This window comes from Chiloscyllium plagiosum, unplaced genomic scaffold (genome assembly GCF_037043375.1).
Source record: "Chiloscyllium plagiosum isolate Xiang-an unplaced genomic scaffold, Cpla_swu_hap1 HiC_scaffold_28, whole genome shotgun sequence".
NCBI lineage: Eukaryota > Metazoa > Chordata > Chondrichthyes > Orectolobiformes > Hemiscylliidae > Chiloscyllium > Chiloscyllium plagiosum.
This window is the reverse complement of record NW_028270166.1, coordinates 34,659,474-34,787,304: the sequence shown is the minus strand read 5'-3', so window position 1 is coordinate 34,787,304 and position 127,831 is coordinate 34,659,474. Positions and strand designations below refer to the sequence as shown.

Genomic DNA, 127,831 nt, shown 5'->3' with positions numbered 1-127,831 from the left:
ACTGCAGATGCTGGAGATCAGAGCTGAAAATGTGTTGCTGGAAAACACAGCAGGTCAGGCAGCATCCAAGGAGCAGGAGAATCAACGTTTCGGGCATGAGCCCTTCTTCTCTCTGGATTAATACTCCAGTGATAATACCACTCATTATAAAAATTTGTACCAAACATTACTGGTAACCGTTGACCTCATTATAAAAGTGTGATGAAAGTTGTATGATTTCTATATATTTATTCTTCTGTTTTAGAGTTTGGAATTTAGAACAGTACCATATAGTTTGGTTTTGTGAAGCAGTTTAAAAATTAATTGTATCAGTCTTTCTGGAACCATGATTTGGAAGCAGAGAGCAAGTCCTCCTGGAGTATTAATGGACAATTCCTTAAACAACAGTATATGTTCCCTCTATTTTTACCAGTCACTGCACAGACTTCCAAGGTTCACATATGGTAGAGGCTTCTGAAACCAGAAGACAATGCATCTACCCATGTGCATAGACCCTCTCAGCAACTGCTCAGGCTAAAAGGATTGGTTACTGCGGAGACTCAACGCTGGAGAGAGAAAACATTAAGCTTTAAATCTAGATTGCATATGTTGTGTTTTTAATTTAGTTCAAAAGCTTTTGAGTTCAGTTCAGAGGAGCCCTGACTAGGGCATGAAAGTATGTAGAGTCTCTCCTATTAATGGAGATTATTACATGAAAAAGTGTAGGGGTTTCAGTCTGTGAAAAAGTCCAGGCTAGGTTATAATATTGCAGATTATTAAAAGACTGAGAAAGTCTAAGCTCCTCAGTAGTGTGAGGATTCCAGGAAAAGGCTTCACAACTCATGGGAGAAGAACTGAAAAGACAAACTTACCGATTGGATAGGGAAGGAAAACTTCTCTGGATTGTGATTAATTGTGAACAGCTGATGTTAGGGAATGGATGAGATTTTGTTTTAATGTGTGTTTTGAAACCTTTTAAACTGTTATACTTAGTTTGATTTTGTTAATGTTATTCCTTTATTTCTTGTGTGCAGTAAACCTCTGTTTTATTGTTAAAGCCAAATCTGTAGTCTTGTATGTTCATGTATATGGTCATTTCCAAGCAGTTCTCCTTCCCAGGAGTGCTGCATATCAGAAGTACTGTGTTTCAGAGGAGGTACTGAATGAAGCAATATCACACTGCAAAGTTTGTGAAAAAAAGACAGATCATCTAGTGCCCTGGCCTAAAAAGAAAGAGTTGCATTTATATAGCTTCTTTCATGATCACTAGAAGTTTCAAAGCAATTTACAGATACTTATAAAGTATGGTCACTGTTGTAATGTGGGAAAATGGCAACCATTTTCACATATGAGCTTTCAAAACAACAATTTGATAATAACCAGATAATTTGCTTAAGTGATATTGTTTGAAAAATTAACATTGCCTTGCTGTTCTTTAAAGTAGTGCCACCTTTTAGACCCATCTGAAAGGACAAAGATGGGGGGAGTGGCAGGGTTGTTTGAACTACCAAGTGGGCCGTTGCTGCATCATTCATGTCATTGATGTCTCAAATTTGCACAAAATGGCCTCTATAAAGCTACTGTAGTTTAAATTAGTTTACTGTTTTTGAGGGAGTATTGAGGCTGTATAGAGCCTTGCTTTCAAATGACCTACCTAAATTTTAGACTTCAGTTGAAGCATCCCAGTATTGAACCTAATGCCTGGGTCCTCACAGCATCTGAATAGCTCTGAAGAGAATGACTTCGGTCCTCCATTTATCTTATATTGTATTCCCCCCCCCCCCCCCCCCCCACAAACACACACACACACACACACACACACACAGACCTTCCCCTATCCATGTCTTGCTCTTATCTTGTTGACTGCACTGTCAGTGGAGTAAAACCTTTTTATCCTTTACACCTTCATTTACAACCATTTTGCAACACTATCTCTCCTTTGCAATCATTAGCACTCCCTGTATCCTTTGCTCTGGGCATCCTTACAATCTATTCCCTTTGCTCTTCCTCCCACTCTATTAAGAGCATTAAAAAAGACATATCAGATTCGAAATGTTTCTGTCTTCACAGACGCTATCAAACCTGCTGTGTTCCACCAGCATTTCCTGTTTTTCTTCTAGATTGCCAGCATCTGCTGGAATTTGTATCTTGCTTTTATATAATTATAGGTTACCCAGTGCATGTTGATCACTGCGCTGAATGGTCCTCTGATCATAATGGAATATTAATGTTGCCACCATCCTTCTTGGTCTAGTGTGGTAGAGGAAAACCTCTTCCTGGTTTAACAAGATGGGCTTAGAATAGTTACATTTATTTCACATCAGCAGCTAGTTACAGAATACATAGACATAATAGACATTAGCTGAATTTTCCCAGAAATAGCATTCTCATACAGATTGTCACTCACTTCACAAAAGAAGGAAGGTCTGCATTTCTGACAGGAGATCCCACTTAGGGCTCACTCTGAAATACAAAGTACAACTTCCATTCTGAATGTTATTTCACAGTTCACTGTCAGAGGAAGGCAAACCATAACCCCCTTTTCTCAGCAACTGGCTGCAGTAGTCAGAAATGTAAAGGTATTGACAGTAACATTGATAGCTCTGTCAAATATAAGGTCAGTATGATGTTGGGGTGCTAGGAGAGTAAAGTGCTTGATGGGTGGAGGGCATGGGGTGCCAGGTAAGGAGAGTGCCAGCTAGGGACATGTAGGGTACCAGGAGTAGAATGCCAGATGGGAAGAGAGCAAGGTGCCAGTTAGGTAGGCTTCCATAGAAGTAGGATGCCAGCTGGGCTGGTGCAGGTCAGTAGGAGGAAGGGTGCCAGATGGGGAAGGGGAAGAGTGCATGTTGGGTCGGGTATTGGGCTGCAAGGTGGCCAGGTAAGTATTGCAGTGTTTAGGGTAGGTTGAAACAGGAGAGATGATGTGGTGGGGGAGGATGGTGAGGACAGAAGTTGTGGGTGTGGTGGTTTTAGGTCTGGCAGTCAGGTTGAGGGGATTTTTTCAGATTATGTCAGGACTGCGGTGGGTCAAGTTGGAGCTGCCGCACGGGAAGTGTGAATTTCAGCAGAGGATGGGGATTGTGGGGAGGGGGTGAGGAACTCTGGTCCAGCAACTGGAGGAGGGTAGGTGCAGGTGCATAATGAGCTGGATCAGATCAGGACAAGGGAGTGGTGTAGAGTTTGAGGAAGGGGTCATTGTTGGGTGTAGCAGAAATACCTCTTAGAAATAAGATGAGATTAGTTAATGATAAAAAGTAATTGCAGAGCGAAAAAAAGTCCTCGTCGCTCACTAGTCAGATTCTCAACTGTCTGTTGAAACCCTAAAGGGAAAATTATACCTTTTGTTCTTAACATTGAGAACCTTCCTTTTTTACTTTCACTATATTCACCCAGATTTCTTGCCACTGCCCATGCCACTAAAAAGCTGGGAACATTTCACCAAAAGGGTCTCATTACAGCAGCTAATCTTCTCAGTTTCACTCAAAAATTGTTACCGTTTTCCATCCGAGTTTTCCTTTTGACAAGCACTGGGATAAAAGTGTGAAATTCTAGTATTTCCTGTGTATGATCCAATTAAACTAGAAGCTGTTCCATTTGCCCTGATTCCTCTCACTGATACGGAGACTATCAGAGTGCATATATCTTATTCCGTAGCACAGTTTAATGACATTACATAATTACCCATATCAATACCTCGCAGTTTTCAGTTTTTATTTAATTAATTATATTCCCATCACCTTAAGTGCTATTTTCTTTATGCTCATTCAAGGATCTGGCTCTTTTTTTTCTTTACTGCAGTGTTGGCAGACTTTCAACTGCTCACTGAAATGACCATTCCTTTTAAGTGACTGTTGGCAGGCTTATATTAACCCCGGTTGTAGTCATGTACTGTTCTTTCCACACCCAATTCCTATACATGTGCACTTACCAGTAGAATTCAATGGAATGCAATCAGGAATTGACTGATTCTATATTCTCCCTCTGAATCCAGAATCACTAATGACAATCATAATCCCAACACTGTTGTCATGGCCCAGAACACTTAGTCTAGAAACATTAGGACTGACCACAGAATATTTCTGGTTTGTGTGTTTATCCATTCAGGCAATAAAGTAGCTTCTCTTCACAGTTTTATTATTTTACAATACCGATGCCTATTGGAGTGTCATGAACAAAAGTTGAATTGATTTACTTTTACTGTTGTCCTCCTTTGTGTGAAGCAGAATTGATTTCTAATTTTATTTTCATATTTTCTTTTCCCTTTTTTTTAAGTAAGCAGTGGTATGTTTTCCTAAGCCCTGCCTTATGATGCCTCACAGCAAATTCTTTAGATTCAGAAAAAAGCAGTGTTTATTATTGCATTCAAAACGAGGTTGATGTTTTGCCACACACACACACACACACCCCGAGACAAAAAGGAAGAGAACGAGGGAAGTTACAGATTACAAATTATTGATATTAAATGTATAAGAATCAGTGATACTTTCCGGTATTTAAAAATGATTAACATTTGGAGGGATTCTTTAGCTAAAACTGGATCTTCTTCCTCTTCTGGTGTTACAAGCAGACTGGGAAAATAAGTTAAAAACTATGTAAGTAAAGGCAATTCAAATAAATCAGTAGTTTTAATCATAGGACTGGGCTCCCAGTTTAGCTACTAAGCTAACAGGATTCCTGGCCAAAACCTGTTCTGATTTGGGGCAAATAACTGTAGGGTCATTAGCATAAGTCAAGAAGTAACAGGTATTCGATAGTGTACTTTCTTCAGAACTGACCTGAGGTAGATTTGCCATCCACTAGTCCTTTGTGTTAGCTTGGCTGGAACATTCATACAGTACAAGGAGTGCCACATACTAGCAGTTGATGAGCTTGCTTTTGTTTTGATAGTTGTAGGAAATTTCAGGAGCAATGAATTTTGTCAGGTTTTTAAAAAATATTAAATGTTAAATGTATGATATGTATTAAAGTTTTTTTTGTTTTATTCTGCTCATGATTGAAGTCTTGAGTACACAATCCAGGCTGCCACATCAGTGTAGTACTGAGAGATATAATAGTAAACATTCAAATGCTGAAAGCCTAAAATAATAAGAGAAAATACTGGAAATACTCCAGTGGCCAGGCAGCATCTGTGGATATAATATTGTCAGTTGTTGTTACCTTACAACATCCTTGGTCTCATTATGTTGCCAGAGAATACCTAGAAATGTATTGAGGTAGGGTGGACAGCATAATAACAGCAGCAACATCATACTAGTTTCATTTTTCCTCAAGGCTGTAGAGATTGAGATCATGGTTACATCATGTGACACTCATCGCTTCCTAAATAACATATACTGTGTTCCATTCGCATATTACACAGAAACTCCTACACTGCGGTGGAGAGACGAAATGAGTTAACAGTTCAGGTCAATAAGCTTCCATCAAAATCAGTTTCCTGTTTGATTTTAACACTGAACTGCAAAATCAAAGCTGTGTGTTGTGAAATGGAGGTGACATTCTTGAAAAAGAGCAGGGGCAGATCTCTCCATTGAGATAACCAACCTTTATCCCATCTCCACCATTTATTTCATTGCTGTTTGTGGGAGCTTGCTCTGTACAAATTAGCCGCTGCATTTCCTGCATTACAACAGGGACTATACATCAAAACTAATCCATTGGCTTCTAAGCACACTGGGACACCCTAAAGGTTTTCTTTGCCTTTTCTGTGGTTATTTGCCGAAAGTCACAATTATTGAATAACCTTATTTCTGCTGAAAATTGCGCCGACCCTGAAATCAGAGAGATTACAGCTGTGAGGCGGCTGGAAATGTGACCCAGTGTCTAAAGCTTTCGGATGCTCAGTGTCATTTTACATTGCAAGTTTCCCAGGTCAGAAAGTGCCACAAATCTTATAAAACTGTTTGAAATTCAATAAGCACTAAAAAGCAACAGAAAGACAATTAGAGTTATATCTCTTTTAAAATGTTTCAGGGGCCCATTTCATATCAATAAAACTCAAACTTCTGTATATTAAACTTACTCACATTATTAATTCCCTTGAGACACTGCACACAATGGTTAGCTGCAGTTTGCATCAATGGGTGCCTGACTTTGCATTGACGCAGAAAAAGCCAAGTGGATCAACGTGACACAATTCCTTTGCAACTAACAAAACACTGCTCATACCTTGCAAAAGTTAAAGTGTGAACATCAAATAGGTTCTAGGTCACCTCTGGAACCACTGTTACATCATGAATTTGATGACTGCCATCTCTTCTTTAATATAAAATTGAACTAAAACCTGAGCAAAGCTCTCAACGTGTGGGTTTGCTTGCTCACCTAAAACCTCATCCTTTCCTCGAGTAGCAGCTCCATGGTCCCCAGAATCCACACATGAACCTAAATTCTGATGATTGGCAGGTTGTCCCACTGTAGCATATGGGCCGATGAAGCCAACCTCAACACTCTCCTCACTCAATATTTATTCTTACCAGCAAGGATTACTATGTAGTGGTCAGGATCCCAAGAGTAGAGAGTGTTCCTCCTCTGCCTGGCTGAGATCAGCCAGATCAATATACCTCAGGGACCTTCTTGACATTTAGCTCCCAAGACAGTGCCAGGCAGAATTTGTACTCTCTGAGCCAATGGAGTGATTGTCATTTTGCATGTTTGGAAATCATAGGCAACAATGGAAATTTGTGGAGCACCAAATTTTAGAACAGATCCAGAGAATCTTAAATATTTTGCATATGATTGATATTAAATACATGACTCCTTTCCTTAATGACTTCAGATAGCAGGGGATTGGAGACACCTACATGAGGCTTAACAAGGTGGATTGCTGTTAACTCATCCTGCCCTCTAGAATGAATGTAAATCAATAGCAGTATGAACTGAGCTGCTTTATTGATCCTGTGGGCTTTATTTAGCCTGCTAATAGCAATCATTAATGCATTTTGAATAAAGTAAATACTCTGCAAAACACAGACGGCAATCAATAGCAAAATACAAAATCCTGAAATATAAAAATAAATGTGTTAATTTATCAGCTGGGAAAGCAATTAGTCTTCAAGCTAATAGCAATTTCAAGCCTCATTATGGATTATAAATTAACAGTGCATTTCAATTGCAGAAAGGGTTGGGAAAACATTCTCGAAATTTCTGATAGCTTGGCAACAATTTTTTTTAATATGCACCTAAAATAGCCTTTCAGTTTTGCAAAATAATAACTTAAACTCCTGAGAGTGAATGGGACAACGGCATTGCCTGATTTCTCACTAAACTGTATCTTGAAGAGAGCCGATGTTCAACAGGATTAGACCCTGGGAGAGATCTTCCAGGCCCATTGGGAACATTTAAAGGCAGGTGGGGGGTGGATTAATTTGGGTGGTAGGTAAAAATTCAGATTCCTGACAGTAGCTTAAATTTTTTTATAAGTTCTCAGAATGTTTCAGGCAAATCAGTTTTTGGTCAGGATCTTGTTTTGTATTCATTAACAGTAGCCGGATGGAATCATGTTCACAGGCAGAATATTTGGTAGGGCCATGGAGAGTGTTGTCAAACAGAGAGGCCGAGGGCTGCAGGTACATAGTTTCTTGAAAGTGGCATCACAACTGGACAAGGAGGTGAAGAAGGCATTTGGCAAGCTTGCCTGCATTGCTCAGGACGAGTCGAGTGTGCGGTGCTGGAAACGCACAGCAGGTCAGGCAACATCCCAGGAGCAGGAAAATCGACGTTTTGGGAAAAAGCCCTTCATCAGGAATGAGGCTGGGAGCCTCCAGAGTGGAGAGATAAATGGGACGGAGAGTTACTGGGGTAAGGTAGCTGAGAGTGCAATGGGTGGATGGATGTTGGGGTAATGGTGATAGGTCAGAGGGGAGGGTGGAGCAGATAGGTGGGAAGGAAGATTGACAGGTAGGATAGATCATGAGGATGGTGCTGAGCTGGAAGGTTGAAACTGGGATTAGGTGAGGGGAAGGGGAATGAGGAAACTGGTGAAATTAACATTGACTCCATGGGGTTGGAGGGTCCCGAGGTGGAAGATGACGCGTTCTTCCTTCAGGCATCATGTGGGAAGGGAGTGGCGATGGAGCATGTCCTCGGTGGAGTGGGATAGAGAGTTGAAGTGTTCAGCCACGGGGCAGTGGGATTTGTTGGTGCGGGTGTCCCGGAAATGGACTCGAATGCACAATTTGAGTAGGCGTCTTGTCTCTCCAAAATAGAGGAGACCGCATCAGGAGCAATGGATTAGGTAAATGACATGTGTGGAAGTTACTGTGTGCAGTTCTGGTCGCCTCACTTTAGGAAAGATGTGGAAGCTTTGGAGAGGGTGCAGAGAAGATTTACCAGGATGTTGCCTGGAATGGAGAATAGGTCGTACGAGGATAGGTTGAGAATGCTAGGCCTTTTCTCGTTGGAACGGCGAAGGATGAGGGGTGACTTGATAGAGGTTTATAAGATGATCAGAGGAATAGATAGAGTAGACAGTCAGAAACTTTTTCCCCGGGTACAACAGAGTGTTACAAGGGGACATAAATTTAAGGTGAAGGGTGGAAGGTATAGGGGAGATGTCAGGGGTGGGTTCTTTACCCAGAGAGTGGTGGGGGCATGGAATGCGCTGCCTGTGGGAGTGGTAGAGTCAGAATCTTTGGTGACCTTTAAGTGGCAATTGGATAGGTACATGGATGGGTGCTTAAGCTAGGACAAATGTTTGGCACAACATCGTGGGCCGAAGGGCCTGTTCTGTGCTGTATTGTTCTATGTTCTATGTTCTATGCAGGTGAAACTTTAATGGATGTGGAAGACTCCTTTGGGGCCTTGGATGGAGGTGAGGGAGGAGGTGTGGGCACAGGTTTTGCAATTCCTGCAGTGGCAGGGAAAGGTGCCTGGAGGGGAGGATGGGTTGTTGGGGGAGTGGATCTGATGAGGTAGTCGTGGAGAGAACTGTCTTTACAGAATATGGATAAGAGTGGGAAGGGAACTATATCTCTGGTGGTGGGGTCCGTTTGTAGATGGTGGAAATGGCAGAAGATGATGCAATGTATACAGATGTTGGTAGGGTGGAAGGTGAGGACTGGGGGGGTTCTTTTCTTGTTGTGGTTGGAGGCATGGGATTCAAGGGCGGAGGTGCGGGATGTGGATGAGATGCGTTGGAAGGCACCTTCAACCACGTGGGAGGGGAAATTGCAGTCTTTAAAGAAGGAGGCCATCTGGTGTGTTCTGTGGTGGAACTGGTCCTCCTGGGAGCAGATACGGTGGAGGCAGAGGAATTGGGAACACAGGATAACATTTTTACAGGAGGCAGGGTGGGAGGAGGTGTAATCCAGGTAGCTGTGGGAATCGGTGGGTTTGTAAAAAATGTCAGTGTTGAGTTGGTCAATGTTAATGGAGATGGAGATGTCCAGAAGGGGGAGGGAGGTGTATGAGATGGTCCAGGTGAATTTAAGGTCGGGGTGGAATGTGTTGGTGAATTGATGAACTGTTCAACCTCCTCGTGGGAGCATGAGGTGGGGCTGATGCAGTCATCAATGTAGCGGAGGAAAATGTGGGGAGTTGTGCTGGTGTAACTCTGGAAGATTGACTGTTGCACGTAGCCGACAAAGAGACAGGCATAGCTGGGGCCCATGCGGGTGCCCATGGCTACCCCTTTCATCTGGAGTAAGTGGGAGGATTCAAAGGAAAAATTGTGATGGGTGAGGACCAGTTCAGCCAAACGAATGAGATGTCAGTGCCAAGTACTAGTGGGGACGTCAGGAGAGGAAGAAACAGAGGGATTGGAGGCCCTGGTCATGGCGGATGGAGGTGTATAGGGACTGGATGTTCATGGTAAAGATGAGGCATTGGGGGCCAGGAAATTCAAAGTCTTGGAGGCAGGGAGGACATGGGTAGTGTCCCGAGCATATGTGGGGAGTTCCCTGACCAGGGGAGATAGGACAATATTGAGGTATGTGGAGAAGAATTCAGTGGAAAGGAGCAGGCTGAGACGATGGGTCAGCCGGGATGGTCAGTCTTGTGGATCTTGGGGAGAAGGTAGAACCGGGTGGCACGGGGATCCCAGACTAAGAGGTTGGAAGCTGCAGGTGGGAGATCCCCTGAGGTGATGAGGTTGTGTACAGTCTGGGAGATGATGGTTTGGTGATGGGGTGATCAAGGGGGCGGTAAGAGGAGGTGTCTTCAAGATGGCGCCTGACTTCAACGGTGTAGAGGTCAGTGTGCCAATTTACCACTGTGCCCCCCTCCTTCTCCGCTGGTTTGATGGTGAGGTTGGGGTTGGAGCAGAGAGAGTGGAGGGCTGTGCATTGCGTGGATAAGAGGTAGGAGTGGGTGAGGGGGGGCAGACAGGTTGAGGCAGTAAATGTGCCAGTGGCAGTTGGAAATAAAGAGGTCGAGGGCAGGTAATAGACTGGCAAGGGGTGTCCAGGCAGATGGGGTGTGTTGAAGGCGGGCAAAGGGGTTCTGAGAAGGTGGGCGGGAGTCTTGATGGAAAAAGTAAGCTCAGAGCAGAGGCGGAAGAAGAAGTGCTTGATGTCACAACATGTGTTGAATTCCTTGATCTGGGAGTGGAGGGGGTTGAAGATAAGGCCTTTGCTGAGGACTGATCGTTCGTGCTCAGTGAGGGGGTGGTCTGGGTGAAACTTCGGCAGGGCTGGTAGCTAGGACCTGGTGTAGGGCTGGAGCTTGGAGTGGGGGCGGAGACTGTAACAGGAGTGAGCATGGTAGTGGAGGGACCAGGGGTGACGTCATTTACAGAAGTGATGCTTACCCCAGGCATCGGGGGGGTGGGGGAGGTGGTGACTGTGGGATCTCCGGGGGGGGGGGGGGGTGTCATGGCGGCGGTGTGCAGGTGAATGATGTCAGTGGGGACGGAAGTGGTTGCGATGACAGCAGCTGTGGGGGCAGAAGTGGCAGAACGCATAGCATGGGTGATGACGTTGGGGGCGGAAGTGACTGTGGAGTGGCAAACCCACTGACTCCCACAGCTACTTGGATTACACCTCCTCCTACCCTGCCTCCTGTAAAAGTGCTATCCTGTATTCCCAATTCCTCTTCCTCCGCCATATCTGCTCCCAGGAGGACCAGTTCCACTACAGAACACACCAGATGGCCTCCTTCTTTAAAGACCACAATTTCCCCTCCCACGTGGTTAATTATGCTCTCGAGCCCAATTCATCCACTTCCCGCACCTCTGCCCTTGAACCCACCCCTCCAACCGCAACAAGGACAGAACCCTCTCTGGTCCTCACCTTCTACCCCACCAACCTCCCTATATATTGCGCCATCCTCCACCATTTCCGCCATCTACAAACAGACCCCACCATCAGAGATATATTTCTCTCCCCATCTCTACCGCTTTCTGTAAATACAGTTCTCTCTGTGACTACCTGGTCAGGCCCATGCCCCCCAACAACCCATCTCATCCACATCACACACCTCCACCCTCCAACGGCACCCCTCCTACCACAACAAGGACAGAACCCCCCAGTCCTCACATTCCACCCCACCAACCTCCGCATAAACCGCATCATCCGCCGACATTTCCGCCACCTCCAAACGGACCCCACCACCAGGGATATATTTCTCTCCCCACCCCTTTCCGCAAAGACTGTTCCCTCCATGACTACCTGGTCAGGTCCATGACCCCAACAATCCACCCTCCCCTCCCAGTACCTTCCCCTGCTACCATAGTAATTTTGCCTGAAATGTCAATTCTCCTGCTCCTCAGATGCTTCCTAGCCTGCCGCACTTTTCCAGCACCACACTTTCGACTCTAATCTCCAGCATTTGCAGTTCTCATTTTCTCCCTTCATTGCTCAGAGTGTTGAGTATAGGAATTGGAACGTCATGTTGCAGCTGTCCAGGACATCAGTGAGGCCACTTTTGAAGTACTATAAGAGTTCTGGTCGCATTGCTAAAGGAAAGATGTACTTAAATTGGAAGGATGCAGAAAATATCTACAAAGATGTTACCGAGACTACAGGGTTTGAGTTATAAGGAAAGGCTGAGACTTTTTCTTCCCTGCAACATAGCAGGTTGAGAGTAACCTTACAGAAGTGTATAAAGCCAGGACAGACTCAGATAAGGTGAATAGCCATGGTATTTGCCCTCAGGTGGGGAGTTCAAAACCAGACAGTATAATTTTAAGGTGAGAGGAGAAAGATTTAAAACGGATCTGAGGGGCAACCTTTCCACCCAAATGGAATGAACTGCCAGAGGAAGTAGTAGATGCAGGTACAGTTACATTATTTAAAATATACAGTGATCGTAATGAGGTCAGTTGGGTGGACCTCATAGAATATGAGTTCCCTGATTAGGGATGTTAATCTGGTCCAATTTAGGGTGCCTTGGCCAACAGATACAAACAGGAATGTCAGAGGTTCTGTTCACTCTGAGAGCTGGTCTAAGGAAGCTGAATCAATGTCATGGACTTCCCACATTTCAATAAAGGGTACAAGTTGATGGATTACTGGCCACTGTGCAATTATTTCAAATGATATTTGGACAGGTACATGAATAGAAAGATTTCGAGGGATATGGGCCAAACGCAGGCCGGGGGACAGCATGGATGAGTTGGATGGAAGGGTCTGATTCCATGGTGTATGACTTAATGACTCTATGATTCTATATTGCTGACAATAAGCAAGAAAAGCATGTTATCACGTACATATGTGACTATATGTATGTAGTGTGTGCCTGGCAGGATACACTGACTTCCCGGGGAGAACACATTGCTTCAGTGGCATGTATACTTCATAAACAAGCATTTCTTTACTTGAACTGTCAGACAGTTCAGTCAACCCCAGCTAATGAAAAGTCTAATTCATAATCAGGTGGAGGAGCTCAAAACTAATGAGTATATTTTTAGGGTGCATGGGAGTAGTTAGTGTGTGAAATGAATTGAAGAAAAATTGGTGGATGCTGATACAGTTACAACATTTAAAAAACATTTGGATAAGTGCATGAATAGGAAATGTTTGGAGGGATATGGGCCAAATGCAGGCAGGTGGGACTAGTTTAGCTTGGGAACAAGGTTGGCATGGACAAGTTGGATGGAAGGATCTGTTTCCATGCTGCATGACTCTGACTCAATCAGTCGTATGCTTCCTCAGATGAGGAGGAAGGGAATCTGATGGGCATGATGAGGAAGGTGAAGCTAATGCTGCTGAAGAATCTAAGATAGTAGTAAGACATGGCAGACATGTTCAAGAGAAGGTTTGAACTTTTGACTAATATGTGTGGAACTGGGAGCCAACTGTTGCTGAGAGGTGTTCCTGCCTTAAAGGGAATTTTTGAATTCTAAAATTAGACTGTTGCTTTTTTGTTTGGCATTCAGCTAAAGTTATTTTGTCCTGTGCTGCAGTGACCTATTGCTCCACTTCTAGGTCAGAGCGTCAGGATGGAGTTATGCAGGAATACATGAGGGCTGCATATACCTTCCACAACCATCAGTGAGCAAGGTGTATTCATTTATTGCAGAAATGCAGAGACTCTCACATTGCTGAGTGACTCTCCAAGCCCACACGTCTCCCTCAAGGTCACACTTCCCAGGGGTCATGGTCGTCCCAGAGGGCAGCTGAGATTGGCAGCTTCAGTGCTCTGAAATTTTCTCCTTCTGCAGCAGAGAATTACATGGAGAGATATTAGCAGGCCAAATGAGCACTTTCCCCGTATTTCACAGATACAGACTGAAACGTCAATTCCAGAACCAGGAGAGGTGAAATTGTATACCCAGCCTCTTGGTGGATTTTGGGATGGATTTAACTAGATTGGCAGGGGAACGATATGGTGTTAAAACTTTAAGCACAAGTAAGTGAGCTTGGAAGACGGAAAACACAGGATGTGGCTGCTGAAATTCCTGGTTAAACGATATTCAGATAGAGGGGGAATAGAAGAGATGGGGTGGTCACAATATTGATCAAGAAGTTAGTAATAGCAATGAGGAGTGGTGATATCTTGGAAGGATCATCAAATGAGGCCATATAGGTAGAAGTAAAAAAAACACAAAAAGAGCAAATACATTGTTGGGAATGTCGTAATATTGGCCCGAACACAGTCAGAGAGAGATAGTGGATGAAATATGTCATCAACTGTCACATACAAAAATAATAAGGCAGTAATCCTGAGGGATTGTTAACTTCCCAAATATTAATTGGAATAGTTTCAGTGTGCAAAATTCTTAAATTGCACCTCAGAGAACTCTGTCAGCCCATAAGTAGAACGCTCAACAAAGGAAAGGAAGAGGTGGTTTTGTACCCAATATTAGGAAATGAGCATGTGGAAAGCGTACCGGGGGTGGGGGGGGGGAGGGGGGGGTGGGGGCCTTTTGGAGATAGCGACCGTAACCCTGTTAGATTAAGGATAGTTATGCAAAAGGATATGGAAGGGCCATGAATAAATTTCAAAAATGTAGCAAGGCTAAGTTTTCCAAAGTAAGGTACGATTTGGCCCTAGTGAACCAGGAGCAGTTATATGCAGATAAAACTATGCCAGAGCAATGGGAGACATTCAAGGTATCAGTAGTGAGAGTACAAGGAAAATATGTTCCTGTAAAGACATAGATCAAGACCAGAGAATGCAGGATGTCAAGCAACATAAAGGTTAAGATGAAGTTTAAAAAAAAGCGTTTAGCTAGTACCAGGTTCTAATGCAGCAGAGTCCCTAGTGGAGTATAAAATGTGCAAAAAGGAATCTAAAATGGAAAATTTGAAAGCAAAGAGAGAGTATGAGAAAGCATTGGTAGGTAGAATAAAGGAAAACCTACATGTTTTTAAAGAGATTTGAAGAGCAAGAATAGGGCCCATTAAAGACCATAGAGGTAATGTCGATTCTGTTATAATGTGCATTTTTTCAACACGATGTGGCTATAACACATTGGAGAATTCAGACCATTATTTATAGAATATGAACTTTCTTTACCGGTATTGGTTATAACATAATTCTGACCCCATTAGTTTAAACAATGCTACTATTATACAATTTTCTTATAACACAGGGTCACAGGGGAACGGAACTATTACATTATATTGTGACGGTGCTGCTCCTTTAGCAAGGTTATTCTGTCCTAGGTATTTTTTCAGAGGGATCGTAAGGGCAGAGATTCCCATATGTCTGGAAATATCTACTTGAGAACACTTCTAAGTTTTATTTTTGAAAACACTTGTACAATGAAAGGGGAATGGCCTGTTCTCCCATTTCAGGGTATCTCTGGTTTGGTTTGGCCTGAGGTATCTTGGTTGACCTGAGTTTCCGCTTGAACAAGGGACAGAAAGAGGATCAACACAGATTCTGCCTTTGGTCACTATGCAGTGACACCTACAGTGGGTGGAGGGACTGCCTTAGACAAACAGCCCCCTCCCGTACCATCTCCTGCCAAACATGGGCTCAATAGTTTGCAATATTTGACTTCATATTCTGATAATGTCACTGGACAACAGAGTAAAAGCACTGCAGGCTTAAGCAAACCATGCCCTAGCACTTCTGCAACATCAGGCCAGGAGGGGAGAGGGAGACAGAAAGGTCAAAGAGATTCAAATGAATAATTGGAATAAGATAGAAGTGAACTTGCCATCGCCCCTCCCTGGAGGCATTGAGTTGTGACTCAGCCTGGTTGGACATTTAAAGCACTGAGTATAAATTGGTATGTGGAGCAATTTCAGAAGATTTTATAGGATTGAAGGATTTAGTGAAGGATGTGGGGGGATTGGATTGAAAACTATCGAAAAGAGATAGGCTTGTTAGGCCTAATGGGCTGTTACCATTCCTGTCGCAAAAAGTAATGAGAGTAGTGAAAGACCTCCTGGGTTTGCAGTCGAAAGGGAACATCAATTCAGATTGTGTGCTGCATGCTCTCCTCTCCTTACTGACCAGAGACCAATATAAGTCAGTGTTAGTAGGTAATCGGATTCAGCTTCCATACAGCAACTGGAAGAGATGCATTAAAGTAGAATGATTGCATTATGTGCTGTTCAGCCAGTTACATCAAGGCGACAGAATAGAAATGGACACTCAGACAAACTGATCTATGTCAGCGTTTATAGTCCACATAAGCTTTCTCCCAGTCCTCTTCATCAAACTCTAGAATGTATCCTTTTTGTACTTTGATTTTTTTCAAAGACCCACTTCAGCTTGGTGACTGCCTATCGCAGTATGAGTGAAATCAGGAGAAATATGGGGATGAATCACAGGCTCAGATCCATACGTACCTTACCAGCTCCTAATGTAAAGTGATGCAGCATTCCGGAGATTTTAGCATGGATTTCCATAATAACTGAGAGCCTTGCCATCATGGAGGAAATGGCAAAGTGCCCAATGACCAAAAGTCCTTCTTCTGAACATGGTATTTTCACAGGCAGGTGCAGGAATGCAGACATGTCCTGTTTCATACACGCGTGTTCATAGAAGCAGCTGCCTGTGCAATCAATATGTCATATTTTAGAAACTGAGGATTGTGAAATCTGAAGGCTTAATAAGAGCAGCTCTGAATATTGTACATTCTTTGGATATCCACGGTATTCTTTGGAAAAACAAGGTACCCCTTTAGACATAAGCCTGTGATATCTTTGAAAAATTGGCTGTCCTTTTGGTAGTGCCCTTTGGGAAAAAGATGTTACAATTTGAAATTATTTATAGTAGATATGAATGTGTGGAAAAGATGTGTGAAAACACATTTACCGTCAAGCTGTTTGGTACTGTCAACAAGCCTACCAAAATCAACTGTAAGAGCTGTCGAAAGCCACTGGCAAGAGGTGCTCAATGGGTTCAATTACACCCTCGGGCAACCGTCTGTGTGGAAATTGCACATTCTCTCCATGTCTGCATGGGTTTCCTTCAGGTGCTCCCATTTCCTCCCACAGTCCAAAGAGGTACAAGCTAGGTTATTTGGCTATGCTAAATTGGCCGTAGTGTCCAGAGATGTGCAGGTGGAATAGCCATTGGGAAATGCAAGATTAGAGGGATAGGCTGGATCTGGGTGAGATGCTCTTTGGAAGGTCGATGTGAACTCGATGGACCAAATGGCCTGCTCCCTCACTGTAGGGATTCTATGATCAGTCAAATAAGTCGGTATGAAATGTCAAGCAAATGTCAATACAACCTATTATCAGAACGTCAAAAGGAGCTGTCAGGACGCCTATGAAAAGTAGCTGCCAAGACTCCTGCATTCTAAATCAGTGAAAATAAAATGCCTGGAGTGTTGAAAGAAAATCATTGCTTTCTATTTCACTCTGTTGATATTGATCTATTATTGAATAACGTGACATGAATGAATTAATCACTTCAGAGTAAAGACATCTCTATGTAGCAGCTACCACAATGTTATTGAATTTTACAACCAGTTGAAAGTGAGATGTCTGGGTCTGAAACTAGTATTTTAAATTTAAATAAAGATAATTACAGAGGTGAAAAAGCAGAGCTAGCTGAATTGAAATGGCATCCTAAGCTAGAGGATAAATCGATATAAGAACCAACAGTAGACATTTATGGGAATATCTCAGAATACTCAGAATAAGCATATTCCAAATGTAGGGACCCAAAGAAATTAAGGAAAGCAACAAACTTAAGGAAAAGGAAACAATTATGCAAAGATGATTAATCAGGTCAGGTGATTAGATAGAATATAAAGAATAGCAAGAACTAACTGAAAGATTAATCAGGAGAAAGAAGTTAGAAGCTGGCTAGAAATGTTAAAAAAGAGCTTCTACAGAAATTTAAAAAGGATTCTTAGAAAAACTCAAAGTAATTGGGAGAGTCAGCATGGCTTTGTGAAAGAGAAACCACGCTAATCACAATTGGAGTTTTTTAAAGAAGTGCCAGGCACTGTGGATAAAGTGGAGTAAATAGATGCACTCTTCTTGGAATTCTAGAAGGTGTTTGATAAGGTGACATGTAAAAAGTTATCGCAAAAAGTTCATGGCACTCAGGGAAAATATTAGGATAGAAGATTGGCTGGCAGGCAGGAAACAGAGACTATAAATAAATGATTTGGAGATGCCGGTGTTGGACTGCGGTGTACAAAGTTAAAAATGACACAACATCAGGTTATAGTCCAATAGGTTTAATTGGAAGCACACTAGCTTTTGGAGCGACGCTCCGAAAGCTAGTGTGCTTCCATTTAAACCTGTTGGACTATAACCTGGTGCTGTGTGATTTTTAACTTTATAAATAAATGGATCTTTTTCTGATTGGCCGGATGGTGATGAGTGGAGTACCACAGGGGTCTGTGCTAGGGCCTTGGTTTTTGACAATTGAAATCAATAGTTCAGATGAGAGAAGTAAAAGTGAGGTAGCTAAATTTGCAGATGACACAAAGATAGAAAGGAAAGTTACGTGTGAACAGGATAAAAGAATGTTGAAAACTGATATAAATTGAGTTAGTTAGAAAAAATCTGGCAGATGGAGTATTAATGTGAACAAATATCGAATAATTTGTTTTAAATGGAAGTACAAAAAAGGGGAATATTAGTTTAATGGAGAAAGATGACAGATTCTGAGGTGCAGAAGGATCTAGGTGATCTAATGCATGAGTCACAAAAAGTTTGTATGCAGATATAGTAAACAATTAAGAAGGCTAATTGGATTTTACCATTTATTACAGGAAGATTTTATAAAAATAAGAATGTTTGTTTCCATTACACAGGATATTGTTGAGACAACATCTCAAATAATATGTGAAATGTTTCTTTTGTTGAGTGCAAGTTGTGTCACATTTATTGGAAGGATTCTCACAATGAGGCCAAGCAAGTTTCCTCACCACATCTTACCAAACTCACTGTATTAATCACCTTCTCTGCCCCGATAGTGTGTATCATGTCCAGGTTAAATACCAGCTCGCTACTTGTTGTACCCTCGCCACTCACCAGACATCCTAGAGTTGAACAACATGTCTGATGCAGGCAGTGTCTTTAAAAGATCAAACTATGTCAGTGCGAGCTGCCCTGCACAGAACCTGGCATTTGCCCCAGGCATTGTAGTTGGGAGGAAATTGGTGTCCTGCTTTGTGGGCAAGGTTCCTGTCAGATGGGGTGGAGCACCGGTGGGACTTGCACTTTTCTGAGGACCAGCAGTGGAGGCCAGGCCATGCCAGCCTGGTCAAGGTTGCCATTCAGGTTAAAGTTGTCTCAACCATCTGAACGAATGCCCAGTACTGTCATGAGAAAATCAATGTCCTTCACTGCTCTGACAGTGTAATGAGGGGATGCAAAGGAAGTTCACTAGGTTAATTCCAGAATTGAGGGGTTTGTGTTATGGGGAGAGACTGAGTAAACTGGGAATTTTTAGAAGAATTTGGGGGGGGGGCAGTTTTCCTATAAAAACATATAAAATTATGAAGGAAATAGGTAAGATAGGAGTAGAAAGGTTTTTCCAATGGCGATGAAGCTAGGACAAGAAGGTATTGCCTCAAAATTAGGAGGAGCAGATTTAGGACTGAATTGAGTCTTCACCCAGAGGGTATCTATGGAATTCCCTGCCCAATGAAGTGGTTGAGGTTTCCTCAGCAAATGTTTTTAAAGCTAAGTAAATAATTTTTTGAGCAGTAAAGAAATTAAGGGTTATGGTGAATTAAGGCCATGAAAACATCAGCCATGATCTTATTGAATGGTGGAGCAGCCTCAAAGGGCCAGATGGCCTACTCCTGCTCCTCGCTCTAATGTTCTTATTCTCTCAGGGGGCTATGTGACTTTGTAACTCTGAGCCTCAGAAATCGGTGCAGGCAGGAGTCAATGATTCTTTAAGGCAGAGGTAGATAGATCCATGTTAGGCAATGGAATCAATTGCTTCCATGGATAGATGGGAATGTGAAATTCAATATAAACAATAGATCAGCCATTAGATTACTGAATGTGGTGGAGCAAGCTCAAAGGACTGAAAGGCCTAACTCATATATTTGGACACTCATTTAAGCCTGAAACCTTCCAATACTTAATTTATGTTGCATGACTAATTTCACAACCATGCATTATCACAGGAGGGTGCCTGTAATTTTGTCAACAGTTTGATCAATAGCTACAATAGCTATAGAGGTTTTGATGTAGGACTATGAATACATATAAATGACTTGAATGAGAGAAGTGAATGTATGTGGATGACACAGAAACAGGTGGGAAGGTAAGTTGTAAGGTTGACAGAAAGAGTCTGCAGAGGAATATACAGTGACTGAGTAAAAAATCTGGTAGATGGAATGCAGTGTGGGAAAATGTAAAGTGATGCCCTTTGGCTGGAAGAGTAAAAGAGCTGAATATTATTTAAATAGGGAAAGACTGCAGAAAGCTGCACAAGAAGGGGATTTGGGAGTCCTCAGGCATAAATTACAAAAAGCTGACAAAATTAATTCAGTGGGTAATAGGGTAGGCAACTAAATGCTTAGCCTTCCTTTCAAAGCAATTGGAGTATTAAAATAGGGAGGTCTTGCTGAAACTGTACAGACCACACTAGTCAGAGCACACCTGGAATACGGTGAATAGTTTTGTCCCCTTATCTAAGTCATCTAAAGATCTTTCCTTAGGTAAGAAGACAAAATTGGCATTGGAAGGAATTCAGAGAAAGTTCCGTAGATTATACCAGATATGGAATGATTTTCTCTTGAGGTGAGGCAGAGTAGGTTGGTTTTGTACTCATTAGAGTTTAGAAGAATGGGAAGTGACTTTATTTTAACATGTAAGATTTTTAGGGGATTGGCAGGGTAGATTTGGAGAGGTTGCTGCCCTTTGTAGGACCATAGGATGTGATCTCAGGGTAAGGGGTTGCTCATTTAAGACAGAGATAATGAGGAATTTCTTCTCTCAAACAGCAGTAATTTTGTGGAAATTTTACAAGAGAGATTTTTTGATTAGATTAGATTCCCTATAGTGTAGAAACAGGCTCTTCAGCCCAATAAGTCCACACCGACCCTCCAAAGAGTAACCCACCCAGACCCATTTCCCTCTGACTAATATACCTAACACTATGGGCAATCTAGCATGGCCAATTCACTGACCTGCACATCTTTGGATTGTGGGAGGAAATCGGAGCACCCGGAGGAAACCCACGCAGACATGGAGAGAATGTGCAGACTCCACACAGACAATCACCCAAGGCTGGAATAGAACCTGGGACCCTGGTGCTGTGAGGCAGCAGTGATAACCACTGAGCCACCGCGATGTTGTGACTTCAGTTTTTTTCAAGTATTTTCAATCAGTAAGGGGATCAAGGTTCATGGGAAAAATCATGGGGGTCGTGTTGAGGATTATCAGATCAGCCATGATCTCATTGAATGGTGAAGTGCCATCAAATGGTGATGGACCCAATGGCTTACCTCTGCTCTATGAACAATGTTTGTTCTTAAAAGAGACTGTGCACTTGAATGAAATGTTTACTGTTATAATGCTTTATGCAGATGAAGGAACGTAAATGTAGCAAAAGGTTTGTCTTGTGACAGTTTTTCAAATGTTTGGAAGACTGCAACAGACAAATAGAACTTTATTTAATGAAACTTTGTTTCTTCAAATCTCTGAATGGTTCCTGAAGTTTGCCCACAGTGACTATTGGGTTGTTAAATGGTGGTATAAGCACAAAAAGTAGTGCACTGGCCAGAGTTGACAGCAAATTAGCATAGAGACTATAAAGGACCATCTCATAGTATCTCTACAGTGCAGATAAGGCTAGTCGGTCCATCATGTCTGCACCAACCCTCTGAAGAGCATCCCACCCTATCCCTGTACTGCCACATTTACTGATAACCCATCGAACCTCCACAGCCCTGCACACTGTGGGCAATTTAAGCATGGCCAATCCACCTAACCTGTACATCTTTTGAGACCCACGCAGACACAGGGAGAATGTACAAACTCCACATGGACATTCACCCGAGACTGGAATCAAACCCGGGTCCCTAGCACTGAGGCAGCAGTACTAACCACTGAGCCACTGTGATTAGATTGTTTTTTTTAGATTACATTACATTACAGTGTGGAAACAGGCCCTTCGGCCCGACAAGTCCACACCGACCCGCTGAAGCGCAACCCACCCATACCCCTACATTTACCCCTTACCTAATACTACGGGCAATTTAGCATGGCCAATTCACCTGACCTGCACATCTTTGGACTGTGGGAGGAAACCGGAGCACCCGGAGGAAACCCACGCAGACACGGGGTGAACGTGCAAACTCCACACAGTCAGTCGCCTGAGGCGGGAATTGAACCCAGGTCTCCGGCGCTGTGAGGCAGCAGTGCTAACCACTGTGCCACCGTGCCGCCCACCATGCACCATGTGGGTGGTGTACAAGCATTGTTCCTCATTGAGTGAATGAGAGGCTTACAGTATAATGGTAGGCCATGGATGGGGCTCATAATTGTGTAGTGGTGGTGAGGTGGTGTGCGGGGTGAGGGCCCTGGGGCAATAATTTTTCTTTTATTCTTTTTAAATTCAGACAGAGTGCCAGATCCCTGAAGCAGGCTTCCCATCCAGCCTGCCTCCATGAATGGTATCCTCCTCACTGAACCCAGGGTCATGCACCTCAACTTCTAATCCAGTCTGTCAATCCCAGTCCAAAAATCTGACGGCTGGGCAGCCATGTTGAGAAGTCGTGTTTGTGGAACTGCGAGGCAAAGCTTTGACAAATTCTGTACATAATATTGTGCACCCAACTCGTGGAGCAAGGGCCAAAGTTGTGAATATTCTCTTAACATTAAATATAACCTGACAAAGGCCTAAGAAAAATAATGCATTTTTGTGGCATGATGTGTATGACCAAGCAGGTCACATTGAAGTGAAGACACTATTTGTAATGAATGATTACCGGATTGTATTGCATCATTGTAGCCCCTTGGGTAGCGTCCTGCCTTTTATCATTATACCATTAGAAGCTTTTCTCTCCAATGTTCACCCCCCACTCATGAACGAGTCAACCCCTTGCTGGGATCTGCTTGTTAATTTTACACCCACAGTCAATTGGAGTCTTTCTTTCTCACTCTCTAAGATTGCTTTGCTTCAGTCATTAGGTACCCAGTGAGAGCTTGGAGTAATTCTTATAATAAACCTTTGCACACCACCCAAATATCATATTTTGCAATTAAAAACATCAGCTCCAAGCTGAACTTTACATCTTACATTGTTTGATAAATTGTAAGGCTTATCAGCAACAGAAGTGTAATTTGCATAAATTCACACACAGGCAGTACATATATACATTGAGTTACTCAAAAGGTGACACCACATTCATGAAAAGCCCATCTGATGGAGAAGAAAATGCAAACTACTAAATGTGAGAACAGCGTTCTCTTCAGGTCTGTGAAGTTATTTGTAAAGCCGCAGACAGTATGCATAAAATGCCTTTCCAAACACAGGATGTCACAAAGTGTTTTATGTAGCACTTTTGAAGCAAAGTCCTTGTCACAGTATGACAAAAACACAGCAAGGTCTCACAATTGGCAATGTACTTGGTGGCACAGGACTTGCTGAAAATATGCAGAGTTTGTCAAAGCTTTTCCTCTTGCTCACATCAGGACAATTCACAAGAAATAACAATGCAAAGGAAAAACAACAATTATACTGTATGGAAGGTAGAGAGCTAATTGGTTGACAAGTAGACTCTGATTAGTAGAGGCATTGCCTTGGAGAATGCATCAGTTAATGATGATTGACCATGAACAGTCAAATTTTGTTTTTGCAATAAATACAGGTAGTTCTTCTTTAACATGATGGTTGCATTCTTGTGCAACCCCACATTAGAGGAAAACCACACTTTAGAAACACCGCTTAAATCACATTACAGCCAACACAGGGTTTAAAAGTTCATGCTTAAGAAACAGTGTCCCCAATTTGTCAACTGTGTTACAGTGAATTTATGTTCTGGAAAAAGGACTTGTAATGAAACAATTGTTTCTTTTTTTTCTGTGATGTTAATTAAAAAGCAAGTGTTGGATAGGACACATGGAGAATCTCTGTGTTCATAGAATCCCAAGTGTGTCAACAGGGCATTATCGAGTGCAGACCACTCCTCCAAAGAGCATCCCACCCAGACCCATCCCCCTACCCTATCCCTGTAACCCTGCATTTCCCATGGCTAATCCATCTTGCCTGCACAGCCCTGGACACTATGGGCAATTTAGCATGGCCAATCCACCCAACCTGCATATCTTTGGACTTTGGGAGGAAACCAGAGCACCCTGAGGAAACTCCACATGGACATGGGGAGAATGTGCAAACTCTGTTCAGTCACCTGAAGCTGGAATTAAACTTAGGTCCCATGAGGCAGCAGTGCCAATCACTGAGCCACTATGCTACCACTGTGTTCTTACAACAATGCCATATGAATTCTTTACCTCCAACTGAGTTTCCAATTGGAAACTCATTTTAATGCCTTCTGTAAAAGATGGTACCTCCAGTAGTGCCACATTCATTCAGGAATGCTTAAGACTCAAAACTTGTGGCTTAAACTCACGATCTTCTGACTCTGAGGCAAGACAGCTCCATAAGACCAACTCAAATACCAGACAGAAATGGTGTCACAATCACATTGAGTTTACATATTTCACATTTCCAAAATATTGCAGAACAGTTTCAAAAGGTGGGTTTGAAAAATATAACAGATGTATACTGTACAATATTAGAAACTATATCAAATAAACAGAAATGTATTTAAAGAGAAAGTGTAGGGGAAAAGCAATTTCTCTTTTCTCAAATGCAGTTTCAAACAGCCAAAAGAAAAATTAGTATGATATCAATAAATCCTTCGTCACATAGAGTACGATCAACAACAGAATGGAGTCTTGGACAGAAGAATTTGCTTTCAAAACTGATAGAAGAGTTACTGAAAGTAAGAATGCAGGTGCAGCTGGGATTACTTGCTGCAATTGTACAGGGCCTTGGTGAGACCACATCTAGAGGATTGAGGGCAGTTTCAGCTTCTTATCTGAGGAAAGATGTTCTGGCTACAGAGGAACAGCAACAAAGGTTTACCAGACTGATTCCTGGGTTGGCAGGACTGACATATGGAGAGAGAGTGGATTAGTTAGGACATATTCCCTGAAGTTTAGAAGAATGATGGCAGATCTCATGAAAACCTATAAAATTCTAACCAGACTCGATGATGTTTGGAGAATCCAGAACTAAGGCACAGTTTCAAGGTTCAGGTCATTGAGGAATGAGATGAGGTAACATTTCTTCACCCAGGGAGTGGTGAGCCTATGAAATTCTCTGCCAGGGGAATTGGTTGAGACCTTGACACTGAACGTTTTCAATAAGGAGTTAAATACAGTTCTTAGGGCTAATGTAATCAAAGGGTATTGGAGAAAGCGGGAAAAGGACACTGAGTTAGATGATCAGCCATGATCATATTGAATGGCAGCTCTCAGCGGGCTGAATGGTCAGCTCCTGTCTCTATTTTCCGTGTTTCTATGTAATATTTCAGTGGGGTGTTTCAAAATGTCATTACATTGATGCATGAAGATGGACCATATGCTAGCCTCATACTTAATTATCATGTGAACCTGAGGTACATTAACTGGAACATATAAAGCAAATGACCAACGTCTATTGTTCCTGGTTATTTCCTCAGTCAGTCAGTATTACACTCCAGTCATCTGATCAGATATCACCCAAAAGGTTAAGATGTAAACAAAATGCTCATGGAGTTGGGAGCATTATATTAACATGGATGAAATTTTGCTCAATTGACAGGAAACAAGCAGTTAGGATAAATCGAGCATTTTAAAATTCTAAATTAGAGTCTAAAACTAGTGGTGTGCCACATGGATCATTGTTGCAGTCTCAGCTGTTTACAATCGAATTTACTGACTCAGAGGAAAAGACCGAAAATGACACATTGAAATTTGCTGACATAAGAAGGTAGATGAGAACATACATTGTGAAGAGAACTCACAGAGCCAAATTAAGTGAGCTCACAATAAATAGATACAGTACAATAGGCAAATAAGTAAGGTTAGTCACATTGATAGCAAGAGTAGAAAAGGCAAAAGACTCATGAGAAGATGTGAAACTTCTAGATGTCAGTGTTGACAGAGACTTGGGGGCACACATAGGAGAAACACAGAAGATTATTATTTAGGTTCAGCATGCAATTAGGCACACTCATCTTGTTTGCAAGGAGACTGGAAAGAAAGCCTTGATACAATTGTCTTTTTATTAATTCACTTATGGGATGTGGTCATTGCTGGCTTGGCCATAATTTATTGCTTGCCCCTAGTTGCCCATGGGAAGATGGTGGTGAGCTGCCTTCTTGAAGTGCTGCAGTCCACCTGCTGGAGGATGACCCACAATGGCCATTAGGGAGGGAATTCCAGGATTTTGACCTAGTGACGATGAAGGAACGGTGATACATTTCCAAGTCAGGATGGTGAGACTACATTTAGATTATGTGAGACTACATTTGAATCACTGTGTGCATACTTGCCCTTGATGTTTAAAGAAGGATATTTTCATAATGGAGATGGTTGCAACAGTCCAGAACCAGAGGGCATAGGTTTAGGGTGAGAGGGGAAAGATATAAAAGAGACCTAAGGGACAACTTTTTCACGCAGAGGGTGGTATGTATATGGAATGAGCTGCCAGAGGAAGTGGTGGAGGCTGGTACAATTGCAACATTTAAGAGGCATTTGGATGGGTATATGAATAGGAAGGGTTTGGAGGGATGTGGGCCGGGTGCTGGCAGGTGGGACTAGATTGGTTTGGGATATCTGGTCGGCATGGACAGGTTTGACCGAAGGGTCTGTTTCCATGCTGTACATCTCTATGTCTATGACTATGACTATCTGGACTGAGTTGTTACAATTTTACAACTTTAGTTGTTTCAATTGGCATTAAAATCTCCTGGCCTAAAGAATAAAGTCAGCAAAGGCAGTCTGCTGCTCTTAAACATTGGCTTATGGCTCCAACTAGAAATCTAGGTGGTGGCTGAATTGGTGACCTGTTATATATCAGCGTGTACTCATCAGATGGATTCATAATAAAGCATAACCACTTGGTAACATTACTATACCAACATCATGGAGTAATCGACTTCCTTCAGGAGAAGAGGAAAGAAAAGTCCTGGAAAAACAAGCCATATTAAAAATGCAGTTTCTCTACTCTTCATCTTGTGCTAGTTACCTTTACCTTCTTCCCCTATTTAAAAGTAAAAAAGACAAATAACTTGTAACTCCCTACCTAACAGAGCATATTCCCTGCACAAACTTCAGTAGTTTAATCAGAAAGCTTATCATTACCTTCTCTAGGACAATGAAGGTGGACAATAAATGCCACCTTTACCAACAATATCCACACCCCAAGATCAATAAGATGTATACAGTTACCAAAAGACCTGCAGAACCCAGGTTTGATTCCAGCCTCGGGTGATAGTGTGTACAGAATTTCACACTTTCTCTCTGTGTTTGCTTGGGTTTCTGTAGGGTTCCACACCCCCTCCCCACCCAGTCCAAAGATGTGTAAGTTAGATGGAATGACCATGCTATATTGCACCATAGTGTCTAGGTTGTATGGGCTAGTCCTGGTAAATGCAAGGTTATGGGGATAGGGTGGGAGGTTCAGTGAAAATAGTCTCTATTTGCACTGTAAGGTTCTACGAATCTATGAACTATGGCCAACCGCATTGGGCACTGTTGGTTACTTGTTAATTCGGGCAGTTCTGCTCAGCCCTATTGGCCAGTGATACAGATTTTAGATGGTTACCCTGTTCGGGCCTACTATTAGGGGAACTCTGCAACCAGAATTAATCACAGCAAGTAGATATCTCAATAATCGGACATGCTTATTCAATAATCATTTGGTTCACTTATTCACTAACTAATACTTAATTAAGATGTGGAAAATTTGAGCTGATTATTTCCAGTTGACCCATCGCTTTTCATACATTTGGATCTCTCAGATTTTGCTCTGCAATTACTACAAAAACAACAAGGACTGGAACCTCTCAACATTTTTTCTAATTTTAGTGAGTTCATATTAAAGCAATGGATTGAATCACTAATTCCAAACATCATAACAGCTTAGTAAAAAGGAACAGGAGTGAGTCATATGATTCTTCACACATTCTCTGCTATTCAATTAGATCGTGGCTGATCGTTAACATCACTGTTTCCCTACCCTCTCCACACATTTCTGGATAGCTTTGTACCCTAAAATTATCACTCTCTGTTTTGAATACTCTCAGTGGCCAAGGATCCAAATTCTAGAATTCTGAAAAGATTTTACATTCAAGAATTCTAAAAATCTCACCACCTTTTTCCTCATCTCAGCCTGGAATGGTCAAGACTGTGATGTCACATTCCAGATTCCTCAACCAGGGAAAACCCTGTCTCAACCCCACCAGGTTCCTCAAAAATTTTGTATGGTTTAGTAGGATTCATCCCCATTCTTCTAAATTCATGGCAAGATCGGCCTCATCTGATCAAACTCAAGACTACCTCATTAGGGATTGGCAATAAATGTTGGTCTATCTAGTTACACTGACATGGTTGAATGAAGAAAAACAATCTGCTGCCTCACAGCGCCAGAGACCGGGGTTCAATTCCTGCCTCAGGCGACTCTCTGTGTGGAATTTGCACATTCTCCCCGTGACTGCGTGGGTTTCCTCTGGGTGCTCCGGTTTCCTCCCACAATCCAAAAATGTGCAGGTTAGGTGGATCGGCCACGCTAAATTGCCCATAGTGTTAGGTGAAGGGGTAAATGTAGGGTAATGGGTCTGGGTGGATTGCCCTTCGGCAGGTCGGTGTGGACTTGTTGGGCCGAAGGGCCTGTTTCCACACTGTAAGTAATGTAATCTAAGTAATCTAATCTAGTCTAGTGAAATTTTGTTGCAATTCCTCAAAGGCAAGCAGATAAACTCTAAGGCAAGGAGACTAAAATGGCACACTGCACTCCATAGATAGTCTCACTATGTAACAGCTACCTAACATACCAGTTGTATTCCCCTGGAGTAATTTCAGGGCAATTCATTAAAAATTGATTTGGTTAAGTGATAATAAATTGGAATAAAAATTTGATCATCATGAAACTAGAAGGTTGTAGTTGAAACCTATTTGATCCATTCATACCCATCAAGGAAGCAAATCTACCCAGTCTGGACAAGCTGTGACTCCAAATCCACAGCGACGTGGTTGATTTTTAATTGTTCTCTGAAATATCCTGTCAGAGCCACTCAATTGCATCAGACTGCAACAGAAAAGCTGAACAAGGTTGAGAGTGGACCGTCCACCTAGCAATGACTTAGAAAGCAGAAATAACAAAGGCATCGACTGCCTGGACAACCCTGCAAACTCCTCTTCACTAACATAGAGTCATAGAGATGTACAGTATGAAAACAGACCCTTTGGTCCAACTTGTCCATGCCGACCAGATATCCCAACCCAATCTAGTTTCACCTGCCAGCACCCGGCCCATATCCCTCTAAACCCTTCCTACTCATATACCCATCCAGATACTTTTTAAATGTTGCAATTGTACCAGCCTCCACCACTTCCTCTGGCAGCTCATTCCATAAACGTATCACCCTCAGCGTGAAAAAGTTGCCCAGTAGGTCTCTTTTATATCTTTCCCCTCTCACCCTAAATCTATGCCCTCCAGTTCTGGACTCCACCACTCCAGGGAAACGACTTTGTCTATTTATCCTATTCATGCCCCTCATAGATTTTATAAACCCCTATAAGGTCACCCCTCAACCTCCAACGCTCCAGGAAAAACAGCCACAGCCTGTTCAGCCTCTCCCTATAGCTCAAATCCTCCAACCCTGGCAACATTCTTGTAAATCTTTTCTGAACCCTTTCCAGTTTCACAACATCTTTCTGATTGGGAGGAGACCAGAATTGCACGCAATATTCCAACAGTGGCCTAACCAATACCCTGTACAGCTGCAACATGACCTCCCAACTCCTATACTCAATACTCTGACCAATAAAGGAAAGCATACCAAACATCTTCTTCACTACCCTATCTACCTGCGACTCCATCTTCAGGTCTCGGTTTGTTTCAGAAGCACCATGCTGGGAGGAACAATTATAAACTGTGCCGTGAGACAAGCTGTACATAACTTTTATTTCAATATCTCTTCAATTAGCTACACTATCTTAACCATGGACCAATTGGTCTGGAATTGCAATGTGGGAATTGAAACAAAATTAAGTCACGAAAGGGTGCATTTTACAAAAATGCATGAAGCCTCAATCACTCAAAGCATCTTCTGAGTGACCATTCATGTACAGAGATCTTTTGTTTATTATCCTGAATTAGCCTGGCTTTAAAGTAGTTTGCATTGTGCACTATTAAATATCATTTCCAATTTATTTCATTGTAGAAGTATGTTTCAAAGTGCTCCTGTAATGCACAAATATTATTTGTCTTTAGTCTTGCACACTGAGAATTACACCTCATGGTACTGTAGTGTGTTTGATGAAAGTGGGATAGCTTTAAGGGAGTTTAGATCTGAATGAATATTAAAATATGCAGGGTATAACTCTGGCACTGACAGAGAGGAGAGAGGTCTTTGCTGCAGGCAGCCAGGCAGACTGCCTTGTGCACAGACAAGGGATGGGAATGTGAAAGCCTACAAAAGAGGGGAGGATAAATCAAATCTCACCATGTCTGAGAAACAGAGCTGGACTGAAGAGGAGTTAAAGGCACAGGATACTCAATCCAAGGTGAAGGAGCAGATAATGTGTATTGTGAAAGACTTGGAATTGGTTCTAGGGGAACTGAAGACTGTCTCCACTGAGATTAAAGAGGTGGGTACACAGCCACTTTGGTCAGAAAATTGATAGTTTTGAATATCATCAACAATGTACAGTAAAGTAGTGGTGAGTTTTACATAGTATGTAATTTCATTTGGCGTCTACGTGACCTGTGAAAACATCCCAATCTAGTCGTCTCTACTAAAGTTGATTTTTGTCTTGAGAATTTTGCATTGTGGAAAAATATATTGGGTTCAGTTTGAGGGGTTAAATTATAAGTGACGGACAAGAAGTGCTTTGTACAACAGTGTTAAGGTATTGATTGAAGTGGGATTTCCCTGTAATGTCTTGATACATACACAGCAGACTGAAGAGATCTGAAAAACCAGCCAATATATAAAACCAGAATTCCATTGTTAAAACAGCAGGAAGTATTATTGTCGGGAGAAAAGCTACAAAGGCTGATAAATGAAATTAAAAGAAAATAACTCAGAAGCCTTAATGTAGAATCTCTTCCCAAAATGCTAACCTGAGTGTTTTTGAATTTGATGGATCTGCTGGGTGTCTGCAGCATTTTCTGTTTTAGAATTAATTAGTTTAATACCACCAATAAGGCACATTTCTCACACTAATTTGAATTGGGAATTTTAAGGCAAAACGCAGCCAAGATATATTTTGTATTGTTCAAATCATGAGTACACAATCTCAATTAAGAACTTTTCATTAACTGCTGGGACTCATTAAGAGCTTCCAACTGCAATCAAAAAGAACTGTGGCATCAGTTTCATTCAAGTGTTCCAACATATCCTCCCCCTTTTTACAGTTCATGTACTTATCTGTTCACATATGTGAAATAGGTGTTCTTTGTGGGAGACCTGATGGTAATTGTTGGTTGACTATATTGTGTATGGGCTGAGAGCCTGTGGAAGGAATTGGTGGGGACTTCACAGCTGAGCCTAACCACATTACAACTAGACCTCTAAATGTATACCTTCTAAGATATTAGAAAGCATTCAGTAGCCGCAAATATTTTCTTTGCCCAAAGGACACTTTAAATTGCTGCCTGACATTCATTGACTGATTATCCTGCAAATAGAGAGGATCAATCTTAAGACCACCCTAGTTTGTACTGCATTAGATAGTTCACTAGCCACTGAGCTAGTGAAAATAGAACACATATCTGCCTCCTGTTACATCTGCCAATGTTTTATTTTGTTTACCCGACTCTAGAAACTCTTAATAAAAATAAGTAAGTGTGTAGTTACAAACGTAAAGGCACAAACAAGTCTTTGGAGCAACTACATATTAATGGGGCAAAGCCAGGTTAGCATTCTTGAGAATGGCTTCATCCAGCCATGATTCAACAATGTGAATGAGGATAGGAAGATTGCCAGGAAGGCCTTGCTTTTGGACCTTTAGTTTCAAACAGGACGTGAGAAATTGAATTTAAATTAATGATGTCACTTTCCTAATCAAAACTGGACCAGACTCCAAGATTATTATCAAATGCTGGAGTAAAAGATAATAATACCACTTAGACTTGAAATGGGTCAGGAAATAGAATTGAAATAGACAATTCCAGTCAAAGGGCTAGCACCAGTACTAACCCAATGGACTGAATGGCCTGCATTGTACTGCAGTTTCCATAACTTTTCACTTCATTTTATTGTAACTGTGCTTTCTTATTCAGCACCAACAGCCTAAGTCAGGGGTTAATCACAATTGGTGTTTTGGTCGTGTGTAAAATGAAATTGAATTTAAAGAGTGTCATGCCAGTTTCACAGCATGGTTTATGACTCTGTGGAAGAAATTTTAACAAATGTTATAAATGTTCTGACTGTGCTGCATTTAAATAGATTGAATGTCAATGCTTAGGTTGCTTTTCAAACTCTGGCAAACTCACAGCTGGACCAGTATTGATTTTGGCTCAGATATTGAAACAAACACTAAGATTACAGTAATAATTGAGACCATATTTTCTCACTGTGCAATTAACAGTTAACAACCAAAATAAACAATTAAAATGCATTTCTAAATAAACATTTTAATTACACTCTCTACCTGAGTTCAAAATGCTTTCCAGCTTAATCTGGCTTTTTATTATTTCTCTTCAGTTTTCTCCTTTTGTTATTTGGGTACAGTTTCAGAGGTCCCATTCAGCACCTGACACAATGGATGTTCTATTCAGCAAGTGTGTTCTGAATCAGAATTTGTACTGAATTCCTACTGTGACTTTCCACACAATGTAGTCTCCCCATCAGTCATTATGGAGGACAGTAAGACGCAGAAACCATGCCTCAGATTGTGTGAACACAAGTATTAACACTCCAATTATGTCATTGATTGAAATCAGCTATCTCAGTATAGACCTTCCTGACCTGTATGGCTATTCTATACTGGACAATGTAACTAGCAATCACATCACAAAGTAAGCTTCCTTAAAATTAAGATCATTTGTTGCAACTACTGTAAACCCTACTGTTTTATTTCAAGTCCCTAAATCACACATCAATGCAAAATTTAAACAGCTACATATGTGGAATATTAAAATAAAACAAAGGACTGCAGATGCTGGAGATCTGAAAGAAAAACAGAAATTACTGGCGAAACTCAGCAGGTCTGGCAGCATCTGTGAGAAGAAAGCAGAATTAACGTTCCAAGTCTGGTGACTGACATAGGGTTTTTGGTTTTGTATGTAGAATATTAGTTACTCCTTATCATAGCTGTTACTAATCTATTGGTCTGACTTTGAATGCTTTACAGATGCATTAAGAGTTGAGATAGCCACTGTTGCAAAAAAGGAGCTGGATAAGTATCTGGTTGCAAATTGGACTGGAGGTAACAAAGATAGGTACAGACTCCGATAATTGAACATAGCACAATGCTTTAAGGTGCAGAAAACATTAAAAAGCACCACTTTCCAGTTGTGTTGCAAAGATTTAAGATATGCTCCATAATTTCATTTTAGTTATTGAACCTCAGATAATATTTATATAGAACTTGCCTTCTGGAGATTAAGGATGTGAGGTAGTGTACATGATAGGGGAAGTTACAACAGTGAACTGGAAGAGCACTAGGATAAAGGTGACTATGTTTATAGACTGGAAGAAGAATGAATGGTGAATCCATGATCACCTGAACTGTGTGTGAGCCTCTCTTGAGCTTGAGAGATAGGGTTGATATTTCTGAACCTCTGAAGAATAACAACATAAGGAATCAACATCTTAGCTGTAAGTAATATAACTTTTATGAGTGACTTCTACGAACCCACCAGAAAGGTTTAATCAGAAAGTTGCTCAGCAAAGTAATAAAAATGCTCTCATTGAGTTAGATGAGAGTAATTAGTTTTATACTATACACTTGAGTGAGAACTGGAATATAAATGGCATGATTAAAAACACAATCCACCTGCCTGCTAACTGCTTCCAGAGGGTGATGAATTCCAAGGGAGTCCAGAGTTGTGGGATATTAAAGTAATGCCAAGCACATTCGTTCATCCCAAATTCTTCTAACCCTTGTGGGCAAGTGTGCTTTAGCACTGAGCCAGTCACATTAGAAGGTCCCAGATTCAGTCTCTGTCAGGTCAAGTTGTCTCTGCCCTGCAAGGTCTCGGTTACTGCAAAATGATTCCAGCAAAGCTGAGCCAGGATTTTTTTTTTAAAAGCCCAGCAGGCATTCTGCTTCTGTTCTTGTCCAGCATATCACTCATACCCCTAACAATTATTTCACAGCCCTATATGTGAGCATTTGGTCAAAGTTCTGGATGGCAAAGTTCTGACTCTGTAAAGCTGGAGAAGGTCCAAACGCTTTTCCCTAGCTTTGAGGCTCCCATTCCAAATGCAGCTCCTGTACAGCTTCATTAACCAAGATAAAAGAGGTTTGTTAGACTGACAAAAGTACTGATAGTAATAAACAAAGATGTGCAGGTTAGGTGGATTAGCCATGTTAAATTGTCCTGTAGCATCCAGGAATGTGCAGGCAAGGTGAATTAGCCATGGTAAATGTGAGGTTGCTGGGATAGGATGGGGGAGTGGGTCTGGCTGGGATGCTCTTCAGTACATCAGTGCAAACTCAATGGGATAAATGGCCTGTATCTGCACTGTAGGAATTCCATGGTTCTGTCAATGTCCCCTCTGAGATCTGAGCACTATAATAATGGCATTTCATTAGTGTCTTATCCCACAAAGGAGAAAGGATAACTTAATATTCATTCCATTATATCAGGTATTTTGCAGAATTTTCTGTGAATGTTAGTCCTGGAGTGAAATGCAGATGAACTAGAGCACCGATTGGTCCTGTTAATAACTGACACACTGGGCAAAGGCTGACAAGTGTCACCAGTCATATGTTCACTGAGTATCACCAGCTGGCATCTTGACTAAATTGGTTGACACTTACTTTCCATGTCAACAAAGCTCTTTGAATAAGACTTTTCTCAGGATCATGATGGAACATTTTAACATTGAGACATCATATTATGTGAAGTAACAGGAATAAAGTTGGAATATATGAATATAAAATCTATATCAGTCTTGTCCATTTTCCACCTCTATTATAGGATATGTGGTTGCCAGCAACAAAAATACTATTGAAATTAGAAACACAAATCTAGAGAAACTTAGCAGGTTTGGCAGCATCTCTGAAGATAATAAGAATTAGCAGTGAGTCTAATTTGAGGGTAATCGCCTCCTAAAATTCTTACCAAATTCTCCTCTTTGAAAGTCACTTTTTAAAATTTGCCAATACCATGCTTTCAAGGTGTGCTAGACTAAACAAAAAACATGAATGTAGTTTTCAAGAAATTGCCCCTGCTCCCCTCTGGTTCTTTTGGCAATTACAATAAACTGTTGTCCTCTGGTGGTGCAGTGGTCATTGTCTCTTGAGTAGTCATTCAGAGATCCAGATGAGAACAAGGTTTCAAATTCCCACCTTGAGAGCAGATGGAACTTCAATCCAATTAATCAATCTTGAATTAAAATATCTCGTCCCAGTATGATGACCATGAATAATCGACTGTCATGATTTGTGTTTCACTATTAGTCTTTAGGGAAAGCAGTCTGCCATTCTTTCATCTAGATGTAACTCTATACCCACCCCATTGTGATTGACACTTAGCTATTCTCTGTAGCGGCTCAATAAACCATTCAAAGGGATTTAAGGATGGACAATGCATGCTAGTCTCATCAGTGATGTTCACATTCCATGAAAGACCAAAAGGTTAAAGATGTTGATGACATTTATGAAGTTAATTTGTGTTAACAAGAGTTATGATCTGGAACACAGTGCCTGAGAGGTTAGCAAATGCTGATTCAGCCATAACTTTCAAAAGAGAACGGGATAGATATTAAAAACAAAAAGATTTTCATACCCATGCACAAAAGAGGATTGTAAAATTAACTGGGTAACTCTTTTAAATAACCAACAATGTGGCAATGTGGGATGAATGACCTCCAATACTATATGGTTCTATCAAACCTCCTGGCAGTAAAAGCAATATCTATCTCTCTACTCTATCATGACCACTCATAATTTTGCAACCGTTTATTATATGTCACCACAACCTTCTCCATGATGTGAGAATAACCTCAGTTTCTTTGATCTCTCCAAATATACATTAACTGCACTCCCTACAATGATCCTCCTCTTTATTTCAGGAACAAACTCAATCAAGTTGTCAAACATAATTTTCCTTTTACAAATTCATGCTGGCCATGCTTTATTAGTCTGTGTTCTTCTCAGTGATAAATAATTTTGTTCTGGTTTATTGGCTGGAATTTGAATTGCCAAAGGGAAATGTCTTTGGATGTAGTGCTGGTGGTTAAAGCACCCAAAAGCATAACAAGACCCTGCCTATTTCTGGGTTAATTGCAAGAGAGTGGAAAAAAACCTCATGGAACAGTTGGATGAGTAGTTAAAATAATCAAATAAACAATTACCTGACAGCTTTATCCAGCGTTTTAGTTTTAATAGCTAATCCTCAGAGTTTCCAAGCTGTATGAAACTTGGCAGGATCAAAGGAGCAAGTGCACAGCAAGGTGAGCTGCGTCAGTGACACCAACTGGACACCAAGATGTGGAAGTGCGGTGTTGGTCTGGGGATAGAAAAAGTTAAAACTCACACAACACCAGGTTACAGTGCAACAGGTTTAGTTGGAAGCAATGGCTTTCAGAGCACTGCTTCTTCTTCAGGTGGTTTTGGAGCATGACCATAAGACACAGAATTTATAGCAAAAGATTACAGTGTCATGCAACTGAAATGATCAAATGCTTCCAAATAAACCTGTTGGACTGTAATCTGGTGTTGTGTGATTTTTAACTAACTGGATGGGAAGCCTTTGATCTGTCAGACTGAAGAGCTCCCTAGAAATAAGGCTGCTGTTCCTAGCTCTCCTTCTGAGAGAGAGCCTCACAAGTTCACAAGTGATTTCCAACTTCTTGAAGGTATATTGCACTTGCTGTCAGCTACACTCCTGTATGGTCCTCACAGCATGAGAGCAACTCTAGCTCAGTCCTCTGAAGAGGAACAGGATGAGCAGCAGCACCAAAACAATTCTCTTTTCCTCAGCCATGTGCCACTCCACAGAATGGAGTTACACTTGCAGCTCCAAATGAGGCAGGACCCAACCTCCACAACAGAGGGTTAGCAGGCAAAGGATCAGCACACTGGATATTTATCAACACCAGTATCTCAGAATGCTCTTGTGGCAGACCACTGCTGAGAAATTGAAGCAAGACCTCCTTTCCAATGGACGAGGTGGGAGGCATTACTGGTGGCCGTCCAGGTAACTCTTAGAATGACACCCACTCTCATACATAGGCCTGCCACACCCCAGGTTCTCTGCCTCTTGCTGAAGTGGTATACTCTCTCCTGCGAAGAAAGGGAGCAGAAAATTGAGAGAGAAATGGAATTGCGTGCAGATGTAGGGAGGACAGTATTTGTGCAGGGTGATTTTTTTGAGAGCTGAGTGTGCAATGGTGCAGGATGACAGTGCTCAGGTAAAAATGGTGCCTTGAAAGAGGAATGAGTGGAGCTGCAAGGTGAGGATTGTTGAGAGGAGTATGTTGGGAAGGACGGAGTGTAGGGCTTGATAACTGAAAGGTCCCTCCCCCTTCCTGAGCTTGTGAACCTCTTGGTGCACTGATTTTCAGGCTGGACAATCCACACAGTTGCTGCTGAATATCCTTGGCCACTTCCGAACTGCTCAGGTTTCAGAGGTTGCTCTGCTCCTCCAGTCCCTGGCCTCACCTCACTTTATATCTCATAAGATGGAAGGGCCTCCAGGTCAAGGCCTAAGACCCAGGATGAGCTATCCCCGAAGCCACAGCAATGAAAACACAATTCATCCAATGTGAGTTTTACTGGAGTTCCTTTAACTGGGAATCTTTCCTCTTGACAGATTCAACATGTAACCGTACCCCTCCAGTTGGGAAACTGAAGTGGATTACTAGGCCATTGTGGAGTTTAAAGACATGACAAAAAAAATCTGGTGATAGACTTCATTTCTGGCCTGCCAACAGTCTCCCCACTACATGTGGCTCTGCTAAGATAACATTCCACCTCTCTCCATTGTTGTGCTACCCTAATGTTAGGTTTAATCACATAGAATCCCTACATTGTAGAAACAGGCCATTAGGCCCAACAAGTCCATAGCAACCCTCTGAAGAGTAACCCACCCAGACCCATTCCCCTACTCTATTACTCCACGTTTACCCCTTACTAATGCATCTAACCTACACATCCCTGAACACTTTGGGCAATTTAGCATGACCAATTCACCTAATCTGCACATTTTTGGATTGTGCAAGGAAGCCAGAGCACCTGGGGGAAACCCTCACAGACAGTCACCTGAGACTAGAATCAAACCCAGGTCCCTCGCACTGTGAGGCAGCAGTGCTAACCACTGTGCCATTCCATGTCATTACTGGGTTTAAGTCAACCATTTATTGATCATTGAAGTAAAATTTGAAACCCATTAGTCCTCTGGCAGCACTCTCATATACCAGAAATATTTAAAGTTGTGGACTAAGCAGATAAAACCTTCCTTTACTTTTTAAAAAAATATTTTTTTATATATCTAGAAGTGCTTTCATGCACAACTAAACTGTGTTACATTTTCCATTATCCTCCACCTCTAAATCACCCGTGTTTCCAATTCATTACCTATTTAAATGCAAAGTCTGTCAGAAGCAGCGCAATAACACCAAAAGTGAGGGAGAGGTAGAGAGTCAGCAACCTAAATCACAATATAGTTGGACAAATAAAGCCTTTACAATTTCCAATGTTACATCTGTCATCTATGCTCCGATCAATTTAGCGAAGCTGGTAAAAAGGATTCTGCAATTGGCTTAACAGTTCTAGCTCAATCAGAAAATAATTTAGACAGGTAATTTGCTCTTGCTCATTATTTCATGCTACCTGCTGGAGGGAACTTGTATGTGAACATTAAGTGAAGACAGGATCTAGCTTAGCTGTGATCACTACTGTGATTAATAATCTACTGAGAATGATGATTTGGGATATTAGCCCTGCCGGAGTCCAATTGCAAAAGTCTTAGTGAAAGAAATATTAAGAGGCCAAACAAGCTAGTTGTATAGAGTATAGGAAAGTAAATTTACAGAAAATCCAAGGATTTTCTAGTGTATTAAGGCTGTCCAGTTTTATTTTCAGGTTATGCAATGTGGCACCAAAAGTAAGACTCATAGTAATAAATCTACTCCATACCAGAAGTGAATTGATTAATAGAATAATAACACAAAATGACTCAAACTAAATGCTTAACATATTATTTGCACCAAATGAGATATTGACCCTTATCTGTGTTCAATGCATCAAATTCCCCTCCGTTCTTTAACTGTCAATTTAATTTCCTTTTAGTTTTCTCTATTTTAATCTTTTTTCTAATGAGGGTAAATTAATAAATGTAATTCTGCCATGTATTAGTTATCACATTAAATCCACATTGCACTTTGAAACTGGACAGAGATATCACAGGATCCTGTGGTGCCATGGTAATGTCCCTACCTCTGAGCCAGACGTTCAAAGTTCAACTCCCATTTCCTCTGGAAGTGTGTCATGCTGCGTTTGAACAGGCTGATTTTAAAAAACAAAAAATGAATGGATTTTTTTCTTTGATTACGTGAAACTCTAGGATTTTCATAATGATTAGGGGATTATGAATATATTCAATTATTCCCTATTCTGCCTCCATGCTCTCATACTTCACTTTGGAGACCAATGTATTTTGAGCTTAAAAATGTGTTGCTGGAAAAGCGCAGCAGGTCAGGCAGCATCCAAGGAGAAGGAGAATCGACGTTTCGGGCATAAGCCCTTCTTCAGGAATGAGGAGGGTGTGCCAAGCAGGCTAAGATAAAAGGTAGGGAGGAGGGACTTGGGGGAGGGGCGTTGGGAATGCGATAGATGGAAGGAGGTTGAGGTGAGGGTGTTAGGCTGGAGAGGGGGTGGGGGCCAGCCTATCACCCTCACCTTAACCTCTTTCCATCTATCGCATTCCCAACGCCCCTCCTCCAAGTCCCTCCTCCCTACCTTTTATCTTAGCCTGCTTGGCACACCCTCCTCATTCCTGAAGAAGGGCTTATGCCCGAAACGTCGATTCTCCTTCTCCTTGGATGCTGCCTGACCTGCTGCGCTTTTCCAGCAACACATTTTTAAGCTCTGATCTCCAGCATCTGCAGTCCTCACTTTCTCCTAGTTGACCAATGTATTTTGCCTAAATTGCCAGATGACTGTTGAAACTTGTCAATCAGGTTGTAGAGAGCAAAATCTTGCTAAAATCACTTTGACCAATATTTTGACTCCCCTTCAAGAATATGAAAGGATTTTGCAAGCTAACTGCCTTGATAATCCTTACAAAAGTGGCTGAGCTTCTTTTTGACAAGTTAATGATGATGGAGGGATTGATTTATAAGGAGAGGCCAGGACATTTCCCACTTTAGCGTAGAAGTTGTGAGGTGACTCTTGTAGAGGTTTACAAAATACTGAGGGGTGTAGATAAAGTGAATGACAGGTGTCTTTCCCCTATGATGAGGGATTTCAGACTAGGGGGCATATCTTTCATGCGAGAGGTGAAAGATTTAAAAAAGACATGGGGGTAATTTTTTTTATAGTGATTTGGGTGTGGAAGTTGAGGGTGTGGTTACAGTTACAATGTTTAAAAGATATTTTGGATGAGTATTGAATGAGGGAGGCTTGGGAGGATATGGGTCAAGCACAGGCAGGTGGGACTAGTTTAGTTTGGGATTATGGTCAGCATGGACTGGATGGACCAAAGGGTTTGTTTTCATGCTGTATGACGTTATGACTAATTTTTGAATTCTGACCTACTGTATATTCACTGAACATCAGCTATAGATCAGCCAACATATGAAAATTAAACATTCTCGGACCAATCCCATTTATATGTGAGCTACATTGTGTTCATCTGCCAACTGGGAACTAAGTAAAGGAAGATTAGAGGATTTTATTTTCATAAAGGAAGATTAGAGGATTTTATTTTCATTTTGATCCAGTGGTACTTTCACAATAATATACATTAATGTCTTAATTCCCTTAGAATTCTACCTTGGAGCTGCAGAATAAAGTCAATGTCATCCTTGGAATCTTATGTATGAACTCTTCTACATCATCTTTAAAATGCACCTCTCATTCTATTTAATGGTCATTATACTCTCTAAATAAGATTACAATAGTATTACAATTTTATATTCTTGGAGAATGAGTACAAGGTTGTAATTTAGTTTGGGATTCAACTGTTAGTTGTTGTGTACTCAGAATTTTCTGTTGTGGCTTACAAAGCAACTTATCATTGAGAAACTAAGGTGACAGTACAAACTTCAACAGCACTTCCTCAATAACATTAAAAAGTTAAACTTGAGGGGTTTAGTAAGATCAGGGCAGACAATGGGCACATAAACATGATGCCAATTAATACATGCCTGTTCCTTTCGATGTAAGTAGCCTGGAAATTTTCGGCTGCGAGTTAAATTTAAATGATAGTAGCGTGCAGCCCAGCATTAAACATGCTGTTGTGTCAAAAAGCAGGTGCTAAAAGTCAGCCCGTGTCCTTTTAAGGAAAGGGACATCCTGCTGACCATGATTGGAGAGGTGTGGAAATCATGGTGGGCTCCACAAGAAACTTATTGCCTTCCTTGTGCCTAGCTTTGCAGTATAAAGAGAAGCCACATAATATTTGAATGCTGCAGTGGAAGATCAGACTGGGGTCTGATACTTCTTATTGTTTGGAGGTATAACTTGCTACCTTGCAAGCTCAGACTGTTGTCATCATGACTACAGATACAAGTGCACAAGGGGACTTATCACAAAATCCCTACAGTGCAGAAATTTGGCCCATCAATTCTGTGTCAACCCTCCAAAGGGCATCCCATCCAGACCCACCCTATTCCCATAACACTGCATTTACCATGGCTAAACCATCTACCCATCCCTGGATGCTACAGGGCAATTTAGCATGGCCACTCCACCTAACCTGCACATCTTTGGACTATAGGAGGAAACTGGAGCACCTGAGGAAACCCAAGCCAACACAGAGAGAATGGGAAAACTCCACATGGTTACCTGAGGTTGGAATCAAATCCAAGTCCCCAGTGCTGTGAGGCAACAGGTTACTAGAATTGCCAAAGGGCCATCCACAGAATGGGCAGAGATTTACAGATTATGTAGCTGCAGTCCACCCTGGGGATGACAGCATTCATTCTCTCACTACTCCCACTCTGCACTGGTGACAGCCATCCCAGTCTGCTGCTATCTGTGCTGAGATAATCCAGTCTGAATCTGGGTTGTTGATGGCCAGAGCTGCTTGAGGAAGTGCTGGCCCAAGGCCATTCACAATATCTTGTGTGACACTCAGCAGCATTACATTAGGCATGCTGTGGTCACTGGCCACTGACTACAGAAGGCATGTGAGCCCCAGTGGCACACTCTAAGGGAATGCATAAGGATAATTGGCTTTTTTGTATGGAAGGTTGAATTGTTTGCTGAAGTTGTTTTGCAGTGGCTTTTATTTCAACACTGGGTCAAGAGAATGCTGTGATCAGCGACCAAGGAAAGATATGGTGCTGGGATGGGGGAGGTGGGGGGTAAAGAATGGAAAGTTGGAGTATGTTAACTGTTGAAGTGGATGTAAGAGTCAATCCTAGTTCAGCCATAAAATGGATGGATAGATGTCTTCTCCATTCTTCCTCCTCCTCAGTTATTCACAATATATCTGGTAACAAAAGCTGTGTCTTCATAACGGTGAAGTTGTACAACAGCCTGTGACAAATTGTGGCAGGCTAGCTCCTATATGAATATTCCCCATGTGCAGTTGGGTTGCACACTGCAGTCCTATAGTAGCGAGTCAACAGACAGCATTGTTTGTCCAGCAACTATCCCCTCATTTGGTGTGGTGCCACAGATACAGATGGAACAGTGGCCTAACACCCATTGCAGGAATCATGTTTGCTGTTAGGTACCATACATTCACCAATAACTTGTGCTGAACATGTTGCACACCCAACAGCACACGGAAGGCTTTAAAGTTGTGATATATATTTGCATTTAAGTTTGACATCCACAAAATTAGCTATGTGCAGTCAATGGCTCCCTCAGAAGCCTACTATCCTGGAAAAGCCCTGTGCACAAACCAGCTTTTTCTTTCTGTAAAGAGAAAATGCAGTGTATTCCCCTCTCCTGATATGTAGAGAGTCAATCGGTTTGTCCCTATCCATTGTTTCTGTTCTGTCTATGCAGCAGGACAACAGAAGAGATAACTCCCACATGAACACAACTGGTCTGAACAGCATTAAGAATTGAGAAACAAGACTTCCTGTAAACAAGACCACACCAATTTGATGTTAAATAGTAGTAGAAAACTCCAAGCCTTTCACCAAACTCAGAAGCAGTGAATCAAAATGTAGTTGATGATCACTTGATATAGCACTTGGGGGTCTTTTCTGCTGCTGAACACATTCATCTGTATGCAATGAAGAGAGGGTGTTAGCTGGAGTGTTGGTGTTAGAAGTTGCACTTATGGTGTCAAATCACTGGTACATATGGACTACATCAGGCTGCCTGCAGTGCATACTCTAGTGCAGAGTCCTAAAGCCTGTGCTTTTTTATTTACCAAATTAGCATTCACACGAGTGGCACTGGAAGTGTTTACACACACATACCGTCATAGAATGCCTGTTTGGGCATTAAACCGAGGGCTGAAAACTTGAGCCAGACAGCCAAATTTTGAGGGCAGAAACTTTGTAGTCAATGTGAGGCCCAGGTAATCACAGTCACTTTCTAGAAATAATACTGTTTCTAAATTTAATTTAGTTGACTTCACACTTATGTTGACTACATATTTAATGGATGATGGAACATGGCATTTTGATTTCTTGAACCACAATCTTACTAATGTTAACAAATTTCAAGAGGAGTATCAGTAAATATTTAATTTTAAAAATCAGCATAGATAATGGCCTTTTTAAATGTTAGGTCTGGTAGGTGGACTCTTCCAGATTGAGCATTGCTACATTTATACAATTTGCACTGATGCAAAGTAAAAGCTCTTTGTAACAACAAAACCTGTGTATCTGGTCTCAGAAGAATTTTTGAAAAACTATTTTGTTTTAAGAAAGTACATTGGCTGCATTCCTGAATATTCACATTTGCTACCCATTCCATCTGCTGTACCATTTCACCAACACTGTCCTGCAGCCTCCAACTCGCTTCCTAATCCCTTGCCCAAAATTGCTGCATTTTCATTCAATTCCAACAACCTTCACAAAACCTGTTTGACCTTTACTTTTATCACTTCCACTAACTGTATAACTCCTGCTTGGTATCGATGCAAGGGCTCCTTCTCGTGAAGACCAAGGGACGTTGTGCAATGTTAAACATACAATACCATTTCTTGTTGAAAATATGAACTATTACTAAACAAATGGTGGCAAAATGCTTACATTTTTGTTTCTTCTGAGTAGCAACATCAAAATATTCTCTGAATTTAATACCAATGTGATACTTTTCTAACTGAAGGAGCATAGAACTTAAAACTGACAGCGCATTCACAAGAAAGCAGGATCTGTTTAGGAGGAAAGCAAACGGGAGAAATAAAACCAGGGAGAGGAAGCAAAATCATGGTAATGTGGATAATGGAATTCTAAACTAAAGATTCAAAATTTTGAAAACACTCAGTAGATCAGGCAGTATCTCCACTGAGTGGAAAAGTTAACTTAAAGCAGGTTTGACTTTAATTTATGTGCCGATGTTGTTTTTCCCTGTGGATATTATGTGAAGCTGCAGCTTTAAAGATTCCTGGTACGTGAACAGAAGGCTAATGTGGTTTTATTCTCTCTCTACTTTCAGCCGTTCTACAGAATCTGAATAGTTCCAATAGTAAAGCATTGTTAGCTAGTTGAGCCCTTCAACGGATATACATTTCTTCTTGTTGTTCTGTTTCTTTTACACAAAACCTGAATTGAATCACGGAATATAAAGCTACTTGAATCTATCTGGTTGTTTCATACTTTAATTTTAAAATTAATTCAGCGGCACAAACGAGTTTGGATTTAAATATCGACTGAAGAAAGCAAATCTTTTTGCTCAGTGGCAGCTTTGAATTTCAAAATGAAGAGCAGTGAGAAATACCATAAAATGTATAAACCTAATAGCAATCGTGTTGTTCAGTTAACAGGACGTGAGGGCATGGTTCAGCGATTAATCTTTTTTTCACTCTCTAAGCACCTCTTGCGTGTAAGTACAAATTCAGCACCATAACACAGCGGACAGCTTCTGAATGACAACCCAGAGCTTCGGTCGGTTCAAATGTCAGTACTGCATAATAGGTAGTACATTACATTGCTGCCCTTTTTATCCAATTGACACTGAGCTCTATTGAAGGACTCAGCAGGATGTTCTACAAGTGACAGCCAGCAACCTGGGTTTTGCAAGTGGCAGATTTTTCATGCCAATCATTCGGTCATCTTCTCTGTACAAATTAGTAACGGGATCACTGTTTCAGCAAGACCTCGCCCCACCTCTGAACTTATTGGCTCAGATTTTGCAGGTAACATTCGGGTGGAAAAAGAAAACTGCCCACGAAGAGTGAGTGGGCTACTGAAAATTCACATCTGCTATTGCAAGCGTCTGAATTGTTCTACTTTTAAGGTATCTCTCCCCCACCCCCCGCACCACCCCCATGATACTGGATAAATGATACTGGATTGAATTATTGAGGGAAAAAAAACAATTTGTGGTTAAAAGGGGAATTCTGAAATTTGGCAGGACAGTTGCTGGTGTCATCACCTGCAGACTGAACCAGCTAGAATCTTCACCAAGTTTCGTACTGAGAATCTTTAATTGGACCCTAATGCTTACTAGAAACATTAATCTTTCAGCTACCTCCTCCTGATCAGGCACTGCAGTGTCCAGTTCTAACTAAGTTTAATGACACTCTTAATTCTCACAGTTCCAAAAGAAATTTGGAAAGCTCAAATCCCATTTCACTTTTTCCTTTGGATCAGACAACAGGAATAGACTAATCAGCACTTTGATACTGCACTGCCACTCAACTAGATCATGGTTGATTCTTGTACAATCACTATGTTCTGTGCTACGTCATTGTCTCTGGAAATCTTTGGTATGTTCTTTTACTTTATATGGAGCCATCAACTGCATCGTTACATTTAATATTGGCTCCAAATGGCAATTAGGATTGAGCCCATTGTTCTGCTTTTCTTTATATTTGTGAAGCTAAATAGTTGTGTGAAAGGATTTTCAACTTCCTGTTGCAACTAAATCCTGACATTCTGTGCAGATGGTTTGCAGTCGAAAAAGAAATTCTCAAGTGTGATATTGAGAAATATGCAATACATGATATTGTATTACGACAGTTTAGTCTGTTTCTCCTTATTTGGCTGACCCAATTTTACAGATTGTTCATTGCTTAGTTCTATACCTGTCCATAAGGATTGGGAATACTTACAAAATAAATCAACTAGAGAGTTAAACTATGCTTTAAAGTGAAATCTCCATTGTTGTTGAACCTGCTGTTGAATCAATTATTCTGGATGCAAGTACTGATTTGAACGTTAAGATTTACATTAGAGTCATAGAGATGTACAGCATGGAAACAGATCCTTCGGTACAACCCGTCCATGCCAACCACATATCCCAAACCAATCTAGTCCCACTTGCCAGCATCCGGTCCATATCCCTCCAAACCCTTCCTATTCATATACCCATCCAAATGCCTCTTAAATGTTGCAATTGTACCAGTCTCCACCACTTCCTCTGGCAGCTCATTCCATACATGTATCACCCTCTGCGTGAAAAAGTTGCCCCTTAGGCCTCTTTTATATCTTTCCCCTCTCACCCTAAACATACACCCTCTAGTTCTGGACTCTCCCACCCCAGGGAAAAGACTTTGCCTATTTATCCTATCCATGCCCCTCATAATTTTGTAAACCTCTATAAGGTCACCCCTCAGCCTCCGACGCTCCAGGGAAAACAGCCCCAGCCTGTTCAGCCTCTCCCTATAGCTCAGATCCTCCAACCCTGGCAACATCCTTGCACATCTTTTCTGAACCCTTTCAAGTTTCACAACACTTTTCCAATAGGAAGGAGACCAGAACTGCATGCAATATTCCAACAGTGGTCTAACCAATATCCTGTACAACCGCAACATAACCTCCCAACTCCTGTACTCAATACTCTGACTGATAAAGCAGACTAAATGCCTTCTTCACTATCCTATCTACCTGTGACTCCACTTACAAGGAGATATGAATCTGCACTTCAAGGTCTCTTTGTTCAGCAACACTCCCTAAAACCTTACTATTAAGTGTATAAGTCCTGCTAAGATTTGCTTTCCCAAAATGCAGCACCTCACATTTATCTGAATTAAACTCCATCTGCCACTTCTCAGCCCATTGGCCCGTCTGATCAAGATCCTGTTGTAATCTGAGGTAACCTTCTTTGCTGTCCACTGCACCTCTAATTTTTGGTGTCATCTGCAAACTTAATAACTATACCTCTTATGCTCACATCTAAATCATTTTCATCAAATGATGAAAAGTAGTGGACCCAACACAGATCCTTATGACACTCCACTGGTCACAGGCCTCCAGTCTGAAAAACAACCCTTCACGACCATCCTCTCTCTTTTACCTTTGAGCCAGTTCTGTATCCAAATAGCTAGTTCTCCCTGTATTCCATGACATCTAACCTTGCTAACCAGTCTCCCATGGGGAACCTTGTCGAACACCTTACTGAAGTCCATTTAGACCACAACCACCACTCTGCCCTCATCAACCCTCTTTGTTACTTCTTCAAAAAACTCAAATCAAGTTTGTGAGACATGATTTCCCACGCACAAAGCCATGTTGACTATCCCTAATCAGTCCTTGCCTTTCCAAATACATGTACACCATATCCCTCAGGATTCCCTCCAACAACTTGCTCACCACTGACATCAGGCTCACTGGTCTATAGTCCCTGGCTTGTCCTTACCACCCTTCTTAAACAGTGGCACCACGTTAGCCAATCTCTAGTCTTTTGGCACCTCACCTGTGACTGTCAATGATACAAATATCTCTGCAAGAGAACCAGAAATCACTTCCCTAGCTTCCCACAGAGTTCTCGGGTACACCTGATCAGGTCCTGGGGATTTATCCATCTTCATGCACTTCAAGACATCCAGCATTTCCTCCTCTGTAATATGGACATTTTTCAAGATGTCACCATCTATTTCCCTACAGTCTATATCTTCCATGTCCTTTTCCATAGTAAATACTGATGCAAACACTCTTTTAGTATCTCCCCATTTTCTGCAACTGCACACAAAGGCCGCCTTGCTGATCTTTGAGGGGCCCTATTCTCTCCCTAGTTACTCCTTTGTCCTTAATGTATTTTTAAAAACCCTTTGGATTGTCCTTAATTCTACTTGCCAAAGCTATCTCATGTCCCCGTTTTGCCCTCCTGATTTCCCTCTTAAGTATACTCCTACTGCCTTTATATTCTTTTAAGGGTTCACTCGATCTATCCTGTCTATACCTGACATATGCTTCTTTCTTTTTCTTAACCAAACCCTCAATTTCTTTAGTCATCCAGCATTCCCTATACCTACCAACCTTTCCTTTCACCCTAACAGGAATATACTTTCTCTAGATTCTCATTATCTAATTTCTGAAGGTTTCCCATTTTCCAGCTGTCCTTTTACCTGCGAGCATTTGCTCCCAAATGTTTAAGATTAGTTTTGGATGGACTATTTGAAATATTCTCATAGGGCCTTCGGAGTCTGCAGAGTCTGGCATTGAGAATTACTGCCAATTTGCAAGATTAATGTTCATCTGCTATCATCTATAAGGAATCTGTAGAGTCCAACAACGGTGAAGTCATCATGCAAATTGATCAACCAATCACTTTGAAGAATTTTCATAAACAGACAGCTGGGAAGTAAATGCACATTTTTGGAAATTCAAATGTTAAGCATTTTGCATAAAGATAGCAACATGAAAATGGGATTAATGTTGAACCTGAAATAACATAAAAATAAACTTTAAAACAAAATTGTTCTTTATTTTGAGGAAATGCCTTTTTGGATTTAAAATAAGCCCTTTCCCAGGCAGACAGGATGTTTCTGAGTAAGTATGATTTAGTGTCCCATTAAAATTTCTCTTGTACCTTCTTCATCGAGATTTAATATGTTTAATGTTTTTTTTTACAGTGAGAACAAGTCTAAGTTCAGATTCAAACATTTATTATTGTGTTGATTGCATCCACAAAAACTGCAAAACTGTGTGGGAGTATTTAACATTTAACTGAACAAGTGCAGACACCAAATGTTGCTGTCAATTTTACACAGTAATGATTGTGTGCGCTGAAAATCTTTCCTTCGTTATTAAGTATTCAAAACTATTGAATAAATTGAGGTTAGTCCTTGGCACACAAATAGGGTGATTCTGTTGGGAAGAGAATTAGCTTGAGTGGGTTGTTAACTATTGAGTGCCAGAGAGATATTTGTTTTTGCTCATTTCACAGAATTAAGGAGAATCCTCTAGGTTTACAAGAATAATGTATATGCAATTGCAATTTCATTTCAGTTCTGTGTCTCAGTGTTGGTACTGGTCAGCGCTACTTTGCATTTCTACTCACCAGCTTATAAGGTCAGCTGTAAGAATTCACCAGCTATTACCATAATTAATGGCTTGCAGGAATCAAGTTAATTGTTAGGCAATTTCTTTTTCAGAAATTACCTATCCGCTGTTCTGCTGTCTAAAACTAGCAGTGTTTGATTTAACCCCAAACTTTCCTTTTATCTGTTTGTAATGTTCAATGAAAGATTTAATGCATTCACAATTGAACAATTATTAGCACTTGTATGAGAGAAAATTCTTAAATAACAGTAAAAGGAAAAAGTTCCACTAGATGTATTTTTTGAGGTTCTTGTTAAACAGTTGAGGCAAATAATAACCTGAGTTATTTAGGCTTTATCTCCAAGAATGATGATATCTCCACATTTCCACTGATTTTATGGGTTACTTCAATTATTTAGAATCCCTACAGTGTGGAAACAGGCCCTTAGGCTCAGTAAGTCCACACTGACCCTCTGAAGAGTAACCCACCCAGGCCTATTCCCTTATTTCTCTACATTTCCCCTGACTGATGTACATAACATTACAAGCAATTTAGATTAGATTACTCACAGTGTGGAAACAGGCCCTTCAGCCCAACAAGTCCACACCACCCCTCCGAAAAGCAACCCAACCAGACCCATTCCCCTACAGTTACCCCTTCACCTAACACTATGGGCAATTTAGCATGGCCAATTCACCTAACCTGCGCATTTTTGGATTGTGGGAGGAAACCGGAGCAAACCCATGCAGACACAGGGAGAATGTGCAAACTCCACATAGATAGTTGCCCGAGGCTAGAATCGAACCAGGATCCCTGGCTGCAGTGCCAACCACAGAGCCACTGTGCCACCCCTCATCTGCCACCTGAGGATAAAATAATGGAAGATTAGAGATCACATTTTCACAGAGTAGGTAGTAATTTCACTATAATGCATCTTAGCCTCTTAATTCTCTTTAGCATTCCACCTTAGTGCGCAGAATAATTTCCTTGTTCCACAACATCTTCTAGCACAGGAAGTATGGTTCCACATTTTAATGGTTATTAGCATAGTCATTATTTTGAAGAATTCAGATCGTTTTTTGAATAATATCTTAGTTGATAGTGATTTCAAAGCTGTAAATTAATCTGAGAGTAATCCTCCGTGTCGGCAACATATATTATGAGGAGCACAAACTCGGAATCAAAGTGGGATATTGGGTTGAAAAGAAATCCAGTTGTGGGGTTGCACATTCAGCAATGGAATGTCTCGGAATGGTTAACAGAAGACCTGGACCTCTTTTTAAAAGAGATATGTATCTCCATTTTTTGGCTATTAATTTTCTAGTTGCTAGTTTTGCTAGTTATGAAAACTGTTCTGCTATATTCATGGTGGCCCAGTGGTTAGCACTGCTGCCTCACAGCGCCACGGATCTGGGTTCGATTCCCATTTTGTAATGGGCAGCACGGTGGCTCAGTGGTTAGCATTGCTGCCTCACAGCGCCAGGGTCCCAGGTTCAATTCCAGCCTTGGGCAACTGTCTGTGTGGAGTTTGCACATTCTCCCTGTGTCTGCGTGGGTTTGCTCCAGTTTCCTCCCACATTCCAAAGATGTACAGGTCGGGTGAATTGGCAATGCTTAATTGTCCCTAGCGTTAGGTGCCTTAGTCAGAGGGAAATGGGTCTGGGTGGGTTATTCTTCGGAGGGTCGGTGTGGACTGGTTGGGCTGAAGGGCGTGTTTCCACACTGCAGGGAATCTAACCTAATGGTTTGGTCAGTTTTAAAGCCATATCAAATTGATTTAAAATTAACCGGAGTTATTATTTCTATGTAGAAATGTATTTGGTAAATATTTTACCTTACACACATTGTGTAGAAAGTACAACAGCTACTCTGGTATTCTCCAAAATTGAGGTTTTAATTAAAGTTCCACTAAAAGTCTTCCCTTTCATTTTCTCACTTCTAGTAGAAGCCATTGGAATAATGCCATGGGGTGCATTTCTGTCTTTTTTTTTAATATTCTACATCAGAAGCCCACACAATAGCATTTGAATGTGAACATATTTGAGACTTGGCTTATTTAGCTGAACAAGTGAGTGAATTCAAAGCTCACCCCCACCTTAGGAACAGGGTTCGGAATGAGGACTTAGCAGATCATGGGGCAGGAAAGCAGAGGAGAAAGCATGCCACTTTCTGACTTCTCTCAATATGAATGGGAGAGGGACATCCTTCCCACCAGGAGGCTAACGTGGCTACAGTACTGAAGGGCTTGATGCACTACTGCTGGTATTTAACCTGAAGGCCATTCCATTGAGCAAGCTGCCAGGTAAGCCCTGATGGAAATGCCAGTGGCTTGGTAAAAGCCCTGCCATGCTCTGCCTCCTCAACACCCTTTTGGTCAAAGGAGGGATCCACTAGTGCAAAGTCTATCCCTACAGTAAGACATCTCCTCCCTTTGAACCAACCTCCTTCACCACACTTGTTGCTCCTGCCCTGGTGACACTCACCACTTATCTGTGTTCCAGGATTCCATCGATGACTCTCCTCCTATGGCCACCTGCAATATCGGCCAGCAGCTCTTGGAGATAGGGTATTCTAGGAGGACCCAGGAGCCCTTTTAGGCTGCCAGCAGACTGCCTGATTTTATTGGAGCCACCGAAATGGCCTCCATGAGGTTTCCGCCTAACTGTCTAGGGCCCAGCACCATGAGTATTAAATTCTGTCGAGTATATTATGAACATTGAAGTGCGCTAATCAGTTAACTGGTGAGGATGCAGTTGATATTGAAACACAACTAACCAGTAACAAATATAATCAACAGATCTTGAATTGAAACCTGCTCTTGTTCAAATGCAAAGTCAACAATATTTAATAACTCCTCTGAAGAAGTCACTGGACATCCCAAGTGTCTCCAGCACTTGGGATTCATTCTTTAAATCAAAAATATTGCCCTAAATTAAAGCAGCCAATTAGATTCTCTGGCTCCAGGAATAAAGGAAGCACTGATGTGATACTCAGCCCACTGCAGGTCAGATAACCGTTTCATTTTTACCTTGCCCAGAAGATCACTTGTATCAGGGCAGGTGAACTATATTGTTTTTATACTGCAGCCAGCATTTATATCCTATCACTAATTGCTGTTGAGAAAATGCTGGTGAACTGCCTTCTTGAAATAGTGCGGTCCACCTAGTGCAGTACACTGAACTGCGAGGAAGAATTCTGACTGAATAACAGTGAAAGAACAGTGATATTGTTCCACGTCAGGATGGTGTTTGGCTTGGAAGGCAACTTGTGGACGATGGTGTACCCATGCATCTGATGCCTTCTAGGTGGTAGAGTTTAGAGATTTGGAAGGTGCTGTCAAAGAATCTTTAGTGAGTATTGCAGCATATTTATTAAACGGTATGCACCATTGCAACTACACGTCAGTGATAGAGCTTACGGATATTTCAATTGGTGTATGATGTATCAATCAAGTAGGCTGCTTTGTCTTGAATGATTGGATCTTGTGTTAGATCATATAAGATCATAAGATATAGGAGCAGAATTAAGCCATTTGGCCCATTGAGTCTCCTTTACCATTTATCATGCCTGATATGTTTTGGAACACCATTCTCCTGCCTTCTCCCCATAACCTTGATCCTCTTTACTAATCGAGAACACATCTATCTCTGTCTTAAATACGCTCAGTGACTTGGCTTCCATAGTATTCTGCAGCAATTAATTCTACAGATACACCACTGAAGAAATACCCCCTCATCGTAGTTCTAAAGGGTCATCCCTTCACTCTGATGCTGAGCCCTTGGGTCTTAGTCTTTATTACTAGTGACAACTTCTTGTCCACTCTATCCAGATCTCTCAATATTCTGTAAGTTTTACTGAGATCCCCCCACCCCCATCCTTCTAAACTCTGACAAGTATTGACCCAAAGTCCTCAACCACTCCTCGTATGTAAAGTCCTTCATTGCCAAGGATCATTCTTGGAAACCTTCTCTGAACCCACTCCAAGGCCAGCACATCTTAGATATTGGATTCAAAACTGCTCACAATATTCCAAATGCAGTCTGATCAGAGCCTTATACAGCCTCAGCAGTATACCCCCACTCTTGTATTCTAGCCCACTCGAAATGAATATTAACTTTGCAGTTGCCTTCCTAACTGCCAAATTAACCTGCATATTAAGCCTAAGAAAATCCTCTCCAAGTCCTTCTGCAGCCTCCCCATCTCCTCCAACTTTGTGTCAGCTGAATACTTAGCAACAATGCTTTCAGTTCATCTAGATCAATAAAGTATAACATTAATAGTTGTGGTCCCAACACTAAGTCCTGCAGAACTCCACAATTCACCTGCTGCCTTCCTGAAAAAGATCCCTTTTATTCTCATTGTTGCCTCTGCCAGTCAAGCCAGAGCCAGTACTTTGCCCCTAACGCATTGACTCCTACCTTAATTAGCAGCCTCCAGTGCAGCACCTTGCCGAAAGCCTTCTGGAAATCAAACATTGTCTCATCTTTGAAGAGAAAATGAGGTCTGCAGATGCTGGAGATCAGAGATGGAAATGTGTTGCTGGAGAAGCGCAGCAGGTCAGGCAGCATCTAGGGAACAGGAGAATCGACGTTTCGGGCATTAGCCTGAAGAAGGGCTAATGCCCGAAACGTCGATTCTCCTGTTCCCTAGATGCTGCCTGACCTGCTGCGCTTCTCCAGCAACACATTTCCATCATTGTCTCATCTTTGTCTAACTTTCTCGTTACCTCCTCAAAGAATTCTGAAAGATTTGTCAGGCATGACCTCCCTTGACAAAGCAATGCTGACTCAACACTATTTTATCATGCACTTCTAAGTACTATTTTATCATGCACGTCGATTCTCCTGTTCCTTGGATGCTGCCTGGCCTGCTGCGCTTCTCCAGCAACACATTTTTCAGCTATAATTTCCCATCGTCTGCCTCCCTCCCTTCTTAAACAGGAATGTTTTATATTCACTATTTTCCACTCCTCAGGAACCCTCCCTGACTCCAATGATTCCTGAAAGATCACAAACAACATTTCTAGAATCTCCTTGGCTATCTCCTTCAGGATACACGAACACCAACTAGCAAAAAAGATATGACCCACTGTCACTAGTATCCTTACATACAGACAAAGGACACCACTTCGACTGGGAGAACACATCCATCCTAGGACAGGCTAAACAGAGACACACACGGGAATTCCTTGAGGCCTGGCATTCAAACCAGAACTCCATTAATAAACACATCAATTTGGATCCCATTTACCAATCTCTGGGAAAAAGAACTGGAAATGATATCACCCACCTTAAGAAACCAAGACACATAAGTAGAAAGTGGAACAGAACACCAGCACTTCACCGGAGACTCACTGATGATGTTACTTAGCATGGTGATGAAACATCTGAAAACAAACCTGCCAACTCAGTGAGCAAACTTACAACCTGTATCTCCTTCAGATTTCAGTGTAGTCTATCCAATCCAGATGTTTCAACCACTTCAGACCTTTCATCTTCCCCAGTACCTTCTCATTCGTAATGCCCCCTACACCCTGCCCCCTGACTCTCTTGAAGTTACTGGTGTACTCCACTGTGAAGACTGATGCAGATAACCTCTTCAGTTCCTCTGCTTTTTTTTTATTCCCCATTACTACTTCTTCAAACTCATTTTGCAGTGGTTCCATGTCTACCCTTGCCTCTCTCTTACCTTTACGTAGATCTTAAACTCTTGCAATCTTCTTTTATGGAAGAATTACTGGCTAGTTTATCCTCCTATTTCATCTTTTTTTCCCCCACAATGGCTTTTGTGTTGTCCCTTGCTGTTTTTTAAAGGCTTCTCACTAATCTTCACCACATTGCATTCTTTCTCTTTTATGTTGTCTCTGACTTCCCTTGTCAGCCATGGTTGCCTCGTAGTCACATCTTCCTGTCCAGGACCACTGACCAAATTCAAGATAGTTAATCTAAGGGTTGTGACTGCCTCCTGAAACACAGCATCTAGGTAACTCTCCCCCTCCCTATTGTGTCATAATGTTTGACACTCAGACTCCAGCTCAACAACCCTCAAGTAACCAACACTCATTGCAGATGTGGTCTCTATGAACCACAGTTGGGTACACTAGCTCCCACGTCATGCAAGTGCTACACATTGCCTGGCCCTACATCTTTATTTTAATTACCTCGTTTTCAATTTGTTTTTTGGAAATCTCATTCTGGTCTTTTAAATAATTCTCCTATTTACCTTCAATCTGAAAGTAACTTATAAATAGTCAAATTAGTAGCTATTACCTACCAATGAACTTAACGTTTTTCCTGTGAAGTCTCTCGTTTTGTGCTGTGTCTCAATCCTGGGCTTTAATTAATCCTGTTTAAAAAAACAACATATAAACCATGAGCCAAAAAAGCAAGCAAAAAAGCACCTCTTCCCCACTGCAACTATTTCCCACACTGCTTCCTAATTGCAGGAATGATATACTCACCCGGGCTATGTCTCACTCAGGATGTGGTCTCTCCTTCCTGACATGTTCTTGGAGTTATTCATCCAGACAAATAGAGAGTATTCTATTGCACTCCTAACTTGTGACAGAGGCAGAGTTGTAACTTTTGTACTACAAGTTGAATAGCTCAGTAAATCTTTTTATATCAGTTATTTTCTATGTTCATGCCAAACATAAACATACCAGGTTCAATAACAATCTATGCTTGCCTTGTTGACCACCCGTTTGCGTGGCAGTGGAAACTCTGTGCCAACGCTCCTCTACCTGAGCAAGATCTAATGGCTCCTAACAGAAACACAATATGTAGATTGAGGGGGTGAGGACAAAAACATGGACCAATGATCAGTATTCTCACTAAGCTGCAAGGGAAATCATGCGGCATCTTAGAAGGTACCATACAGACCTTGTTCCATTTAAACATTACATACATCCAACTGCAAATATAATTTAAAGAGATAATACATAGAAACAGTTGGCCAGGTACAATGTTAAAGGAGAACGGTACGGTGGCTCAGTGGTTAGCACTGCTGCCTCACAGCGCTAGGGACTCGGGTTCAATTCCCGCCTTGGGCAGCTGTCTGTGTGGAGTTTGCACATTTTCCCCGTGTCTGCGTGGGTGTGCTCTGGTTTCCTCCCACAATCCAAAGATGTGCAGGTTAGGTGAATTGGACTGCTAAATTGCCCATAGTGTTAGGTGCAGGGGTAAATGTAAGGGAATGGGTCTGAGTGGGTTGCTCTTTGGAGGGTCGGTGTGGACTGTTTCCACACTGTAGGGAATCTAATCTAAGAACACTGCCTGTGATGTCTTATTGGTTTGAATAGGTAGCCAACACTGTCACAGGCAAAGAATGACTTAGATGTTTTGAAGCACTACTAATGGCTTGTTGTCAGATTCTTTTGAAGAGAAATAGAAAAACTGGGATTGAGGAAATTTAGACCAATAATTAATTTAATGTTGCTTTCATTCTCAAACAGGTTGTGGGACAAATAGATCACTTGACCTCTGATCTAAATCTGTCCGAGGATGCAAACAAGAGTTACAAAAGTGACACCCTTGACAGCAGCTCCAGTGGAGTGACTGTGTCTACTCTGGAAAAATCCAAAGATCGACCAAAAATGATTAACAGGACTGCGCCAACCACAACAGCTGTACTGACAGTGCTTCGTAAATCAAAACCTCCACCCCCACCACCACGGAGAACACCAGTCAGGGTGAAGAGTCCAGCAAAAACATCTTCTATAAGTAACAGTCTCAAAATAAATGGTGCCTTCATCCACAATGGAGCACATTCACCCGCAGACCAACTAATGGGCAATAATGCAACATGCAGTTCAAATGTTGACAAACTTTGGGTGCAAGAGAATCAAACGGACAACATTGGTGGTGCTGGTGAAACCAAACCATTGACAAACACTGTTCAGAATAGCCAACGACCTTCAAAATATAGCCTTTATCCCACTTTCAACACCAAATATGAACTCCCTGTTCAACAGAAGGATGTGAGCACTGCTAATGTCCATTGTTGTACTAGATCACAGCTTCATCCCTGTCTAGACAGAAGATCACCAATATTCTGTAACACCAGTATCTCTACAACAAGTGTAGGCACAAGTTCACATCCAAAGAATCCACGGACAACAGTGAGAAAACATACTTCCACAACTGTTTGAAAGATTTGGGAAGAAAGATTTTATAGTAGATCTGCTCAATAGAGTTCAATTTTCTACCATCTTGGAATGTTCAGATCAATAAACAAGCAAGTAAGTAGTAAAAATGTTGCTGAAAAAAATACCCTGCTACATAATCTGATGACCTCATGAGAGGAATGACTGGTATTACCCAGTTCCTATTCTTAAATTGATTTCCTTTGAAGCTAAACTATACCCGACTGAACTGGGATACAGAAAGAAGAATAATCTTTCCCTGTTCCCAGAGTTCCTGATGACATTGGCATAAGCTGAGCATGTCTTCACAGTTGCTGGTAGTCATTCAGTACCTTACCCCAAAGTATTGTCATTCATGAATGTAGATTGGTTGTCTTGTGAGGAAAGATTGAACAGTCTGGTCTCGTTTACACTGGAGTTTAAAAGATTTTATTGAAGTTCATAAGATCCTAAATAGCCTTAGCTATGTGGACATGGAAAAGATGTTTATTCTTTTGGGTGAGTCCAGAACATTACTTTAAAATTAGGAGTCACCCTTTGGGATAGATGAGGGGAAATTTTTCTATCAAAGAGTGGTGCAACTTTGGAACAATGTGCCTCATAAGACATTTGGATGTATGGTCATTGAATATTTTTAAGACAGAAGTACATTGAGTTGTTAGACATAGAATCAAAGATTTTCAGGGTGGGGGTGAAGGTGGAAATGGGTAATTTGGAACACAGGTTAGCCAAGACCTTGTTGAATAGAAGAGGAAAAATTGAATGGCCTATTGGTGCTCCTAATTCACATTCTTATGAATGAGCCTAGAAAGTAAGTCATCAATGACAGTTGAAAAATGTGGTGCTGGAAAAACACAGCAGGCCAGGCAGCATCCGAGGAGCAGGAGAATCAATGTTTGGGCATAGGCCCTTCTTATTTCCGAAACGTCAATTCTCCTGCTCCTCGGATGCTGCCTGGCCTGCTGTGTTTTTCCAGCACCACATTTTTCAACTCTGGTCTCCAGCATCTGCAGTCCTCACTTTCTCCTAGTCATCAATGACAGTGTGGTTGAATGTTCAGAGACCACTGAGTGTAGATTAAACCACAGACTAGCACAATCTTATCCATACATTCACATTTTTCTACAGGACATATTAGTTAGACTCTCAGAAGCAGTCACTCTAACTACATTTTCTCCCTCCTCTGGCACTGAGTCTGTTGCAATGGTGATCCATCTAAAATCTGCTAAATAAACTGCTGAGAGTTGAACCTGGAATCATGGTTTGTGTATCTCAGTACCAAAGCAAGTGACTATTTTAGCCACTAAACATTCTAGAAGTTGACTCTAAATGCTGTGCCGCAGCATTTTTGAATTTATCAGACTTTATATTGAAGAAAATTAGTATTTAAATAATTTTTGATCAACTGTGACATAAGTGGCCTCAGGGTCTGAGATAAAAGGTCAATGAGATTTAAGAGATGTTCAAAATTTTGATGAATGCAAAAGGATTTGTTTCTATTGGCAGGAGAGTCTGTAACAAGAAACAAAAATTTCAGTCAATTCTTGAAAGAATCAGAGAACTGAAGATTGCTTTACAGTGAGCTGTTATCTGGAATTCTCCGCTTAACAGGGTGATGGAGACAAACTAAGTAGTAACATTTAAAAGGGAACTGGATAAATTCATTTGAAGAAAAGGAATGGGGCTGGTTAAACAGCTGACTCAAATGTACTTTTTTGTGTTGAACAATTCCACAAATTGTTTAACACAATTGTTTAATACAAATGTTTAATACAAGTGCTGAAATAAATTGTTTTTGTAATAACTTTAGCATCAAACATGTTTGGAAAATCTCTATCATTGATCTTTAGTTCATTTTCTCTCATACCATAAGAGCTGCCACAAGAGAGCTATTAGGAACTTCTTTTAATCCAATATAGCAATAAATTCCAGAAGCATTACATAGCCTCCACTATCTCACTGAGACAATGCTTTACATTTGAGCCGGGGAGGCAACTTTATAATTATGATGTTTATAAGTTATATTTAGGGACTGTACTTTTTAAGGTAAATGAAGCATCGTGCAACTATTCTGTAGTGATCTTGGGTGGTTTGATTGTTACAGATCAAAGGAAGGCTTAGACGGTTTTTAATGTAAAGGAATGTAAGATATTTATACTTGGAGGCAATGACAGCCTTTTTGTTAACAATAGGGACTGAGAGTCTCAAATTCTAGAAGAGTGTTAAGAATGTTGTGTTGTAAACAGTGGGGTTTAAACGGTCCATTTAGTTCCAAGATGAAAGATATGTAGATTCTTAAGTAGATACAAAAGCCTTGCAATTCACGTTGACATGGAAAAGGATGCAGAGGAAACTACTGAGGCTATCCTTGAATAATTGATTATCGGACAGCTTTATTTTAATCAGCCTGGATCCAGCATGGAGGGATGCAGCAAGAGGCCAAAAAACAGGTTTCAGGATTCAACACACGGGAATGAGAAACCAGTGACTGGATTGAAAATACTAAACTTGGGGAGAGTTAAGCCATGGTTAGAAGAGCTGTCTAGTTTGAGCTAAAGTGAGACTCCTAGAAAAGAGAACCTTGCTGTGGAAGACACTTCTGAGATGATAACTTAACAGGTTTAGAAAAGAAATGATCAGGAATAATCCTTCAGGAGTTAATAATAAGTGGATTGGTTTTTGGAAAAAATCATGTCAGAGTATAATAAATAATTGCTGATACTTGCAGAATGCTATTAGTCACAGCTTGCCAAATTGGGAAAATAAAACCATTTACTTATTTAGGCCCAGTCTCTACTTCCCTCATTTGTATTGCATCTTATTGTATTGCATCAGACTTACATTTGGAGCTAGCGGCCACAGCTTAAAAATATGGTGTCTCCTTATTAAGACAGCGATAAGGAGAATGTTTTCTCATAGAATCATAAAGTACAGCAGAGGCCCTTTGGTCCATCAAGTGTGCACCAACAAAAACTACTCTAAATCTACATTCTGCCCAATCCAGCACTTGGCCTATAACCTTGAACATTACTGCAGTTCAAGTACTCATTCAAGTTCTTTTTTCAAGGCTGTGAGCTGTCCAACCTCAACTACCCTCATAGTCAATGCAATCCAGATTTCCAAATTCCCACCACCCATTGAAAAAAGTCCCAAAATCCTCTCTAAACTTACCGCCTTTCACCTTAAAATTATTTCTGTTATTGACCGTTCAACTAAGGAGAACCATTGCTTTCTATCCCTCCAGTCTATGCTGCTTATAATCTTATACACGTCTTTCAAGTACTCTCTCAGCCTTACCTGCTGTAAAGAAAACAACCCAAGCTTATCCAGCCCCCCTTCATTGCTAAACTGCTCCTTCCCAGGCAACACCCTGGTGAATCTCCTCTGCATCCTCTCCAGTGCTATCACATCTTTCCAATAGTACAGTGACCAGAACTGCACACCATATTCCAGCTGTAACCTAACTACTGTGCAGCTCCAACATAGCTTCCTGCACTTATAATCCATGCTATGATAGATTAAAGACAAGTGTAACTACACAAACAATCTCTCCTGCCATTTTCAGGGATCCCATTTCCCTGTGAGATTTATAATATCTTGACATTTACTGAGTACTCCTTTGTCTTGTTACTTCTTCCAAACCACCTCACAATTATCAGGATTAATTCCATTTGATCATTTGACCAATCCATCTATAATCTCCTGTAACATGAGAGATTTTCTTCCTCATTGTCAACCAGCTGGCCAATCTTTGTATAACCTACAAAATTATTTAATGTCTCTCTCTCTCTCAACCCCTTCCCACACATTTACTTCCATAGCATTTATGCATACCATAATCAATAAGGGACTAAGTTAATTTCTAATAAGATAAGCTAATACATTAAATAGACAAGGTAGGCAAGAGTATGGCAGAGAACAAAGTAAAACTGAAGAATTAGACTGCATTTAGTTCAATGCAAGTGGCCTGACAGGTAAGGCAGATGAACTTGGGGTATGGATTGGAACATGGGACTAGGATATCATAGCTATTACGGAAACATTGCTGAGGGAGGGACAAGACAGACAGCTCAAGTGTTCCAGGGTATGGAGGCTATAAGGATAAAAAGGGAAACAAAAGAGATGAAAGAGTGGTGTTTTCGATTAGGGAAAATGTTACTGCTATACTTAGAGGGGATATTTCTGAGGCACATCCAATGAAGCTATATATGTTGAACACAGAAACAAGGAGGAGATGATCACCTTCAGGGAATTGTACTATAGGCCTCCGATAGTCAGCAGGAAACTGAGGAGCAAATATGTAGGGAGATGTCAAATATTTGCAAGTATAATAAATTTGTAAGAGGAGGGAATTTTAACTTTTAAAACATAGACTAGGACTGCCAGTGTTAAGGGCTTGGATGGGAAGGAATTTAAAATCTTCATTATCAATATGTAGATAAACCTACTAGAAATGGAGCAAAACTTAAATGTCTCTTGGGAAGTAAGGCAGGACAAGATTTGTTTTTAATTCACTCACAGGATGTGGGTATCGCTGGCTGGGCCAGCATTTATTGCTTATCCCTAATTGTCAAGAGGGCAATTAGGAGTCAACCACATTGCTATGGGTCTGGAGTCACCTGCAGTTTCCTTCCCTAAAAGACATTAATGAACCAGATGGGCTTTTCCTGACAATTGACAATGGATTCATGATAATCATCAGACTCTTAATTCCACAATTTGTTTTTTTTAATTGAATTCAAATTCTACCATCTGCCATGGTGAATTTGAACCAGTGTCCCAGAACATGATCTGTGACTCTGGATTAACAGTCCAGCAATAATATCACTAGCCAACAACCCCAACCTCCCCCCCCCCCCCCCATCCTTTGAAATGACTGAGGTGTTAGTGGGGGAGCACTTTAGGACCACTGATCATCATTCTACCTGTTTTAAAACAGTTGTTGAAAAGTTTAGCCAGTGTATAAAAGTGGAGCAAGGCCAATTTTGATGATATTTGACAGGAACTTTCAAAGTTGATTGGAGTAGACTGTTTCAGGTAAAGGGATGACTGGCAAGTGGGAGGTTTTCAAAAGTGAGGCAACAGAAGTTCAGAGACAGTATGTTCCTATTCAAGTGAAGGACAATACTGGTTGGAGTAGGGAACACTGGATGACTAGAGATATTGAGGCTCTGGTCAAGAAAAAGGAGGCAAGTATCAGCTATAAACAGGTGTGAACAAGTGAATCCCTTGAGGAGTATAAGAAGAGTAGGGAAATCAAGAGGGCGTAAAGATGGGAGATAACTTTATCTGCCAAGGCTAAGGAGAATCCACATAGATTCTAAAAGTAAATTAAGGGCAAAAGAAATGAGTAATAGGGAGAGAATAGGGCCCCTTAAAGATCAAATGGCCACCAATGCGTGAAGCCACAGGGTGAGGGAGAGACACTAAACAAATATTTTGTGTCAGTATTCACTGTGGAGAGAAACATGGAAACTCGGGAACTTGTGAAAATGAATAGTGATGCTTTGAAAAGAATTTATTATTACAGAAGAGGAGGTGCTGGAGATCTTAAAAAGCATCAAGCTAGATAAGTCCTCAGGATCTGATCAAGTGTTTCCCAGGACATTGTGAGAATCTAGGGAAGAAATTGCAGGGGCCGTAGCAAAGATATTGTTATCATCCACAGCCATGAGTGAGATTAGAGGGCAGCTAATGTTGCACATTTTATTAAAGAAAGGCTGAAAGGAAAACCTTGGAACTATAGACCAGTGAGTCTGACATCAGTGGTGGGTAAGTTGTTGGAGGGAATTCTGAGAGTTAGGATTCAGAAAGGTAAGGACTGATTAGGAATAGTCAGTATGGCTTGGTGGGTGGGTAATCTTGTCTCAACCTTGATCGAGTTTGAGGATGTGATCAAGAAGATAAGGGCAGAGCAGTAAATGTCTACGTGGAGTTTAATAAGACCTTCAATAAGGTTCAGCATGGTAGATTGATAAGTAAAGTTTGATCATATGGGATCCAGAGAACTAGCCAATTGGTTACAAAATTGACATGACGGTAAGAGACAGGTGGTGGTGGAGGGTTGTTTTTCAGACTGGAGGACTGTAACCTGCAGTGCTTTGCAGAGGTCGGTACTGGGTCGACTGTTCCGTCATTTATATAAAAGATTTGGATGAGAATACAGGAAGCATAGTTTGTAAGTTTGCAGATGACACCAAAATTGGTAGTAGACAGTGAAGAAGGTTCTTGAAGAGTATAACAGTGAGCCTGAAGTCAGTGGTGGGCAAGTTGTTGGATGGAATCCTGAGGGACAGGATGTACATGTATTAGCTGCCCTCTAATCTCACTCATGGCTGTAGATGATAACAATATCTCTGCTACAGCCCCTGCAAGGACTGATTAGGGATAGTCAACATGGCTTTGTGCATGGGAAATCATGTCTCACAAACTTTTGAAGAAGTAACAAAGAGGATCAATGAGGGCAGAGCAGTGGATGTGATCTATATAGATTTCAGAAAGGCATTCGGCAAGATTCCCCTGGGAGACTAGTTAGCAAGGTTAGGTCTCATGGAACATAGAGAGAATTAGCCAGTTGGATACAGAACTGGGTCAAAGGTAGAAGACAGGGTGGTGGTGGAAGGTTGTTATTCAGGCTGGAGGCTTGTGACCAGTGGAGTGCCACAAGGATCGGTGCTGGGTCCTCTTCTTTTAGTCATTTATATAAATGATTTGGATGCGAGCATCAGAGGTATGGTTAGTAAGGTTGCAGATGACGCCAAAATTGGAGGTGTAGTGGACAGCGAAGGTGGTTACCTCAGATTACAACAGGTTCTTGACCAGACGGGCCAATGGGCTGAGAAGTGGCAGTTGGAGTTTAATTCAGATAAATGCGAGGTGCTGCATTTTGGGACAGCAAATCTTAGCAGAACTTATACACTTAATGGTAAGATTCTAGGGATTGTTGCTGAACAAAGAGACCTTGGAGTGCAGGTTCATAGCTCCTTGAAAGTGGAGTCGCAGGTAGATAGGATAGTGAAGGCGGCGTTCGGAATGCTTTCCTCTTCGGTCAGAGTATTGAGTACAAGAGTTGGGAGGTCATGTTGCGGCTGTACAGGACATTGGCTAGGCTACTGTTGGAATATTACATACAATTCTGGTCTCCTTCCTATCAGAAAAATGTTGTGAAACTTGAAAGGGCTCAGAAAAGATTTACAAGGATGCTGCCAGGGTTGGAGCATTTGAGCTATGGGGAGAGGCTGAATAGGCTAGGGCTGTTTTCCCTGGACCGTTGGAGGCTGAGGGGTGATCTTATAAAGGTTTATAAAATTATAAGGGGCATGGATAGGATAAATAGACAAAGTCTTTTCCCTGGGGTGGGGAAGTCCAGAACTAGAGGGCATAGGTTTAGGGTGAGGCGGAAAGATATAAGGGAGACCTAAGGGCCAACCTTTTCACATAGAGGGTGGAATGTGTATGGAATGAGCTGCTAGAGGAAGTGGTGGAGGCTGGTACAATTTCAACATTTAAAAGGCATTTGGATGGGTATATGAATAGGAAGGGTTTGGAGGGGATATGGGCCGGGTGCTGGCAGGTGGGACGAGATTGGGTTGGGATATCTGGTCAGCATGGACGGGTTGGACTGAAGGTCTGTTTCCATGCTGTACTTCTCTATGACTCTATAACACAATTTTAAACAGCTGAGCCAAAAGGCTGAAGAGTGGCAGATAAATGCGAAGTGTTACACTTTGGTAAGACAAACAAAAAACAGGACTTACCCAGTTAATGGTTGGGCCCTGGGGAGTGTTTTTGAACAGAGACACCTCGAAGTGGAGATACATAATCGTTAAAAGATGCATCACAGGTAGGTAGGGTGATGAAAGCAGCATTTGGCATACTTGCTTGCATTGGTCAGAGCAGGAATTGGGATTGCATGTCGCAGGACATTGGTGAGGCCACTTTGGAAGTAATGTGTGCAGTTCTGATCCCCTATGTTAGGGAGGATATAATTAAATTGGAATGGGTGCACAAAAGATTTACAAGGATGTTACAGGAACTGGAGTGTTTGACTTTTAAAGAAAGGCTGGATAGAGTGGGACGTTTTTCCATGCTGCATAGGGAGTTGAAGGGTGACCTTTTATAGAGGTTTATAAAATCCTGAGGGGCATAGATAAGGTGAATAGGGTGGGGGCAGTCCAAAAGTAGAGGGCATAATCCTAAAGGCAGAAGGGAAAGATCTTACTGAAATACTTGTATCATTGATAGTTATAAGTGAGGTGTCAGAAGACTGGAGATTGGTTAACATGGTGCCACTGTTTAAGTAAGGTGTAAAGACAAGCCAGGGAACTATAGACCAGTGAGTTTGACATCAGTGGCGGGCAGGTTGTTGGAGGGAATCCTGAGGGACAAGATGTACGTGTATTTGGAAAGGCAAAGACTGATTAGGGATAGTCAACATGGCTTTGTGCATGTGAAATCATGTCTCACAAACCTGATTGAGATTTTTGAAGAAGTAACAAAGAGGATTGATGAGGACAGAGCGGTAGATGTGATCTATATGGATTTCGGTAAGGTGTTTGATAAGGTTTCCCATGGGAGACTGGTTAGCAAGGTTAGATCTCATGGAATACAGGGAGAACTAGCCATTTGGATACAGAACTGGCTCAAAGGTAGAAGACAGAGGGTGGTGGTGGAGGGTTATTTTTCAGACTGGAGGCCTGTGACCAATGGAGTGCCACAAGGATCTGTTCTGGGTCCACTACTTTTCGTCATTTATATAAATGATTTGGATGTGAGCATAAGAGGTATAGTTAGTACGTTTGCAGATGACACCAAAATTGGAGGTGTAGTGAACAACGAAGGTTACCTCAGATTACAACAGGATCTTGATCAGATGGGCCAATGGGCTGAGAAGTGGCAGATGGGGTTTAATTCAGATAAATGAGAGGTGCTGCATTTTGGGAAAGCAAATCTTAGCAGGACTTATACACTTAATGGTAAGGTCCTAGAGAGTGTTGCTGAACAAAGAGACCTCGGAGTGCAGGTTCATAGCTCCTTGAAAGTAAAGTCGCAGGTAGACAGGATAGTGACGAAGGCATTTGGTATGCTTTCCTTTATTGTTCAGAGTGTTGAGTACAGGAGTTGAGAGGTCATGTTGCAGCTGTACAGGATATTGGTTAGACCACTGTTGGAATATTGTGTGCAATTCTGGTCTCCTTCCTATTGGAAAGATGTTGTGAAACTTGAAAGGGTTCAGAAAAGATTTACAAGGATGCTGCCAGAGTTGGAGGATTTGAGCTACAGGGAGAGGCTGAACAGGCTGGGGTTGTTTTCCCTGAAGCGTTGGAGGCTGAGGGGTGACGTTATAGAGGTTTACAAATTCATGAGAGGCATGGGATAGGATAAATAGACAAAGTCTTTTCCCTGAGATGGAGGAGTCCAGAACTAGAGAGCATGAGTTTAGGGTGAGAGGGGAAAGATATAAAAAAGTAAGGCGCAACTTTTTCACGGAGAGTGGTACGTGTATGGAATGAGCTGCCAGAGGAAGTGGTGGAGGCTAGTACAATTGCAACATTTAAAAGGCATTTGGATGGGTATATGAATAGGCAGGGTTTGGAGGGATATGAGCCGGGTGCTGGCAGGTGGGACTAGATTGGGTTGGGATATCTGGTTGGCATGGACGGGTTGGACCGAAGGGTCTGTTTCAGTGCTGTACATCTCTATGACTGTATTTAAAAGAGACCAACTTTTTCACACAATGTGGCTCATATTTGGAATGAGCTGCCAGAGGAAGTGGTGGATGAAGGTACAGTTACAACATTCAGAAGTCTTTTAGATATGTATATGATTAAGGAAAGGTTAGAGGACCACAAGCCAAACACAGGCAAATGGGATGATTTAGTTTGGGAAATCTGGTTGGCATGGACATGTTGGACCTAAAGGTTTGTTTCAGTGCTATATGACTCTACATTGATCCAGGTGGGAACTGCCTCCAGTCACACAAATAGCCTTCTACCACCACTCTCTCTCTGTCCTGTCACTAAACCAATTTTGGATCCACTTGCTATGTTACCTGGATTTGACATGCTTTTAACTACTTTATATGTTTTGCATGTGGGATCTTGTCAAAGGCTTTCTGGTATCCAATTAAACGATACCAACTACCTCATCTACACAGCTGATCATCTGCTTGAAAATCTATCAAATTTGTCAGGCATATCCTCCCTCTATGCTGATTATCCCTGATGAAAATTTGCCTCTGAGTGGAAATCTCTGCTTCAGACTTTTCTCCAAGTTTCCTTCCCACTGATGTGAGACCTATTGGTCTGTAATTCCCTGCTTTATTCTCTACCACCCTTCTTTAAAACTGGAACTAACCTATGGTCAGAGAGGAATTAAAAATTTGGGTCAGAGCTCCTACAATTTTCTCCCTCAATTCCCATGGTGGCCTGCAAAATAACTTATCCAGACCTGGGGATTTGTCCATTTTTAATCCTGCCGAAAACCTTTAATATCTCCTCACTCCCTATGTCTGACTGCTCAAGAACCTCTTAACCTCTCTTCCCGAATTCTGTACCTACCATCCTTCTTCTCCAAAGTGAAGACAGATGTGATGTGTTCATTTAACATCCTACCAATGCCATCTGGATGCACAGTGACCAAAAAAAAACAACCCAAAGAACTGCACATGCTGGAATTCTGAAACAAAAACAGAAATAGCTAGAAAAACCCCAGGTCTGGCAGCACCTGTGGAGAGAAAGTAGAGTTAATGTTTCAGGTCAGGTGTCCCTTCAGAACACCTGGACTCTGGATTCTTGCACAGATTGCCCCACAAATGGTCATAAGTCTTTGGAACATCTTATTCAAAGGCTGGGAAAGCAGAGTCCTTGAATATGTTTAAGGTAGAGGTAGACTATTGATAAGCAAGGGGTGAAATGTTATCTGGATAGATAGGAATGTGGAGTAAACAGATAACCCATTATCTTTTTGATTGGTGAAGTAGGTTTGCAGGGCTGACTTTGTTCCCAGCATTTACATGCACATAAGTACTGATTTTCTTTATCAATTCTATTAATTTCATCCTCAAATCTCTAAATATACTAATCAGGGTTTATGCTTTTATAAAATCATGTTGACCTGTTCCAATAACATTAGCGTTCTATAACTGCATTAAGATTTCCTTAATAGATTCCAACATTTTCCCCATGCTTGATGTTAAGCTAACTGGTCCGTAATTTTATTGCCCTCTTCTCCTAAAGTGTTATGTTTACTAGTTTCTTGAAAATACCAATTCTGAGTTGAAGGAATTTTAGAATATCATAGCTAGCATGTATACTATTCTCTGCACCCTTCCAGAGTCCTAAGGTGTAGGCCATCAGTCCCCGGCAATTTGCTGGAATTTAAGCCATTACGTTTCTCCAGTACTTTGTCTCTGCAGATATTAATTACCTTTTACTTTCTTCATTTGTTTTAGCCCCAACATTACCCTCTTTTTGATATGTAACTGGTCTTCTACTGTCAGTGTGAAAGGAAAGGCTGGTAGGTCTAGGGAATGCTGGATGACTAAAGAAATTGAGGGTTTGGTTAAGAAGAAGAAGGAAGCATATGTCAGGTGTAGACGAGACAGATGGAATGAATCCTGAGCAGAGTATAAAGTCAGGAGGAGTACACTTGAAGAGGGAAATCAGGAGGGCAAAAATGGAGCATGAGGTAGCTTTGGCAAATGAGTTAAGGAGAATCCAAAGGGTTTTCACAAATACATAAAAGACAAAAGAGTAACTAGGGAGAGAATAGGTCCTCTCAAAGATCAGCAACTTATAGAGGTTTATAAAATCGTGAGGGGCATGGATAGGATAAATAGACAGAATTAGAGGACATAGGTTTAGGGTGAGAGAGGAAAGATATAAAAGGGACCTAAGGGGCATCTTTTTCACGCAGAGGGCGGTAAGTGTATGGAATATATATTCTACTTTATCTCTTACTGTATATATTTATGTATCTCGACAAAGTTCCAAATTTGTCCTTTTTACTTGTCCATGGTGTGTCATTACTGACTAGTTTGTCTTTGTCTATTCATGGAACATATTTCTCATGGACTTAATCCCTAGTTGAAAATTTGCCAAATATCCTTCTTTTTCCTGCAAATGTTTCTAGTTCACTTACCTTATTCAATTTTCATCTCCTTTAGAATCAGCTTTTTAAACTGGGTTTCAGACTTTGTTTTAAAACCTTCATCTAAAGCCATATGCTGCAGTCACTATTGTAGAGATAGGTTATCAAATTAAAGTAAAATTCAAACATTCATGAAGAAAGATACAAAATGAGTTGACATCAGTAATTTATTTCCCTTTGTAACAGAGCTCTGACATATAAGAGAAAAACAATGGATCATGAGCAAAGTAGAACAAAAATCTGTAGATCACACATCACGTTAATATCACAGTACTTGCAATTAATCGCAGTACATAAAGGCATACGTGGTCCCAAAATTATAATCTCTGTTCACTATCTTTGATTATGGAGGAAATCCGATAGAGCATGAAAATTTGTTTGCATCACAGCATATTCTAAAGACCTACGGAGATGAACTCTATCACATATTTAACAAAACAATTTGTTGAAAACCTTTACATACAAATATTTTTATTTTTGCATTACATAAGTCTATGTTCATTCTGACAATTAAGAGGTAAGTTTCATTTTCATCTGGCGCTTCAATGAGTAGTAGTTCTGCATTAGGGTCACAGAGCACCCAGTGTATGTTGACTGATCAAATACATCAATTAATTTACACAAAAGGTGGAAAGCAGGTATACTTTTTAAATGAATAATTTACAAATTTGATTAAATCCTGTATCAGATGTATTAATATATGGTAATGATAACAGTTTGAATTAGTTGACTAAGTCACCAGAATACTGGTAGTTTTCTGGGTGCAAACATCCACGGACACTTTACCGCTTTCTAGGTAAGATTCTGTAAGGCATCTTATTAACCAAGACCCCCAGCTTTAGGTCTGTGGGGGAGCTGGGTACAACAAGAATGTCAGTCTAGCCCCTGCCCAAAAACTCATCTATGATGTCAAACTAAATTGCTTTAAACTCCTTGAATCAGATGTCTAAACTGTCCTGCTGCTCCAAAAGGAAAAAGGAGGCTGAAAAGGAAGGATATAGGGAGATGCCAAAGTACAGTATTCCCATTAGCTGACCTACACAGCTCAGAATAGAATTATTCCAAAACATTTCCAAATTTTTTCAACCATTACAAAGTCAGTCATCCGAATCACAGTTCATCATGGCCTATGCGAGCAATGATTAGGAGCTTAGACAACTCTGATCTGAATGATCCATCTTTTTGGGTCACTGTAATAAAGAAGAGATGCTTAATCAGAAACTAATAACTGACTCCCTGCAGGTTAGACTGTCTCATTACTGTCAAGTTCAGATCTCTATTGCAAATATATTATCTCTTCATGAAAGGAGGTAGGCAAAAGGCAGTAAACAATAGGCCAGTTAGCCTAACATCTGAGATTGGGAAAAATGCTGGAAGATAATATTAAGGCAATAATAGGGATTTAAAAAGTCAAAGTTCAATTAAGCTAAGTTTAAGTTTTGTGGAGGGAAATCATATTCAACAAATGTATTAGTCCTTTGAAGATTTAACAAGCAAGAGAAATAAAGGGGAATCAGTAGCTGTGTGCTTGCATTTCCACAAAGCATTGAATAAGGTGTCACATAAAAGCTTACTTTGCAAGATAAATGCTGATGGCATTGGGGGCAATGTATTATCATGGAGTGACCAAGAAAACAGAATCAGATAATTAGGTCATTTACAGGATGGGAAACAATAAATAGTGTAGCAGCACATCCAATACTGGCTTGGATTAAGGGGCCAAGTGTACAGTAACCAAATTTTCTGATGATACACTAACAGATAGGAAAAAAAGTTGTGAGGGGAATATACAGAATCTTAAAGGGATACTTTTAAAAAATCTATCGAAATATATGATTACAAAGAAGCGTGATACGGTAGATACGGAGAGGATGTTTTATCCTATGGAGGAGTTTGAGTAAGGGAGTTCTTTTAAAATAAATTATTTGCAATTTAAGGTAGAGCTAAGAATAAATTTCTTCCATCAGAGTTGTTAATTTTTAGAATTTGAAAAGATCAGAATGTAAATGTTTTATCATACTTATAGCTGTTTTATAGTGTATTTTGACTTGCATACAAACAGACTTACAAATGTACTCAAGAATGGAACCCATTCGTAAGCCAGGGGACTGCCTGTGCTGAAAGGTTGAGATGGAAATTCAAAAGTCCCACAGTGCCAATTCTCAAGTGTGGAATCTAAGCTGTCCTTTCTCATGATAAATTTCAAATCAATTAATGATTCGGAGAATTGAAGCAAGGCAAAAAGTGTTCACAGTCCACCAGAAAGGATAGAGATGGTTTATCATGTTCCATATATTGTACTTACCAGTATTTTCACCAACAATATATTCACTTTCTTTCAGGGGAACTTCATTACGACCTTCTACTGCTGCTTGAGACTAGAAGGAAGAGATTATAAAGTGGAACATTAGTAAATCAGATTATTTGTGCCGTCTAAGAACTGGAACCCAAAAGTAATTTCCTTCATTAAACGTCAAATGCATGGCTATGGAAAGCTATTTTCTCATTGATAAAAATTAAGGTTTATTTTAAGGATTTGCTAATAATATAATCTAATATGACATCTGTAATCTTTGTTTGACAATAGCCTAAACATTAGTGTTTTTGTGTTTGTGAAAAGTTTGCATGAAGTTACTGTGTCTAGGAAATGCAGGGAGAAATTGGCAGCATTGTCACATTATTACAGAATGATGTGACTTGAGATTGAGTTCCAAATGTTTTATATAAACATGTTCTCCTTTTTAAAAGGAGTTAAAGTGAAATCCATTGACTAAAGAAAGTCACTAATTGTTACTTTCATTATCCTGAAACCGCAACTATTATCTACTCCATTTTAAAGGATGGTTAAAATCCATGATGATGGGGTAAAAAAGATTTTGTGGTCAGTGGTTATCTGTTTGCATTTGGGAAGAAAATATATTCAATCTAACTATCAAAGCTCAAGAAACTCAGCATCAAGGGAGAGAAATACTCAGTTGATGAAAGAGAATATGCATACTAAGTACCAGGCATTTCACCATCTAATTCTTACCTTATTTTTAAAGTAAGGATAGGACAGAAACCTTTAAAGCCAAGATTATGATTTCTTCTTATTCAATCATTTAATGTGGGTGTCACTAACTAGGCCAGCATTTAGTGTCAATCCTTAACTGTCAAGAGTCAACCATGTTGCTCTGCATATGTAGTCACATGAATGCCAGACCAGATAAGGCGGACAGATTTACTTTTCAATAGGACATTAAATGAAACAGCTATTTTTTTTCCAACAACGGACAAAGACTTCAATTCCACCCTCGGGCAAGTTTCTGTGTGATGTTTGCACATTCTCATGTCTATGTGGGTTTCCTCTGAAAACTCCAGTTTCCTCCCACAGTCCAAAGATGTGCAGATTAGATGGACTGGCCATGCTGAATTGCCCGAAGTGTCCAGGGATATGTCAATTGGGTGGATTAGCCATGGGGAATGCCGGATTACAGGGACAGGGTGGGAGGTGGGTCTGGATGGGTGCTCTTTAGAGGGTCACTGTGGGCTCAGTGGGCTGAATGGCCTACTTCCATACTGTAGGGATTTTATGATTAGATTCTTAATTCCATTTTTTTTAAAACAAAATTCAATTTCCACCATCTGCCAGGTCCTCAGAACATTATCTGGGTCTCTGGATTAATGGTATTGTAATAATTTCCATACTGTAATGTAATCTAAACCCCTGTTTAACTTGTATACCTATTAATCTAAAATTGCTCTTGGTTTAAGTTGTAGTTTCACATCCATAAATCTTGCATAATATATTTTCTATAAAATAAAAGGTTTGAAAATATTTCTGCATAAAAACTAGTAGATTTCCAAGTATTAAATTGAAATAATCCTGAAGTAACCAGTATGGATCATTTTACAAATGAACAGTTATCTCATATCCACAACTTGCTTAGCAACTACATAAATGCAACCTTTTCAAGGACCTTTAGAATTTTCTATCATAGGAAAACAGAACTAGTTTTATTAACTTGATGTCCAGAAATAGCAGAACACATTATAGATCATAACTGGCTATGAATGGCAGCTTTGTTAAATACTTAAATGAGATCCATGATTATGGCACTGAATGCTAGTGAGATATATGGACCATAAATTATCACATCAGGAAGAAAAAGAAAACCAACATAAAATTGGAAAGTTAAACAACTCAAGTGGCATTACCTTTTAAAATGCTGTTACCACGATTTAGGTACTGTGTAATAGTGGACAAGTGACATCTTTACCTAAATTGAAAAATCATATCACTGAGGGATTGTTTTGAGGTGTTGATCACTGAAATAATTACTATAGCTCTACAATTGATCAAACTAGCCGTTTTATGTGATGAAACAAAGAATGGGGTATGGTTGTCATTTTTTACTTCTGGTTTATAGGGGCCTAATATAGTCACAACCACAACAAATTTAGATTATCCAATCCATACTGAAAAAATATATATATATATATATATATATATATAAATAATAAATTTGGATCTGTTCCAGACCAGAGAAAATTATTTTGAAAAATATTTTAGAGTCAACTCAACTAATGGTCTGTTCTCTAAAGAAGCTTTACTGCATGCTTCCTAAATCCTAAAGGAAAATCAAGCCTCATTAAAACATTGAGTTTAACATCTGAAACAAAAGATTCATATGTTACTAAGTCTCCTGTATTTCTGCAAGGTCTGCCAGATCTACATTCTTGTTCATGCCCTTCATCCAAGAACTTATGGACGTGAGTGCTGCCTCCATCTTGTGCTCCACTTGTGTGTGGCAACATAATGAATATGCTTTCAGACCTATCCACAGACCTCACTAAATAATCATTGGTTAGCAAAAATGTTTGTTAAGTAACACATTAATTTAGTTGCTATTAGTTAATCTCCCAAGAGCATGGAACAGAGCCAGTCAAGATCAAGTGCAGTGTGCTTGTCAATATCACTGAACAGAAATATTGTCAAAAGATGATCGAACGCGATGGATTATAATAATTTCATTTCAGTATAGAGAGAGTCAAAAGATGCAAAACTAAGGGATCAGAATATCGCCACAACCAGGAGAAGCAAATTACAACATTACAAGTTTACATACATTTTCACCGTTAATATGGACCAAGGAAATCAAAATGAAAGAAAAGCTGAGAGAAGCATGATGAAACCAGAACAAGGCATGAAATCTTATAATTGGAAATTGTGCTGAGAAGCAACATTTCTAATATTGAGGGAAAGTGAAGTGCCAAATGAACATCACATGGCAACAGAGTAAGACTCCTGATCCATAGCTCATCCACTCCCTTTCTTTTTCTCTCGCTTTCTTTTCACCTTCCGTCCTTGGGCGGCATCGGTGATGTCCAAGATGAAAGCCAACGTGGACTCTCAGACTCAGCGTGGACTCCACTTCCAACACTCTAGCCTTGAAGTGAAGCCTGGCATGATCTGGGTCGGAAGGACTGTTTTCTGAACTTATTTCTCTATTTTTATGATTTATTTATGGACTTTATATTTGTTTACTTCTCTCATTTGTTTCCTTAAGAATTTGTACATAAGAATCTGGACCTTGGTACCCAAGATGGCGCCGAAGGAGGCGACTTGTAGATTTTTCACTGTACTCATGAGTACATTTGACAAAGTTAATTCTAATTCATATTTAAGATTCGCATTTGGCAGATACAAACAGCAGTGTATAAAAATACAATTATTTAATTTCTCATCCAGCTGCAAGAAAGAACAGAAAAGTGATAGCAAGGAATTCCAGTTTTGAGATTTTAAAAACAGGTTTGAATAAGAAATCATTAAGTAGTAGTAATAAAATGTATTTTGATTTCAACACAGGTAAGGAAACCTGGTGGAAAAACAGCATATAGAAAACATTATTTGCGTTCTACAACATCAATCCAGTTGGACAATTTTTGATGGTTTGCGAACGGAGGAACATCTTTAGCTAGTTCACAAAAAAACAGTTAAAGCAAAGTGTCAAAATTTGCAGACTTTTATTTAACTATATTTTGGATTGCTTACTGTTCAATTGCTGTAGAATTACCTCCCAATGTCTTCTGTGTATGAGCTGTCCTTCATGCCACCATTTCACATAGCAAATGAACCATATAAATGACATCTGCTTCATGACTTGAATAATAAGAACTACCTCTCTAGCAATATCACAAACCATATTATAGTAAAACATACAAACATTTTTGATAATGTTATTAACATCTCATTGAAAAATGCAAATGTAATTCTTCCAATTCTGGTGAAATTCCATCCTTTATATTTGAATATACAACACTGATACTGCTTGACATATTCAGCTGCCCAGTTTGAGAAAATCAAATCGTAAAAATGTAACAGTAATTATTACATTTTAACCCCTTCTGTTAAAACTTTGATTCAAATCTTAGGGCTGAGGGAACGGATTTCTTCATTTACTCTCAAGACACAAGGATGCACTGACACATGCTATAATAGTTTACTGAGCATACTAATAGCAATAATGAATGATTAAGGAGGTTTCACTGTTGATATGATTGTGCGATCCTGTTAATAGGTTATCCTAACTTAAGAGATGTTAACATAAGTATCATGGCTTAATATTTTACAACCTAAACTTTTTTCCCCTAATTTAACCAATATTTTAAGAGTGAAGCAGCTACAACAGTTGCTAAAATTTGAGAGACATATAGGACAAGTGTGCAAGATTTTGCTGCATTGATTTAAATGGTGAAAAATCACATCTCTATAATTTTCTTTTTCCTTCCAAGACTGAATTATGTATCAAAACAGCATATCTTTTTAACTGCTGGCAAATACGTTAGCGTGGTAAACCTGGGATGACTTCAGAGCAAACAAAAACCATATTAACACAATATGAAAGCACATTGGTCTGAGACTGTCTTTTGTTACATATAATGGTAGAAACACACTAAGCACGATTAGTGACAATCTAACGAAATAGCAATTCACCTCATCAACCTTAAAATCTAAAGGGATACTATGTTAACTGCAATCAGGCACTGCTTTATCAAAAAGAATGTGTTTTACACTTTCCCCTACTTAAACAAAATTGGCTCATAATTGGTTCTTACCCAGCTAACAGGAACAAACTACTGATGCTAGAAATCTGAAAAAAAAATACAAAGTGCTAGAAAAATTCAGCAGATCTGCCAGCATCTGTGGACAGAGTTAAAATTTCAATATGAATGTCTTCAGAACTGAAGATGTAAAACAGTGATGGATTTTATACTGTAGGAAAATGTGGGGAGGAACAAGTTGAAAGAGGGGAAGTCAGTAAGAAATTAAAGATAGAGTGAGATTAGAGATCATGGTTTCCACAGAACAAAAGGCAAAGAGAATAATGGTAGACTAAGATCAATCCAGAAATCTGGTGATACTGGTAGGTGTTTATAGCTGAATTCTGGACAGCTACACAAAGCAAAACCAAACACTGGGATGGGGAGGAGACAAACATACTTCATAGTCTGAAGTTGTTGAACTCAAATGATGAGTTCAGAAGGTTGTAAAGTGCCTAAATGAAATATAATAAGCTGTTCCTCCACGTTGAATTAGGCTTCAAAGGAATACTGCAGCAGACTCAGGACAGAAATCTGAGCACAATAACAAGACGGTGTATTAAAATAGCAAGCCACTGAAAGGTAAGGGTCATAATTACGAACTGAGTGATGGTCAGGTGAGGTCACCCATAAGATTGAAAGATGTACAAGTAAATCACTGCTCCACCATCTTTCCCAAAAAGGTCACGGATGCTTACTCCTGTTCCAGTTTAGAAATCCGTATTCTCAGCTGACTGTGTAAATCCCAACTATAACTTCTTTCATGAGTCATGTTGATACAGTCATAGTCATAGAGATGTACAGCATGGAAACAGTTGCTTTGGCCCAACTCATCCATGCTGACCAGATATCCTAAATAAATCCAGTCTTATTTATCAACATTTGGCCCATCTCCCTCTAAACTCTTTCTATTCATATACCCATCCAGATGCAATTTAAATGCTGTAATTGTACCAGCCTCCACCACTTCTTCTGGTAGCTCATTCCATACACACACCAATGTCTGTGTGAAGAAGTTGCCCCTAAGGTCTCTTTTATATCTTTCCCATCTCACCCTAAACCTATGACCTCTAGTTTTGGATTCCCCCACCCCAGGAAAAAGACATTGTCTATTTACCTTATCCATGGTCCCCAAGATTTTATAAACCTCAGCCTCGGATACTCCAAGGAAAATAGCTCCAGCCTATTCAGCATCCCCAAATCCTCGAACTCTGGCAACATCCTTGTAATTCTTTTCTGAACTCTTTCAAGTTTCACAACATCCTTCCTATAGCAGGGAGGCCAGAATTGCTTGCAGTATTCCAAAAGTGGCCTAACCAATGACCTGTACAGCTGCAACATGACCTCCCAACACCTATACTCAATGCACTACCAATAAAGGAAAGCATACCAAACGCTATCTTCATTATCCTATCTACCTGCAACTCAATTTTCAAGGAACTATGAACCTGCACTCCAAGGTCTCTTTGTTCAGCAACACTCTCCAGGACCTTAACATTAAGTGTACAAGTCCTGCCTAATTGCCTTTCCAAAATGCAGCACCTCGCATTTATCTAAATTAAACTCCAACTGTCACTCCTCAGCCCATTTGACCACCTGATCAGATCAGATCCCATTATACTTGGAGGTAACCTTCTTTGCTGTCACTACACCTCCAATTTTGATGTCATCTGCAAACTTACTACCCATACTTCCAGTGTTCACATCCAAATCATTTATGTAAACGATGAAAAGTAGTGGACCCAGTGCTAATCCCTGTAGCATACCACTGGTCATAGGCCTTCAGTCTGAAAAGGAACTCTCCACAATCACCCTCTGTCTTCTACTTTCAAGCCAATCCTCTACCCAAATGGCTAATTCTCCCTATATTCCACGAGATTGAACCTTGCTAACCAGTCTACAATGAGGAACCTTGTCAAATGCCTTACTTAAGTCCATATAGATTATGTTATTGCTTTGCCCTCATCAATCCTCTTCATTACTTCTTCAAAAAAAAAACAATTAAGTTAGTAAGACACTATTTCCCACACACAAAGCCATGTTGACTATCCCTAAACAGTCCTTGCCTTTCCAAATACATGTAAAACCTGTCCCTCAGCATTTCCTCCAATAGCTTGCCCACCCCGATGTCAGGCCCACTGGTCTATTGTTAATCATATCAGCTAACCTCCAGTTTCCGGCACTTCACGTGTGGCTATCAATGATACAAACATCTCAGCAAAGAGCCCAGCAATCACTTCCTTAACTTCCCATAGAGCTCTAGGGTACACCTGGTCAGGTCCTGGGGATTAATCCACCTTTACGCACTTTAAGCCATCCAGCACCTCCTTCCCTGTAATATGGGCATTTTTCAAGATGTCACTATTTATTTCCCCATGTTCTACATCTTCCATATCCTTCTCCACAGTAAACACTTATGTAAAATACTTCTAGTAACTTATTCTTCTCAACCAGTGTTATCAGGCAACATATCTCTCCTAAAACAATCTTACAAATGTATTTATTAATACCAGCTACTGCAGTTAACAACTAATTTTTATTTTTATTCCCATGTCCAAGTCATCCTGACACATTAGACTTCTTGGTCCAAGCATATTCAATCTTCTTACTTTATGTATCTCCCATTTTTTAAATCTAATATTGAGCACTCCATTTCTGCAGTCAGTATTCAGTTCACCAGTTTCAGTAGCTCACCCTTAACCTTAAAAATACATTCTACAGACTGCACATTCACAAAGCTTGTTGGTAACTTTAACTCATTTCATCATGTTGCCTGAAGTTTCAAACATGCTTGTCATTTAATATTAGGAGTTGGTTGTCCTGCCAAACTGCTCAAATCTCCAGGTTCTCAATTCCCTGTGAAAATTTCATCATTTATTTCAAATACCTATAAGGGACTTACTACAGATCCCAATCCAAAACGTAAAATCACTTGCCCCAGATACATTTTGCAAATACACCTAGCTATGCCCCCAAAACCCAATTAGATTTGGCAATGATTACCTCATTGTGAGTTTCACTACTGTGGTTACAAAACCAAACTGGTGATATGCTACCTCTTGATTTGAACAGCTTCACACTGCGCCATACTTTGGATTTATTGAAGGCAATCAAGAACACACTGCTTCAATTCTTATTCTGTAAGTGTATCACATTGAATGATTTGTCACTTGTAGTTTACACTGAATAATACAGTAAAATACAATGAGAAGCTTCAAGTGTCACCATTTTGAATAGTTTAAGAAAATAAATTAAAAGAATAAAAAGACAGAACTGAAATAGAATCTCTCTTTGTTCTGGCACCTCCACAAGTCCTGAGCCAGCTCACCAATGACACTTGCACCTCCACCTGCTTCAGCACCAGACCAACCAATGTTGGAATCACCATTCTTCAGGCACCACCAGGCTCTCTCACCCTTGTCAGGTTCTGTCTAAACCTGCACGCACCATGCAATCAGAAATCGTTGGCTCCACTGCAAATCCGCACCGATAACCGCAAGTCGCCAGCTCTGGGGTTACAGCAACTGCAACCAGGAATCCCTGGCTCTGCTACCTGCCACAATGATGCCAGGAGTCCACATGGTGGGTCCATTGCAACCAGCAGTCTGCTGCTACCCCTTTGTCTCGCCAAGAGGCCCAGTGTCACCTTGCCACCCCATCTTCACAAGTCCGCTGCTGAAGGAGCTTTGCCGCCACTGCCATTGCTAGTGGCAGCCTCAAACACCAGGAGGACAGAGTAGCTGCTGCCTCCAATTGCTAGGAGAAGCCACATCCACCGCTGCTGCCTCCGACCACCACGAGGATGTTTCCATTCCACAGCTGTGCTGATGCTGCCAATTAATCCACCATAAAGGCCCCAAAGAAAAATAAAGAAAAAGAGCAGAATCAAAAAGAAAAAAAAAAGCAAGCAGAAAGGAGTGGATGTGCACCAGGCTCAAGAATCCACCAATCGCCCTGATACTCTACCATCATCTTGATAACTGTGGTCATGGGATAGTGGTCAAAAAGAAATTTAAATAATTATGTTAAGGCTAACTTCAAAGAATTTAGATTGACACCATCTCTAAAGTCATAACTTTTTAATAAAAATATCTCTTATGGCTTGTGCCAATATTTGGTATCCACCCCCAAATAGCCTTGAAAGTGAGCCGACTTCTTGAATTGTTTCAATCCATCTGGTGTAGGTAGACGCACTGCGCTATAAAGGTTACTACACATAACACTAAGTTCAAAGAGTCAGCGTTATACAGCACTGAAACAGACCCTTAGGTCCAATTCATCCATGCCAAACAGATACCCTAAACTAATCTAGTCCCATATCCCTCTAAACCCTTACTATTCATGTATCCATCCAGATGCCTTAAATAAGCATGAAATATACAAAATGAATAACTACTGTATTATTAATGAAACTAAAAAATCTACTTTAACATCTATGTTAGGAGCAATTACACTAAATCCATTTATGAAATGAAAGGCTAGGAAATGACAAGCTAGATGGATCTAGATGGATCTCTTACGTTGCTTGCATTGATATTATGCTTAATCTTCACGAGATGACAGTTCACATTGCTGATACATGAAGATCAAAACAGAAAGCCCATATTTTGAAGTGCCAACCAACCTATGCAATTTTCAAAATGTAAACACAGCAAAGGAGCAAAATGGCAGATTTAGTTCCTTATGAGTGTAAGAGCTATTCAAAAGCTTATTAGCATAACAAACTAAGCTTACATATTTCAGTCAGTCAGCTTGGTACTAGTAGCTATACAGATCAGGAAGCTTCTAGAGCAAATATATGGGAAAACTATTGGAAAGATATAGGTATAGAAAGATAACTGCACCCTCTGCTGTTGAAATAAGATTAAAAAGATGCAGAAGTTGTGACCACAATTTTCTGATTCTCCTTAACTGTGCCGTGAGACTGGACAGTAGCCAATGTAACAAAGAGGGTAAACTAGCAATACAAAAAAACCAAAAGAATTGTGGATACTGGAAATCAGAAATCATAAACTGTAGACGGATAATCTTACATCAATTGTCAGAAAATATTTGGAAACCATAATTTTTGATAAGTTTATAATTATATCACAAATGTCTGAATTAACAAAAGACAGTTAGGATGAATTTTTAAAGGTAAGTTGTGCCTTGACAAATTTAATGAAATTTTGCAGAAATTAATTGGATAAAGCAAATAGTAGATGCAACATAAGTAGATTTTCAGAAGGCAGTTTCTAAGGCATCTCAGATATCCATACAAAATTTCAGATGTGCTCCAAAGGGGGAACTGTGATGTTAGGAATAGAAAGTTGTTTCCCAAACAGGAATTAGTTAACTTTGGTTGATGCATCCCTGGAATTCCTGTTGGGTCTACGTTTTGTTTTTAATATGGAAGAACAAAAGTTAAATGGTCATATAGGAAAGTAGGTGCACTGATGGATCCCAGATGCAAATTAATCCAGAGAAACAAGAGATAATCCAGCTTCAGAATGAAAGATGGAATGGGAACATACACTTGACAGAAAGATAAAAACTTTATGCAGGGTTTCAAATTCATAATATGCTGAAAGTTTCAGTGGAGGTAAATAAGGCATTAAAAAAGCTTTTAGTACCAAGGTAGCAACAATGCCATCATTATGGCAGATTATTTTCATTATTGTGACATTTAACTACAGCCCTCCCTCAACTCTACTACTGCTGAAAGTCTTTCAAACTTTGTTAGCTTTAAGTCTGCATATCTCAAACAAACAGAATGCTGGAGAAACTCAGCAGGGTCTGACAGCATCTGTGGAGCCAGAAACAGTTAACATTTTGAGTCTGGTATGACTCTTTTTCATAACTAAAAGGTGATGGAAAATAGGTGCATTTTTGTATTTTTGACAGAGACAGAGAACTAAGAGAACAGACAGTACAGAGGCCCAATGCAAAGATAAAAGGGCTATTAATAGTGGAGAAAGAAAATTAATGTGAATAAAAGAGAATTAGTCTTTGCAAAGTGCAAAGTAGACAAGGTAGATAGACATGGCATGGAAGGAGAGAATGTAAGAGAAATAAAAGGACATCCATAAAGTAGTCAGTTTCATTTAATTCAATGTTGAGACCTTAAAGCTGTAGAACGTCACATGGAAAGTGAAGTGTTGTTCCTCAAAATTGTGCTGCGTTTTATTGGAATATTGCAGCAGGCCCAGGGCAGAAATATTTTTATGACAGCAAGGTTGTTTATTGAAATAGCAAGTAACTTGGAGTCAGGGTCATTCCTATGAACAAAACAGAAATGTTCTATATAATGGTTACTTAGTCTTGTCATTGTAAAGGAGACCACTTTATGGGCAGCGAATGCAGCTACCAATGTGTAATCTATGGGCTTTACTTTAAGATGCAAAACTACAATGAATAAGTTGTTTGCTAGTGCAAAGATCCTACATAAAGTTAAAATTTTCAGCTACCAGCTCGTAAAAAAGTTATAACTGGCAACTTCATTCAGATGTAAGCTTTAGAGCAGGAGTTCTCAAAGTTTCTCCACATCTAAATCCCATTTCAAGACTGGAAAATTGTCACATCTCCTCAGTGAGAGCTGTAGGAGCTGAGGAGTGAGGTTGGGAATTCAGAAACTCAATATGACAACATATGAATTTTAATACAAGATGCTAGAATGTAGTACCTTTCATTCTTATTCTGCAACATACAGTTGAATTTTGCAACATACAGTAATAATTTGCACATTGAAACTTTCATAATCATGCAATCCTTTATTATTTAAACCTTATTGTATTTTAATAATTATCTATATAAATTATAATAACTGGTCTTATTTGCATTGTCGTCGCAATTCAGCAGACACTATAATTTCTCATAAACCAATTACTGAGTGGGAAAATGGATGCAGCTAATCTATAAAGCATATAAAGCTTTTGCATCATATGACAAAAAAAGAATCTATGGTTCAACTTTAAGTGGCCAAATAAGATTAATCCTAGACCAAACAGTCCAGTTACATAGCAGTTTTAACATTAGCACAAAAATTCATATATAACTATGTATCACAATTATCAACCTGATCTATTTTGGCATTTGGTGTAAAAGCACGTCATGGAGCTGGTTTAGCTCCACTCCAGCTTTATTTTAAGTGCAAGCACAAAATACTAGTACTAATAACCAAAAAAAACCCTGCATAGAATCAACAGTTTAATAAAGTCTTTGTTAAAAACTAAAATTGCAATGTAATTGTTAAGTAAAGATCCCACACTACTTGTACCCAGACATCATATTTTTTGATCAAAAAGTAATTTTCAGTAAAATGTAAAAGTTAGGACTGCTCATTCTGCATGTTCTACCAGCAATTATGCTTTCAAACTGGTGGCTTCTAGTTTGAAATCCATCCTACTGTGTAGCAACATTATTCATGTGTACATTTCGCATTACAAAAATGTACAATGCACAATCATATTCTATGCTCCCATTGATAAATATGCACAAATTTGTCTATATTTTGCAAAATCAGAAATGTAACTCACTTTGTATAAATACAGACTGCCCCACCAGAACCCATGCCAAACAGGATGAAACATTTTCCAAATTATAAATTGACTTGAAAGTACCATCCAAAAACTGGAAAAGTAAGTGCAGTCAGATATGAAAATTCTTATCGCCACTAATGTGTCAACTGTCATGTATATTACTCAAGTTAAAACTAGGATTTCAATGGTGTTGTTAGAATACTCACAGTAACACCTGAGGGTACCACGAAGGGCTCTCCTTTAATCCTCACCTGAGGCATGGTGACCCTCAGGTTAAACGACCAACAGTTGTGTCTCTCTAATGAGAGCAGTCCAATGGTCTGGTAGAACTGCGGCGACTTTACATTTTGATATGCAAATTTTCATTTTATTTCTTTCAGTATTTTATTTGCTTTCTAGATTATTATCATTAAAAATGTGCTATTATTTGGTAACTACCTCCAAGACTGGTACCCGCTTTAGAACAATGAAGAGCCAAGAAACATATTAATTTACCTTTGCACTTCTTCCTCTACAGGTTGAGTTAGTTTCATTAGAACACTCATAATGCTGAGGATTTATCTACTTTATAGCGATTATAGAATACTTTCACTCAATAAAAGGAATCAATACATTGCTGCCAATTAATATAGACTTTTTGCAATGACAGAAAAGTAACCCAAGATCAGCATGTCAGGCCACACAACACTTTACTTGTACCATGTCTGACTCTGTTTTCAACACACTGTTAACTACTGTTCACATCGTATGAACACTAACTCATTGGTTTAGTGATCTTTTAAGGTGAAAAAATCATGAAGCATGCTCCACAGAATCAATCATCCTCAAACACACAGGTGCTGTTTCACTACTGATGACTCAGTAATACTAATTTTGAAGAATTTGAATCTACACCTATTCTCCTAATCACAGAACAACATTTTTCAAGATGCTTTGGTTGTATTAACCCAGTAGTTGCAGATGACTGCAATATAAATTATTCTGAGAAAATGCACACATTATCCAAGTTTTCAGTACACCAAGCATACTTGTAACTCTTCCTCCTACTTTGCCAATGCTACTGAGGTGATTATTTCCGAAATGTACTTGATTTACCTGATCCTATGCTCTTTACTCACCTCCTCATTGTACTCTTTCAATGCTGGGATCAGAATGTTCACATCACTGCTTAGTCTAATTTCTTCCGAGACTTTAACTATGTAACAACTTGCTTCCCTTAATCTATCCTTCCTCATACAACTCTCCTATAATCCAAACTGCAGATCATTTAGCCACTGCATCCTGTTGTGGATCACAATGGTAGGGTTCTATGATAAAATATCCAATTCCTCATTTCAGTTACTCAATAAAAGTAAACATAATGATGCAAAAAAACACTTTTTGCAGCAAACTAGTTAGAAGATGATCTGAGCAGTCTGAAATATAGAAACTAGAAACATCTATTAACACATTATATTTCTACCTCTATCAAAAAGGAGTATGGGTAAAAAATTTCTCACTGCAATGAATTTGCACACCTCAGCATGACAGCATTCAGGAAGTCGTCATCTTTTCAATAAAACTAGGAGGTGAGTATTATTGAAAAATAATACGCCTGGAAAGAGCATCACACTCCACTGCAACATTCTCTACAATTGGTTAGCCCATTCTCAAAACTATCGATACGCATGTTAACAAAAAGGAAAATAACATGGATGCTGAAAATCTGAAATAAAAGCAAAAAAAAAATTTCAGATTGCTCAGCGGGCATCTATGGAGAGAAACAAAGTTAATGTTCCAGGTCAGGATGAGCTGAGTCAGTAGAAGGGGATGGGGACTCTTTTATTGGGTTCATAGAACAATACAGCGCAGAACAGGCCCATTAGCCCTCAATGTTGTATTGACCTGTGAACTAATCTAAGCCTATCCCTCTACACTATCCCATCATCATCCATATGCTTATCCATTGCCTGTTTAAATGCCCCTAAAGTGGCTGAGTTAACTACACTGGCAGGCAGGGCAATCCACACCTTTACCACTCTGAATAAAGAACCTGCCTCTGACATCTGTCTTAAATCTATCACCCCTCAATTTGCAGCCATGCCCTCTCGTACAAGCCGACATCATCATCTGAGGAAAAAGACTCTCACTGACCACCCTATTTAATCCTCTGATCATCTTGTATGCTTCTATCAAAGCCCTTCTTAGCCTTCTTCTCTCCCCAATGAGAACAGACCCAAGTCCCTCAGCCTTTCGTCATAAGACCTTCCATCCAAACCAGGCAACATCCTGCAAATCTCCTCTGCACCTTTTCCAGTGCTTCCACATCTTTCCTGAAATGGGGCACTCAGAACTGTACACAATATTCCAAGTGAGGCCGCACTAGCATTTTGTACATTTGTAGCATGACATCACGGCTCCAAAACTCAATCCCTCTACCAATAAAACCTATGTCAATCTGGGTGGCAACTTTCAGGGATCTACGTACATGGACTCCAAGACCTCTCTGCACATCCACACTACCAAGAATCTTTCCATTGACCCAGTATTGTGCCTTCCTGGTATTATTCCCAAAGTGAATCACCTCACATTTGTCTGCATTGAATTCCATTTGCCACCTCTCAACCCAATTCTGCAGTTTATCAAAGTCCCCCTGCATTCTGCAACATTCTTCCACACTGCCCACCACTCCACCGACTTTAGTGTCATCTGCAACCTTACTAATCCACCCACCTATACCTGCGTCCAAGTCATTTATAAAAATGACAAACAGCAGTGGTCCCAAAACAGATCCTTGTGGCACACCACTTGTAATCAGTCTCCAGGCTGAATATTTTCCATCAACCACCACTTGCTGCCTTCTTACAGGAAGCCAGTTTCTAATCCAAACTGCTATATCACCCTCAATTCCAAGCCTCTGCATCTTCTCCAATAGCCTACCATGTGGAACCTTATCAAAGGCTTTACTGAAGTCCATGTACACCATGTCAACTGCCCTACCCTCATCCATATGCTTGACACCTTCTCAAAAAAACTCAATGAGGTTTGTGAGACATGATCTGCTCTTGACGTAACCATGTTGACTATCTCCAATCAAATTGTTGCTTGCTAGATGATTATAAATCCTATCTTTTATAATCCTTTCCAAAACTTTTCCTACAACAGACATATGGCTCACTGGTCTATAATAACCTGGGTCATCTCTACCGCCCTTCTTGAACAAGGGGGCAACATTTGCAATCCTCCAGTCCTCTAGTACTAAACCTGCAGGCAATGACAACTCAAAGACCAAGGCCAAAGGCTCCGCCATCTCCTTCCATAACGTCCCAGAGAATCCTCGGATTTATCCCATCTGACCCAGGGGACTTGTCGACTTTCACTCCTTCTAGAATTGATAACACCTGTTCGTAACTAACTCCAATCCATTCTAGTCTAATAACCTGTATCTCAGTCTTTTCTTCGACAATATTCTCCTTTTTTTGAGTGAAAACAGATGAGAAATATTCGTTTAGCACCTCTCTGATCTCCACAGGTCACTTTGTGGTATGTTTTCTTAATCCCATCATTGTGGAGTCAGGTGTTTTCTACATGAATATTCTTGTTTCATACATGCACAAACTTTGTTTCTTTATCATACCCATTGCCAATCTCTTCAGCTTTTGCATCATGAAATATTTTAATATTTAATCTCTCCTGCCCTCTACCACATCAAAGACTTTTTTTTGTTATTCCTGCATTCTTCCACTAACTTAAAACTCTTGTACAACCTTTTTCAGAAAAGGAAGAACATCTGATAAAAAAATCATTTTGCCAGTGATATTTAATGAAGCTGCAACTCCACAACAGTTTACACCAGTAAATATTTTAACCATGACAAAATGCTGATACATACATTTTCCACATAATATAAATGAATGATGACACATTCAAGTGCCACTTCAATTGTGATTTGCACTATTCTAAGTTACACTATTAGAAGTTATCAACAGGATTTCTTCCAAAGACAAAATAGATAGTTGTTAAAATGAACACAGCAAGTTATTTCAGGCAAAAATGGAGGTGGTGGTGGTGGAAGAGGAAAGGATTTGTATCTTTTTGTAATACCCTCCATGACCTGAAATTATAAAGCACTTTAGAACCAATGAAGCACTTCTGAAGCGTAATCATTAATGTAATGTAAAATGGCAGCCAAGTTGTGCACTGCAAGGTCCCACAGAGGCAATTTCAGTGCCCTTTCCTCCATTGAAAGGTCAGTGGTGAAAATGTTCTCTACACAATGTTGTGCAGCATTCATGACTCCAAGATACTGAAGCAGTCCATGTCCAAATGCAGAAAGATCTGAACAATATCCAAGTTTGGGCTATCAGTGGCAAGTAACATTCATGCCCATACAAGTGTCAAGCAATGCAACGCAATGACCATCTTCAACATTAAAAAAATCCTGGAGGCTACCATTAACCAGAAACTGAAATGGACTAATCACTAATACCATGGCTACAGGAGCAGGTCAGAAGCTGGGGTCCTGTAGCAAGTGACTCACCTCCTGACTCCCCAAAGCCTGTCCACCATCTGCAAGGCACAAGTTAGGAATATAATGGAATACTCTCCGCTTGCCTGAATGAGTACAGCTATAAAAGCACTCAATCATAGAGATGTCCAGCACGGGGGAAAAACCCTTCGGTCCAACTCATCCATGCCAACCAGATATCCCAACCCAATCCAGTCCCACCTGCCAGCACCGGGCCCATATTCATATACCCTTCCTAGTCATGTACCCATCCAAATGCCTTTTAAATGTTGCAATTGTACCAGCCTCCACCACTTCCCCAGGCAGCTCATTCCATACACATACCATCCTCTGCATGAAAAAATTGCCCCTTAGGTCTCTTTTATATCATTCTCCTCTCACCCTAAACCTATGCCCTCTAGTTCTGGACTCCCCCAACCCAGGGAAAAGACTTTGTCTATTTATCCTATCCATGCCCCTCATGATTTAAAAAACCTCCGTAAGGTCACCCCTCAGCCTCCGATGCTCCAGGGAAAACAGCCCCAAACTATTCAACCTCTCTCTCTAGCTTAAATCCTCCAACCCTGGCAACATCCTTGTAAATCTTTTTGGAATCCTTTCAAATTTCACAACATCGTTCCAATAGGAAGGAGATCAGATTTTCACATAATATTCCAAAAGTGGCCTAACCAATGTCTTGTACAGCCGCAACATGACCTCCCAACTCCTGTACTCAATACTCTGACCAATAAAAGAAAGCATACCAAACACCTTCTTCACTATCCTATCTAACTGCGACTCCACTTTCAAGGAGCTATGAACCTACACTCCAAGGTCCCTCTGTTCAGCAACACTCCCCAGGACCTTACCATTAAGTGTATAAGTCCTGCTAAGATTTGCTTTCCCAAAATGCAGTACCTCACATTTATCTGAATTAAACTCCATCATCTGCCACTTCTCCAAGAAGCTTGACACCAACTGGTTCACTAATATCCTTTACGGAAGGAAACTGCCATCTTTACCTGGTCTGGCCTTCATGTGACTCCAGACCCACAGCAACGTGGCTGGCCCATAACTGCCCTTTGGGCGATTAGGAATGGTCGATAAATGCTGCCTAGCCAGTGGCACCTTTATCTCATGAATGAATAAGAAAAAACCCCTGTCAAATCAGCAGACTTGTGGCACCACATCCACAAACATTCACTCTCACTATCACCAGTGTTCAGTAGTAGCAGTGTGCAGCATTTACAAGATGCATTGCAGAAATTTGCTGAAACCTCTTAGACAGTATCTTCCAAAAAACAAACATAACGACAAGGTCAGCAGACATGTGAGAACAAAACCACCTACAAAGTTTCTCTCCAAATCACTCATCATCCTAACATGGAAATATACCACTGCTTCTTCACTGTTGCTGGGTCCCTCCCTAACAGCATTGTAGATCGACCTACATCTGATTGACTAAAGCATCTCAAGGCAGCAAAACACTACATCTTCTCAAGGGCACCTATAGTAACTAGCTAGCAATGCCCACACCTCAGGAATGAATTTTTTAAAAACTGAATTATAAGTATCAACTGAGAGATAAACAGTGGCAGATACACTGGGAAAATTCCTTGCTTGGTTGAATAGTATCAAAAAATCCTTCACATTCACCTGAAACAGTCAGAAAAACTATCTGCTTAATAGGTTATTTGAACAGTGACACCTTGGATAAGGGCAGCAATTCAATATTGAAACAACATCTTAGATTATGTTCAGTCTAAGAGGGAACCTTGAATTCACAACCTTCCAACTCATGTGAATGGCAACATTGAGTGAATAGGAACAATTCCACTTGACTACCCTGCGTTCATTTCATAAAAGTACTGCAGCAATTGGTTGACATTAGTGACTACAGTTTTATTTACAATTACATTTCAGCAAGCAGAGGCAACAAACTAATGCCTTCCTTTTCAGATTAATGTCACACAGTAACAATTAATTCATATGTTCATGTAGAGAATGTTGCAGCTTTTATTCACCAAATACTGGAATGTTGAAAATTCTGGAACTAAACCACTAAATTGAGCAGAAGACATAACTAATTATATTTTTAAAGTTTCCCATCTGCCTACTCATCACAGTGAAGTGAATTGAACTACAACATGGACAGAAACATTTTTCTGAAATGTGCTAAGCTTGATAAATGACAATGTGAAGCTTTCTTCCCAGCATTCTAAAATCAGTGTCGGCTGTTGAAATCTTTAATAAATGGCAAAAACAGACAATTATCTGGCTTTTCTTCTGGCAACTTGGAAAAAAGTATCACTCTTATTTTTCCATAATATCTCACAGAACAGCTGCAACCAGAAACTTGTTTTATGTATTAAGACTTTTCCTAAGCTAATATTTTGTTTTCCTTCTCACAGCCTCATGGACAGAACACCAAAAGAAAAAGATGATGAAGCTCCACAAGGGATAAAGATTGCCACCCATAAGTCAAAAGGAACTCTGGAATAATTTGGGAAATTCCATGGTGTGAGGCAAAATCAAAGTAAATAATCAGTGGGACAACATTTCTCGTTATTATGGTAAACAATACTGCAAAAGTCATTTAAAAAAGTTGGTTTTAATGCTTTAGTAAAATAAAATTCATAGAGAGAAACATCATACTGACAATGTAAACCAATTTGTAGCCAATGTGTTGTGACACAAGGTGCCTCAGTTATATATTTTAATATCATTCACTTTGGATTTTGAGCAAGTGACTTTTGGGTCTCTGCTTTAAGGGGTGTAATGATTAATAAGTATTTCTGTAGCCATGTGATTATTTTTCTAATATTTTAGAAAAAAAAACTGCCTCGAGAATAATGAGATTTTGCTAACATTGGGAGAGTTTGTGAATAAACAGTAAAATGCATTAGACCTTCAGATAGAGGATTGTGGAGTTTTTTTGAAAGAAAGGGGTTTTGGAGAAGCACATCCACAGCTTGGAAAAATAAAACTTCTTAGTTTCAGTTTGGGACATTGCTGCCGGGTACCTGGCTAAAGCTGGATGTTAGCGAGTTTTGAGAAGATTTGTAGCTCAGGTTGAGGTTCTAGATGTAGGTTTGCTCACTGAGCTGGAAGGTTCATTTCCAGACGTTTTGTCACCCTACTAGGTAACATCTTCAGTGGGCCTCCAGGCGAAGCATTGCGCATGATTCCTGCTTTCTATTTATACGTTTGGGTTTCTTTGGGTTGGATGTGTAAAGCAGTTTCACCTGAGAAAGGCCGAAGGTAGTTTAGAATTGCTAAAAATTAGTTACCTTCAAGTAAGCAGTTTAGTAAGTTCCAAGCTAGGATTGTTTTAAATCCAAAAGGGGTTATTTGAGAAAGTTGAAGCTCATTTATGGGAAATATCAAAGGAAAAGGCTATCAAATTCTAACAAGTGAGAATTGAAGGCACATCTAAATCAAATCCACCATGGGATTAAGAAGGGCATTCTCTGGTGTTTGAGTACTGAAGTGGGACGCTTTTGGGATTATACTTTTACTGTGCTACAAATTTAAAAAATTTGCACTAAGAGTAAATAGTTTGACTTATTTTATTTTAGCTTCATTTCTTCTGCATAATAAACTTGTTTCATTGCTAAAGCCAAACTGTACAACATTGTATACTTATGTTTCAGTGAGAGACCACTTCATTAAAACCAACTAAAAAAACAAAATATTGATCTATCAAGGTGGATTTCAATCTGAAATCTAACTTTCCAATGATAACATCAATTAGAAACATAAGTGTTTGTGGAGGGGCAGTAAAGATAAGCTATGCTGATATCTCCTCTTGGCTCTTTGACAAGGAGAAATAGGTCTAAAACTTTTCATATTTGTACACAGACTGGACTGTGAATTCTAATTTCATCTTGAATTCAACGAAGAATCAACATTGAAGAAATTAAAAGTTCATACAAACATTGAATCTTTTCCAGGTTCCTATCCCTCCCACAGTATCAGAACAATGCTTATCAAAGTCACAAATTACATCCTGTGAGACTATAATATAGATAAAATGATCCCTCATTGACTTTCATGACCTGTCTGCAGTACTTGACATCTACCTCCAAGGTTTTCCAAATGTCTTCAAACTATACAGAACTACTAAAATCTGATTCCATTTTCACCTGATCATATCTCCAGCATCAACTGCAATAGCTTGTTTCCTGATGCCAGATATTATGACAACTGAAGCTATTGTTATCGGTCTCCACACCAAATTCCATTTTTCCCCCTTGCAATGATTTGAGATTAAACCAAACTTTGTGTCGTTTGAGTATCATATTTGACCTAGATTTGAGCTATCAACCATGCCACAATATCACTGAGGTCACCTATTTCTTCAATACCACCTGACTTCACCCCAACTCAAATTATCTGCTGCTGTAAGGCTTAGCCTTTGTTCCATCTACATTTGGTGATTTCAACAGATAATTGGATGGCTCTGCTGGTCATGTCATAGGTCTATGAGGAATTAGTGGAAACATCAACTTAGTCTGCTCATTATCAAAAAAATCTTTTATCCCATCCCTTGCTTTCAAATCCTTTTGTGACCAAACCACCTCCAGCAATAATTCTCTGATATGTCTGTGCTCATCTAATTCTAGCCTCTTCAACACCCCCAATTTTAACTGTTGAAGCATTGCTATTAGAACTTTGAAGCGCTAAATTCTAAAATTTCTTCCCACATCCCTCCATTTCATATTCCATCCTTTTAAGACACTCCTTAAAACTCATTTCTGACCAAGTTTTTCCTATTTTGTTTTATAATTCTCCTCTGGAGCAACCTGAGATGTTGAATTACCATCAAAGTTTGTTCTAAATGCTGCATACACACACTATTATATTTTAAAGGAATTTGCTGCTTGTGATGTACCTTGAGATAAAGATAATTTACATTTCATATTGTTTCTTAACACAGATGGTGAAGTATTGTTGAAAATGCTTCATGATAGTCACCTGAAAGTCATATCTTACCCAATTCAAACTCTGATCACTCCACACCCAAGCTGCTCTAATCAATAATGATGTAAAAATTAAACTACCCAGAAGGTTGGATTTTATTGGATAGGGAGAAAGGATAGACAGGAAGAGCAATAGCAAGAACGGATTGCCAGCCACCACCAACCGAGAAGAACATTCACACTTAAACAACCAGAAACTTGGCTGCTCTGCAACCATTTTATGACCACAGATGTGAGAGCCCACATTGAACAAAAAACCCTCCCTGGATAGCTGCAAACTTTTCTGATTTACCAAAAGCTCTGTAGTCTGTGCAATCCCAGAATTAAGTGGTGACCACTGCCGAGAGTACAAACGGGCCCAGAAGAGTGATGGAACCTGGAGGGTTGAGAGGCCACCTAGACACTCACCCCCCTCCCCAATTAGCGCACTTTATCCTCATTACTTATGCCTCATTCCTTGAGCATCATTTCAATATCACATCTATTCCATCTGCACATGCAATGCAGCCTTTGCATATGACGTCATGACATAGCAGGTTTGGAATTTTGTGCATTCATGTTTTTAAATGATTACCAATGTACAGTTGCCCATAGTTGCAGGTGTCATTAGACACTGACTTTATTAGCCCCAAATACACTAGTGGGAAATATAGAATTCACCCCATTAACACAAACTGTCTGGATATACAACCTCGTACCATTTTGTTAAGAAAAAATCAAAACTTAATTACTTACAAAACCATTTGCAAATTCAATTTTAGCATTCGTAACTTCAGCCTTAAACTGGGTAAAGAACAGGTAGGACTTTCCCTGAGGTCTGCAAAAGGAAAGAAAAGTCAACATTTATTACAAATGAGTCAATTTTACTCTATTTTGTAAGATATATAATCATAGACATTTTAGTCCTCAATTTTATTAAGTTTCTTTGTTTCACATGATATCCTTTTCTTCATCCCATCCTATTCATTTCGACTTAACGAATAAGCATTAGTCATGAACCACAGAGGAAACAGAAAACTGAGGTCCAATAAACACCGATGCAAAATCTCTTGCCAATCAGACAATAGATACGAATGTGCAGCTTAGTTCCTTATATCATCATTACCATTTTAGAGAAGTATAACTGCAACCAAGTAAAGTGGCCTTCTAGACTGCAAAAAATACTCATCAGTATAAATATGGACCTTTCTTTCAAAATGATGAATGTCTCAGCTATGTTAAACTACAATCAAGTACTAATGGGAAGAGATTTTCAACTGATTTTGATATCAGGTACAGGTGCAATTTGAGAACAATTGTTGTGTTTAATTTAGAAAATATAGATGAAAATAATTTTTTCAAATCTACTTCAACAATTCATTAATGAATACGTCTGCAAAATGTGCAGGTGTTACTTTCAAGTTCATAAATGAAACCAACTGTAATGGTATTTCCTTTGCGTAGGTCAGGCAGGAACATACTATAAAGTAGGTGTTTTTAAATCAACCTCTTCAGACACGTTGCAACACACCTCTGGAACAGATAGGGCGTGAAACCAGATCTTCTGCACCACAACTATAAATATGTTGAACAAGGTCGCCACATCAGTTAATTGAGAACTAACCATAATACTGCAAATTAGCTGTGTTTCTTAATACTGGTATTACATTTGCTTGTGAAATTAAACTCATACAAATATTTATTGACATAATAATCATATCAACATGCAAGCTGGAAACAGGCAAAGAGTTTCCATCATCCCAGAAAATAAAGTCCTGTGTATGTTTTGGGATTTATACTATAAACCAGGTTCTAAAAGAAAGCAGCATTGAAATGTATCCAGTGTTTTTCTAAGATGAATGACTTACTCTAAAACGCTTCACTGAAGTTACTAAATTCATGTTAAATAGGTTTAATGATACCTATTTCATGTAACAATGCTTATTCAAAGCAGGGTCATAAATCCTGATTCACTTACCGCCAGACAGAGCAAGAGAATAGCTTGTTGTCCTCACTGATGCCTACACTCATGTGCCATTGCTGCAGGGGAAAAGCAATTATACTTCATCAAACAAAGACATTTACAAAAGAAAGTCTTCATTATTTCTGTGCTATAGTCAGTTAATTTACAGTAACCATAGCAGCTGCAGGCTTGAAAACTAAGGTTGCAGTCTTCTGAAGTGTGGCTGATTAAACGTAGATTAAAAATAAATTTCTGTTGGGGAGGTGTTAAATCAGATAAAAGAATCCTGCAATATTAATTCAAATCTTATGAAAAGAAATTAAACAATAAGCAAATATCAACACATTTAAGCTTCCCAACTAAGGTTTCCAACCTAAACTCTGAAAGCATTTCAAACTTCTTTCAGAAAGTATGAAATGTTTGACATGAATTACGAGCTGGTTTTCAGGTTTCATGAGAGGAAAGATGAATCAGTGGGAAGCAGTATTCCAAATTCAGTTAGCATCATTAAAGAGAACAGACAAATAGATGCCAGGTGAATACCTAACATGACAGAACATTGGTATGTGCCCATAATGCACCAGTAAATTCCAACTTCTCAGTCATAAAAAGAAGATTTTTCTTCGTAACTATAATTTAAAACTTCGCAACATTGTAGTTTACTTGTGCAAGCAGTGCAAGTCATAATTACTGTTGAATTGGATTCCTGCTTCTGTTGCTTATTCAGTGATTTCTGAACTAAAACTAAAAATATGCAAATTTGAAAAGGTCAGGTACAAGCTGAGCTGTGCTGTATCCATGACAAATCTGCCTGCCAACACTCAGACTGGGTTTATAAGTGAGGAACATTTACCCAGGTAAAGCACAAAAGCTTGTTTCCCCTTTATGGTAGAGGGCCTTAGGCACTTCTACTTGTGGGACAGATCGGGTTATCTCACATGATTAGAATCTTCAGTTCACTGCATATACCCTTGAGCAGACTGTCAAATCTTGAATTAGTATCCCTACAGTGTGTAAATAGGCCCTTTGACCCAACACGTCCACACCGACCCACTGAACAGTAACCTATCCAGACCCATTCGCCTCACCTATATTCACCTCTGACTAATAACGCACCTAGTCTACATACCCCTGTGACACCATAGGCAATTTAGCATGGCCAATTCACCTCACCTGCACATCTTTGGATTGTTGGAGAAACCGGAGCATCTGGAGGAAACCACCACTGACACGGGAGAATGTGGATATTCCACATAGTCGCCCAAGGCTGGAATCGAACCCGGGTTCCTGGCGCTTTGAAGCAGCAGTGCTAACCACTGAGTCACCGTGCCGCCCCATTTACTATCCTTTACTTTGTATGTAGGAAGGCTATTATGACTGGCTCTCATACTTCCAGGAGTAACATCATGATGCCAGTTGACAGGGCTCACATGAGGTACCACGAAGGGAAAAATTTCAGAGCAACAGTTAATCATGGAACTATGCTCCATGAAAAATCACCTCTTATAAAGAGAATGGAAACATGATAAACTAAATGGATTCCTTCCATGCTTTAAATTTGTATGAGACACATTAGAAATTACAGAAATTACACAAAATCTCTATATTTGCTTATTTGTATTACTCCATTTCTTTTCGAAGTAAACACGATTAAGACAGACAATTATTTTCATTCAATACCTAACATAATTTGTACTATGACATGAGTATCCAAGTTATCAAAAGCTATCTTCAGTCGTAAATTAGCTGCTTTAGAATTACACAGCTCAACAGTGTATCCACCAAACTGTTCAACAGAAGGATAGAGTTAGCAAAAGGAGCTTTACTCTGTATCTAACCCCTTCTTGTCTCCATCCTGGGACAGGGACAGTATAGAGAGCATTTTACTTTCAGTTTAAGAGAGTTGACAGTGCTTTATTTTCTGTTTAAAAGGGTAAAACACTGGATGGGTAAACAGTGACAAATGGGGTCAGAGAACAAGTTATGTAACAATAAGTAGAAATGAAACATTGTTTGTGCACACCACCTCCTGGCCAAACTGACAATAACAGCAGATATCTGAGTGCAGGTACTCTGATAATACTTCAGCTAGACAGTAAACAAAACAGTAAAAGGATTAAATAATTTACACCTTGCTACAAGATTTTCTATTTAATATTCCACAAGTTCAAAGGAAATAATTTTTATAATCTCAATCTTACACAGAATGAAACTGAATGTCAAAATGCCATTTAAACATGCAACTACTGCTCAAATTTCATGATTCTGTAAATGGTTTTCCTTTCCTTCCGTACATGAGAAACCCCATGTTGACAATGACTTGGTCCTTCTGTCCTGTAAATGGTCTTCCTATATTAGAGCTAAATTCTTATTGTATATTTCAGCAATGTTTAAGCCTGTATTCATCTTCCCATATAAAAGAGCATGTAAAAGCTCTTCAGTGTCCAATTAAAGAGATTTGCAATTAAGTTTTGGCAATGATTTGCTATACACTGAACACAGATTTGATTGGCCATGTGAACTTAAATCTTTTTCCTGCAACTCAAAAGTACCCATGCAGGTTCAGCACCATACTAGCTGAATACTCCAGCACATCTTATTGCTCCTTCAGGGATTAGGCTCAGTGAATACTGTTGGGATTCCTTCATCACCCACCACAGAGCCAGTGGCAGGAGTAGAGGCAAAAAGGAGGAGGAGGAGGAGCAGGAGCGTGAGCGTAATCGATTCACCATTTACTTTTTTTTTGGCTGTTCCTCGGTGTCAGCCTCATCTCCACTGGTGCATTTCTCAACTCAAAATTCAAAAGACTGTATCCTCAAGTTACTTATGGAAATGTATGAAATTCTGAAAGTAGCTGGGACTTTCTGAGCTCCAATTTCCAGATGTCATATTTCTGACCAGGAATCTAAACAACGGATCATTATAGCAAAACCAAATTTAAAAAATCACTGAATGCCGAAAAAGGTACACAAAATCCAAATGTTAAAAATCAAATATTCCCTTCAAAACTGGATACTTCATAGTCACAGTTTGGTCTTAGCTGACTTCCCATATATGGTAGTTAGAAGTCATTTGCCTTCAAATCTAACCGATATGGGCATTCTCTTGAATACGTTTGCCAAGTCTCACTACTATCCTAGATTCTTCAGCAGTATCAGCTTCATCATTGTTTCCATCAGACATCCTTTGTCCTTATCAGAGGAAACATGCCTGATCCATTTCTTCTTTTCCCCAAGTTGCCAGCATCGTCAAGCTAAGTTGTGCATGGCTTGCAAAACAATCACTAACTCAAAGACATAGCTTACAGAGTACTGGAATACTCTTCCTCAGTAGTACAGGCAACGGAACTCCATCTTCAGTAAAGTAAATGGGAGCCCAATAATGGCTAGCATTGTACTACTATTCAGCATCAATCTAAGGATTAAATACTGGAGGCCATGATTTTTAGATGTACCACTTGACACCCACAAGCCAACAGTGGAGCTTAGGAGAAGGAAAGAACGTTTGAAGGACTTGAGTGCTGTGTAACTAAGGTAAGCATTGTGACAGTTTACTAGAAACAAGCACCCACCTTGTCACAAACAAGCTGAATATTGAGGGAGTGCATTCCATTCCTACTCGGGAATCTGGCTGGATGATGCTGGGAGATCTGAGCGTCAAACATGTGCAGTCAATGACCTCTTAGATTGCAAGAAATCCAGTAATAGAGACAAATCAGACAGCTTGGTTCTCTGAGTCTCTGGTGAACTGCTAAACAAATAAGTTTTCCTAAAAAGCTGCCTGAGAGCTCAAAAATACACTGGTAAGTGACTAATTGGATGATGCTACTCAAGTCCCCTGTTGCAATGTGAAAGGACCCCCATGGGGAAGTCCAGTCTTTTGGTGATCTTCAGCAGTTTAGGCACAGCAGTTCCTCCCAAGCTGAAGGCTGCAGAGGTCGCTTCAGGTGGTGGCAAACGTAGATGGCAGTACTCCGTTTCAAGGATTCTCACTTCTGGCATTACTGTTTACTCATCCATAGGTAGTCGTAAAGCCTTTGGAAGACACTCTCACACTACACTGGCCCACACTCAACAGCTTGGTTGCCACCTTCAGGTTATGCTTGTTCCTTCACAGCTGGAGCCCCTGAATCTCCAGTCTTTGCTACTGTTGTCGCAGGATATTCATTCCCTACTTCTCCTTAAGCACAAAAAAGCCTGCAGACCTGCAAAAGCAGAGGCAGCACTGAGTCTACAGGTGGAAGGGAAAGGGTGAATGGGTGGTATAGTGGTTGTGTAATGCAAGGGCAGGAATGCCTGCCAAGTTGGTGCTCACCAGGCTGATGCAAGGCAAATAGGTAATGAATTGTGAGTGGGAGGCACAAGGGTCCCACTCAGGCATGAGCCCCTGAAAAAGAAAGTCAAGATCACAAGACAGACAACAAAAGTGTGTGGGTGAATAGGTGGGAATATATAGTCACATGTGGGATAGTTAAGTATGCATGGGAAGGAGTGTGCAAACCCGGATACCAAGAGTGAGGCAAACACACATCGACCCAGCACTCCATCCTTCCACAAAGCAAGCTGAAAGAGGAGGATAACACAGTTTGAAGGCAAATGGCTTCCAATTCCTATTTTCATATGAAGGCACCTGAGCCGGCTTGGAGTGTGCTCCAGCAGACATAAATGAAGATCAATGTTAGTTAAACCTAACTCTTCACTTTGGTGCGGCCTCATCCCTTTCACTTTTTATCAGGGCTTAGGCTCTCTCTCTGTAGCTTTGCTTCTTAAACAAAAAGATTAAAAAATTGTTTTATTAGTTAGTTGTATAAATTATCAGTTTGTTGCTTTTGAATACTTTTTCTGAAATTCACATTTATTGCTGGGCCAGATCCTATCTTTCTGAAATGTCCTCACCATTAGCTCCCGGAGTGAGAGAAAAATCTAACACCCACAAGCAAAAGACTTGGGCAACTCTCACTTAGCAGGACAAGGCCAGCAGATACACAGGGGCAGCATCACTTGCACGTTCCTCTCCAAGCCAAACATCACTTGGAACCACATCTTTCAACGTTATTCTGTCAAAATCCTGCAAATACCCTAGGTTTTTAGACTGGAGATCTGTGACCAGCAGTGTGCCACAAGGATCAGTGATGGGTCCACTGCTTTTCGTCATTAGTATAAATGATTTGGATGTGAACATAGGAGATATGGTTAGTAAGTTTGCAGATGACACCAAAATTAGAGATGTAATGGACAGCGAAGAAGGTTACCTAGGAAAACAATGGGATCTTGATCAGCTGGGCCAATGGGTTGAGAAGTGACAGATGGAATTTAATTTATATAATGGTGAAAGTGTTGCATTTAGGAAAGGCCAGTCAGGACCTTAATGGTAAGGTCCAAGGGAGTGTTGCTCAACGAAGTGACCTTGGAGTGCAGGTTTATAGTTTCTTGAAAGTAGAGACACAGGTAGACAGGATATTGAAGATAGCATTTGGTACTGCATTGAATACAAGAGTTGGGAGGTCATGCTGCAGTTGTACAGTACATCGGTTGGGCCGCTTTTGGAATACTAAATTCAATTCTGGTCTCCTGCTTTAGGAAACTTGTAAAGGTTCAGAAAAAATTTACAAAGATGTTGCCAGAGTTGGAGGGTTTGAGCTAAGGGGAGAGGCAGAATCAGCTGGGGCTATTTTCCCTCGAGCACCAGAGGCTGAGGAGTGACCTTATAGATATTTACAAAGTCCTGAGGGGCATGGATAGGGTACATAGCCAAAGTCTTTTCCCCAGGTAACAGAGTCCAAAACAAGAGAGCATAGCTTTCAGGTGAGAGGAGAAAGATTTAAAAGGGACCCAAGGGATAACATTTTCACGCAGAGGATGGTGCGTATATGGAATGAGCTACCAGAGGAAACGGTGGAGACTGGTACAATTACATTTAAAAGGCATCTGGATGGGTACATGAACAGAAAGGGCTTAGAGGGATATGGGCCAAATGAGACTAGATTAATTTAGGCTATCTGGTCAGCATGGACGAGTTGGAGCAAAAAGTCTGGTTCCACCCTGAACAGCTCTATGTCTCTATGACTCTAACAACACAGTGGGTATACTTACAGCACATGGGTTCCATTGGTTCAAGATAACAAATGTTTAAGCACATCAACCGTAGGACAGCCGCATCACATTTTGGATTTGATCCAATTTGTAAATAATACAAAATGAACCAAGGTCAAATTAGGACAAACATTGGCAGCAGGGTATCTCAAGACAGAACTCTTGCTTTCCACTTGCAAAAATGCTGTGATTAAAAAGAGTTTGTATTGACCTCCATTTTCTGCAACTATAAATGCGAGACAAGCCAGGTATTTTTCAGCTGTCAGCTTGCAGTGCTTAACAATGTCTGGACAACTGCAATGTTTAAGAATTGTTGAATATTTTAAATAGCTTCAGTCCAAACATAAGCATTAACTAACTACACACTGAGCGTGCTTAGGTCAGATTCCCTTGTTCACCACTCACCTCATTGGTTCCTCCTTGAGATGCATATGTGAATGTGCATACATGTTCACCCTAAATGGAAACAAAATGTAAATTTTCTTCATGAAATATTTTAATCTAAAACTATACTTACTACTTGTAATTCACATTTCAATTAAGATCACTTTCTTTTAGTTGAATAGAAAAGCCTTTTCAGGCCATCTTTAAAGCTGAAATGCAAATCAGTGAGAATAGTGTTTAAAAGTTTCTACCTCTCATTATGCAAACTAAAAAGGTATGGCACAGCTTAAAATTATGCATTGCAAATTGAATATTGTTTCTCTTTTTTAAAATTCATAAATCAAATACAACAAACAAGTTCTGACATTGAACTTTAAAGCAAATTTTCATGGAATATGTGGAATGTCACCTTGGATTAATCATGTGGTCACTTTGCTGCAATAACTTGTTATGAAGGTGTCGAAGTGTACTGTACCTTTAAGAAAGTTAAAAGCTAGCAGAAGTACCTGACAGCACCAAGTGTTCTGAATACGATGTAATGTAACCTTTTGGTCCAGCAGATGATGTAGCTGGTTGCTTGGAGACAAAAACAAATTTGAATTAGGCCAATCAGTTTAAATAATATCCCAAAAAATATACCGGTCCCAGGTTCAATTCCAGCCTTGAGCGACTGTGTGGAGTTGGCACATTCTCCCTGTGTCTGCTTGGGTTTCCTCCGGGTGCTCCGGTTTCCTCCCACAGTCCAAAGATGTGCAGGTCAGGTGAATTGGCCATGCTAAATTGTCCATAGTGTAAAGTGCATTAGTCAGAGGGAGGTGGGTTACTCTTCAGAGAGTCGGTATAGACTTGTTAGGATGAAGGGCCTGTTTCCACACTATAGGGAATCTAATCTAATCTAAACACATAATCCAGGCTGAAACAGTGCAATACTAAGATAATTTTAGGGCAGCACGCTGGCTCAGTGGATAGCACCGCTGCCTCACAGCACCAGGGTCCCAGGTTCGATTCCAGTCTTGGGCAACTGTCTGTGTGTTTGCACATTCTCCCCATGTCTGTGTGGGTTTCCTCCGGGTGCTCCAGTTTCCTCCCACAATCCAGATGTGCAAGTCAGGTGAATTGTCCATGCTAAATTGTCCATAGTGTTAGGTGCATTATTCAGAGGGGAGTGGGTTAATCCAGAAGGTCAGTGTGGACTTGTTGTGCCAAAGGGCCTGTTTCCACACTGTAGGGAATCTAATCTAATTTTATGGGGCGGCATGGTGGTTCAGTGGTTAGTACTGCTGCCTCACAGCACCAGGATCCCAGGTTCGATTCCAGCCTCGGGCGACTGTGTGGAGTTTGCACATTCTCCCTGTATCTGCGTGGGTTTCCTCCGGGTGCTCCGGTTTCCTCCCACAGTCCAAAGATGTGCAGGTCAGGTGAATTGGCCATGCTAAATTGCCCATAGCGTTAGGTACATTAGTCAGAGGGGAAATGGGTCTGGGTGGGTTACTCTTCGGAGAGTTGGTGTGGACTGGTTGGGCCGAAGGGCCTGTTTCCACACTATAGGGAATCTAATCTAATCTAAATTATTACAGACTGAGACACATCAACAGCACACCTTATGGATGAACAATTCACATCTTCTGGATATCCACATTTAATTGTGTATAATGTCACGTTAGCAATAAAATATGGACTGATTTTTGTATGATTTGATCCAATTTTAAGACTTAGGACCTTTCATAGACTAAAAGAGAAACCATTGACTGACTGTTAAGTCAATCAGCTGATCACACCAGTCAACTGAGCTTTGTGAAAATAATGTGGAATAAACAAAATTGTCTGAATTGAAGTTAACATTTTATCAAAAGACACAAACTAGTTAATCTCGTCAGGTATGAAATGGCCTATTTTGATTTACACCTACATAAGTTTCACATATTTGAGATGAAAGGCTTCACGTGCCATTTATCAAGCTTGGAAGTAATAAACTCAGACATCGCTGATATTTCAGGGCACTATTTCTGACAGAGCTGGGGATATGGATTTGTGACTGGTACCAGCAGTAAAGAATGTTCACTTCTCAAAGGAAAATGCCCAGTGATTATAAAGGAACAACAAGAACACAAAGGGCAACTAAAATACTCATTACTGTTCAGGGTAGAAGTCATTAATTAGAGAACCGTAGTCTCAGGTTAAAATACCCAAGGACTTAAGTTTTATATTCCCTTCATACTGGACACTGTCCCTTTTCAACTTTGTATTTGCATCTATGCTTGACTTTACGTCCTAATTTTTAAACACTTTTCAGATAATAAAATTGGAATAGGTTGCGAACAAAATTATGCAGAATTGTCTACTCAAAAAGCAGAATAAATTCAACATGGCCAATTAGCGCCACACCAGTCTACTCTCATCAAGTTATGTTGACAATGACTTGGTCCTTCTGTCCTGTAAATGCTCTTCCTATATTAGAGCTAAATTCTTATTGTATATTTCAGCAAGGTATAAGCCTGTATTAATCTTCCCACATAAATGTGCATGTAAAAGCTCTTCAGTTAAAGGGATCATTAAAGGGATTTGCATTTAAGTGCTATATACTGAACACAGATTTGATTGGCCATGTGAAGATAAACCTTTTTCCTGCAACTCAAAAGTACCCATGCAGGTTCAGCAGCATACTAGCTGAATACTCCAGCACACCTTATTGTTCCTTCAGGGATTAGGCTCAGTGATCACTGTTGGGATTTCTTCACCACCCACCTCGGGGCCCGTGGCAGGAGCAGGAATAAAAAGGAGGAAGAGGAGGAGCGTGAGCGTATTTGATTCACCATTTTTTTTGGCTATCCCTAGGTGTCAGCCTCATCTCCACTGGTGGCAATTCTCAACTTAAAATTCAGAAGACTGTATCCTCAAGTTACATTCCAGAACTTCCTTTCTCTTCTTAAGCAGCCTGTTATGACCAAGGGTGACTTTCTGCTACACAGATACTATGGGTCTGGACATTGTCTACAAAATCCAATGCTGGAGCCACACACCTTGCCACAGATGGGTTTGGTGTTGTTTGATGAGTCAGCTGAATGGAATGCCTGATTTTTACATAGTCTTTCTGCTGTTTACACCTAACCTCCACTTGGGCTAAAATGTTTCCAACTTTGCAGATGTTTTATCATCAGTTTGGCTCGTCCTGGCCAAGAGATTCCCAGAAGTCATTTCAGTTAGGCTTTGAGAATGTCTTAAAAGCATTTTCTCTGACTGCCATGTGTCAGTTATCAGATAATGTAGCGCACCCAGACACAACTGATCAATGATATGCAACTGCTCAATGCGGAGGACAGAAATATAGGAGGCCATTCAGCCCAGAACCTGCTTCACATTCTAAATCACAGCTAATTATCACCTCAATGATGTAATCCTCTAGGATCCCTGTACCCCCTAATGTCTCTAGTGACTGGAAATGAACTTAATGACTGAGGTTCCAAAACCCTCTGGGGTACAGAATTCCAAATGTTCATCACCGCTGATACAAGAAGTTCTTCCTCACCTGACACCTCAGTGGCTTTTATCCTGAAACTGTGTTCCCTGGTTCCAGACTCCACTGTCAGGGGTAACATCCTTTCTGGATCTAGTCTATCACCAAGACTATCTGCAAGATTGACTCTCACATTCCTCTAAACACCAAATAATGCAGGCCCAGTTCCAGTATACTATCTGGAAGGGAGCCGGGATCATCCCTGATGTCCTGAACAGTATTTGTCCCTCAATGAATTTCAAACTGATTATCGCATTGTTGGGTACGGGATTCTGCTGTGTGCACATTGACTTTGACATTTGCTAAATTACCGTCGACTTTTTAAAAAAAATTGCGGCAGCTCGATAAAAGGCTTGAGCCCGCCCGATGGTGGTGAAGGGCGCTATATAAATGCATGCAATTTGCATCTAGTCCACGCTGCTCCACAACACCTGACTACAAAATGGGGAGATGGCTTTAGTCCGAGTGCAGACACAGTATCTGAGGTGTTGCTGGGTTCAGGGAATAAAGTTTCGAATGTCATTGCCAGGGCCTCCTCGGACAAGAGCTGACGTGGCGGCAGAAGCCCTGGCAGTCCATGTTCTGGTGTCCCAGAGGCCTCTGGCCCAGCTCCTCAGCCCCATCAATAGCATCAGTTCTCTTACCAGTGTCTCACTGTGCGAGTGCACCAAGCCCCCCGGCCTGACATCGAACTCCCCCGTGCGCGAGAGCCCGGCCGCGCCGCTCGAGCCAACCGCGCAAATCAAAATAACGGCCAGCAGCGCGTGCCCAGCCCATGCCATTGCACCTCTTGCTCCGAACAGCAGCCTGCGCGTCACTGCGCAACCGCCATGCTACTGACGGCAACACCCTCGTGCCATTCAACGCAGCGGACGGGCGTTCTCGAAATACACAACGAGTGTGGGTAATCAAATAATGAGGATAGAGACATACAGCACGGAAACAGACCCCAGGTAGGAGCAAATTACCAGACTGGCTCTGATGGGGAGTAATCGTGACTCAAAACTTTAGCTTCCTTTCTTTCCATGGGTGCTGCCTGACCTGCTGAGATCTCCAGCATTTGTTGTTTTTACTTCACTGAAACAGACCCTGCCTTTCAACTAATCCACACTGACCATATTCCCAAACTAAACTAATCCCATCTCCCTGCACGTAGTCCAAAATTGCCTCTGAAAGAACTTTTCGAAATGGCTTCTAAGTTTTTTAAAAAAAAATCACACAACGCCAAGTTATAGTCCAACAGGTTTATTTGGAAGCACTAGCTTTCAGAGCGCTGTTCCTTCATCAGGTAGCTGTGAAGCAGGACATAAGACAGAATTTTTATAGTAAAAGATGACAGCGTCATGCAACTAAAATGATATATTAAACAACCCTTGATTGTTGTTCAGTCTTTCCTCTTTTAGAATGGGTTGCCAGTTTCGGTTCATTAATATGTAAATCCCAGATATTCTTTTAAGTCACGTTCTTAAGATTGTTGTGTGATTTTTAACTTTGTCCAACTCAGTGCAATACCGGCTCCTCCTCATGGCTTTTAAACATTGTAAGTGTACCTGCATCCACCACTTCTTCTGGTATTTCAGTCCACAAACAAATCACTCTGTAAAGGTTGCCCTTCATGTCCGCTTTAAATATTTCTCCTCCCACCTTAAAATGATGCCCCCTGGTTTTGATCTCTCCCACCCTAAGGAAAAGGCCTTTGCTGTTCACTTTATCCATGCCCCTCATGATTTTATAAATCTCAATAAGGTCACCCCTCAACCTCCTATGCTCCAGTGAAAAACGTACCCCAGTCTTTCCCGTCTGTGTTTCTATCTCAAGTCCTCCATTTCCAGTGTTATGAAGATGAAGATGTGTACTGTACTTTTGAGAGAGTGAATGCTGTTTTGCACTGAGAGCTTATAAGCACCTGTCATATGACTAGTTAGCAGTCTCAGGGTGTACTGGAAAATTGAAAATATGTAATGTTTGGTTGTGAAATGAATGCCTGAGTTTCGGTTGCTGTTTGGCTAAATTCGAATTGTTGTCAAATCAGTTTAAATTATGCGTCAGGGTACTAAAACCCAATCGAGTTTAAATTAGTTGTTTTTGCCAACCTTGAACCAATGAGACCATCCGATGTTTGGGGCTTAAAGAAGCAGGCATTTTGAAAGTCAGAGAGTAAACTACCATTGAGAGTAACTGCTAACAAAACGCTATCAAAATTACCTTTTTCAAATGAAACACTTCACAGTAAAAAAAAAGATGATGACCCAGGGAGATCTTCAGTTGAAAGAAGAAAGATACCGGAGACGACAGCTGCTGTGTACTGGATGTAATTTTAATAATTTTTTTATTGAAACCATATATTGTTATAGAGTTGGAGGCAGATAATAAGCAGTTAAGAGAAAAGGGGCTTGGAGTTGTAAATAGTTGTTGTTTAATGTTCACTTTTCGAGTTAAAGAATATATTGATATTATTTTCTTTAAATAGCAGAATTTGGGAGTTCTCTGTCACTCATATTTAACAGATTACGAGGCAAGGCAAGCTTTTCTGGGTGTTTGGTTTAATTAACAGAAGGGTTCACCACCATGTCATAACACCAGTAATATCCTGGTAACTCTTTTCTGAACTCTGTCCAATTTAATAACAATCTTCCTACATCAGAGCAACCAGAACTGCACACAGTACCCCAGAAGAGGCCTCACCAATGTCCTGTACAACCTCAAAATGATATATCAACTCCTATCCTCAGAAGTCTGAGCAATGAAGTCAAGCATGCCAAACACCTCCTTAACCATCCTGTCTACCTGTGATGCAAATTTCAAAGAATTATATGGCTGAACCTTTAGGTCTCTCGGTTCTGCAACACCACCCATGGCCCTGCCATTAATTGTATAAGTCCTGTCCTTGTTTGTTGTTTCCAAAATGCAATACCTCACATTTATCCTAAATTATCCTGCCTCTTATCCTGCAATTCCCTGACCAGTGGAACCAAACTGTCAGCATCTATCCTATCAAGTGCCTTCAGAAACCTGTACATGTCAATGAGATCTCTTCTCGTTCTTCTAAACCTCAGAAAGGTTTGATCCAGTTTGCTCAATCTTTCATCATAGGACAATCCCCTCATCCCAGGTAGTAATTTAGTGAATATTTGCTATATTGGTTCAACTGCAACTATATCTTTGTTTAAATGCAGTGACCAAAACTACTTACAATGTCCAAGATGTGGTCTCCCCAAAACCCTGTAACAACACGTCTTTATTCCTGTACTACCCCTTACTATAAAGGTCAATGTGTCATTTGCCTTCCTAATTGCTTGCTGTGCCTGCATGTTAATTTTCTGTGTACTTTTTACAAGCATGTCCAAATCTCTTTGGACATCAACACTTCCAAGTTACACACTTTTTGAGGGGATCTTTCTCCAGATTAATATTTTGAAGAATGTTACTATTTGTACTTGGATTGTCCAAAAGCAATGGATCACCACTCACAAAGCACTAAGAGAAATCAATGGGCTGATTGTATCGGTACTGGCTCGTTGTTTAACTGTGGATTTAATTTTTGTACAGAAAACAAACTTTTATTTTGGTACAGTGGGTATTCAAAGAACAGAAACAAGCCAATATTTTAGCTTCGGATGGACCAAAGTCACCTCGTAATCTGTTAAAAGTTGGATTTGCTGAGCTTGGCTCAAGAGGTGCCTTGGTGAAGGGAGAAATGCTACCAAGTCAGTCACTAACACTTAAACATCAGGTATGCTTCTATGTTATTTCTTTGCCTGAAACATGGCAAGAATATGAAACTTGTTACCACAAACATAGTTTTGGTGAATAGCAAATATACATTTAGGAAAAATTGGATAACACACTAGGGAGAAAGTTGTTGAAAGAATTAAGAGGGGTGGGAACAGACTTTGATGCCAGGACTAAAATGATGGGCCATTGCAGACAATGCAGTTCTGAGGAAGCGCAGCATTCTTATACATGCGGCTATACATGAAAACAAGGCCAAATTACCTCTACAGTTGGATGTCATAAATCACAAATCTTTTTGGTACCCTGGTCAATAGTCCTTCCTCAACTCAAAGCAGCCAAATGAGATTAATTGGTTTGTCAGTTTAACAAAGGCTGTTCTTTAAAACTAATTCATTTGAAGCAAAGTGCATTGGAACATCCAGAGGATATAAGAACAAAAGTAAGCTATTCACTGTCAGACATGGTCTGTTATTCATTAAAGTCATGGTTCTTCAACAAGGCGTAAAATGCTGTTGCAAACTTGGATAAGCACTGGCAATGCCAAGCCACCATGAATGGGGAATGTTCATGACATTTGCCCCAAATTTAAGTGAAAATTGGAAATCGGTGTCTCACTTTGCAGACAGGGAGAGTGAGGTCCTCGTGGTTTGGATGATGCTGAAATTGGACATCTTCTCACAAGATCAGTCTGACTAAAAGGTATCTTCCTTGATGTGACTGAACATTTACACACACCACCCCCCTCCCCCCACAAACTTTGAGACTTGAATGTTTGATTCAAGCATATGCAATGTGTGTCTGCTAGCACATATGTAGATATAACACTGAAGCAGTATGGTGACTTCCAGCACTGTGCCTATGTATTTCACTGGTGACTGAAGACAACAATGATAAGCTGCCTGGCTTTGTGTTTGTGCCAAAAGGTAAGGCATAACAATGCAAGGCAAGGCAGAAATGCTGTTAACGTCCATGTAGGCTCAAGGTGAGTGAGCAGTAGGAGAGAAAGCAAGCAACTGTGAGATGCAACTTGGTCTAATCCGTGAATTGGTGCTTGTCTGAGCACACAAAATGTCCTTGCAGCACTGTGGCAATGAGAGATGCCAGTGTGCTCCAAAATGCAGCATTAAAGTGTAGAGATGTAATGTAAGTCAACCAGATACATGTCTTGATAGGACAGAGAGGGTGGGATGCTTGGATGCCAAGCTTCGTGGATGAGGGGCTCATGCAACGTGTGCTCTGAGATGTTGTTGCTCCATCTAGTGGAGCAAGAGGTGAGCAGGAGTCACCCCCTCTAATTCTATTTTGACTTGACCCTACCCTCCCCTTCACTTTTTCTTTCACGTAAGCATTACCCTATCAGGCTTTGCTTGTTGCTGGCTCCTTGGCCACATGGGTGTTTTTCCTGATGGTGGAATGTTGAATAACAGTGTTTTGCCCATGGTCTTTTTACTGACTCTTACACTTTCTCACTCACTCACTCACTCTCTCTCACACACACAGGCACACGGGCACACACACACATACACGATGTTGCTCCTTTAACAAGGTTATTCTGTCCTTAGTATTTTGTCAGAGGGGTCATAAAAGCAGAGTCAGAGAGTCATAGAGATGTACAACATGGAAACAGACCCTTCGGTCCAACCCGTCCATGCCGACCACACATCCCAACCCAATCTAGTCCCACCTGCCAGCACCCAGCCCATATCCCTCCAAACCCTTCCTATTCATATACTATCCAAATGCCTTTTAAATGTTGCAATTGTACCAGCCTCCACCACTTCCTCTGGCAGCTTATTCCATACACAAACCACCCTCTGTGTGAAAAAGTTGCCTCTTAGGTCTCTTTTATATCTTTCCCCTCTTACCCTAAACCTCACCCTCTAGTTCTAGACTCCCCCACCCCAGAGAAAAGATTTTGCCTATTTATCCTATCCATGCCCCTCATAATTTTGTAAACCTCTAAAAAAAGTCACCCCTCAACCTCCAACGCTCCAGGGAAAACAGCCCCAGTCTGTTCAGCCTCTCCCTAGAGTTCAAATCCTCCAACCCTGGCAACATCCTTGTGAATCTTTTCTGAACCCTTTCAAGTTTCGCAACATCTTTCCAATAGGAAGGAGACCAGAATTGCATGCAATATTCCAACAGTGGCCGAACCAATGTCCTGTACAGCCGCAACATGACCTCCTAACTCTTGTACTCAATACTCTGACCAATAAAAGAAAGCATACCAAACCCCTCCTTCACTATCCTATCTACCTATAACTCCACTTTCAAGGAGCTATGGACCTGCATTCCAAGGTCTCTTTGTTCAGCAACATTCCAATTAAGTGTATAAGTCCTGCTAAGATTTGCTTTCTCAAAAATGCAGCACCTCGCATTTATCTGAATTAAACTCCATCTGCCACTTCTCAGCCCATTGGCCCATCTGGTCCAGATCCTGTTGTAATCGGAGGTAACCTCCTTCGCTGTCCATTACACCTCCAATTTTGGTGTCATCTGAAAACTTACTAACTGTACCTCTTATGCTCACATCCAAATCATTTATGTAAATGACAAAAAAGTAGTGGACCTGGCACCAATCCTTGTGGCAGTCCAATGGTCACAGGCCTCCAGTCTGAAAAACAACCCTCCACCACCACCCTGTGGCTTCTACCTTTGAGCCAGTTCTATATCCAAATGGCTTGTTCTCCCTGTATTCCGTGAGATCTAACCTTGCCAATCAGTCTCCCATGGGGAACCTTGTTAAACGCCTTGCTGAAGTGCATATAGCTCACATTTACTGCTCTGCCCTCATCAATCCTGTTTGTTACTTCTTCAAATCATATTTGTGAGACATGATTTCCCACGCATAAAGCCATGTTGACTATCCCTAATCAGTCCTTGCCTTTCCAAATACATGTACGTCCTGTCCCTCAGGATTCCCTCCAACAATTTGCCCACCACTGACGTCAGGCTCACTGGTCTACAGTTCCCTGGCTTGTCCTTACCACCCTTCTTAAACAGTGGCACCACATTAGCCAGCTTCCGTCTTCTGGCACCTCACCTGTGACTATAGCTGATACAAATATCTCAGCAAGAGGTCCAGCAATCACTTCTCTAGCTTCCCACAGAGTTCTCGGGTACACCTGATCAGGTCCTGGGGATTTATCCACCTTTATGCATTTCAAGACATCCAGCACTTCCTCCTCTGTAATATGGACATTTTGCAAGGTGTCACCATCTATTTCCCTACATTCTATATCTTCCATGTCCTTTTCCACAATAAATACTAATGCAAAATACTCGTTCAGTATCTCCCCCATTTTCTGTGGCTAGCTGATCTTTGAGGGGTCCTATTCTCTCCCTAGTTACCGTTTTGTCCTTAATGTAGTTGTAAAAACCCTTTGGATTCTCCTTAGCTCTATTTGCCAAAGCTATCTCATGTCCCCTTTTTACCATCCTGATTTCCCTCTTAAGTATACTCCTACTACCTTTATACTCTTCTAAGGATTCACTTGATCTATCCTGTCTATACCTTACATATGCTTCCTTCTTTTTCTTAACCAAACCCTCAATTTCTTTAGTTATCTAGCATTCCCTAGACCTGCCAGCATTTCCTTTCACCCGAACAGGAATATACTTTCTCTGGATTCTCGTTATCTCATTCCTGAAGGCTTCCCATTTTCTAGCCATCCCTTTACCTGCGAACATCTGCCCCAATCAGCTTTTGAAAGTTCTTGCCTAATACCATAAAAATTAGTCTTTCTCCAATTTAGAACTTCAACTTTTAGATCTGGTCTATCCTTTTCCATCACTATTTTAAATCTAATGGAATTATGGTTGCTGGCCCCAAAGTGCTCCCCCACTGACACCTCAGTCACCTGCCCTGCCTTATTTACCAAGAGTAGGTCACGTTTTGCACCTTCTGTAGTAGGTACATCCACATACTGAATCAGAAAGTTTTCTTGTACACACTTAATAAATTTCTCTCCATTTAAACTCTTAAACACTATGGCAGTCCCAGTCTATGTTTGGAAAATTAAAATCCCTTACCATAACGGTCCTATTATTCTTACAGATAGCTGAGATCTCCTTACAAGTTTGTTTCTCAATTTCTCTCTGACTATTGGGGGGTCTATAATACAATCCCAATAAGGTGATCATCCCTTTCTTATTTCTCAGTTCCACCCAAATAACTTCCCTGGATGTAGTTCCAGGAATATCCTTCCTCAGTACACCTCTAATGCTATCCTTTTACAAAAACGCCACTCCCCCTCCTCTCTTGCCTCCCTTTCTATCCTTCCTGCAGCATTTGTATCCTGGAACATTAAGCTGCCAGACCTGCCCATCCCTGAGCCATGTTTCTGTAATTGCTATGATATCCCAGTCCCATGTTCCTAACCATGTCCTGAGTTCATCTGCCTACCCTATTCGGCCCCTTGCATTGAAATAAGTGCAGTTTAATTTATTAGTCCTACCTTAGTCCTGCCTGCACTGACTATCTTCTGTTCTCAACTGTACCAGTCTCAGATTGATCTTTTTCCTCACTATCTCCCTGGGTCTCAGCCCTCCACCTTACTAATTTAAATCCTCCCGAGCAGCTTGAGCAAATCTCCCTGCTAGTATATTAGTCCCCTTTCAATTTAGATGCAATCCGTCCTTCTTGTACAGGTCATTTCCACCCCAAAAGAGATTCAAATGATCTAAAAATGTGAATCCTTCTCCCATACACCTGCTCCTCAGCTGAGGTTCTGATATGTCTGAAATATCTACTTGAGAAAGCTTTAAAGTGTTTTTTTTTAAACGCTTGTACAATGAAAGGGGAGTACTGAGTGGCCAGTACTCACAGTTCAGGATTTGGTTTGATTTGGTTTTAGCAAGCTATTTTGTTTGCAGCTGCTGATCAAATTTTAGTTGAGATCCCAGAGATGCTGCTGGGTACCCAAACAAGCAGTTCCATTCTGATCCTCTCTCTCTCTCTCTCTCTGACGTCTCTCCTGTAAGAGCCTGTGGTTGATTTTGCCTTTATTGTCAAGGGGGTGTTAATAGGGATGTCACTAGTACTTGGAACAGCATTATTAAGCTGCGATAGAGTTGACTGGGTTTTCAAATAGTTATGTTATTCTAAATTCAGTTTTCTTTTGTTTGTGTGTAAATAAATTCTGTTTTGTTTAAAACTGAGTGGTTGGGCCAGCTGCATCACTCCTGGAATATCTACTCTACGCCTGCTTTAAACACCTGTGGTCATTCGTATCTCAGTAATCTCTTGTCTCCCCGCCACCTCCAACTTGTAAGAAAGACGCAGATCTTTTGCAATAGCATTTGGCATAGCACACAGATCATGGTGATTCAAGAAGGCAACTAAGGACAGGCAATAAATGCTGGGCCCAGCCAGCCACACCCCCATCCCATGAATCAGTTTAAAAAAAAGATAAAACCATTGGAGTATTTTGTGTCACATTCAGGTTCCTGCATGGGTACCTGTCAGTACATGCACAGCAGAATCCCAGTGGGACCAGTGTGAATCCCCAGGTCGTCGGTTTATAAAAAACCGCAGGTGAGAATGGACAGAATATGAGACTCACTGCATCTCAGAGGGTGTCACGTTGGCAGCCCAATAGTGCAAATCAAGATCCTGCAAAACGGTAAAGCGATAATGGCGAGGGGAACGGGGCGTTGTGGGGAATGGATATTGGCTCCCCCCCCCCCACACCCTAAGGCAATGGGGAGAACCCCACATCCTTTGTGCTTTTTCCACTTACAATGGGCGGCAGCACGATTTGTGGGGTGGTGAGAGTGAGGTATTGGGACATCTCGCTGTAGCATCAGGGTTAAAATCAGAGGAGTCATGATCGTATTGAGTGGTGAGACAGGCTTGAAGGGCTAATTGGCTTACCCTAGTTTGTGTTGCTGGAAAAGTGCAGCAGGTCAAACAGCATCCAAGGAGCAGGACCTGCTGCGCTTTCCAGCAACATATTTTTCAGCTCTGATCTCCAGCATCTGCAGTCCTCACTTTCTCCTTACCCTAGTTTGTGTCTTCATCTGCCAGTGATCCAGGAAACGAGCCATTCAGAGCACAGGAACTAGCAGCAGGTGTAGGCCCTTTGGCCTAACCATCCTGCTGTATCAATTGAGACCATTGTGACTGAACTTGAGCTTAACCTTCACTTCCCTGCTCAAACTCCACATCCCTCGATTTCCCCAAGACCAAAGGTCCCAATCCTCAAAATGTTCAATAATGGAGCACCCACAACCCTGTGGAGGGAGAGAATTAAGGTATGACCCTGGGGAGTGTTGCCGAATAAAAAGACCTTCGAGTGCAGATTCATAGTTCCTTGAAAGTGGAGTTGCACGTTGACAAAATAGTGAAGTATGCTTACCTTTATTAATCAGTGCATTAAGTATAGGAGTTGGGAGGTCATGTTGTGGCTGTACAGGACATTAGTTCGGCCAGTTCAGAAATACAGCATACAGTTCTGGTCTCGCTGCTGTAGGAAACTTGAAAGGCTTCAGAAAAGATCCATAAGGAAGTTGTCAGGGTTGGTGGGTTTGAACTATCGGGAGGGGCTCAATAGGCAGAGGCTATTTTCCCTAGAGTGTCGGAGGCTGAGGGGTGTCCTTTTAAAGGTTTATAAAATCATGAGAGGCATGGATGGCGTAAATAGCCAAGTTTATTTTTCCCCAGCGCAGGGGAGTCCAGAACTAGAGGTTTAAGGCGAGGGGAAGACTTAGAAAGGATTTAGGAGGCAACTTTTTCACAGAGGTTGGTACGTATATGGAATGAGCTGCCAGAGGAAGTGATGGAGGCTGGTACAATTACAACATTTAAAAGGCATCAGGATGGGTGTATGAATGGGAATGGTTTAGAGGCATATAGACCAAATTCTGGCAAATGGGTTTAGATGAATTCAGGATACCTGGTCTGCATGGACGAGTTGGACCAAAGGGTCTGTTTCCGTGCTGTGCATCACTATGACTATGACCTAGATAAGTTAAGGTCTAGGCTCCTTCTTGAGATGTTTTCAGAGGGTCTGGCCGAGTCAATAACAGATTGGGGGTTCTTTGTAGGGTTTGTTCAATAGTTCCGATTTGGGATTAGGATTGTTGAACTCAAAGGCGGCAAATGGTAGGTGTTCGTGTCTTTTGTTCCAAATGTTGAATTTGCTTGGTTTAAACAGTGCTTGGTGAGGCAATGGCTCTTTCAGTCATGAAGAGTTTTCTGGGGGTGGAAGAAGTGACTCTGGGGGCTTTACAAAAGGTGAACAAGGAAATGCTTTTGGAATTAGCAGTCAAGCTGGAGTTGGAACTGCTTCCTTCTGTGAGAAAAGGAAAGAAAATTTCCTCCCACAATCCAAAGATGTGCAGGTCAGGTGAATTGGCCATGCTAAATTGCCCATAGTGTTAAGTGCATTAGTCAAGGGTAAATATAGGGTAGGGGAATGGGTCTGGGTGGGTTACTCTTCAGAGGGTCGGTGTGGACTTGTTGGGCTGAAGGACCTGTTTCCATACTGTAGGGAATCTAATCTAATCTAAACATAGAAAGACCTATCAGGTATTTCTCCAGGAAATTGAACATTTATCCGTAGAAATCTTCGACAGTTGAGTAGAAGGCTTTGAGCTTGGTGTTGCCATTATAACATTTCAATGTTTATGTATCTGAGACAATCATATATACTGATGATAATCCATTGAAGTTTGTGGAGAAATTTAAGAACAAAAATTCCAAACTGTTTAGGTGGTGCTTGTTGTTGCAGCCATTCAGTTTGAAAATTGTGCATGTGGCAGGACGGGAAAACGTGATTGCCAATGTGTTATCGAGACTTGGATGAGAAACGGAGACGTTCGGTGGCAGGAACAAACATAATGTAGTAATACATGTTTGCATGTTTATAGTCAATGTAATGTATATGTGTTGTAGGGTTCTAACAGTGTTAGAATAAGGGGGTTTTAAAATGAAGCCATCTTTGGATATTAATGGTTCTTTTCTTTAAGGGGAGAGGTGTGATGATGCTGCAACTTTAACGAGGTTATTCTGTCCTTTATTTTTATTTTCAGAGGGGTCATAAATGCAGAGATTCCAATATATCTGGAAGTATCTACTTGAGGAAGGTTTTAGGTGTTTTCTTTTTAAAACACTTGAACAGTTCTCCCTGTTTGGTTTGGTTTGGTTTGGTTTTAGCAAGCTGTTTTGTTTGCAGCTGCTGGTCAAGTTTTAGCTGGGAACCCAGAGAAGCAGTTCCATGCTGGTCCTTTCTCTCTCTGACATCTCTCCTGTAAGAACCTGTGTTTGATTTTACCTTTTTTTCCCAAGGGGGCATTTGTGGGGATGTTGCAAGCATTTGGAACAGCATCATTGAGTTGCAATAGAGTTGATTGGGTTTTCAAATAGTTATGTTATTCTAAATTCAGTTTATTTTGTTTGTGTGTAAATAAATTATGTTTTGTTTAAAACTGAGTGTTTGGGCCAGCTGCAACACTCCTGGAATATCCACATCATACCTGCTTAAAACAGCTAGAAAAAGTTAGTGTCTGGGCTACCTTGTGATGTTTTGAGGGGGTCTGGTCTGGTCCATAACACAGTAGTATAGGGGTATACAAAAAAAAATTTATAAACAAGCTGGAATCGCAGCTGAGTTTCTGAAAGTCAGCTTCTGAAGCTGAAAGTTCTGATTTTAATGTTGGGAACTTGTGATGTCTAATTTCTGTGCAGGAGCCTGCATACCAATTAGGTGAGAATTTAATATTAATGAGCAATAATCCTCATTACTAGTCAACTCACCATTTACTGGCAACACTCAGAACTCCATTTAAAACTGCACACTTTTGCTCGCAATGTCAAGAAAGGACTCGTCGCTCGATTCTCCCAGATTTTTCTCCATTCCACTCCTTCTGTTGTACAGATGCAACATTTCCTTGTGTTTCACTCCAGACAACTTGTGACCTCTGAGTAAGTTTACATATTTAGTTCTAATTAGAATTAGTTTGGTGGTAGTTTTTGAGACCATAAGGATCTGGTGTGAGACTGTCTTCCCACATGCCATCATAGCCAGCAGGGAGAGGAGATATTTACGCTATAAATTTGAACTAGATTTGAACCAAGTTAACAGTTTCCTTAAAGAAGAAATACTATCAAATTATAGAAAATTCTGAGACATTGGCTGAAGTTGTTGATAGCATCTGGGCCTCAGTCTGTAAATTCACCAGTTGTCTGTAATGCCAGTGAAGGAGTTTACTTAACAGTCTATAAATTAAAATACATGGCAGAATCTAAGCAAAAATGCCTTTTGCATGCCTGTCTAAATTAGACTGAAAGCTGTTTTCCAGGATTGTCTTAAGCTGAGTAAACATTGACTTTGTAACATTGAACAGATGACTTTTCTTACCTCATCACATTTCCACTAACATCTGGATCCTTCCTGTAACAGCTGAGTTAACGTACTGGGTTGAAGAGAAATAGATACTCTGTCCAGAAAATACATTGAGCTATTTAATGAACAGCAGCTTCATTCCCTAAGCCATACAGTTCTCTTGTTTTAAAGAAAAACCTTCTTTCTGCTCCCGAAGGTACCGACTCTTGCTGTGCAGTTTCTCGATATTAAATCCCTATATTCCCTAAACACTGACTCTTAGTGCAGCACAGTTTCACGCTCATTGACTCTGAACAGGGTACAGCTCTGACAAGATCTTGTATATAGTTGCCTGAACCATACACTGGAATATTATTTCCACACAGATGACTGTCCTTCAGTCCGCTTCCCATATGAGCTATTCTTCACCCATGGGATAATACAGCTGAAATATTTTATAGAGTTCTAAAGGATAGTAAAACACTTTGAAAAGGCGAGCTTGAATTACAGTAATAAATGACATTACAAGGGCAGGATGTGGAAATACAATACATACAAATGCAAGTTAAATTTGTGACTTATATCAGGATGTTCCTCTACTCACATAAAATAACTAACACTTGTAATGGACTCCAGAAACAGAATAATGGCAACAAAAAAAAAACAATAAACCATGTAAGAAATGTTTAAATAGAAGCTATAGTAAGCCATGTTTAGGATACATATTGCCTCCCCACTTCCTTTCTAGCTCTTCACTTCGATTTCAGAAGTGTTTGATTTTATTTCTGTTTTGAGTTCTGATAAAGAATTGGAGCAGCAGAGTGGCTCAGTAGTTAGCACTGCTGCCTCACAGCACCGGGGACCCAGGTTTGATTCCAGCCTCGGGTGAGTGTGTGGAATTTGCACATTCTCCCGTGTCTGTGTCGATTTCCTCCTACAATCCAAAGCTGTGCAGGTTAGGTGAATTGGCTGTGCTAAATTGCCCATTGTGTTAAGGGATATGTAGGTTAGGTGCTTCAGTCAGGGGTAAAGGTAGAGGAAAGGTTTTGGGTGGGATACTCTTCAGAAGTTCAGTGTGGACTTGTTGGGCCGAATGGTCTGTTTCCACACTGTCGGGATTCTATGATTGTCTGCCTTTGCTCTTTTTTGATGTTGTGCAGATGTTGTAGCAAAAAATTGTGGTAAGCAGGAGGATTGGGAAAGTTTTAAAACCCAAGAAAAGATGACCAAAAAAATGGAGAGAATAGACTTGAAAGTAAACTCACAGGCACTGTCAAGATGGATAGCAAGACCTTCTTTACATATATAAAAAGACAGAAAGAGTGAACATAATAGAAATTGACTCTGGAGAAACATTAATGGGGAACCAGGAAATAGCAGAGAAGATGAATATATAATTGCAGCAGTCTTCAGGTAGAAGACATTGATAGCATTCCAAAGATAAATAATCAAGATTCAAAGAGAATCAAGAAAAATAAATACAAAACTTGGCTTGCTGAAAGAAAACAGAGGGTTGTAGTTGATGGAACACGTTCATCTTGGTCCAGTTACTAGCGGCGTACCGCAAGGGTCGGTGTTGGGTCCACTGCTGTTCGTCATTTTTATAAATGACCTGGATGAGGGCTCAGAAGGGTGGGTTAGTAAATTTGCGGACGACACTAAGATCGGTGGAGTTGTGGATAGTGACAAAGATTGTAGTCGGTTGCAAAGAGACATAGATAGGATGCAGAGCTGGGCTGAGGGGTGGCAAATGGAGTTTAATGTGGACAAATGTGAGACTTATACACTTTGGACGGAGTAATCAGAATGCAAAGTACTGGGCTAATGATAAGATTCTTGGGAGTGCAGATGAGCAGAGAGATCTTGGTGTCCATGTACACAGATCCCTGAAAGTTGCCACCCAGATTGACAGGGTTGTTAAGAAGGCATACAGTGTTTTGGCCTTTATTAATAGAGGGATTGAGTTCTGGAACCAGGAGGTTATGCTGCAGCTGTACAAACCTCTGGTACGGCCACACGTGGAGTATTGTGTACAGTTCTGGTCACCGCATAACAAGAAGGATGTGGAAGCTTTGGAAAGGGTGCAGAGGAGATTTACTAGGATGTTGCCTGGTATGGAAGCAATGTCTTACGAGGAAAGGCTGAGGGCCTTGAGGCTGTTCTCGTTAGAGAGAAGGTTGAGAGATGACTTAATAGAGACATACAAGATAATCAGAGGGTTAGATAGGGTGGACAGGGAGAGCCTTTTTCCAAGTATGGGGATGGCAAACATGAAGGGACACAACTTTAAAGTGAGGGGAGATAGGTATAAGACAGATGTCGTGGTAGTTTCTTTACTCAGAGAGTAGTAAGGGTATGGAATGCTTTGCCTGCAATGGTAGTAGATTCGCCAAGTTTAAGTGCATTTAAGTTGTCATTGGACAGGCAAATGGACGTACATGGAATAGTGTAAGTGGGAGGCTTCAGATTAGTATGACAGGGCGGCGCAACATCGAGGGCCGAAGGGCCTGTACTGCGCTGTAATGTTCTATGTAAAACTATTACAAGAGAAAAAGTTCTAAGGAAGTTAATGAGGCTAAAAACTCTTGGATCTGATGGGATGCATCCTAGGATATTAAAAGAAGAGAGATAGTGGATGCACTGGTAGTAATCTTTCAAGACTCCTGAGATTCTAGAAAAGTGCCAGAGGATTAGAAAACTGCCAATGTACCACCATTATTCAAAAAGGGAAAGAACTAGGAAATTCACAACTATAGGCCAGTTAGCTTAACATCTGTCAGAGTATTTTTATAGATGCAGTAGCAAAGCATTTAGAAATACAAATTATGAGTAAGAAGAGTCAGCATAGTTTCATGAAGGAAAAATCATTCTTGACAAATTTGGGGATATAACAAGGAGGATTAATAAAGAGAAAGCAGTAGATTAAATATATTTGGATTTGGAAGCTACTCAATAAGATAACAGCCCATGATGTTGCAGGTAGTGTATTAGCATGGATAGAGAATTATCTGATTGATAAAAGACAGAAGGTTGGGATAGGGGCATTTCAGGAAGATGACTTGTAATTAGTGGCTTGCCAAAGGGATCATTGCTGGGTCCATAATTATTTTCAATATGTATGATTTGGATGAGGGAGGTGAATGTACTATCATTAAGTATACAGATGGTATGAAAATAGGTGGGAAGAGAAGTGGTCAGGATAGCACAAATAATCTGTGGAGAGATTTAGACAGGTTAAGTCATTGTGCCAAAACTTGCTCAATGGAATATATGTGGAAAAATGTGAGGTTATGCACTTAGGCAGGAATAATAGAGGAGCTGAATATAATTTAAACAGAGGTAGACTGCAGAAAGCTAAAGCACAAAGTTCTTGTGCATAAATTACAAAAGCTAGCATACAAGTTCAGCAGGTAGTAAGGAAGCAAACAGTATGCTGGCCTTTATTTCTAAGGAAATGAAGCAGAAAAATAGGGAAGTCTATACAAGGAATTAGTTGCACCACGTCTAGATTTCGGTGAATAAGGTAGGAAATTCATGGTGAATGGCAGGGCCTTAAGGAGTGTAGTGGAACAGAGGAACCTTGGGGTTCAGGTGCACGGTTCTCTGAAAGTGGAGTCACGGGTATTCAGGGCAGTGAAGAAGGCATTTGGTACACTGGCCTTCAGTCAGGGCATTGAGTGTAGAAGTTGGGAAGCTATGTTGCAGTTATATAGGACATTGGTGAGGCCGCACTTGGAGTATTCTGTTCAATTTTGGTCACCTTGCTAGAAGAAGGATGTTATTAAACTGGAAAGTGTACAGAAGAAATTTACAAGGATGTTGCCAGGACTCATGGGAGTTAAGGGGGGAGACGTTGGACAAGCTAGGCCTTTTTTCTTTAGAGCATAGGAGACTGAGGGGAGATCTTATAGAAGTGTATAAGATCATGAGAGGCATGGACAGAGTGAAAGCGCTCAGTCTTTTTCCCAGGTTGGGGAATCGAGGGTTGGAGGGCATCAGTTTAAAGTTAGAGGGGAAAGAATAAAAGGGAACCTGAGGGCCAACATTTTTATCCTTTGAGGGTAATACAGAGATGGATTGAGCTGCCAGTGGAGGTGTTTGAGGTGGGTACATTAACAACATTTAAAAGGCAAGAGGACAAATACATGGATAGGAAGGGTTTGGAAGGATATGGGCCAAGTGCAGGGAAATGGCGTTAGCGTGGATGCACAGTTTGGTCAGCATGGATCCATTTGGGCCGAAGGGCCTGTCTCCATGCCTTAGGACTCTTATGAATAGTTCTGGTTGCCTTATCTAAGGAAAGGTATACTGGCATTGAAGATAGTTCGTTCGGTTGATTCCAAGTATGGAGGGATTTTCTTATGAGGAGAGGTTGAGTAGATTAGACCTGCAGTCATTTTGGAAGAATGATTTGTTACACAATTAAGATATTAAAGATTCTTAGGGGGCTTGACAGGGTAGATGTGGAGAGGTTGTTTTCCTTTGAGGGAGAGTCTAGGACCAGAGGGCATAATCTCAGAGTAAAGGGGCAGCCAGTTAGGACAGAAAAAAGAAGGATTTTTTTTCTCTCAGAAGGCGGTGAATGTGTGTACTTTGTTACAAAGACTGGGCCATTAAGTACATTCAAAGCTGAGACATATTTAAAAACCAGTAAGAAATCATGGGTTATGGACAAAAGACAGGAAAGTGAGGTTGAGGATTATTGGAGCAGCCATGATCTTAATACATGGCAGAGCAGGCATGATAAACTGAATGACCAATCTTTTCCCCCATGTATTATGGTCTTACAGTCTGACATGCTCTGTATTATGACTATTTTTATTCCCAAACTTAGGAATTTTTCTTCTTTATATCACGATAGAATGATGAGAAATGTGACAGAATTACAAGATTCCAGCAAGGCCTATCACAACATTGGGGCAACAGGCTACATCCAATAACTTAATTCAGAGCAAGATTTTTACTATGTAATTGAATGGATATAGGTTTACTCGCTGAGCTGGAAGGTTCATGTTAAGATGTTTCGTCACCATACTAGGTAACATCTTTAGTGAGCCTCCGGACGACCATTGCTGATGATTCCTGCTTCCTATTTACAGAGGAACCTTGATTATCCGAATACCAATTATCCGAAAATCGGATTATCCAAAGAAGATCTCGAGGTCCGGACAGAAACATTACATCAAAGTCTGTGACCAAAACTGTAAACAAAGTTTACAGTAATTAAAAGTGCTGCCAAGACCAGTCCTGGACTGATGAGAGGACCTCCCATTCTCTCTCTCCCCACACTTTGCCTGGAGTTCTACACAGGCGTGTACCCTAAACCCTCTTCCCCAATCTCTCCAACATTGCCCTGTACAGGGCAAAGGTGGAACCTGTCAAAAGGTTGCAGTAAGAATTGTGTTTGTGTGGGCGCACGTGCGCTATCTGGAGACTCGCCCTCCAAAATGCAGTAGCAACGGCAGCAGTCTTGTTATTGGTGTCCAGTCCAGCTGCCCCAGAGAGGGATCGTGGGGGTGGATGCGGACGGGGTTTGCGCAGGGAGTGGTGTTGGAGGCGGGTGGGGGGGCAGGCAGTGGGCAGTATTGGACGGGGTTGGGGGTGGGGGGTGGTGTTGGACGGGGTGGGGCGGGGGCGGTATTGGACTGGTTGGGGCGGGGAGTGGTATTGGACAAGCTTGGGGCGGGTGGGTTGCGGTGTTGAACGGGGTTGGGGTAGGCGGTGTTGGACAGGGTTCAGGGTGGGCGGTGGGGGTTGGACAGGATTTGGGGGAGCAAGGGTAGACAGGGTTTGGGGCAGACCGAGGCTCACGCGCGGTATGCACTGTCTAGCCTGAACAGGGAGCAGACTTAATAGAAAACTCTGAGCCCCAGAGGAAAGACATTGAATCGATTAACCAAATAATCAATTATCCGAAAAAATGTGCCTGCCCATCTCGTCCCGTAAACGAGGTTCCCCTGCATATATTTGGGTTTCTTGGGGGTGGTAATGTCATTTCCTGTTCATTATCTCGGGGGGGGGGGTCCCTGTGAAAAAGAACAGGAAGTGACATCACCACAGGAAATGAGACCACTAACCCAAAGAAGCCCAAACATATCAATAGAAAGCAGAAATCATCAAATCATCCGAAGGCTCAATGAAGATGTTACCTAGTCTGATGACGAAATGTCTGAACACGAACCTTCCAGCTCAGTGAGCAAACCTACATCCAGAACCTCAACCTGAGCTACGAATCTTCTTAAAACTCGCTAGGTAATTGAATGTTGCCTATTAAGGGGGGATTAATACTTGTTAATTACCTTATTAATACCTCTCCTCATTTAAATGCAGCTTTGTATTCTACCAGCAAATGAAACTTCAAGAATTCTTGACATGGAATTCATAGTGTATTTTCTGCAAAGAGCCACCATGTTGGTCATCATGCAGCATCATCTCAGGGCACAATCCATGGTCAGCAGCTGCACACAATGCTTGTCCGTGAACATTGGCATCTGATAATTGCCAACCTCTTGAGATTCTATTGGCACTCTCCAGTCCACTTGCAGGATGCTTAGAACCTGCAATGTGAGATGCACCAGCATTTAGCATTGAAAGGCTGTTGCAAGAATACTTGAACACACTAGGTCAGGCACTCAGCCCACAGGTTGGACCTGAGTGCATCTCAGGCTTGCTCAGTTGTTCTTTTAATGCTTGCTCACTTAGCGCTTACCTGAATGCTTACAGCATCCCTGCCTTGCCTTTTAGTGCAGTATCACAACCAGGCAGCTTGCCTTGCTTGTCAACAGTCTTCTGGCAAAGGGTGTACATCTTGTTTACAGCACTGCCCTGCAGCAATTTTGCACTTGCACCAGCACCCTATGTGGCAAAAATACTGAATATATAGCAAGCTAACAGTCCCAAGGTCTCATACCTCACTGAGGTCCATGTGGGCATCTGTCAGTAGGGGTTCTCAGCACAGTAAGTCAAAGGAAGTTTCTGATACCAGTCTAGGGAATTGGCTGTAGTCAGGTGTGTGCTTGGGTGATCTCAGTCAGATTATGTTTCTACAGTCAAGGGAATCCGTAGTAGTCAGGGAGATGTCAAGGGTTGGAACCCATTTCTCCCACACATCTTTACTCATGCTTTTAACTCTCTAACCTTATTTACCCTACCCCATTTTGCATCTGGCTCAGGCAGTAATCCGGACATTATTACATATGTGGATCTGCTTTTTAATTTGGCTCTGAGCTGCTCATGTCAGCAAAATCTGTCTCCAATTCTACCTACATCTTGATACTTACATGGATCACAACAATCGGAACCTTTCCTTTCCACTCCAAGCCCTGAGGAGATGTCCTAAATCTTGGTACTAAGTAGGCAAAACAGCCTGCAGGACTTTCCACTTTTTCTGCAGAAAACAGTATCTATCCCCTAACTATACTTCCCAATATTACTACTACATTCCTCTTTTCCTCCCATAGCAGGTTTCAACCAGAAGTACCGAGTGAATGATCCATTGCAACTTCCTCCAGAGGTCCCCACCACGACAGACACCAGTCGTCCGCCAGTTGGATTCATTTTGCATGATATCAAGAAACGGTTGTGTGCATTGGATAGTGCAAAGGCTTTGGGTCCTGACAACATTCCAGCAATAGTGCTGAAGACATCTGCTTTAGAACTTGCTGCCCCTCCAGCCAAACTCTTCCTGTATGACTATAAAATTGGCATCTATCTGACAATGTGAAAAATTGCCCAGATATGTCCTGTACACAAAAATCCAACCCGGCCAGTTATTACCCCAGCAGTCTTCTCTCGATCATGAGTAAAGTTATGTAAGGTGTCGTCAACAATACTATCAAGCAATACTACCACTTGTTTGGCAATAACCTGCTCAGTGACACCCAGTTTGGGGTTCTCCAGGATCATTCATCTCCTGGCTTCATTACAGCCTTGGTTCAAACATGGACAAAAGAGATGAATTCCAGAGGTGAGGGGAAAGTGATAGCCCTTGACATCAAGGCTGCTTTTGACCAAGTGTGGTATCCAGGAGCCCCAGCAAAACTGGAATCAATGGACATGAGGGAGCAAACTCTCTACTGGGTTGGAGTCATAGCTGGCACATAGGAAGGTGATTATGATTGTTAGGGGTCAGTTATTTCAGCTACAGAACGTCTCTGCATAGGTTCCTCAAGGTAGTATCTTCGGCCTAACTATCTTCAGCTGCTTCATCAATGACCTTCCGTCCATCATAATTTTAGTGCAATCAACGGCAAACGTTCCCCACTTCTATGTTCAGCACCTTCACAATTCCTCAAATACTGAAGCAGTCCATGTTCAAATGCAACAAAATCTGGACAATATCCAGGCTTAGGCTGACAAATGGCAAGTAACATTTGTGCCACACAAAAGCTAGGCAATGACTATCTGCAATGGGAGACAATCTAACCACCACCCCTTGACATTCAATGGTATTACCATCACTGAATCCCCCACTATCAACATCCTGGAGGTTACTATTGACCAGAAACTCGACTGGACCCACCACATAGGCACTGTGGCTACATGTCATAGGCTGGGAATACTACTACATGTAACTCACCACCTGACTCTCCAAAACCTGTCCATCATCTATAAGGCACAAGTCAGGGGTTTGGTGGAACACTCCCCAGTTGTCTGGATATGGTCAGCTCCAACAACACTCAAGAAGCTTGACATCATCCAAAACAAAGCAGCCCTCTTGA

At 40.8% G+C, this 127,831-nt stretch overlaps 2 protein-coding genes and 1 long non-coding RNA gene across 4 annotated transcripts; 1 reads left to right on the top strand and 2 right to left on the bottom strand.

The window, feature by feature from the left end:
* Positions 1-30,506: 30,506 nt before the first annotated feature.
* On the top strand, positions 30,507-57,991 carry LOC122565547 (protein Largen-like). The gene is made up of 2 exons (XM_087976115.1): positions 30,507-30,668; positions 57,211-57,991. The coding sequence occupies exons 1-2, from the start codon at positions 30,525-30,527 to the stop codon at positions 57,904-57,906; spliced, it is 840 nt and encodes a 279-aa protein (XP_087832241.1). The 5' UTR covers positions 30,507-30,524; the 3' UTR covers positions 57,907-57,991.
* Positions 49,315-56,458, bottom strand: LOC122565225 (uncharacterized). The gene is made up of 2 exons (XR_015751920.1): positions 56,031-56,458; positions 49,315-50,620 (listed from the first exon to the last, which is right to left on the bottom strand). It is a non-coding gene; the product is annotated as an uncharacterized LOC122565225 (long non-coding RNA).
* A 12,208-nt stretch (positions 57,992-70,199) lies between the features above and the next one.
* Positions 70,200-106,863, bottom strand: mydgf (myeloid-derived growth factor). 2 transcript variants are annotated; one of them, XM_087976116.1, is made up of 7 exons: positions 106,695-106,862; positions 103,043-103,112; positions 102,558-102,608; positions 96,076-96,137; positions 94,854-94,935; positions 72,356-72,428; positions 70,200-71,240 (listed from the first exon to the last, which is right to left on the bottom strand). In XM_087976116.1, exons 1-7 carry the CDS (start codon positions 106,736-106,738, stop codon positions 71,161-71,163), a joined length of 462 nt encoding a protein of 153 aa, XP_087832242.1. In that variant the 5' UTR covers positions 106,739-106,862; the 3' UTR covers positions 70,200-71,160. The 2 variants fall into 2 exon arrangements, with proteins under 2 accessions (XP_087832242.1, XP_043576918.2); XM_043720983.2 differs by lacking the exon at positions 103,043-103,112 and having other exon boundaries at positions 106,695-106,863.
* Positions 106,864-127,831: the final 20,968 nt, after the last annotated feature.

What these genes read in the sequence shown, in the direction of transcription:
- mydgf (XM_043720983.2), bottom strand. Translation starts at nt 106,832, where the DNA reads ATGGCATGGGCTGGGCACGCGCTGCTGGCCGTTATTTTGATTTGCGCG. An exon ending in ACTCGCACAGTGAGACACTG is followed by an intron (nt 102,609 to 106,694) that starts GTAAGAGAACTG and finishes GTTTCCATTTAG; the next exon opens with GGTGAACATGTATGCACATT. An exon ending in TTGAATTTGCAAATGGTTTT is followed by an intron (nt 72,429 to 94,853) that starts GTAAGTAATTAA and finishes TCTTCCTTCTAG; the next exon opens with TCTCAAGCAGCAGTAGAAGG.
- LOC122565547 (XM_087976115.1), top strand. Translation starts at nt 30,525, where the DNA reads ATGTCTGAGAAACAGAGCTGGACTGAAGAGGAGTTAAAGGCACAGGAT. An exon ending in TCTCCACTGAGATTAAAGAG is followed by an intron (nt 30,669 to 57,210) that starts GTGGGTACACAG and finishes ATTCTCAAACAG; the next exon opens with GTTGTGGGACAAATAGATCA.